We start from the raw sequence: 144,179 nt of genomic DNA on the forward strand, positions 1-144,179 counted from the left end.
AGCGATTTCTGAGATAGGTAATACTGGACCCAGTGTTGAAAAGACAGAGAAGAATAAACTAGAGTCCCTTTAGGAAATTATACTTACTGAATCACAAGCTTCCCATAACAACCAAAGTTCATTTTTGAAATTTTGTTTTAAGATAAATCTCCTTATTTATTACATTTGGAAATGCAACAATCACTCATGGATCAAAACCGAATATTGATGCCTGAGGGCTCACAGTATGGCTGATAGACTAAGTGTTTTTACAAAATCAATTTTAGCCCTTCTACAACTCAGAAATCCTGAATTTTAAGTGAAAAAACAACTTCACCCCCTCCAAGTAGAGGAACTATAGCTTTGTGTCACCATATACAGCATTCATCTTTTCAATACAAACATTTTACCACTGATATTGTGTAACATCAAAACTTGAAACACTGTTCCCTGTGAAGAATTTAAAATGAGTGTCACATAAAGGGCAATGGAAAAGCTTGTAAATGATTGCAATATATAACATATGAGATACTCCAAGGAACAACAATCAAGGGTGCCATCAAAAAAAATTATATAACAGAAACAGAATATGAGTTGGCCATGTGGAGCAAGTGATGAATGAGAGGTCAATAGCCAGAATGCTTCAATGTTATGCCCACCCCACTCCTACCCCTGCCAATGTCAGGAAAAGTCTCAGAAAAAAACATGAACAAAAATCACACAGACAATACTGGATTGGATAGATTGTGATTACAAAGAATTTTAGACCTGGTGAGATCACAGAAACATTTAAATAAATGAATAGTTAGAATATTAAGATTTATAAAACCCTTTACAACATTATCTAATTTGATTCTCATAGAAACTTTGTAAGGTAGATATTATTATCCCTATTTTATAGATCAGAAAACATCAAGAGCAAGAGACAACTAATAATTTAGCTCTCTCCTGCCCTTGAATCCAGACACTGTTCATTATTCAATGTGACTAACTATTAAAATGGCAATCACTAAAAATATTTTCACAATTACTAATACAATTCGAAGCTTACACAAGCAAGGACCAACTTTATACATGGCATGCTGTTGGAATCCTCACAAAGTGTTAAGTCATTAGAATTGATAGAGACAATAATTACCTAATTTAGCATGGTTCAGTATGATTGATCTGATCCTACAAGGAGATGTCATGGGCCAGAACTTGAAACAAGGTACTAAGTGGAATTGAGGAGACAATGTTTAAATCTAGTTTAGAATTGATTTAATTCTACAACAAATAATGGTTTCCCAGTGATATAATGATTGGTGTATACTCAGTGTACAGCATATAAGCAAGAAGATCTCAGGGCCAGACACAGAAACCCACTCTTGGAGGAGGAGACAGATTCATTCCATATTCCACCTTTGGGCTGGCTGGAGACATTCGGAGGGAGCTAGGGGCTGAAGCTCAAGACTGAAGGACACAATAAAAGACTGGATTTTAACTCCTGGCTGCATTTGAAGTGATTATTACTTTGAACTGAAACTAAGGCTGCCTCCAGAAAACCTCCCCAAGAAATCTGCTCTCAGAGAACCATTATATTATAAAAAAGAAGAGAACACCACAGCATGCAGAAATAGAAAACACACTGAATTGTTAGAACACTAGGACTCTAGATTTAAGTCTAACACATGAGTCTTTAGAAAAATCATTTCACAATTTTCTAATCTGTAAATGGGGAAGCAGTATGGCATAGACAGTTAATTGGCCTCTGATTTAGGAAGACCTATAATAATATTCAACCTCCAATACATACTAGTTACATAGTTCAAATTACTTAATTTTTCAGTACCTAGGCACAATATAAAGTTTCAGAATTGATGAAGCTCTGAGATGGTATGGGGAGTTTTTTTCATTAGGAAATTTTAATAGCATTGAAATTAGAAATTTGGTTTTAAAAATTCAACATTTGGGACAGAATTTAATGTTCTTTAATGCCCCTTTCACTTTGTGCTGTGTCAGAGAAACATATGTGTATGTATATAAATATATATTTATACAGTATAGCCTCATTTATGCAGCTTTATCAGAGAATTAAATAATTCCAATAAATATTTCTCCAATAACTGAAGCTTAATGTATTGGGCATTATTTCTATATTAACAGATTTCAATAGAAAATTTTATAACACCTATTATAAATTTATTATTAGGCTATGCAGACCATAATTTATAATTCTCAATGTATTAAAGGTCATTGTTATGAATATCAACTACTGTACTATCTCAATGTCATTCTCAAGGAGTTCTTGAGGTAGGAAGAATTTAATTGGCTTTTTTTTACTGATTTCTCCCAGGACACTGCACTTTTGTAGTTGATAATACTATTATCTTTCCCCTAAAGTAATACCCTCCGTGTTTATGAGGTTATGTGGTGCTATTACCTGCTTCATTAAATATTTCCAGATACCTATGCTATTTTTAGTGGGGTTTTTCTCTTCTCTTCTTTCTAGTTGCCTCAGTTTTCTCCTTTTATTTCTTACTATTGATGAATGTTTCTTGTGCTTCTATTTTTATCTAACAAAATGTCCCACTATCTGTTTTAGGTCTGACCACTCTGATTGTAACTTAGGACAAAAGTCATTAGAAGAAATTCAGTAAAAAATAATATATATTTAAAATTCTATATTTGTTGTGTCTTAGAAAGGAAAGACTAAGTCCTTTATGAAATAAAATCTATATATTTTGTGACTACTGGGGCTCATTTTTGCTTTGAAGATGAGATTTTGGTAATTTGATACCCAGAGTAGTAGAGTATCCTAATATGTTAAATCTCTAAGTTATTGTTTACTTATTTATTTTAACTGCTATTAATGTAAATTCAGTCAATTCTCTGGAATCTGAAAACAAAGAAGCCACATTTAGGATTATTCAAAGCAAATCTTTATCTAAGTATAATTTATTACACAGCCAAAAATGGAAGTTTCTAAGATATAAAAATATTTAAATTCCACCATTAAAAACCCCAGAAAACCAAAATAACGGCTTCCCTCGAAATGTGTAAGAAAATTGTGGATTAGAGAATGAAGATTACTCACATTAAGTGAGATTTTGTATTATTGTGCATACTTTCCACAAGGTAAAACACAAAAGTTGAGCAGGTAGAAAATGCTAGATAGGTTTATAGCCCCTCTTGAAGAAAACTTTCCAAGCTGGAATGCACTATTTTGTTTAATGTGCTATAAATTCTGCAATAAATAATAATGAAGATGATGATGATAGCTAACACTTATAGTCCTTACTTTGTGCCAGGCACTGGTAAGAATTTTACAAATATTTTGTTTGATCTTCTTCACAATCCCAAGAGATAGGTACTACTTATATTCCTATTTTACAGATGAAGAAACTAAGGTAAACAGACATTAAATGACTTTCCAAGGACCATATAACTAGGAAGTATCTGAGGCAAGACTCCTAGTAATTTAATTGAATATTATTAAGCACCAACTTTGTCCAAAGCATTGTCCTTAGGTAAAGCAAAGGTAAAATAAAAACAATATCCCAAAATCATGTTGATACTTGGATGGATCTTTGATCTTATTTATGTGGGTAATCTCTTCAGTACTGCATATTACAACCCATGAAAAAGTCTTCTCAACTGGTTTGCCTCTTATCTACCCAATTATTCTACCCAACTAGATATATCCAAACTATTCAGTACATTCTTCTATACATTTTAATATTACAGGAGTAGCAACAGAATACATGATTTGTTCATATATTACTTCTCATTCTCAATTATGAGAAATGATTATTTCTCTCTTGTATTAATAACTAATTTTCATATCAGGACCAAGATTTTTCTCCTTTTCTACTCCTCATCCAGAAATCAACCAGTGTGAAGAATCTTGCTAAAATTTGTATCCAGACAAGATGGCTGAAATCCAATCAAAGAAAGTAAAAGAAATTCTAAGTTTGAGCTAGTGGATATATTCTTACTCATTGTGTTAGCTCAAACAGATCTGGGAAAACATAGATCCTTTTTGTCAGACAAAAGATATGAAAATTGATGTCTCTGCCCAAAATTTGAATGATCTCACTCATATATCCCAAGACTTGCACAGTAATATAACCCATCCTCTCATGGTAACTGCTATTCTCATGAACAACTGCTCTTCCAAGGGCATGTAAACTATGAGCCCATCACCAGGAGTGGTCTTTGGTCTAAAAGAGAGATAATCAAATGATCATTCTTTTATTAATAAGCATGCTGGACTTATTAATAAAATGATTAAATTATTCAGAAATTATGTCTCTCTACCCACCACACCAGGGATGATAGCTTCACTCTCTTTTCCAATGATAATGTTACATTTTGCCTTTTAAGCTACTCCATTATCTTTTAAGCTACCCAAAACTTTCATATTTGAGACACTTTCATTCTGTGTCTTGTATTTATAAAAACATTAGCAAAATGATATTGACATTAAAAAGATGAGGCTATATCTTAGAAAGAAGCTGGATCTTATAAAAATTAATGAATAATTTTTAAAAGATGAACTAGGCTACTGCCTCTTTCTTGTTTAATTCTCAACCTAAAAATATGATTCATATTCAATATTTTTCCAAGATTTATGTGCTCATGGATAAGTTCTATGGGTTGTCTATCCAATTATAAATCACAGTCTGTACAATATATATTTTTCATCTCCTTGATTTTCCTGTACTGACAGGAAAAAACAAATATTTAATGGATTACAGATATCATTTAGGATGAAATTGTACAATAGTACAAGAATTAATAAGCTCAGTACATTAACATATAGAAACAGGAGCATCTAGAAGTCTTCACTAACCAGAGAATAATCCTTCAGTTAGACTCTGCTGTTAACATCCTTCATGAAATTGGGAAACATTTTTGGCAAGCATTCTTTCTGTTTTATGCCTTGCTTGATATTATATGAGAGTCAATGGACAAAATGATTTCAATTGCTATATCTTTCAAGGAATCTTGTGTAATAACTTATGCATGAGAGAACCTCATTGAAGAGAGTAATGAGGACTTTACTGATTCAAACACTTCATATGTGTGCATATGCGTGCATGTTTTGTTATGGCATATTTAGAAAAGCTGTGTGTTTACTTTTCACAGATTCATCAAGAATATGGTTGTTGTTCAGTAGTGTTTGACTCTTCATGACCCCACTTAAAATTTACGTTGTTGTTTGGCAAAGATAATGGAATGATTTGTCATTTCCTTCAGTTAGCTTTAGAGATGAGAAAACTAAAATAAATAGGCTTAATTGATATGCTCAGGGTCACACGGCTAGTAACTATCTAAAGCTGGATTTGAACTCAGGTCTTCCTGATTCCAGGCTCTGTGCTCCATATATTCCACCACCTAGATGCCTCCTCACCAAAAAGATGGATTATTTCATAAAGGCTTTGTAAAGGAAATTAAGAATTTTATTAAAATTAAAAAATTAAAATTAATTAAAAATTAAAGAAAATTAAGTACACAGATCAGTAATTGCCATTATTTGGTTACCTTTTTCAACAATAATAAAATTTGTGATTTTTTCCAAAAGCATTTCTCATCTTTCCCTCTTTCAGTTGTCTGAAAAACTGATTTTTTAAACAGCCTCAAAATTTTGTTATGTCCAATGTAGATTGCTTCATTTACATATTCTTTCTTTGTTCATGTATCACAACAGGAATTGTGTCATTAGAGTAAAAATGTTATCATGTTATCCATTGTCATTAATAGAAAAACATTTAATAGTAATAACAACAACTTCTCAATAAATTGAATGCAAGATAATTATAATGATCAAGCGTGGCTCTAAAGAAAAAAGGAAAAAAAGGTTTCTTCCTCTCTCTTTTACAGAGACAAGGGACTATGGCTTTGGAATAGTGTCAGACTTAGTTGAAGTATTTATTAGTTTTGTTTGACTCTTTATTCTCTTTTTTATTCTTTATAACAACAAACAGTTCTTTGAGTGGAGAGGAAGATTAATATAGTTAGAATATAAATAAAGTAAAAAAGAAACCAATATGTTTTTAAAAGGAAGCTTTACAGATCTTTTCTGGTTTTTGTCTGTTGTTGTCATTCCAGTTTCATCTTTAAATGTCATCAGAATCATTTGACTTTAGTTGTGTTTCTAATCAAGCTTTCTTTAAACTTATTTTTCCTATTGCTTAAATAACTTTTTATGAGATACTCATACTGCTCATTATGTTCCACTATCTCTTCCATTATATTTTACAAATGATTTGATGGTACCCTTGCCTGACATATCTCTCCTTTGGCAAGGATATCAATGGTTCGCTGGCTGACCCATTTTCTAGGCTCTTTATCTCTGATGTGATGATTGATTTACATTGGTTAGGAAACAATAAAAGTATATAAAGAAAGATTATTTCTTATTTTGTATATAAAATGGCATATTTAAATAGCTTAGATTTTAATTGTCTCAAGCATACATGTCTTTAAATTCTTTTTCTGATTAGTTGTAATTATTTATTCATTTTTTATCTTTGATAATAATTTTGATTTATTTTTGATAGTCTTAACTAACAGAATTTTGTCTGCATAAATTACTTTTTTCCACTTATGTGATTGTCAACAAATCTATGATTAAATGGCTGTTTTCTGAGACAAATAGAAATTGTGATTTATCCAGAATCATCCTGTTAGTGTCACAGAACAAAATTTCAACTCAAGACTTTCCAATTTCAAATTTCAAACTCTACCAACAATACTATACTGCCTTATTTGAAATTTCATTTTCTCTGTAAATGTTTATATATGGACATCACTAAGACTGATTTTACTTGGAAACAGAACCATTGAGCTACTTTGAAAATAAAACAATGTCAATGAGAATACAAAAAATATGGAAATAAAGACTAAGAAGATGTCACATTATTTTAATATACTCTCTTGAATTCACTATACATAATGAAGGTGTTTCTTCTATTTTTAGTTAGATAATTCCGAAATAATTTTTGCCCTAAGACCAGCTTCCATGCCAATCTATAGGGAACCTTTTACAGAGTAGCTTTATTCTCAAAATGACAAGGTAAGCAAGAACTCTGGTCCTTTTTAATTAAATTGTGTTTTTTCTTTCTAAAATGTCTGTTTAGCTCAAAAAGTACATCTGGTTTATATTTTGAAAGCTCAGTAGAGCAAATAAAAAAAGCAATTTGCTTAGTGCTTGACGGTATTTCTTAACACTTAGATTGAATGGAAAACTGGTGGATAACCTGCTTGGTGTGTGTAAAAGATAAGCAAGGTTATAATTTCTTGGGAGGCAGTCAGCTGCCAAGAATCTCATATGAATTCAGTATATCCTGCTTAACCAAAGAATCACTTCAATTTGTTCCAGGTTTGTTTATTGGCTTGTTTGTTTGCTTTTAGAGTAGAAAACTGGCACAGCAGCTATATGAACAAACTATTGGTGGTTTTCAGCAACAGAAAATGAAGCAAGTTTTCAAATTTTGAAGGAGAAACAAGAATTGACCATTTGGGAATGTACAGAATTCATTTTTCAGTATTTCTGTATTTGTGATGGAAAGAATAGACACACAAACTTCAAATTCACTGTAGAGGAGGGATGAAATAAATCTCTAAAATCATTTAATATGACTCTACCATTCCTCAATTGAGGGACTGTGTAAGATTGCCCAGTCATTACATTGACATCCTTATTATAGGGCTGTAGAATAAAAATCTGCCTAGGAAAAGGATTTGACAACTCAGCATTGTGTGGCTCATAAGCGCCACCTACTGGGATTTGGTCACATTTCATCAATCTTACTAACAATCCAGCTGTTTTGTATATAAAGAACAAAGGAGTCATAGAAAGAAATAACCAAAAAATCATATTGACAAATTGATAGAATTAATTTACATAAGAAGTTTTACTTATGATAGATAGTATTCAAAGAAGGATATATATCAGTAAGACTGCTTGCCTTGGTCCACCAAAGCTAAAACTTATTTAACCTTTCCAAAAATTCTGCCCTATGTTATAAGGCTTAAAGGACTATGACAGGGAAACTAATGAGATGAGATTTTGGTTCTTCTTGGTTCTTTCCTCCAAAGCAAGGAAAGGGCATTTCTCAAATGAAGAGAAGTGACCATCCTTTTCTCTATCTTCCCTCACAGGGCAGAGTTTATTGATGTGGCAGAGGCAGGGGAGTTAAGTGTTTCACTTATATAACTAGAAGAAGAATATTCATTATAAAGGAGAATCCAAGAAGAAGAATTTTCTGTCAATCTAATTCTATGTGAATGTGAAGGACTTCCTCTAAAAGCTTACAACATCCAAGCCTAAGCACTATGTTAAAGAAACAGTTTGTTTGTTTTACTTTAGCAATTGATAGTTATTATCTAGGAAAAAAAAAACACAGAGTAAAATAATATGAATAAATCTCAAATTTCATTTTCTACACATGTGACTCATCAAGAAAATCCCTAAGTCAGTGGTGTGGCTCATATGACCAACAGCAAATACTATAACTATGTCTATAATTATTACTGTTTATTTGATCATTATGACTATTTATTTGAAATTAAACTTATGACTAAAATCAATTGCCTGAGAAAATAATAATAAATAACATTTATAAAATACTTCTATGTATAAAGCACTTTATACATCTAAATTCAGTAGAACTCTGCTATCCTTTTAGTATTGCAAGAAAATATTAGCTACTTAATAAGATGATATTATGTAATATGCTATATTTTATAGTGTACATAATTGCTATATCATATGTATTATTGTATATATAACATCAATATATTCTATAATGTATATTTGTATGCTGTATACAAAATAACATATAAATGTTGCTCCTTCTTCATTTCCAAAGAGGACCAGTGACATCATGGGGTGATGTCTTGATTTGCAAGTGAATTGAATTTAAGTTTCACAAGATCATCAGACTCACTCTGTCTTCCAGTCATCAAAGACCAATAGCAAGACTTTTGGGAGGCAGTGCAATGTTCATGAGTTGCATGGAATGTTTAAGGGAAACTAGCACCTCTAGTATTAGGGCTTGCCAAGTTCGTTTCATGACTACTCATCATCTTTGATGTCCATCTCTACTCAACTCTCACCTACAACTCCAAGAAGTTGTAGTGCAGTGGCCCCAGCCCAGTAAAACTGTCTTAATAGACAGGCTAAGCCATTTTAAAGAAAACCAATAAGCTTCAAATCTGTCTGTCAGTTAGGAGAATTTCTATTTCAAGTATGTGAAGACTTCCCCAGGCAGAACAGTCAAATTAGAACAATTTGGTGGAATGTCCTTGAGGACAAATGAAACGGGCAGGCACCATTAAGCACTTGATCAGACATTGAAGGTGCCAGTTATCCACTGCATCCCAAGGCATTGATAGTCTTCTTGACTTCTTGACTAGACTTTGATGATTTGGGAAGAGTAAGGCTGACAATTTTGTGCAACTCTGCATCATTTAAATCTAATTCACTAAAAAGTCAAGACATATCCCTGTGAAATCATTTTTCAAAACAAAGCATTACATTACACATATCATCATAATAAATAATATAGTAATAATCCAAAATAAGAAAAAATACATGTGCTATTACCTCTAACCTAAATGAATTCAGAATAGAAAAAGTAGCTTAGCTTCCATTAATTTGGAAATAATGATTTATCTGAAAACATCTAGAAATTTGCTTAAAAATAAAAAAAAATGTTTGGCACTTTTTAACTGAATGTTTTGAAGCTTTGAAAACTGATAAATGTGTTTAAAATCAATCGTTTTAATTCAGTGTATCAATACATGATCTTCACATTTGAAATCTTTTTTAATTCAATTTATATGCATCCAAATTTTTTTTGTGCATCAAAATTTTTGAAGATTACTCTCCATATTGCTAAGATATTTTTCTGCATGAAGTCATCCTTTAATAAATAGTTTATTCAAAGTTGATACAAGCAATGTTAAAGAACTCCAAAGAAGTTAAGAGTTTGATGTAAATTTGCTCCATCTATACCAGTCTCAGCAGAGAACAAAAACTTAAATGTGTTGAGGTTGACAAAAGCATGTTACTTTTTTCACTTCTCAAGATAATTTCTAGGGGTTAGAGCTAAGAGCCTTTTCTGAAAAATAGCATGAAGAACTCTTTTAAGAAAAAGATTATTCAGTTAGGTGTTTTGTTTTGTTTTTTACTTTTTTGTGCAATATTCTCATTTATTGCTCAAGGTGTTCCTGCAAAAGCATGGAAATTATTATCATTCCACATGGAACTACCCTTCTCAAAAAATTTATCAATTTTTAAATAATAAGTGGTAATGAAATCAAAATTGCAATAATAATAAAGAATGCAAACTTTGTTTCTCTTTCAAGGGACTGAAGGGGCATGTTTTACTATTAACTAATGTTATATAATACCAGCATCAAATAATATAATTAGCAAATTCAAGAAGTTCTGTTTATGATTCCATAATCAAGGCTAATAATTGAATTTAAATCAGCTCTAACCTGATTAGAATCAGTAGTAAATATTATTAAAGCAAAGTATGGGATGAGGGAAAGTAACTCAATAATGGAAAAAGGGCAAATGTTCCATTTTTTTTAAGGAACAAAATTGCACTTCAGAAAAAAACAAACTAAAGTAACTAAAAAATATTAAAAAGATGGCTAATGAACATTAAATGTTAGTATGGCTTCATCAAGTGTAATGGGCTGAAGCTTGAGTTGATGCACTGAGGTCCCAAGCACATGAGGCTAAATATTAATTGGACCATACTCTATTACTATATAAGCTTGGAGAAAGAATGGCCCCCACCCACTCTTTGTGCAAGTCCTGATGTGTTGTATAGGAAATGACGATTTTGGTGGGTGGAGGCAGGGGAGTGGAAAAGGAAGGGGAGGAGAGACTTTTGGGATTGCTATTGCCACGGAGGGGCTCGCGTCTCTCTCTCTGTTAGCTGGCTTGCTGTCGCAACTGCCTATTTTTGCTATCGCAATCTTTCTTGCCTATATTTGCTATCGTAATCTTTATTCACCTCTTCACTTCAATAAATATTGAAGATTTTTCCCTTAACCTGAATTCCTGACTCCGGCTGATTTTAAATACGCGGTCATTACAATCAAGAGCCAAATTGATCCCATTATATTTTTTTGAACTGGGTTACTAGAGTGATATAGAAAAAGTTTAGCTGCCTTTTAGCAAAGCACTTGATAAAGTCTCTCATTTAAGAAATAAAAGTTAGAAGGATGAGATAATAGTGCAGTTGGGTGGGTTCAAAACTGTTTAAATGGACAGATCTAAAAGGTAGCTCTTTAATAGTTTGATATTAACTGAAGGAGGTCTGTAGAAGGGGGTTCCAGCTATCAGTGTTTGACCCTATGCTGTTTAAGATTTTTATCAATGTCCAAGATAAAGATATGGATAAGGATAAAGATCTGAGAGGGACAAACTAACACAATGAATGACATTCTTGACACAATAAACATTGATCAATTTGAATAAATATGAATTTAATTGAGATAAATGTGAAATCTTAAGTTAAAAAAAAAAAAAAAACTAGCTTCCCGAGTTCAGGATGGAAGATACAGACCATGCAACAGGTTTTCTGAAAAAAACATATCTATGAATTTCAGTAAAACAGATACTCAACAGGAGTCAGTAGAGAAAATGATGAGCCTGGGATTTAAGTACCATTTATACTATAAACTACACATACATAACACTAAATTTACCAAAAATAAATAATGTAATTACTACAAAGTGGAAAAAAAAAAAAAAAAAAAAGAAAAGTGTGATGATCTCTTCTTTTCTAAAATATATGATTGTTTTCCAGGAGCAGGTTTCTTGGGGAGGTTTTCTGGAGGCAACCTTAGTTTCAGTTTAGATCAATAATCACCTCAAAAGCAGGCAGGGATTTAAGTACAGTCTTTTATTGTCTCTTCCAAAATAGCCCGGTTAGTTTTCTTAGAGGCCTATCTCTCTGCTTGGTTCCAAGAGCTCTTGCAGCTTGTGCTTTGTCGCCTCCAGCTCCCTCTGAATCTTGGTTTTACTCCTCCAAATCCTTCGTTCTACCTGACTGCAGTATCTAGCTTGTCAGTCTCCCGAACTCACTGACTTCTGGCTTTCAAGCTTTTCCCACTGACTTCTACTGAGTTCAGCTCTTTTTATGCTCTTTTAGAGGTATAAACTCAAAGGTTGACTCCTCCTCTGAGAGTGGGATTATGGGAGGTGTAAATTCACAAAGTTACAAAGTTAACTTTCTGTATCTCCCGTACTTGTGAACTCCAATATGTGAGCTCTAATGTGTAAACTCTCTTAAAGGTGTGAGCTCTAATGTGTAACCTCTAAAGTGTAAACTCTTAAAGGTATAAACATAAACATTGTTTCTATCAATTCTAATGATTCAACACTTTGTAAGGATTCTAACAGGAAAGAGTGCACATATTGTGCCAAAGTTGTTGGATTTTATTTAATAAGTAATGTGAAGCCATTGAATGTTTTCAAGATGGAATTAACAATCAAATTAGCACCAGATAGATGCTAATGTACAGAATGAAATGGAAAGTAGAAAGATTGGAGACAGAGATGATTTAAAAGGCTAACTAAATAGTTTAATTATAAAGTTCTTGAGCTAGAAAGCTGGGCTAGAAATTAAAAGGAAGAAATAGTAATAATGTTTTACTTTTCTAAGTGCTCTTCCATTCCATTGGGAAAAAAAAGGGGGGGGGCTATTTAGTCCCTATGTTTAACTCTTATTTATATGATTCAAAAAGTCCTCTTAGGCATTTGACATAGATATACAATAACATATGCATAGAAATCAAATATACTTATTGTCTTTACTTAATTTATAATAACAATAGGAATATAGAGCATAAAGGTGAATTTTATTGTAGAAGGAACTCTCCAATGAGGAATTTCCTCTACCAAAGTAATTCAACACTCTCTCTCTGAAGATGGTAGTCTTATGAAGTTGCCTCAAGGTCTAAGAAATTAAGGGACTTGCCCAAGATCACCTAACCAATATGTATCAGAAGCAGAATTTGAATTCATGTCTTCCTAACTATATAAGGGACACCACTGCCTCTAAGTTAATAATAAATCTGGAAAACAGCCTCTATACATTGATAAATGTGATAATGTTTGCTTTATCAGGGCCATATCACATTTGTAAATCCATGACGACCATTTTCAACATCTATTACATTTATAACTACACATATGAATATTATATACATATGCATATCACTCTTAAAAAAACCAAACAGATATGACTACAAATTTATAATCATATTATCCCTACTAGAGAATTGGTTTTGTTTTTTTTTTAATTTTCAAGACTTGTACAGATATCAGATAATTATATTGTATAACAAACTGATGCAATCAATCAGCATATGGTTTCATATTTTTGCCAACAAGAAAATTACATCTTGAGAACTATAGTTATATTGAAAGGATAAATTAGTAAATCCTAATGCTTACTAAGTGGTAATATCTAAATTTGTGGAAGAAAAATAGACATTAAATAAACTTTCTTTAAATTAGAGAGCAAAGGCTCAGTTAATAAATTAGATATACATTAGCCTTTTTGTTATTCATTTCAAGGGAAAGCATTAATCAGCATTCACAAACTAAGTTTGTTTAAAGTTCATTACTATTCTAAGCAGTGGATTTTCCCTGGTATCATGCACTCAAAGGGAATAAGAAATGAAAGTACTAATGAAAGACTACCAATTTAGCATGCTACTTGAATTCAATAATATAGAATTTATTCACATATGTTCAGTTATGTGCAGAAGTCCAATTCTACGAGCATTTTTGAACAAGGGTTATGCTGTGTATTTCAGTAATGGGCTATCTATTTTGTAATTAGTGGAATAGAGCCCAGCACCTCCAGGATTTCATAGGCAGTTAAAATATTCTGAAGCTGCATTGCTCAGTGTGAAATAACATTCCATTTCTGCATAAAAGCATGGGAGCAAAATTTACTCATGGTTTCTCATTACATCTAGAAAAAAAAATAAAAGGAAAATTGGGGAGATGTGGGAGTTACTGAGCTTAACCTTTCTGATCCCCTGGTCTCACAATCTGTTACTCCTCAAAAATTCTCTGAAGGTCAAGCACAAATCATTAATTCATTAAGAATTTTATGAATAAAATTAAATAAAACTTTTTACCAATCGTATGTAATCCAGATTAATATCTTAATAGATCCAGCTATACTGTAGTAAGACCAAACATAACCCATGTGTCTTTGGAGTTTTAGATAATGTGATCAAGTCTGGAGAACTATTTGATTAAAAAAAAAAAAACATTATGATTCTTTGACATGTCTATTTCCCTTTTACCAAGGGAAAGAAACTAAAAGAATCTATCATGTCCATGTAGTAAACCCTAATCCTTGAGCTACCAGTTTGCTAATTATACTCCGTGATAGCTGCAGATAAAAACATACTAAGGTCATATTTATATGGTGCAAATTGTCTCATGTTGACACAACCTCTGAATTGAGGAGCTATCTTAACATGCCCTTCAGATTCACTTAAAATTAACTGTTAGTAAAAGTGCTAGTACTTGAAAATTATTGTTTGAATATCTGAATTCTTAATAAAAATTTCAGGAAGCCTTGAAGCTTTTGAGCAGCTTGCATGAATTTCAGGGAAAAGAAATATTATTCCAATCTTCCATTACATCAAATACTAAAACATCAGGTACCCAGAGTTCTTTAATGAGATCACAAGGGAACTAGTTGGCTGACCTTCAATATTACCCTTCTTTTCACACATAGTATACTACAAGATCATGGGATTTAAAACCAAAAAGGACCTTAAAGATTATCTGTGTTGCTTTTTAACTCTAGCAACTATCTAGTGAGAGGAAAATGCCCTGCATGCCTAAAAATTCTGGAGTGGAGTTTCCATTCTTAGCTTTTCCTTATTTGACATAATCTTTCACTGGCATACAAACAAAAATCAACTTTTTTCTGCTGCAAAGATAAGCTAGAAACTGAATTTGAATTAAAATTCATGTTTATATCTTCTATAAAATTTCTTACATTTCATATCTTGTCATAGTAAGATTTCATTTATCTAGAGATCACAATCACTTATCCAACAACCTCAACTGTCTTTAACATAGCTGGGAAATTCCAATACAGAGGATTCTACCAGCAAAGTTACCCAAAGTTCAAAATATTTAAAATGATAATTCAGAAGCCCCTTCCAATGAGTTGTCTTTTTTTGTAGCTCAGATAGCATCAAAGGCCTTGAAATAGCATAATAAGATGACAGAACCAAGATAGTGGAGGAGCAAAAGCACTCCAGTCCAGCTCTCTCAACATTTCCCCCCAAACAACTTTAAAACAATGCCTCAAATCAAATTCAGGAGTTGAAGAGTAAGCCACTTGTCAGGGTGAGACATTTTTCCAGTTCAAGACAATTTTTGAAGTTAGAAGGAAAAGTTTGAGTCACTGGAGTTGGGGCTAGAGAAGAAAAAAAAAATTGAAGGAATAAGAATAGGCAATGAGGAAACAAAGCTATCTTTCTTTGTGAATAATATAATGGTATTTAGAGAACCCTAGAGAATCAACTAAAAAAACTAGTTGAAAAATTATCAGTTTAGTACAGTTGCCAGATATAAAATAAATCGTAAATTTCTGTGTAGCTGGAAACCCTTCTGAGATGTCTGTATAAGAATAAGAATGGAGAGAATTTGTCTGTAGTGATATTTCTATTGATTCCCAGTTAAACTTTTTATTAGATGGAACCATAGGCAAAGTCAATATTCACGTAAGGTTAGATAAGTAGAGAATTTGAGAATCTATAAAAGAGAAGCTTAGAGATACTTTTTTTAAGTATATGTTGTTCAGGTAACAAGGAACATACACACATGGCCAATAAGGTCCAGTAATAGCTCCTAAAAACCAGAAAGATTAAAAAAAACAGAATTATGAAAGATATTGTAAGAACCTCCAGCTAAAGTTCTGTTATCTATACCCCACTAGAGCCTGTTTTAATTTAGTTGAATCTTACAAAGATAACACTCCAAGGGACGTTTTTTTAAGTCCTGATATACCCAGTCTAGAAGAAATTGGCTTGTTTATGATGAGTTTTAAGGCCTATGATCCTCTCTTAGGTAAGCTAAAGGTATACCCTTTTTCCTAATCAGTCAAGGACTTAATAGTTCAAGTCAAGCCTAGAATTCAAGTACATGCTTTGGGCCATTCTCAACTAGTGTGTACTTTTTCAGATTTGTTTTAGTCCAGACTTTTATATTCGAAGCTAGATCAGAACATATTTTCTCTCCAGGCATTGAAAAGGTAGAGGATAAATAGATGTGATATCTTTATGAAATTTAGCATCTTATTAGAAAAATAAAGCAACTTCTATAAGGAAAGAAATGAATCTTAAGGAATTACTAAAGATGGATTTATCACTAGATGAAAGTTTGCAAAACAGATAACTATATTTCTATAATGGCCTCAAAAATAATCCAATATTTTCAAGACTTTACCGGATGGAAACATCATTTTATTTAACATACAAGTGATTTAGAGATTTTAGATCTAGATTGTTTTATTCAAAAGGCATAATTTTTCTTTCAATCATTCTTCCGAGGAATATGACATATGGGAATCAAATTAGCTTCTATTCTACATTGTTTAGGAGTCACTTTACATGGAATCATTACAATAAAATTTAAAATCTTAAATAATTCTGGGCCTCAGTTTCTCTATTTGTTAAGTGAAGGTGTTAGACTATCTTATCTCTAAAGTTCCTTCTGATTCTGACATTATGTGATTTTAATTAGATTCTAGAATAATTGGTTTAGAGTTGCAAGGAATTTTAGAGGACATTTGATCCGATGTCTTTATTTTATAGATTAAACTGAGGCTTAGTTTCATGACTTGCCTAAAGTCACAGAAGCACCAAATAGCAGAGTTGGGATTTGAATTCAATTCTTCTAACTCCACATTGCAGCACTCTTCATTAAGTTATATCTGTGATACATTTCAAAATCATAAAATATAAAAATTGGGAAGAACCTCAGAGGTAATCTAATTTAGTTCCCTAATTATACAAATGAAATAGTCTCAGTGAAGTGATTTGCTTGGGGTCATACTTCAAGCTAGCAACAAAATCTAGAATCCAAATCTCCAACTACTACTACAATTGTTTTCTAATACTTTGCAATCAAAGAATAATAGGAAGGAAGCTCAGCTTATATGAAACAAGTTCTCAACAAAGCATACATCATAACACATGTATACATATATGTGTGCATGCACAAATACCAGATACACACATCTATGCATAACCATTGAATGTCATATAATTTAAAATGCATAATATTTAACAACTGTAATGATTCAGTTACTTAGGTATAAAATACTTCTTCAATCTATTAAACTGTATGGTTCTGAAATCATGAGCTATGGTTTTTTTCATATTCTTATCATCTGATATTTGTTAAATATTTCAATATCGTAACATGTTCATGATTTAATCTATTTGGTTAACTCTTCCACCATTATAAATCATAACTCCTCTATGTGTTAAGAATGGTTTTACATGGGGGGAAAAAATTACTAAGGGACTAATACTTTGATGAATTTCTCCAAACTATAAGAGAAAGCAATGTAACATTGGTAAAGAGCAGAACTAAAACCAAGAGTCTCTGTTTTCAATTTCTACCTTTGACACATGGTAGTAATGTGATTCCAGACAAGCCACTTAATCTTTGAATGTTCAAATCAGCTCTCTAAGACTATAACTGAAGAGAAGGTAGTGACTTGCACTGGTAGAGATATTTACCTATACTAACCAATGAATCACTAGTAAGTCTCCTGTCTTTGTCTCCAAACTAAATTAATATTCAGAGCTTCTGAAGCTTAGTACTAGAGCTCAAGTTCTAATCTTATTTTATTTTAATAGCTTTTTTATTTACAAGTTATATGCATGGGTAATTTTACAGCATTGACAATTGCCAAATCTTTTGTTCCAATTTTTCCCTCCTTTCCCTCACCCTCTCCCCTAGATGGCAGGATGACCAATACATGTTAAATATATTACAGTATAAATTAAATACAAAATAAGTATATATGTCCAAACCATTATTTTGCTGTATAAAAAGAATCGGACTCCAAAATACTGTACAGTTAGCTTGTGAAGGAAATCCAAAATGCAGGCGGGCAAAAATATAGGGATTGGGAATTTGATGTAACAGTTCTTAGTCATCTCCCAGAGTTCTTTCACTGGGTGTAGCTGGTTCAGTTCTCTAATCTTATTTTATAGAGTCCTGATTCATTCTCCTACTTGAAACCTTAGGATAGGATGTGAGCGGAAGCTGCATAAAATTTTTAAAAGAAAAGTTTTTTTGAATGAAAGAACATTTCATAAATGTAACTTTTTTTGCTACATCAATTTAATTTGTGTATCTAAGACTTGTATTTGTGAATTTTAGGACCTTGAGAATATACTTGATTTATTCTTAATAAGGATACTTTAAATAGAGTGGGTAAAAAATTACAAACACACACAAAAGCAGGGAGGGGAGGCAAGGGAAAAGAGAAGGTCCATTGTTTTGACTAGGGAAGAATTACTGGAATGCAGTTTTGTGTCTGAGTGTGTTAGGAGTATGGGGAAGGGAAAGTAAGAAATTGACAGTGTCTCTCTCTCTTCCTAGACTAATTTTATAGCACATCATAGAAATTCAACCCAGAAGCTAAATGAATGGGATGTCCAAAGCAAGCTCCATGGTTTCTGCTGGTGGGTATTCCAAAGAAATTAATGGTTATGGTCTCCATTTCAACATTACATTTGAACTTGTAGGTAGTTCTTTATGTAATTTTGAAAATTTTAAGGGCTTGGAAGCAAGCTCTATTATATCAAGGAAAAGAGAAAGAAAATAGTCTTTTTGTACCCAGTTTGACCCTTCAAAGGTAGGGATAGAAATTTCAAGATGTGCTCTATTTTTCCAGTCTTAAGAAAAGACAAGGTAAGGGCAAGAACAGGCTCATGTTAGAGAATTGATGAGATTGTACTCAAGGGGGAATATTTTGTCCACCAAAGTCAGCATTTGTAGCAAATCACTTAGAATTATGCCATTTCTAACTAAGCTAGGTCTGTCTACTTTACCCAGGTAATACACATAGCATAGAAGGATTTAGGAAGGGCCCACTCAGTCCCATCTTGAGTTCAAGGACAGAGACAAGCTTCTTCCAAAGCTTCTCTAGGATTACATGTAAAGTTGAAAGGGTATTTTTTGTATCTGTGTGAGTTGGTTTCAGATTATCACAAATATTTTCAGAGCTCACTGCCCATAACAAGCTCTTCTCATGTCATTGGCTCTTGCTGTGCTGGCACCTTTGACTGCCTGAATGAGATTGTTTAGGGATTATTAGATCAACCACATGCATTCTGCTTTTGTTTTAATGGTTTTTTGTCCAGAGATAGGGAAGTTGGCTGGGGCCCCAGAGATGAAAGGAGGTCTGTGGGGTTAGAGGGAGGTGAGGGCATAGAGAAAATAGAGACAAATGTGCAGTGATGAGTGTTTTCTGCTTGTTAAGAGTCATAGGAAAATATAACAATTTGAGTTTGAGGCGAAGAGGAACAAGATGGTAATGTAGGACAAGGAATTATCCCCCACAGTGGTGCCAGGATAACATCTACCAAGATATGTCTCTAAATTACATCAAGAACTTCTATGAAGGATGTGTGAGTATTAAACATATAATGAAATCAAATGACTTGGACAAGTTCATGTGTTTTTAGATGATTTTCATAAATAAAGATAGATGTTATATTCTAAAAATAGTATATAGTATCAATTATGCTTTTAAAATTAATTTATTATGTACTCAACTTTAAACAACAAAACCAAATAAATATATACTCAACTATTCACATATAAAGATTAGTTCCTATATACAATATTTCTTCAGCATCCACTATACTTTCTGTTTGTTCACCTCTATTATATGTATATAAATATAGATATACATACCTATATATACACATATGTACATATATAAACACACACATAAAGCATATACATATATGTGTGCATATATACATACATACACATATACATACATAGTCATACAGTATGCATATAGTCTTTGCTTTTTTCACTTTGTATAAATACCTAAAAGTCTTTCTGGATGTCTTACAGTGTTCTATTTGTTATATCCAAAGGTAGTATTTCATAACATTAATATCCAGTTTATTCAGCCAGTTGCCAACTCTTTGATATTTAGGTTGTTTTTAGTTCTTTGAAATTGTAAATAATGCTGTAGATCTCATTTTTTTTCTTTATGCTTATGTTCTGAGGACATATTCCCAATAATAAGAGGTTTGATACAGAGTAATATTATTTTTATGATCTGTATACTGTCAGATTGCTCTCTGATCATATGATCATAATCATTCCTAACTGAAAACTAAAATGAGTCTATGAAACTATTTGCCTATTGGTCCATAAGCCTAGTCCAATTACTTAATTCTTTTATTACATAGTACAAAATTATGGTGACCAACTGTGAATGACTTAGCTATTCTCAGTAGTATAATGATCTAAGAAAATTCCAAAAAAAATATGATTTAAAAAATGCTATTCTCTTCCAGAGGAAGAACTGAGGGTCTAAATGCAAATCAAAGCTTACTTTTTTAGCTTTTTTATGGTTCTTGTGTTTTTTTTTTGTCTTTCACAACATAAATAATATGTAAATATGTTTATCATGACTGCACATGTATAACCTACATAAAATTTCTTGCCTTCTCAATGAGGGGGAGGGAAAGAAACCAGAAGAAAATTTGGAAATCAAACATTTTTTAAAGCAAATCTTTAAATTTTTTTACATAGAATTGGAAAAAAACATTAAAAACTAAAAAGTGCACAATTAGTAACTAGTACCAGGTAATATCAGCTGCACATATTTGGCCATTTAGATAGGAAAACCTTAAAGTGCTATATAAATATCAATTATTATTGTTACTTATAATTGGCAATATATATACTCATTTAAAGAAGATTCAAAAAAGCATATAGGTTTATTTTTATTAGTTCCATACATTCTAGATGAACAAATACTTTATTCCTACAAAAAAGACTATATAGTTAATATCGTGTTAAATCAAAGCTTTTAAAATAATTTTTCAATTGTACAATTAAAAAAAAGAGTATTCTTGAATTATTGTTAGTATAAACATTTCAAGGATAAAGAGGAGAATAAACAAATCTTTGAACAATATACTTTGGGGATTAGACTAAATGATGGATTCTCAGGTTATTTCTAGTTCTATCAGTTTATTATTCATTGATTTGCGATCACTTCCCACAAATTGACTCATAGAAATATTATGCAAGTTTTCCTTTTTGCTTAAAAATGATATTTCATTATAACTGTCACAGCTCAGACCTCCTACAGTGATCGGTCAATTCCACACCCTTTTCTTTGGCTCAGTTCGAATGTTCTTCCTTGGTGTATTGGGCTTTGCAGTCTATGGGAATGAAGCCTTGCATTTTAGCTGTGATCCAGACAAGAAGGAAATAAATCTCTTCTGTTACAACCAATTCAGGCCAATAACTCCACAGGTAAATACATTTAAAAAAAAAAAGGAAATAAGGATAAAAAAAGAGGGGGGGGAAAGAAATAGAAGGAGGGAGGGAAACAGAAAGAGAGAAACAGAGACAGAGACAGAAATACAGAGAAAGACAGAGACAGAGACAGACAGACAAAGACAGAGACAGAAAGCTAGAGACAGAGACAGAAACAGACATATAGACAGACAGAGACAGAAAGGCAGCTAAATATAGAGACAGAGAAAGAGAGGAAAGGAGGAAGGGATGGAAGGATGAAGAAGAAGAAAGGAAGGAAGAAGGAGAAAGAATAGGAAGGAAGGAAGGAAGGAAGGAAGGAAGGAAGGAAGGAAGGAAGGAAGGAAAGAAGGAAGGAAAGAAGGAAGGAAGGAAGGAAGAAAGGAAAGTCATCTTATTTAGAACTCTGCAGTGTTCAAAAAAATGGAGAATTGGTGATATTGTCTAAATAATTACAGAAAAATGTATTTTAACTTAAATTATCTCTAAAATGAGGGGGTTGGCTATTCATGTTGCATTTTAGCGCTATATCCTTTGGATTTTAGAATATTCATGTTTCAGATAAAAATGAGTAAAGAGAAAACTCAATTATTTAGGTAACATTCATTTCTCAACTTTAATTTGGACATTTGGGTTATATTAATGAAGAGAAAATAAAACAGCTACTTAAAAGAGTACCATTCACCATTATTAACAAATTGGGATAAAATAAGTGAGGAAAAAAATTGTAAATACTCTATTTTTTAATTTTAACAAATTTTAAATACTTTTTCTACTTAAGAATAAATTGAAAATAGTTTTGTTTCATTAATTTAAATAAAATCTTAAAATGTTCCAGACTAAGTATAAATCTATATTTGTAGAACTTTCCTCAAAGGGAGTTTCCTATGCTGATAAAATCCCAGGTCCAGCTCTCTTCAATTAAATATATATTTACAATGTAAGTTTTGAAACAAAAGCTAAAAACTCCCTAGAGAACCAATGCATATTTGTTTGAGTTGGTTGGTTTTTTAACAGACATATGGATGAAATGATTTGACTAATGTTTCTGCCATTCTTTAGGTATTCTGGGCATTACAGCTAGTGACTGTACTGGTTCCTGGAGCTGTTTTCCATCTTTATGCTGCATGTAAAAGCATTGATCAAGAAAGCATACTTCAGAGGCCCATCTATACTGTTTTTTATATCCTCTCTGCCTTACTAAGAATAATCCTTGAGGTGATAGCCTTTTGGCTTCAAAGTCATCTTTTTGGTTTCCAAGTAAAATCTCTTTATCATTGTGACGCTAGTTTGCTTGAAAAAAGATTGGGCATCATAAGGTGTCTTGTTCCAGAACATTTTGAAAAGACCATATTTCTCATTGCTATGTACACATTTACAGCAGTCACAGTAGCACTGGCAGCTGCTGAAGTTTTTGAGATTTTATGTAGAAGATTAAGCTTTTTAAGTGGCTGATAGCTATGGTTTATCTACTACTATAGGGGTTCATCCATTTCTTTTATTTTTGATTGCATTCAATGAAAGCTTAAATTCAAAAGGTTTTAGTTTTGTTGTGATTTGTTCTTAAAAGTACAGACCATCATCTCTAGAGTTCTCTTTAGGTGCCTGTCATTAAAAAGTTACTGCTGGTATAGTTCTAAAAGAAATTAGATCGATTCACTTTACTACAGCCCTTCAAGTAAATCCACCATATTCTATATCAGTCCAAACCATAACATCCAAGTAAAACTTAATTTCTCTAATGAATATCAACGATGAATCAATGAATAAATATGATATTCTCCAGTTTCATTAGAGAGTTGAGGAAAGGAAGCTAGTAATTTAGATGCATGTATTCATTCCTATCATTGCACACTGATATTTAATGAGTACAAGATGGAGAACCTTAATCACAAGATGGAGAAATATCCTTATGAGATGATTTCTGCTGAATGGAAGATTTTATGCACTTTTGTCTACTGTAGTAGCAAATTTGCCTATATATTTTCAGAATATAATGATGATGTATTAATTTCTTAATATTATTTTGTTTAGTAAGGAAAAGTTCTGAATCAAAGGGGAAAGAACAGACACATACTTACATAAATAATGCTTCTGAGCTCTACACAATATTTTATCATTCTGAAACATTATTTCCTGGATTTGGAAGAGAGTCACAGTTAAAGCTTTGTCTAAGAGAAGCAAGACTGAAAAAGTAAGGTACATTTCACAAGTAAAGAGAAAGAGAAAAAGTGAGAGAGGGAAAGAGATAAAGGGGAAAGAGACAGAGATACATAGAGACAAAGAAATAGAGAGAGTGAGACAGAGATAGATAAATAGAGAGAGATAGAGACAGAGAGGAACAAAGAGAGTCAGACAGGGAAAAGGAAGGAAGAAAAGAAGGAGAGGGAGAGGGAGAGACACACACAGAGGGAGAAAGAGAGAGAAGGAAGGGAGGTAGAGAGGGAGGGAGGAAGAAGGGAGGGAAGAAGAAAGAAAGGAAGGAAGAAGGAGAGAGGAGGGGGGAAAGAAAGAAAGGGAGAGAAAGAGGAAAAGAGGGAGAGAGAGGGAGGGAGAAACTTTAAAAAGTGAGGTGAGATAGAAAGCAAAAGATTGTAGTTTTAGATTTCCTATTGACCTTGTTCAGTTACTTAATTTCTCTTGGCCTCAATTTCCTCATCTGTAGAATGAGGAAGTTGGACTATTTGATTTTAAAGGCTCTTACCAACTCTAAAATTATATAAATCTATAACAGTGTTGATTACCAAAACTCTTATTAGATCATACTGTTTATTCTACACTGAAGATTTAGTATTTATGAACTCAGATCAAATTTTAAAAAGTTAGCGCTACTGCTTTGATGATATATAAAAGTGGCTAAGCATGATACAATATTACCTGCTAATATGCACAATGTAGCTATAGCAAATTTTAAATTTCAAGTCAATTATTAAACCAAATTGTCTAATGCCATCTAAATTTGAATTTAGATAAAATCTTGATTTCAAGTAAAATTTCTTCAAGAATATTGTATGTAAATGAATGTTTTAAATAATATACCACAAATAGGCAATATATATTGCTACAGAAGGCTCCTAAACAGAAATATCTACAGAAGTATAAAATGATGATATGTCTTCATGTTCTGAATCTTTTATAATAAAGTGAAAGCATACTGATAACACAAACTTAATTTGTAGTGCTGAAGATAAAACATGTACTATGTTAATGATCAAAACAATAAACCTGCTAGTAAAAAAATGTAATATATAAAATTTTGTTCAGGTTTACTCAATATAATAAAATCCTGCATTAGCCAATTTAAACAAATTAAAATGAAAAAATGTACACATATGCCATGTATATTATGTACACAATAACTATTTGTTGAATTCAATTAAAATAACTTCAAATTTGGTTCAAGGTGAAAAGAATGAGGAAAATACTAATCAATTTTTAAATTTTTAAAAGCTATTTCAATTTAGAATATTTGAATTTGAATTACCTGCTTAAAATAGTTATGTGATTATTTTTTCCAGGTATACTAATCTTTATAAATTTTGAAAAGATTGTGAGATTCTGTTGCCAAATGCTATAGAGCTTCATTATTTATTTGGTAATTTGTATATCTTAAAAGGAAATTTATCTGATTTCTTTACCTGAATTCAAAACTAACTCTGCTTCTGGGACACTGATTTTGTTCAAGTTATCTAAGATTCTTAAACTTTCTTTCATCCTGACCTATTTTGTTCAAATTACTTCAACCTAAAATATTTGAATTAATTAATAAGATTATCTGATTAAAATACTTTCAAATAACCACTTTGACTTTTCTAAACATGTCAATCTTTTAATATTTTGAAAAGATTGGAAATTTTTAGACACACTATTTAGCTTGATCATTTGTTTGATAACTTCACATCTTTCAAGGTAACAATAGATTTCTTTATCTGAATATGAAATCTTAATTTGGTTTTTGGCTCACTTTGTGACTTTTTCCAAATCATCTAACTTTTTCAAATGTGTTTTCTGATCTGTAAATTGAGGATAATAGTACCTGTCACACAGAGCTGTAAGTTTCAAATGAGATAATAATTGTGAAATCTCTTTGTTAGTAAAAATCTCAAGACAAATATAAAGAATTCTTGCTAAGGTTTAAATTATTAATTGAGACATAAAATATTCATTCAATTCTTTTAACTTATATGAATTGTGTCCTTTATATTTCAGTTATTAAAAACACAAAATGTTTTTAATTCTGTTGGAAGCAAACAAATGTTTATATGGATAGGCTAAGTTATTATAGTTTAATGTTATTTATATAAAATGATAAAATGAATCTGTAGAGGACTATAGAGTTCATTTAGGTATTTTAGAAAAATTAAAATGCTCACTATCATTTTGTCAGTTTTAACTATTCTTCATTTATAAGTACACAAAAATTAATTCTTATTTTACTTTCATCACAACATCATCCATTATATTTTTGAAACTTACTCCTTAAAACATAATATCTCCCAGAAAACTTAGTTGAACTACTTCTAATGGAGCAGTAACCATTTCTGGTGAAGTTGCCAAAGTTTCATTTGTGCTGAATACACCTGTTCTTTAAGGGAAAAAGAAATTTCTAAGTGGTCTTCCTGGGAATCTATACAATCTATTCTATAGAATTAGTCCAACACTGTTATTTATAATTTAACTAAGGTTTAGTTAACAAAGCTATTTTATTAGATCACTAATTCATAAGTCATTTATAAGGATAAAAATGCTAGCTCCTCTACCACTTCCTAAATTTGCCCACTTCTCAACAAGTTGTTACTCTTTTCTACTGACTGTCTTTTGGCTCTTTATTTAATCTTCATTTATTCTATAGTCCCTTCCATTCAAAGAAATTCTAAGAACTATGAATTTCTCTCTTTCTCTTTCTCCCCCTTTCTGTCTCTTTCTCTCTCTTTCTATATATGTATGTGTACACATATATATAGTATATTTGTTCTCCATATATAACATGAATTATATTATATCTTTTTATATATTATATCTTGTTATGTTATATATACATATATATGCCTCCTAATTTAAAACTTTTATCAACTCTCTATGATGAAGAGCTCCTAAAACAGAGTTACTTTACTTTAATCCGTATGCTTTCCATTATGAATAAAGCATTTATCAAGTATTTAACATGTGCTAGGCATTGTGCTAAGTAATGAGGATAAAAAAAAAAAAAAGCAAGCAAGCAAGCAAAATAATCCTGTCAAGGAACTTACATTCTAATTAGGAAAAATAATGTGCAAAGAAGAGCTAGTAAAGGGAAAGTCACTGATGTAATGCAATATAGATTATAAATGGCTTAGAAATATTGTTGAAATCAGATTCAGAATAAGATAAGGTGGAATTCGATCATTTATCAGAGACCAGTGTCCCAGACCTTGGGGACACTGGTTTAAGGTCCCAGGGGGAAGGAGATGAGGAGGATGACTGAAAATGCAGGTGACATAGTTTGGAAATGTCCTAGACAGAATGTCATCATTGACATTATTTTTTTTTACTAATTACTTATTTTCTTGATGTGCTACTTGTAAAAGGTTTGCAAAATACAAGGGGAGAGGAAGTTGTTCATGATTTCAATACATATATATTCCAAATTAGTTAAACGAGCACTTCAAATAATTATTAGTATACATTGTTAATAGATCATTTAGACCAAATTTATATTAGAGTTATATTAATCTAATGCTTTATTATTTAATAATTTTTCAGATGTACCTTTTCAAAGCATACAATTTCAGAGCTAAAACAAGTTTTAGATATCCTTTAGTCCAACTAACCCCTTTACTTTAAAAAGCAAGATGGGCAATTCAGAGAGAATAAGTAACTTGAACAAATTCAGAGGTCTACTTAGCAGGAGAACCAGATAAGATTAGAAGTCATTTCCAGTCCTTAGTTCCTGTCATTTCCACTATACTAACTATGTGGTGGTTGCTTTTTTATTGCATAGTATTGACATAAAGTTAAAATCTGAAAAAAAAAATAGGAAAATTACAAAGTAGAAAATAGTTCTGTCTCTGAATACTAAAATTAGGATTCCACTGAACACGTGTGTGTGTGTGTGTGTGTGTGTGTGTGTGTGTGATGTTTTAAAGGAAGATTCATTCTCACTACTGTCATGAGTCAAATTTGACTCTAAGTTTTTAAGTCCATATAACTGAGGAAATTATGGTACCAACTGAGAAAAAGAGCAATTGTGAGGGGAAGTTGGTTTAGGAAAGATTAGTTCAGTTTTGCACATGCCAAATTTAAGGAGATGGGAGTCCATTAAAATTAGGCCATTTAAGATACAGAATTGGAGATAGGATGAGTGAGCAGAATTTGGTTTCTTTCAACAGAGACATGAAAGTCAAGATCATAAAAATGAACACCAAAGAATATAAATGGAAAAGAGCAAAGTGCTAAGAAATAAATTTTGGAGAGTACCTAGTTAAACTACTGTAGGGCTGGGGGTGGGGGGAGAGGGAGAGAGTGGAAATAAGCACAAATGAAACTGAAGACAGGAGCACCAATATAATGGAATATCTCAAAAGTCACAAGAGGGGAGAGTTTTAAGGAGGAGATAGTTTATAGAAGAAGTTGTCAATTTTTTTGGAATCAGGATTTCTTTGTACTCTTAAAAATTATTGAGGACCCCAAATAGCTTTTGTTTACATGAGTTATATCCATAAATATATAGCATAATGAAAATTAAAACTAAAATTTTGAAATATTTAATTCACTTAAAATAACAATAAATAATAAACATTTTATAAAAATAATATTTCTATAACTCAAATAGTAAAAAGATTGGCATTTCCAAACATTTTTGCAAATTTGATGTCTGCCTTAATAGAACAGAAGCTGGATTCTTATATATATTCCTGCATTCTATTGTTGAAATATTTTGTTTTGATTAAGGCATATGAAGAAAATCCAATTCTATATAGATATGTGGTTGAAAAAGGAAAAAGAACTTTCAATTACCTTTTCAGATAATTATAGATATTCTTCTTTGATATTACCCCAAACGCTAAAAACAAAAACAAAAACAAAAACAAAAAAAAAAAAAAACTTGACCCTAATATAACATGGTGATGTTGTGAACTGATCCAGCTATTCTGGAGCACAATTTGGAGATGTGCCCATAAACTCTTTTTACTTTTTGATCCTCCATCAAATTACATCCTTTTTATACTCTCCTACAAGTTGTAGTTTTTTAAAGATTAGTCACAATGTGGAATCTGAAATCATATCAGCAAATTTTCATTCAAGGTGCAAGATAGACCAAAGGATTTTAAAATAGCAGAGTATGAAAAATTTGCTGATATAATTTTTGATATAGTTCTTTGTGTTTGTGGCTAAATTTATTTTCACAAAGTAACACTGATGTTATTTGCCTTTTTAATTCACATGTTTGAAAAACTCCATAAATTTGTGAGAGATAGAGTAAGATAAGGCAAATAGCATCAGTTTTGTGAAAATGGTTCAAATCATACTGATCAATTGAAAGGACTCACATTCTTGGAAATGCTACTCTAAATATCAAAATGTAGCAAGATCCGTAAGGAGAATAAAAAGCCAGTTTTTTAATTTGGTAATCAGTTGTCTTTAATGATGTTTAAGACCCAATAGGGTCAGCAAAGTTGTGGTAATAAAAGCCAGATTATAGGAATTCAAAGAGTGACAATGTGGTAAATAAACCATGGCATAAACTAGAGAATAAACTTTTATCCGTTTAGCAGGACAAAAAGACATGTCTGGTTGGAGTGAGTAGAGAAAAAAGTGAAGATTTCCAAAGTAGCCAAGATTAAAAGGAAAGCAGAAATCTGGGAAACAATTTTTATAGTGTTTACGATAAAGACCTTATTTTTTAAACATCATTAAAAATCATTAAAACAAGAGTCAAATTTATTAGAATACAAAATCATTCCCCAATTGATAAATGGTCAAATTTTCAGATGAAGAAATTAAAGGCTTCTATAGTCATATTAAAAAAATGCTCTAAATCACTATTGATTAGAGAAATGCAAATTAAAACAATTCCAAGGTACCACCTCACACCCATCAGATCTGCCAAAACCACAGGAAAAGAAATTGATAAATGTTGGAGAGGATATGGAAAAATTGATACTAATATAATGTTGAGTTGTGAACTGATACAGACATTCTGGAGCACAGTTTGGAGATGTGCCCCCAAAGCTATAAAATTGTGTATATCATTTGATCCAGCAGTGGCACTACTAGGTTGGCATCCCCAAATGATCATTAAAAAGGGAAAAGGACCCACATGTGCAAAAATGTTCATTGCAGCTCTTTTTATGGTGGCAAGGATTTGGAAATTGTGGGGATGCCCATCCATTGGGGAATGGATAAATAAGTTGTATGTAGTACATGAATATAATGGAATTCTATTGTTCTATAAGATATGATGAGCATGCTGATTTCAGAAAAGCCCATAAAGATTTGTATGAACTGATATCAAGTGAAGTGAGCAGGACCAGGAGAACATTGTACACAAAAATACCAATATTTTATATGATCAACTATGACAGATTTAGCTCTTCTCAGTAGTACAGTGATCCAAGATAATTCCAATAGACTTGGGATGTATAATGACATCCCACTTCCATAAAAAGAACTATGGAGACTGAATGTGAATCAAAGCTTGCTATTTTCATCTTTTTTTTTCTTTCATAAGGTTTTTGCTTTCTGTTTTGATTTTTCTTTCAAAACATAACCAATATGGAAATATGCTTTAAGTGATTACATGTGTGACCTATATCAGATTGATTTCTGTCTTAGGGAGCAGGGAGGAAATGAAGGAAGAGAGAAAAAAAAGTAACTCAAAATTTTACAAAAGTGAATGTTGAATACTCTCTGCACATGTAATTGATAAAATAAAATACTATTAAGTGACAAGTGAAAGGTTTTTCAAGATTCGGGAGATCTGTGCCGTTTTTAAAACAGGAAGAAAGCAACAGTCAAAGAGAAACATGATGTGGATAAAGAGAGATATTTGAGAAATAGTCCACAAGAGTCAGAACAAAAGATCAAGTTTGGAAGTTTAGAATATGTTTCTACACAAATTAGAATAAAATTCTGAAGACACACAGAAAGATAATATTACTTAGAAAAAAAAGAGGAGTCAAAGGAAAACCAGTGTGGATGCACTGCAGACTTATACAGAAGATATAAGGTCACATAATAGAAGATAAATACAAAAACAACAAGTAGTCCTTCGAGTGTAATTTTGGAAGTGCAAAAGATCAGAATGAGCTGAAGTTCACAAGAAAAGGTACGGATAACCAAAGAGTTTTGTGGTTGCTTTTAGCTATGTTGGGGGAAAAAAGAAGAGGACCAAAATAGAGATGTCTACTGTTGAAAGAGATTTCTACTGGAATGATGACAACTGACAAAAGAAAGAAGGAAGATTTGTTCAATTCTTGTTTTGCTTCTGTTCCTCTGCTAAGAAAAATTATCTTTGGATTGTAAAAATCATAATGAAAATACCTAGGAAGAAATTAATACCCAAGATAAATGAGGAGTAAATAAGAGAGCATTTAACCATTTAGGATGAGTTTGTCACCTGCCTTAAATAAACTATATTCTTAGACTTTGATAGAACACATAGATGTGATATAAACTCTAGTCAGTGATTTTTGAAAGACAGTGAGCAAGAAAGTACAGAATTAGTGAAGGACATGTCCAAAATTTCAAAACAAAATGAAGAAACTTAAACATGATGGAATCTGTAAATAAATAACAGGTCAATAAGTTTAACTGTGATTCCCGTTAAAAATTTTAGAAAATTTTTCATAATCATGGTTAATGAACATCTAGAAAAATGAACTAATAATAATTGCAAAGAATCAGCATAACTTTATCAAAGATAGATAAAGGAAATCAACATTATTTCCTTTTTTGACAAAGATACTTGATTGGTAAAATAGGAGACTGCTTTTGCATAGAGCTTCCATAGACTTTACCAAAGTATTTGACTAATGATGTCATACAAATCTCATGAAAAATATGGAAAGATGAAGACCATATTGATAATATCATTAGGTTACTTTGGAAATAGTGGAATGAATATGTATCCTGGAATCCAGTGAAGAATCCAAAGGACTCATGCTTGGCCCTGAGAGGCTTGTCACTTTTATAATAACTTGGATACAAATATAGATACACTAATTAGTTTCACAGATGATACAAAGCTGGAATGTCTAACATAAAGGATAAATGCATCAAGATTTTTAAAATTTCTTAAGCCTAGAATGTTGAGCCTAATCAAGTAAAATGCTGTTTAATAGGGATAAATGTGAAAATCAGCTTCACAATCCCAAGGGAGAGAGGAGTGGAAAGGATATATTTACATTTCAGAAAAAAGATATGGAAGTTCAGTGAAGTGTGATTTGTCAGCCAAATAAAACTAATTCAATCTTAGGATACATTAGAGAAGGCATAAAGAAAAAAGTTAGACTAGGTGGCCTCTGTAGTCCCTTCTAGGTCTCTAAGTAAGATCTTATCACACCCAAGTGCAGAGCTTTATTGACTGAATTAATTGGGTTATCTTCCCAGGCAATCTAAATCCTTATAATCCTCATTTTCTAAGTTTCTATTTATACTAAAGTTTATTTTTAATAATAATCATTGGATTTCAAGGATTTCCTTCAACTGAAATATGATACATAGACAGGTCAATAGCCACAATTACAAATAATCTTCTAAGAAATGTTTCCACATTCAGTGTTTCACCTTCCAATCCATATACATTAGATTAAATGTATATCTAAATGTATCTCTAAAACTCAACTATCATTTCATTTGGCAGTCTCAAAAAACTACCAGATGAAATCCAAACACTTTGGCCTGATACATATAGTCTTCTAGGATCTGGCCCCAATCTACCTTTCTAATCTTATATCCCCAAATCCCATAGTTCTCCTATGTACATATATTGTTCCAGACTAAAGTGAAGTATTTGCTATTATTTAAACATTCCCTCATGCTTTCTGGTTTCTGGGCCTTTTTTGGCTGTTGCTTTTACCTTAAATGCTTTCCCTGCCATCTCTAAGCCAAAGTTTTAGCCATTCATTAAAATTCCTATCTAATGCCATCTTTCTAGAACCCCCTAATCTAGAACCTCTAATACGGCCAAGGAGGCCTATAGGTGCTCCATTTGACAGAGGACCAGGACTGGAGTCAGGAAGACTCATCTACCTAAGTTTCAATCTGGCCTCTGACACTTATAGCTGTGTGATCCTGGGCAAGTCTCTTCATCCTGTTTGCCTCAGTTCCCTCATCGAAAATGAGTTAGAGAGGGAAATGGCAAAACCACTTCAGTATCTTTGCCAAGAAGACTCCAAATAGGATCAAAAAGACATGATTAAATATGACCAAACACTTTATACTTTAAATTTATCCCCTTTCTAACTTCCTATAGCACTTTATATTTAATAAGCCTTTGCTTTGTGTTACCATCACTTATGTAGAGATTCTATTTTCTCAGTACTAGATTATAGCTTCCTTGATAAATGACAGAATTTTAGTCACCTTTTCATCCCTTCAGTGCCTTAAACATAAAATGTACACAAGAAATGCGTTAGTTGATATAATACATGAGGACCATTTACAAATTAAAGCCAAAGTTTTGTTCTAAACTTTCTATTTTGAGGTGTGAAAATCTAACATAGCATCCTTGAAAGGCATTTTAGAGAATACACTTTAATTACACTTTCTTTGGGTGGGGGTGGGGGTGGGGGGATGGAACTGAATGTAAAGTCCCAAAAGGTCTTAGGAAGACTTCTATTATTGCAGCCAAAAATTACGGGAGAGCCAGGGGTAAGATGAAGGGAGGGGGCTGGACCAAATCATCTATTCATCTTTCAAAAGCTTATTAAGTGCTTCCTACGAGCCGGGAACTGTACAGAACACTGCCTGAAAAGCAAGCAAGCAAACAAAACAGTCCCTATCATGTACACAGATAAATTTAAAATACATTCAAAATAAACCGAAAGGGGTTGGGGGAGAAAGAAGCAAACGAAAATGAGTGTCAGAAAAATTAGCGAGTGATACTTCCAACTTCCACATTTTCTCCCTCACACCCTCATTCTCAACCCAAGATATTTCTTTATTAACAATAAAGGTAGCAGTAAGCTAGTCCTCCCAAGGCGAGTCACGCCTTTTTTAGGTACGCTCTGCAAAGGAGTGAGTGCGCATGTGCAGTACGTGCGCGCGCGCTCTCGTTCCCTCTTTCTCGTCTTTCATTCAAGTACTCCCGGAGCGAGGCTTTCTTCTGCAGGCGTGCCCCCACGCGAACGCGCACGTCTCCCAACCCTCTCGCTCGAGCGACCTTTCAGGCGGAAGTGGAAGTCCCCGGTGACTAAGGTGGCTGTGTGTGAGTAAGGAAGCGGCTGTGCCGGGAACAGAGATGGCTGCTTTGGCCCCATTACCCCCTCTGCCCCCGCAGTTTAAGAGCCTTCAGCATCATCTGAGGACGGCGCAGGAGCATGACAAGCGGGACCCCGTGGTGGCCTACTACTGTGAGTCCCTCTCGTCTGTTACCTCCTTGCCTGTGTTACACTGCTCTGTGGCTAGACACACCTCCCCCCTCCAAGCCTCCTAGTCCCGGATAAATGGCACCTCCTGGGCGAGCAGCCCCCTCACCCCCTACCCACCCCCACCTTCTCACCAGCCGGAAACCTGACCTCGGCCGAAGCCCCGTGACTCCTGTCAGGAGCAAGGCCCCTGCGTCAGGATCTCCCGTACCAAACCTGACTACTACCTCTTCCGAACTGGGCCATCTCTTCCTTGTTTATACCTCTGTAGACATTAGCAGTTATCGAACACCAGTGCCATTCCCCCAGTTCTCTTTGAACATTTCTGCAAAAGAGAAACACATATGTATTTATGTATGCGTATATATACGTATGTGCATGCCTAGATAGTCATTTGTACACATGTATGTGTTTCTATCTTTTCCAATATATGTGTGGACATACACTCATACGAATATATTCAAATCTTAATTATATCCACCATTTAAAAATTTGACAGCAGATAATCCACAATTTGGATAATCTATATGTGGATAATTCACATGCAATAATTAAGTTTGTTCATGTTGATCACTCACTATGTGGTGATCCCAAATAAAACTGATCTTTGCAATGTACATCACTGAAGGTTTACAAAAAGATTACATTTATTAATTTAGAACGATTGTAGTGAATGAGACAACTCCCATAAGTTGTGTGAAAGTGTTTTATTTTTCATATGAGAACCATGTCTGCTCTGTAAAACTTAAAAGGAGAGAAGCATTTTACAACCAATTAGAGTTCTATACTGTCTGGTTTTTCTGACAAAGGTGATAAATTTAAATGTATTGTTTGCTCAAACTAGAGAAAACTTATGAGCTGGAAAGACTTGCTAAAACTACCATAGATTCTCAGGTGCTTATTTTATCAAAGCATTTAACAAAATCTTCATTAAATTTTTACACTTTCCTAATTACATTTCCTTCAGAGGAAAACTAAAATAGAAAGGTAGAGTTGTGATTTAATGCAATGATTTAATATAAAAAGCTATGTATAAATCTTAGATAAAGAGGAGATTTTAAAAGGCAAAATTATGGAATTGTGACTGATAGAAGTAGTGGCCACTTAGTAGAGGTATATAACTTTTTTAATGAGCTTAGCTTAAATAACTTAAGGCCAGCATATCAACTGACTCCCTTTTACATGTAAGAGGATAAAGGATAAAGGATAAAAAGGATGTGCTCAAGAATTTACAATGGTTTCCTAAAATTATTTTTAAACAATTTGTATTTATTATATTTTCCTTGATTCGAATTAGGACAGGTAAATTTGGAACTTGTGAAATCTGCAAACCAAATATCTAATACTCTGTGTGCAGATAGTATACTCACAAAGTTTCAACCAGGGTGGAGCAGTATCAAGAAAACTGCTTGAGTGCCTTCTAAATTCCCAGTACTCTGCTAGATTTTAGATCTTCTCATTTGAAATCCATATTTTCAAGACTATACTTATAGTATGTGAAATCCATATTATCAGCATATACTATCTACTTGGTGTTTTTCATTTCCACTTGTCTTGATATCTTCAGTATCTCACTCAGTTTTTTTCTCTCCCTTGTCATCTGGTTATTGTTAACTTCCACATCTTTGTTAAAGAGCTATCAGCACTCTAACACATTCCTTGTTGTACTCAGCTCCTTCCACTCCTGTATCAGCCAACTGCCTATAACCCAGACCTCACTATCATTTGGCACTTATCCACCTCCAACCATCATTTTCTAACCTCTGTACTCAATTTTGACCCTTATTAATATTGACTAATAGTTTTTAATTCCTCTTATTTCACCTCACTCCTACCCTTATTCGTAAATATGGAATTGGTCAACCATTTCATCATTGTCTTTATTTACTTTTTCTGTTTCTGCTTTTAGTTAATATATTACCTTTACCAGGACCATACAGATTCTATTTGCCATGCAAATGGCCTTCATTTTTATCAATCCCAAATCCAGTCCCACTCTTCAGTTTTATTAGGGAATCTTGTTGAAGTCATCCAAAATAAATATTCTTTGTGTATACTCCTGCTTGCTCCCAGAAGAGGCAGCTTGCTCACCCTGAGTTTTTCAGACTTCTTTCAGAACATTAGTTCTCTTTCAGAACATTATTCCTTTTTACTCTTAATTTTCTCCTTTACCATTCACTTCTTCAATCTACTTGCTTCCCATCCCAAAGCATTTCAGCTACACTCACAAATAATCATGCCCTTGATCTTGATATCACCCACAAAGGAACCACAACTATATTCAAAAATTCCAAAATCCTCTAAATTGACCTTAATCTATTGGCTCTCCACTTCTTCCTTTTCTTTCCTTACCAAACTCTATATTTCTTCCAAACCATGACTTCTTATCCTTAGCCCTTCCCTCAGTTCTTTCTTAGGTCCAACTCTGCACAAACCATTTTCTCCTGTTTTCCTCATCTTGACCCCATAGTTAATCATTTCAGCTTTGTGCTGTCCTCCTTAAGTCCCAAACTCCCTTATTTTACTAGTTACACTCCACCATTCCTCAGCCTTGGATAGCTTCCATATCTATCTCCTTCTGTATTACAGAAATGGTACTAAGTGAAAGTGGAGAAAATGACTCGAACTGTTGTGACAGGATTCAATGCAGATTTATGTTTCATAGCTTATCTCTTCCAGCATATCCTCAAAAACCTTCACTTGATCTTTCCATCTTATCGTCATATATCTTTTTTTTTTTTTTTTGGACTGAGACAATTAGGGGTTAAGTGACTTACCCAGGGTCACACAGCTAGGAAGTGTTAAGGGTCTGAGGTCGAATTTGAACTCAGGTCTTCCTGACTTCGGAATCAGTGTTCTATCCACTGTGCCACCTAGCTGCCCCCATCATATATCTTTTCTACCCTTTCTCCTCACAATCTCTTCTCTCCCCTTTAGATTTAAGCTTTAGACCTAATTATTCTACCAAAGTTTCTCTAGAGTTACCAGATGATCTTATAATTGTCAAATTCAGTGACCTATTCCCATTTTCTTTTTTGCCAATCTCTTTGCAGCCTTTTGACTCTATTTGTGGGATGACAAAGGAGGCAGTATTATCTTCAAACTCTTTCTATCTGCTTGTTTCTTCCCTACTGACTACAAACATTGATGTCGCCTTCATTCTCTCCTTGATACTCTTGTTTTGTCTAGGTTTTGGAGATACCACTCTTTCTTGAATCCTCCTCTTATCAGTCTTCTCCTTCTCCATCTCCTTTGTTGGAACCTAGTCCTGGTCATGCTCTCTATAATCTTAAATGTTTCACAGTGCTCTGTCCTGGGGCCCTCTTCTTTCTATATTACTTCACCTGATCATCTCATCAATTTCCATGGATTTAATTATTATCTCTATACTAATGATTCTCAATATACTTTTCCTAGCTTTCTGCTGACCCACAGTCTGGCATCTCCCACTGTCTTTTGAACTTTATGTCCAATAGACATCTTCAGTTCCACATATCCAAATTAGAACTCACAATGTTTTCCCCCTAAACCCTGTATGCCCCTCCAGACTTCCGTAAAACTGGAAAGGGTACTGTCATCTTCTCAGCCCCTCAAGTAACAGACTGGATATGGGAAAATTAGAAATAGTGAGGAGTTGAGAATTACAAGTGAGTTACCAGGACTGGTTGATTTCACAGGTGCAATCACCCTGGTACAGGCCCTCATTACATTACACCTGAACTATAGCCATCATCTATTGATGGCTCTGATGCTTCAAATCATTCCCCATTCTACTCCAAACTCCATTCAGAGATCAGATCTACATCTTTCTAGCCTACTTCCTACCACATACTTGGACTTACTTCTTGAGGCTATTTCACAAGTAAAACTGTCCAACTCTCAGCTTTTTTTCTGCTGTCCCTATTATTTAGAATACTCTCTCCTGGATTCGATAGCTTTCTTTAAGTCTCAGCTGAACTATCTTTTACAAGAAATCTTTCTTAACCCTTTTTAGTTTTAGTGTCTTCTGTCTTAATTATTTCCTGTTTATCTTGTACATAGCTTGTTTGTACACATTTATTTGTTGTTATTTCCCTTAGATTGTGAAGTCTTTGTCTTTTGCCTTTTTGTGTTCTCACTGCTTAGCACAGTGCTTTGTGCACAAGAGGTGCTTATTGATGGACTTTATTAGTGTCTTCTTGAGTAAAAATGAGTAAAATTGAGTAAAATTTAGTCTCTTCCATTTGGGGACAAGAAAATTACAAATACCTTCACTTTGTCAAAAGTGTTTTAATTGCCTTTTTTTCTTTTTACTAATAAGCATTTGAATTACATAATCTCTATTGTCTACTTTTTCTAAGTTATTTTTCCCATAATTATTTATAATAAGACTTCTCCCCTGTCTTTCTGTCAAAACTATTCTTTGTCTATCTTTCTTAACCTTTCTGCAGCTTTTAACAATTAATAATCTCTTTTTTGAACACTGTCAATTCTTTTGATGTTAGTGATATCACTTCCTAGTGATAACATAGGACTTTTCTGTTTACATTGCTGGTTCCTCATCAACATATCTCTTTTTCATCCTTATTCCTTTGGTCTTTCATTTTAACATAATTTTCCTTGGTATTCAGATTCACTCAAATAGCTTTGCCTGTACATCCTTTAGATAGTGGACAGTGTGGTATAGAAAAAGAGCTTTGGAATCACAGGACCTGACTGACTTCTTTCCCCTTTAGATTTAAACTTTAGGCCTAATTATTCCACCAAAATTTCTCTTCAAAGTTACCAGATGATCTCATAATTGTCAAATCCAATAACCTATTCCCATTTTCTCTTTCTTGTTCACCTCTTTAAAGCCTTTTGATACTATTCATGGGATGACAAAGAGGGCAATATTATCTTCAAATTATTTCTGTCTACTTGCTTCTTCCCTACTGACTACAAATATATTGATGTTTCCTTCATTTTTCTCTCTTATTGACAGTTATTATCTGTGTGCCTTGCCTTTGTGTGACTTCATTTAACATCCCAGAGCCTTAGATTCCCTATCTGCATAATTAGTTGGTTGGACTAAATGTCCTGGCTTCATATTCCACCTTCTGACAGTTACTCTCTGTGTGACTTTAGGCAAGCCGTTTCAATCTGCTTTAGGTTTCTGTTTACCTACATGTAATGGAATAGATGACTTCTCGGGTCCCTTCCAGTTCTCTTTCTATAATAATATTTGTCTCTACCCCTTTCTTTCACATTCAAGACCAGCAACTCCAACTGTTTAACTTGTTAGCACATCTTACAGTTATATCTTTTCCTAAAAGACTGCCTCTTTATTTGACTTCATTGTTTTTGTCAGTAGTGTCAACAGTTTCTCATCAAAATTAATATCTATTCCTTAGAGCAGCTTGATGGTGCAGTAATAGAATACTGGGCCTGGATTTAGGAAGACCTAAGTTCAGATCCAGCCTCAGGAACTTATTAGCTGTATTACCCTGAGCAAATCATTTAAGCTGCCTGCCTCAGTTTTCCCATATGTAAAATGGAGTTTAAAATAACACTTACTTCCCAAGTTTGTTATGAGGTTCAAATGAAATAATATTTATAAAGTGATTAGTATGGTGTCTGACAAATTGCCATTAAATAATAATAAGTATGTGTTCTACCTTTTTCAAACAACCCAGTCTTCCATGTTTGAAACTAGATGTTAAATTTTAGTTCTTCTTTCTCTCTCATTTCTTTTCTTTCTTATCTGTTCCTAAAGTCTTTTGATCCTAATTCTACAATATCTCTTGCAATTGCCTCTATTTTTTTTAAATTTTGTTACTATCTCAACACGTGCTCTCATCACTACATCTTGGACTACTCTAATAATTATCTAACAATTATTTTTTTTGTCTCTACACTCTCCCTACTCAAAATGTTCTTCCTATTATAATAAGTTTAATTTTTCTTCTGTTTCTTCCTTCTTTCCTTCCGAGCATCTTCTCTTTTCAGAAATCTTAAATGTATTCCTGTTGCCTAATGCATGAAGTTTAAATATCTTTGCCTAGCTCTGAAGACCATCTTCAATCTTTCCTGTCTTTACAACTTTCCTATGTAATCTGTACTTCAGTCATCCTGACCTTCTCTCTGTCCCTTAACATTTCTTGCATTTTTTGTCTTCAGATTTTTCTTGCTAACAGTGTTCACTATGACCACACTGTCCTTTGTGCCATTCCCCATCCCCTTTTTCCCCCACTGATTAATTTCCTGTATTTGTTATTCTCTTAGAACCTAAACCCTGTTACATCCATGAAGCTTTCCCTGAACTTCCCTTTCCACTAGTCAGCTGTGATCTTTGTTTCTTAAGACTTATAAAAGTAGTTTGTTTCACAGTTTTGATTTTCTTATTGTGTAGTATTTTGTGTTATATGGACCTATGTAAATTTCATATTCCCTTGATAAACTGTAAACTCAATGAAAATGGAAAGTAGTATTTTATCTAAACTTGATCTTTCCTGGGGCTCAATACAATGCTCTATTTCTAAGTTATATTTAATACATATTTGTTGAGTTGATTTGATTCTCTCATTTCTGCATTTTTGTTCATAATGTTCCCTCTATTGCAAATGCCCTTTCTGATTTCACTCTGTCCATTCTTCAGGACATTATTCTTCACTCTGCCATAAGATGTTTCCTTACCACTTAATCCCATATTAAGTTTCTTTTTACTCTTAATTCCTGTAGCCTTTATCCTACCCACTCATATAGCATTCTCATTCATGAACTACATTGTATTATTAGTTATCTTTAAGTATGTATATACATCTTTCTATCTAGAGTGAAAACTAATGAAGGAAAGAAGGGATTTAGGAGTTTTATTTTTATTTCCCTTACTATCTTACTCGTATTCTATACTGAATATATTATCTACAGACTGATTATTGCCTATGGGATAGAGTAAGCGTTGAAAGGAACTTTGGAGGCCATGACTACGTCTTCTATTTTATAAGATGAGGAAACTGAGTCTAAGAGATGTGAAATGACTTTTCCAAAGTTCATAGTTAGCAAGTGACAGAGAGGCAAGTATGAGCACACGTTTTTTAATTACAGATCCAGTACTGTTTCTTTTCTATGTGCCTCTCCTTCATGCTACCAAAGTGTTTTCCTATTGTACCACAGAGCCTCTCTCTTTTATTTAAGTGCCTCGCTTTTACCTGAAATTCAGTTTGGCTCAATTACTCTCTTGTTCCTTTTTCCTGCTTCAAAAAAAAAAAAAAAACTCTTCATTTCATTTTCCCTATTTTTATATTCCCCAGTCCTCCAAGTTTAAAACAAGTTCATCATTCATTTTTGTATCTCTTGGTTTTTTTTTTTTTTTCAGTCAAATCACCATAATAGTTTTGTGACCAACAATATACTAATTTAATAATTTCTTATTTCAGCCTCCTCTAATCTATTTCCCTTGATACTATACAAATATACCTTTAATTTCATTAAGTAAATCTTTCATTGAGTATACAATCTCATCTTAATATCAAAAATATCTTGTTGGAAATATCTTCCTATAAACTTTTCATAGAAGATCTACATTCCTGGAGGAAAGCATGAAGGTCTTTCTCTAAATCTTTTAACATTTCAATAGTTCTAATAAAGCATGTTATGCATTACCCAATCATATATTTCTATGATGATATACTTTATATCATTTCTTGTGTATAAATCATTGTTATAAATATTTTATATCCTATTTATACTCACCATGTATCTTTCCATTGCCCATTAGGTTACAAATAATTTTTATGCTATTTTACTCTATTTAATTTGAGAAATTAAGACTCTTCCTTTGTAGCAGTATAGAATCTATCAAGCCACAAACTTAGTATCACACTCATAGACTATCAAAGCTGAAAGGGACCATAGGAGTCATCTAGTCTAACTCTTGAATTGTAGATAATAAAACAAAAGTAAACCAATTTAAAATTTTTTTAATTTAATTTTAAATTAAAATGTTTAATTTAAAATTTTAATTTATTTTTCTGATAAGTATTGTGCTGTGTGGTAAATATATATGGCAAAAACTAAGTTTAAATCAATACATTTTGTGTTACTTCTGTAATAACTAAATCTGGATAAGCATTTCTCTGGTAATCTGGAAAGAAAAGAAGACTAAGCAACTACTTCAAGTTGATTTTGAAGATTTTTTTGACACCTCAAAGTTTGCAAAGTTTCAGAATATTGTCAGATGCTTTTTTCATTCTCTCACCATATACTAATCCCTTCCCTGCTGTATACAGATGTGGCCAAGTCTTTTTAATTAAAAAAAAATCCTCACTGAACTGTACCATCCTGTGAGATTACCCTCCTAAATTTCTCTTCCTTTTCACAACCAAACTCCTAAGTTAAAACAACTTCTTTTCTTTTTCCTCTGCCATTCTAAGACACATGTAATCTAGCTTCCAACTTCATTCAAATAAAATTGTACTCTCAAAAAAGGGATCTTTTAATTGTCAAATTTAGTTGTCTTTTCTCAGTCTTTGTTCTTCTTATCCTCTATGGCATTTAACAATGTTGATTAACTTCTGGCTACTTCCTCATCCTATTCATTTCTGGGGCTTTTTAACACTCAAGTCTCTTACATCATTTTTTTTTTCCTTTGCCAGATCATCCAAATCATGCCTCCTAACTATTAGTGTACTGCAAGACTCTGTCCTAGGTTCTTCCCTCTTTCCTCATTGGCAACATCAGCAATTCTCTTGGTTTTTAATTACTATTTTTATGCAAGTGATTCCCAGTTTTATATGGTGAAGAGTGTCTCCAGAGCTCTAGTCCACTACCACATTGCCAACTGTTTATTTTATCTTTCAAACTGAATGTCACACAGGCATCTCAAACTCAGCCTAAACCATCTTTTTTTTTTCCTGAACTCCACAGTTACTGTTGAGAATACTATCTCTTTCTATTCACTATGACTTGCAACCTAAGTGTCATCTTCAACTCTTGCCTTGCATATCCTGTTAGTTGCCATATCTTATCATTTATACCTCCACAACATTCCTTACTTCATCACTTTTTTTTTTTTGTTCACAAGACCACCACCCTAATTGAGCTGCTCATCACTTCATACACGAATTATTGTAGCTTATTCAGTCATCTTATTTCAAGTTTCTAAACTCCAATCTGTCCTTCACATAACTTTCAAAATGATCTAAAGCACAGATCTATTATCACTTCTCTATTTATTAGACTCTGATGATTTCTTATCATTCCTATGGGAGTAATGTACAATATCACATTTAGAGTATTCAAAACTTCATCTCAGCCTAACTTGTCAGCTTTGTTATGCTATATGGCCCTTTTCACCTTAAATGATTTAGTCAGATTTGACTTCTTCCTGTTTCCCACACATACACTTTATCTCTCATTTTAATACTCTTGTATCTTGTCAGCTTTGTTATGCTATATGGCCCTTTTCACCTTAAATGATTTAGTCAGATTTGACTTCTTCCTGTTCCCCACACATACACTTTATCTCTCATTTTAATACTCTTGTACTGGCTGTCCCCATTACTTAAAACATACTCCTTTACCTCTATTTAATAATAATTCCTAATTTTCATTAATGCTTAGCTACCTTTTAGAAGAAGCCATTCTTGCTAACCCACTACCATGCATTTATTTTGACATTTATTGCATATACTTAAATGAATATATATTATCCTAATTAAATTTAAACTTCTTGCATTTCACTTTTGTCTTTGTATCCCCAGGGGCTTACAGTGCTTTATAAAGTTTATTGTTGGAATGCTTTAACATTTGTCCCTTCTTTTTGTATTCTTTAATGAATCCTTGGTTCATCAGTGTGAATGTCTCTCTCCATGTCTACCTTGTTATCTTGCACTGCTCTTGTACATGTCATGTCATAACTCTTTGTGGGAAAAGAGGAAGGGAGAAGATGAGAATTGGGGTGTGAGGGGAGGAAAATATGAAGAAGTTAAGTGACTGAGCAGTTTCATATGTAAGTATTTTTCATACATATATGGATGCATATGTGTGTATATATGTATATATATATATATATATATGCTGTGTGTGTGTATACATATACATATATGAGAAAGAAGATGCTATGATCTTAGATTTTATGATCCTATCATTTTTAGAGCTAGAAAGGACATTAGAGATCATCTCGTACAACCCCCATATTTTATAAACAAGGACTCTGAGATTTAGGAAGGAAAAATAACTTACCTAAGGTCACCCAACTAATAAGTAGCAGAACTAGAATTCAAACATAACTTTTTGGCTTCAAATCCATTATTTTTCCATTGTCCTACAATAGTAGGTAAGATTGTCTTTTGTGGTTATTGTTCCTTCTAATTTTTTTTCATTTATTCATCTTCCAATTATGATAAACTGGTGATAAATGACATAGCCAGTATTGTAACCTAAATATTCTCAATCTAATCCGCCACTATGCTTTTTCCACAGATACTGTGTGTGTATGCATATATATATGTGTGTGATGTATAAACTTCCATGTCATGCTATAATTTGACATCCTGTTTGAAGTGAAAGGAGTTGATGAGATTGACTTAAAGTATCTTTTCTGTTTCTTATTATCCATGTAATTTAAACAAAATCAGGTCCTCAGTTTCCTCATTTGTAAAATGAAGAAATAGAACTAGTTTAAATCTTTGTAATTATAGTGACTATAATGATGCTGTCAATTTATAAAAACTGAAAGCAAATATATATGACTTGAAATTTCCCTGGAGAATCAGAGGAGTAGGAATAGATGATGAAGTTGGCTGTCTACTTCATAGGGGATGCTTCTCTGGGAACTGAGCTGGAAGCAGAGAAATGAATAATGCATTTGTTGTTCTAATTATTGGATGGAAGAGTTCTTTTTTTGGGGGGAGGGAGGGGGGAACACTACCAGATTTCCTCCAGAAACTTAAAAGTAATTCTGAGATTTACTTATATCCCTTTTAAATTTGTTAGAGATTATTACTGCTCTGTACAAATGTAAAATCTTGATTTAGTATTCTTTTGCTTGGGAAAAAATCCTCTAGAGGGCAGCAGTATATAGTAAAGAACTTTGGTTTTAAAGATTTTGTTAAACATCCAGATTAACAAGGTAGTCTCTATTTTACATTTTTACACTTGTCAGAGGATTAATTAACCATAGTTTATCCAGTTTGGCAGTGCTGTAATATAAGATACGTATATTCCAGGTATATTTTTGTAACAAAATAGAATTTTTTTAATTAAACAGAATTTCAGAAATTCTAAAATTAGATGAAAATTTTAGGTTGGCTTTTTGGTTGCTGTTAAAAAAAAAATTAATTTCTCCTATCTCCAGTGCCATGATGATAAATTATGTTACTCTTCTAGTTCTTTCTCTTTTATTTCCTTTTTATCTTGTATGTAGTTTGTTATTGTTCAATAGACTCTTTGTGGCTCCATTTGGAGTTTTCTTGGCAGAGATATAGTGATTATTTCCTTTTCCAGTTCTTTTACAGATGAGGAAACTAAAGCTAACAGGGTTAAGTGATGTATCCAGAGACACACAACTAGTAATGTCTGAAGGTAGATTTGAACTTACAAAGATGAGTCTTATTGTTTCCAGGCTTACAACATCATCTACTGTGCTACCTAGCTGCCGTTGTACATAGCTTATTATATATATTTTCTTGCCTGTTTCTTTTCCCATTAAATTGTAAGCTCCTTGAGGGCAGGGACTGTCTTTTGTCTCTTTTTGTATTCCCCAGAATTTATCCCAATACCTGGGACATAGCAGGTGTTGAATAAATTTTCAGTGAATTTTAGGGGTTCTTAAGCTTGTGTATGTGTGTCTGTGTCTGTGTCTGTGAGATGGACTCCTCTGACATTCCAGACCCTTTCTCAGATTTTATTTTAATGCACAAAATGAAATTTGTAGGATTATAAAGAAAACAAATTGAAATAAAGATGTTTAAAAAATTAATTCATGGCCTCCACATTAGCCCTACTGCTAGGTTAGTTCAGCCAGCTACCCAGGAAAAAAACATTGGTGGAAATAATAGTACCTGAGACTGCACTAAAATAGAAAGCATTTTTTAAAAAGGAACAAGATCATCTGGTTATTTTTCAAGTTTGTTGAAGAGAAGACTAATGTTTCAGATATGGGCTGGACTAAATGACCTTTTCTTTTCTTTTTTTCTTTTATTCTATTCTTTTCAAGAATAATATAACTTGATTTGTGTTCCTTTTCCTTTGAGATTTCACCTAGGGAGTGGAAAATAAGCAAAACTTTCCTCTGTTGTATATAACATGGTGGGTATATGTGCAATAAAATTATTGTTCCTAAAGTTATAGTATATCATGATGATCTCCCAAGATGATAAAAGTTAAGAGGTAAACGCATTCATTTGTTAACACTAGCCACATCTATCTATGCAGATGCTTTCTTTGTATTTACCTCATCTTCATATTTTGTTGACGTCATTATGTTACTAGACAAACTGAATTAATAAAAACTTTATTTCATATGTTGTACATCTAAGGGGAAATGTGTACAATTTTCCTTGGTCAGTCATTTGACTGACTATAACTTGACATTTGACAAATTATAACAAGATTCTCTCTGAAGAACTGATTCCACAGAGTGTTCTGAGAGTAAATAGCAAAGTATCTGTCTGTCTTCCTCTGCAAAGAATCTTGCAATAGGATTAGAATAACTGATTTAGAGTTTCTATGGATGAGATAATATATCCTAATACGTTTCCCATTTAGTAAGTTGGGGAAATTATACAGAGGGTTAGGAAAGGTGAACTAGAAAAAAACTACTATTCTTACTTGGAAAGACTGTTTAAGGGTGGTGTAGCAGAATGTCAGTTCCACAGTCAGGAAGACATTCATCTTTCTCAGTTCAGATTCGGCTTGAAACCCTGACTTTGCTCTGTGACCCTCTGTTTCCTCATCTGTAAATGAGTTGGAGAAGAAAAGGGCTAACCATTCCAGTACCTCTGCCAAGAAATCCTAAATGGGGTTATGAAGATCTGATACTGAACAATAACAAATACTTGAAAAAAGCCATTCTCAAAGAATTCTAAGGAATTAACAAAATTCATCAGAAAATTTTTTCCCCCTATGTCATTAGATCTTGAAAAACTGAGAATTATTTTTTAAACTTCCTTTTACCCTTAATTTTTATGAAACTCTCATCCTGCTACTTATAACATAGTTAACTTTCCAGTCTTGTTTCTTATTATCATACTCAAGAACTGTATTCTAGTCAACTGTCTGATCCTGCTTTGAAACATTTTAGATGCTGCTGCTTTGCCTCATTTATATTTTGTAGTTCAAGTGAAACCTACAGCAAATGACCTCTTCCCCTACCTCATCCCAACTATTAGTGCTCTCTTCCTCCTAAGATTATTTTATAGATATTTTATGTATACTTATCTTTATAAATATTATACTGTAAGCTTTGTATAGGAACAACTAGTGATGGAGTTGGATATGAGAAGAGATATTCTATAGAAAGTGACAAGAGTTTTTCTGTACAGAAAGTTAGGGAGAATTCTGAGAAGATGTTGGATTAGGTCAGAAAATTCCAAGCTTTCCAGTTTTCCCTAACAAACAAATCAAAATTGTGCCTTAGGATGAACATACACCAGTAAAAAACAAATAATACATGGGGCAGAACAGGAGTCTTGGGATAAAGTAAACCCAGAAAGACTCCCAGATCAGAGGTTTGGCCCCTGTGAAATATAAATACCTCCAGGGTAGCTCTGCTAAAACAGCAAGTGGAAAGTCTTGGGACTAACTGAGTTGAAGATATTCTCAGCCCAAACCACTGCTGATTGGGAATACCAGGGCCAGCTATGCTGCAGAGACACTGCCCTGGGTGAAAAGAAACCTGGTGAGTGAAAAAGCAGTGGGGCAGGGATGGCTTGGAGTCAAATAGTTCGGCTTCAAATGCATCAGTGATAATCATGTTACACTGGGAAAATTCACCTGCTGGTTACAGGCAATTGCAAGAGGATGGAGTTTTTGGTTTGGGGTATTTCCATCTCAGGATTTGAGATATTTGCACTAATGGTTCTCATTTAAAAAAAAAAAAAAAAAAAGGAACAAAGAAAAAGCCCAGTCATAGAAATTTACTATGGGAATAGGGAATACTGCGGTTCATCTTCAGAGAATAGTGAAATTTAAAAAAAAAAAAAAAAAAAAAAAGCCTCTTCTACCCCAAAGAGTAATGTTATGCAATAACCATATGCCCAGAAAAAAAAAAACTGTAGAAGAACTCAAAAAAGATTTTAAAAATCAATGAGAAAGACTGAGGGGGGAAAAAAATCCAAGAAAAACAAGAAGATTATGAGAAAATGGTTAACCAACCAAAAAGGAGATAGAGTCTTAAAGAAGAAAATAATTCTTTGAAAGTTAGAATTGGGCAAGGGAAAGCTGGTGAAGCTATGAGACAAAACAAAATATAAAAAATGAAAAAGTAAAACCGATCTACCATGTTTAACATATATTAGATTACTTGCCATTTAGGGAAGGAGGCGGAGAAACGGGAGAAAATTGGAACACAAGGTTTTGCAAGGATTCATGTTAAAAAAAAGTATCCATGCTTGTAAAAATAAAAAGCTTTAATTAAAAAGAATAAATAAAAATAGAGTATCACTATTCTGAGGAGGAAAAAAAGAAAAGAAAAATAGAACAAAACTTGAAACAAGAAAAACAACAGATCTAGAGAACAGATCAAAAAGAAAAAAACATAATAATTGGACTATCTGAAAGCTGTGACCAATAAAAGAACCCTGACATAATAAGGCAAGAAATAATCAAAAAGAAAATTTTCCTGGGGTGATAGAACAAGAGGGGAAAATAAAAATAGAAAAAAAAAATCCACTAATCACCATCTCTGAGAGATCCAACAAAGAAATACACAGGAATATTATTGCTAAATTTTGAAGCCCCCAAATCAAAGAGAAAATTCTACAAGAAATAAACAAAAGTTCAAATATGCTGGACTTACAATTAAATTGTACAGGATTTATCAGCAGCTATAATAAAAAAAACTACAAATCCTGGAATAACATAAATGTCAACAATCAAATGATATACACCATTGAACAAAAATATCATAACCACTAAAAACTAATAATATTGAATGAAAAATGGACATTCACCAAACTCACAGATTTTAAGGATTTTGTTTTAACCAAACCTAAACCCAAAAGAAAATTTAACAAAGATTTTGATTTATCAAAGATTAATTTCAAGGGACTCAACAAAGATTGTGTTTTTTTACATAGAAACATAAGTCATATGTTAAAGATTGACAGTAGTAATTGTGTAGTTCAAAAGAATAATGGGGTAGAGCTGAATACTGACTCTAAAAAGCAAAATTTCTTAGAAAAAGGTAAAAATAGTAATTATGCTATACTAATGAAGTACAGAAAAACAACAGACACAGGTATTAGAAAGAGGAGGAAGGCTGATAGTTCTAAAAATCTACTCACATCTGGAATGAGTTAAATAGGGAACAATATATACATATATACCATGAAGGATATAGCACTCTTCAAAATCTATAAAGAAATAAGGAGAGAGGGAATAGGATAAAGTGGGCCATAGAAGAATGTATAAGGTTTTTGGCAGTAGGACAAGTTATGTAGATTAATGGGAATGGAATAAAGAAGGAGGGAAAGAGTAACATAAGATAAAATAGAGTACAGAAGACTGTTTAAATTAATAGGAGATTAATAAAATGTACAAATTAGTAGGAATTGGCTAAAGAAGGAAAGGCAGAGGAGAAGAAAAGGGAGGGATCCATGGGGGAAGGACAAAAACTTCAAGGAAGGAAACCCCAAAAAGGTTTTATTTTATTTGGGGAAGAGAACTTGAAGTGGGTTCTGAAAATGTTCAAATTAATAAAGCTTAAAACTGCACTAAAGTGTTTGGCACATCCTTTAAAATTTTCTAGTTAAAGTATGTAAGAATTTAAGAATCAATATACTAGGTCAGATCACTTAATTGAGCCTATAATTGATTCTAAAGAGCATTTTGTCATGTCAACTTCAAAAAATTAAAAATGAAATCCTCTCAGCTGAGGGCCCCTTATCTTATATTTCACCAAATAAATTGGTGCCATTTGCCAAGAACTCATCCTCTTCTCCTCTTTTGAACATTTTTCAACGTTGTCTGAACAGACAACCACACTTTGGTTTCAAAGAAGAGATAAGCCTTCCGCTTATTAAAGCAAATTTCTCTCTGTGTATTCAATTCCATCCCTTCCCTTTTTCTACAGAATAATCCTCTCCTGTCATTCCAATTCTCCTTTCTGAAAAATTGCTCTCCTATAGAGAATTCTGGGTCATTCTCTGCTTCCTGTTAAGAAGTCTATATCTTTCTTATCTTTTTCAATCGCCCCTGCTACCATTATTCCTTATCATATCTCCCCTTTTTGGTTAAATTCTTTGGGAAAGCTTTGTATATTCATTCCCTTTATTTTTCCTTACTCTTTCTAAACCCTCCACATCCCTACTCCTGATCTCATCCTTCAACTAATATTGTCCTCTCCTTAGTTCTAGTAATCTCTTAATTGCAAAATAATAGCTTTTCTTTAATTCTAATCCTTCTTGCCCTGCTGACACCTTTGACAATGATCTATTTGATCCCTGAACTTCTTGTCCAAGTATTCTTTCCTCTCTACTTGTTTTAACTGAAATGTCCATCCTGTTTGTCTTCTGACTGCTCCTTAATCTCTTGGTAGTTCTTTATCCATGTCACACCCACTGAGTATCTTCCAACGCCCTATTCTGAAATTTCTTTTTACTTTTCTGTATTTCTTGGTGATCTCATCTACTCCCTCATATTCAATGATTTTCATGAAGATGATTAATGTCCAGTGTTAATCTCTCTGCATTGCTAAAGTAATTCATCACTAACTGCCTTTTGGATATTGAAACCCTTGTCCTGAAGTTATCTTATGCAACAAAATAGAACTAATTAATCACACTCCAGGGTACCACCATTCTCCTAGTCTTGCTAGCCTTAATATATTATAATTAACTGCACAATAATATTCATATACCACAATTTTTCCAGACATTCTCCAGTTGGTGAACACCTATCTTGTTCTTAGGTATTTACTGTTATAAAAAGTTTTATAGAATGTTTTCTTTAAAATTTTATCTTCTTAATTAATTATTTTCTTAATTATCAATTATCTTGCAGACTTTTATGGAATTGAAATTGTCTGTTTTTATCTCATACCATTCCTTATTTCCTCATTTGATTAAGAATTCTCTTAACTATTACTATGAAATATGTTTTCTCTCATTTTAACTATTTTAAGAAATGACATGAACTTTTATATACAAGTTAGAAAACCATTTTAAACTTATTGTGGGGCAAATGATAAAACACTTTTTTCAAAATTTCTAAAATGCTAATTTTTGAAAATTAAATTGTTTAAATTTTAAGAATAGCAAAAGAAAGCTTTTCTGTGAATGTACCTTAAAATTAAATGTTTGTTTCTATTTATCTGTTTTAATTGTTGAATTACAATGCCAAAAAAAATTTTTAAAGCCTCAAAACCTGTATTTTGGGGGCATGTTTTTCTATCATACTTATAGAAAATATGATTTATGGTCAAAAAAGCTTTAATAGTTTAGTTAGTGGTCTTTTCAATTTTAAGCTGTAGTATCTTGAAACTATATTAAGATCTCTTGGGACACCATATATTTTAAGTGAAAAATTAAAAATTTGGAGAAAAAAAATTGAAAGAGAATTAATAGCTTACAACAGAAGGTAGAAAATCTTATCCATGTAGTATACTACCCAAAAATGAGAATGGAGCCTAAAACACTCAATGACTTCTTGAGATATAAAGAAATACTAAAACAAAGTCAAAAGATTAAAGAAAGAAATATAAATTGTCTTCTATCAAAACCATCTTACTTGTAAAACAGATTAAGACAGTTTAAGACTCTTTGGACTCCCTGAAAACTAGTCAGACATAAACCTTGAATGTCATAATTCAAGAAATCATAAATGAAAACTGCCTTGAACAGGCAAGAAAACTTGTCTTAGAACAAAAGAGTAAAGTAAAAATTAAAAAGAATTCAGTGGTCACATTCTGTATAAAACATCTGAAATATTTTAACCAAGTCCTAGAACTTTCAGATAAAAGAAAAAATACTGCAAGCATTAAGAAAGAAAAGTTTGAATATCAAATAATCATCAATCATCACAGAGTCAGGCTTGTGTACAAACACAACAGCAACTTATGTAAAGGAGAGAAATCTTGGAATATGATATTCCAAGAGGCAAAAGATAAAGATTTTCAATAAGAATATTATTACCTATGAAACTAAGTATAATATTCTTTTGGATTACTTAAAAACAATATCGATCAATAAGATCAGAACTGAATATAAACTTAAAATGCAAATTGAAAAGTCTAGAGAAACATAGAGAAGTCAATAAATGGAATGCTTAAATGCTAATAGTAGTAGAGACAAATTTCCTTTTATAATCTCATTATCTTTAAGAGTCACAGGGAATTAAGTAAGACACAAAGATAGGAAGGAGGGTTGATTTTGTTCTTTTTTGATGTTTCTAAAAAAAGAAAGGAAAAGCAAAAGGAATAAACCAGAGGGGGGGAAAAAAACAGGGGGATAGAACTTAATATTTAGCATTATGTGTGGGAAGAAGAGTAAATAAAGATAAAACTAGAGATAGAAGAGCAGACAGTATCTGGACCTCATTCTTAGCTGAACCAAAGATTGAAAATACACACACACACACACACACACACACACACACACACAAAGTTTGATATAGAAATACATTAAACTCAGCTGAGAAATAAGCTAAAACAAGGGTAAGGACAAGGAATTTTCGAGGGAGTCACAAGCAGAACAGAGTTCACCTAGGTTAAATCATGAATGAGCTTTTTTTTAAATTAAAACTTTTCTTCAAAAACACATGCATGGATAATTTTCAACATTGACCCTTGCAAAACTTTGTGTTCCAAACTTTTTCCTTCCCTTCTCCCACCACATTCCTTTGATGGCAATATATGTTAAACATGTGCAGTTCTACTGTACATATTTCCATAATTATGCTGCACAAGAAAAATCAGATCAAAAAGGGGAAAAAAAATGAAAAAGAAAACAAAGTGTAAACAACAATAAAAAAAGTGAAAATACTATGTTGTGATCTATATTTAGTCTCCACAGTCCTCTCTCTGGGTAGAAATAGCTCCCGCCATCACAAGTCCATTGGAATTGGCCTGAATCATTTCACTGTTGAAAAGAGGCATCCATCAGAATTGATCATTGTATAGTCTTGTTGCCATGTACAATGTTCTCTTGGTTCCACTCGTTTTACTCACTTTCAGTTCATGTAAGTTTTTCCAGGTCAGGCCTCTCTGAATTCATCCTGCTGAGAATGAATGATTTTTTAAAAAACAGAATGACAGTGTAGTGGGAAGCAATGAGATGAGTTCCCATCTACAAAACTCTAAACAGATCTAAAAAATGTACCAAATTAAATTCTGATAGGGAAATCCTGAAAACATTGTAGTAAGTCCTCTGACTCAGGTTGGGATAAGGGGACATACACAGAGGCATGCTGAGACTGGGGACTGGATCTGAAGAGCAGCACACATGAGCATTCTGGTGCCTTCAGAATCCCTGTACACAAAGGGCAAGAGATCCCAGGCTTATATATCAGGGCACTGCAGTACAGACAGGTGCTAACTAGCACCATGTTGTGTGTCATATCCAAGCTAAATTGAGAAAGGAACCTATACTAAGAGGTGGCAGAGTGAAACTCTATACAGGCTGAGAAAGGAAATTCCTCTATAAACTGAGATAAAAGTTAGAAATGACATCCCATTCTATATCAAATGACTATTGGTTCATGGATTTCTCAGCCTGTATAGAGCTTCACTCTGCCACTCTTAGTATAGGTTCCTTTCTCAATTTTGCTTGGATATGACACACAACATGGTGCTAGTTAGCACCTGTCTGTACTGCAGTGCCCTGATATATAAGTCTGGGATCTCTTGCCCTTTGTGTACAGGGATTCTGAAGGCACCAGAATGCTCATGTGTGCTGCTCTTCAGATCCAGTCCCCAGTCTCAGCATGCCTCTGTGTATGTCCCCTTATACCTCTATAAACTGAGATAAAAGCTAGAAATGATATCCCATTCTATATCAAATGACTCTATTTGTTCATGGATTTCCTCAAAGTGAAGCCTGCAGTTCTGTCACTTTAAATGAGCAATAAATTGTTAGCCCATAGAATCTGAGTTTAGCAGCATTCATTTGACCAAAACGAAAATTAAGAAATTACATAGAGTTCAAACCAAGGAAACAGCTGTCACACTTTGCCCTGGACAGATCATTTTTGGAGCACCAAAAGCCTATAGTCCCTAGCCTATCCCTGAGAAACAATATTCAATTTCCCTAAAAAAGCAGCAACTGGACCAGCCCAGATTTTTTTCCTTCCCATCCCCAAATGTAGCAGAGCCCATTCCTAATATCAAAATTGAAGCCTACAAGTAACTGGAAGAATGGGAAAAGAGATTCAAAAAACCCTACCATAATGAACTGTTATAGTGGCAGGAATGCTTAAGATTGAAATGCATAAGAAAATCATAACTCCAAAACATGAACAAGTCTTTGAGAGGGATAAAAAAGAAAAAGAAAAAAAAAAAAAAAAACACTGCTTAGGTACAAATTCAGCTAGAATTCTTTGAAGAAATGAAGCAAGAGGTTTTTTTGTTTATTTGTTTGTTTTTAAGAGTTAATTTTTTTGTTAAATGAAAATGGCATCACTTAAGGAAAAAAATGTTAAAAAAAAAAAAATATGAGATCTAAAGGAAAATTGAAAAGAGAATTAACAACTTGGCGCAAGAGGTATAAAATGTTACCCCAGCAACAAACTCCTTGAAAATTCAAATGGATTAAACAGAAGCCAAAAAACTGGGGGAGAGGGAGAGAGGACGATAGGGAGAGAAGAAAATGCAAGATATCTCAAAACAAAAAATCTGACCTAGAAAATGGATTGAGGTTTTAAAAAAAAGAAATTAAGGATCATTATATTATCTGAACTCTGACCAAAAAAGGATTGAGACATTATATTTCAATGACTGTTGAAAGAAAACTACCCAAATCATTTAGAATCAGATGGCATAGTAAAACAGAATGAATCCATTATTCTCCTAAAAGAAACCCTAAAATGAAAACTCCCAGGAACATCATAGCCAAAATCCAGAGCTTCCAAGACAAAACAAAACAAAAAAACCCACCCAACAACCTATAAGAATTCCAATACTAAGGAGCCACAGTCAGAATAATTCTCTATTTAGCAGCCATCATAAAGAAGCAGACCACTTGGAATACAGTATTCTGGAAAGCAAAGGATGTGTATCTAGGCTTATAGCCAAGAATGAATTACCCAGCAAAACTGAGTAGAGTGCTTCAGAGGGAAAAAATGGATCTTTAATGAAATAGAGAACTTTCAAGCATTCCCTATTGAAAAGAATGAAGTTGTATAGAAATGTTGAAATTCTAATACTGGAGTTTGGAGAAATGTAAGAAGGTAAATATAAACAAAAAATAATAGGGTGAAACTGATAAACTGCTTACATTCTAAAATACAAAAATCACACGTGTATACCCTTTGAGCACAATCATCAGGGTTTATAGAGAGAATCTTAATTAAATAAGGCATAGAAATGATTCTGTTACATCTTGAAGTTAGGAGAAGAATGGGAAGAGAAAAGAATAGAAAGGAAAGTTATGAAAATTACCTCACATTGGTATGTTATTCAAGTAGACATTTATAGAAAAAAAAAGGAAAAAGAGCAGCTGACACTTGAACATCATTCGTCTGAAGTAGTTAAGGAAAGGGAGAATACACCCTTATCCACATATTTAGTTGGTTACAGAAATATATTTTATTCAACATGGAGATAGGAATCTGATGTTTCTTGGCTCTTTTCCTTTGTTTCGAGAGGCTTTTCTTTTTCTGTTTCTCTCTGATAGAAAAGGCAAATATAGCTCGTTGGCACTCATCTGATTCCTTCTTCATCTGTAGAGATACAAGCAAATCCTCTACCCTAAGCAGTTAACCTGTCTGGTCCCTTCCATTCATCACTTTCTGGATCTCTCCACATCACGTGGCGATTATCTAAAGATAGTGGAGCTGCTCGCACTGGACATTGCTCTTCCAGCGGGATATAAAACCTGTCTGCCAGAGCCAGTGCATCTTTATCAAAAATGAAAAAATTAATAGTGTAATGAGCTAAATTTAAAAGTTCTCTAGGGTTACCTGTGGCTCCCCCTTTCTTTTGTTTTTGGAGGAGCGTCTCCAGAATGTCTCTGTTTCTCCTCTCTACTATTGCCTGACCTCCTTCATTTTCCAGATTCCTTTTATCAACAAATAAAAGAGAATTCCAAGGACTTAGAGAAGGTTGTAAGTGTCCTTGGTCAAGTTGCCCCTGTACTATATCTAATAAGGCCTGAATTCTATCACTTGCTAGGGAACCACTTTTCTACCCATACTGGTGGGTTTTCCATTGAATGGGAACAAGGCCTTCAACAGCAGTCCTACCTAAAAAGCTGAAGTACTCAATTATAATCCTAACTGTTGTGAGATGTCTCTTCCCCATAGATTGGTGGGGATTTTTTCAAATACAAAGGGAGTAAAAAAACTCCTATTTCACCTTCAAATATCCGCCTCAAAGAGATAGCACTAACTTCAGCTGCTATTGATCCTCTTATGCCAGACGTAGAGGTGTCTGCCTTAATTTTTGGCCTATGACTGGGCCAGTTATTACCTCTAATGGCTGTACAATCTGCACCTGTATCTACCAACCCTTTTAATGGTATTCCATTTACATAGATAGTGAGCATAGGACAGTCAGCTATAACAGCTGCAGTCCAGAATATTCCTGGATTCTGTTGTTGGGAGTCAAAATCTGGGTAAATATCACTAGGTTGCCTATCAGGAGTTTGTGTCAGTAACTCTGATGCTACTACTTCTCCTGGTTGATAAGTCACACATTGTCTTCCTGTATTAATGACTGGGATATTAGCTACGTATTCTCCAATTTCCCAAAGCAGTGTATGGATAGACACTGTTTTGTAAGCACTCTCAGGAGGTGAAATGGTCAAGCCTACTGTGCCTGGAGGCAAAAGATCCATAGGCCGGACAGGGACAAATTTCACCTCTCCAGGGGATATCCCATCTGCATATAACTCTATTTTTCCCAATTGTAATCCCTTTCTCCCATCAGGTTGCTTCTCGGCTGATTGATCATGTTGAAGTACTGAACTTCTAAAGATTCTCTGGGTAGCATTGGCTGTCATCATGTACTAAATGTTTTTGACTAGGGTCCTGGAGCCAAGCTCCACTTCCTGTTTCCCTGAGTCAATCTACATTCTGATGCCCAATGGAAGCCTTTGTTGCATTTTGCACATGGGGTTTTGGATCTTGTTCTCCTGTTTTTTATGCCAACACTGAGCTTTCAGATGCCCTACTTTACCACATTGAAAGCATTGATGAGTCTCTCTGGTAGTCCCTTGCCAAAAGGACCCTGTCTTCCCATGTTCCGATCTTGAAAAGTCTGCATCATAGCCTGGGTATAAAAGGTATTTGTGCTCATGGTGGCACAGTGCCTTATAATCTCCTCTAAAGAAGCATCCTTGTGTAGTCCTAGTATAATTCTTCTACAAACCTTGTTAGCATTTTTTCTAGCAAGTTGTCTTAGCATAATTTCTGTTGCTGCATTTTCACCATTAGTTTGTATGACAGCTGTCTTCAGACATCCCACAAAATCAGCAAAGGATTCATTTGGATCTTGAGCTATTTTCTTGAAGGCTTTCCCTCTGTCTTTTCTTCCTGGGAGGGTGCTCCATGCTTTGATAGCGGCAAAAGCAACTTGCTCATATGCTAATATAGGGTAATTAATCTGCTCTAAAGTGTCTTTATAAGGACCTAACCCTTCTAGTTGTCCAAAGACGATGGTATATTAACTCCAGATTGCCTATTTCTTCGGGCTTGTATTTTACACTTCACTATACTCAGAAAGCCACAACAAGTTTTATCCAGGTTCTAAACATGTCTTTGCTATAGATTTCCAATCACTAGGGGTTAAAATCCTCATAATTGAATTAGAAAAATCAGTGTGCTCATTTAATGTGTCAACAGTCTAACAGTGAATTTTAGATTTAAAATAAAATGAAAATTGAAATAGATCTGCTTCTGTATTGGGAACATCCAGGAATACAACTGGATTCATCCTGACTATAACTAATTAGTTACATGACCATTGATATCTCATTTTAATCCAGATCTCAAATATATCCTCTCAAAAAAAAAAAAAAAAAAAAAAAACTTCAAAATATTGAGGTAAAGTATCAGATCTCCAGTATGCCATTTTAAAGTTGTCATCTTTTGATCCTATAGAACCAGTTGTTTTAAGAAAAATATTGATTTAGAAGTACAGATAATATTTATTTCTGGATACTTTTTAGAATGTTTGCCAAGTTATGTTGCTGTTGTTGGTACTGCTGAGGAAACATAATTTGTCTAAACACCAGTTGTCTGTCTTAACTTTTGCATAAACTTTTTCATGAAGTTATTTGCATATTAGTTGCTACATGTTTCTTGTTTTGTCTTAGTAGTGTAACATTTCACTTAGTCACTTAGTAGTGTAACAATTAATATAAACCTTTTGCCACTATTGTAAAACAAAATGAATTTTATGAAAACTTTTTCAGTAATATTTAGTTTGTTATTTTTTTCTGTAAAAGAAGAAATTCTGAATTTGAGTTTAAAAACCTAAATTTAAATTCCATAATTTCTTTTAATTGGATATGTGACCTTGAATAATTCACTTTATGTTTCTGGGTCTCAGTTTCCTGATCATTTGTACTGCGGGTAGACTAGATGATTCCATGTTGTTCTGACTTAAAAGGAAAACTTCCCTGATTTGGATTCTGTTGACCCAATATTTAATCATCTAAACAAGACAAGTTTGGAATTTTGGTGTTGGTGAAATTTTTAAGATTAATTTTTTTTAAGTTTCAGGAGAATCAGTTAAGAAAGTAAGTTTTCAAGCATTCTTAAAATATCTTTATCAGATAGTCTACATTTGACACAAGAATATATTTACTCTCACAAATTCTAATCTCTGCCTTAAAAGTATCCTGAAAGACCCTTCTTAAGCAACATTTTGTAAGCTATTGATTCTTGGCATATGTATACTTGAAAATGATTCTTTTTTATAGAAGTAGTCTCCATTTTTTCCCAACAATTTGCTGTTATTCTCAGATTTTATTACATTAACAATTGTAGTACTAATTAGTGTTTAGAGTTCTGAACACAGTCCTTATTGTAGCTCCTACCTTTGTTGCAGTTACCTCTTCTTGGACTTTAAATCCATAATAGATATAAAAATCTCATAATAAGTGATTCTCAGAGCAAGTATTTTAGTTGAGGCAACTTAATTGAAATAGTTTTGTTTTGGATTTTTTGGTTTAGTTTGGTTTGGTGTGGTTTTTGCCTATGAGAGAAGTAGTCCTAGACTTGAACTCTTAGCAATTGCCTGAGGCAGTTAATTAAGGTAACATAATTAATTAATTAAGGTAATATAAAAATATCTTTCACACATAAGTAATGAGATAGTTTTAATTCAAGTTTTTAGCTGACTTTTTCCAAATATCAGTGATTCTTGAGCTTCAGATGTGGTTAGACATTAGTACCTTACTCACACTTTTTCTTTAATAAGATAGTGCTTTATTTTGTTTTGTTTTGTTTTTTTCCTGAAATTCAAGAGTATTATTCCAAATATTGCTACTGAAGACGTCTTTATTGGATTTTTTTATAAGTAATTTTATTATGAATTTGCCTTCCATTTCTATATTTGTTAGAGTTGTTCAGGCCCTTGGTAGCTCACACCAGCATTATCATAAGCACCTCCTTTCATTTCACTACCTCCAATCTCTTTTCCCAATCTATCCTCTGTGCTTTTGATCTTGCTTTCATTTTTGTCTTTGTCTTTGTATCCAGGGTGCCTTTTGCATAGAACATGCTAAACAAATATGTGCTGAATTAAATTGTTTCACATGGCCCTGCCCTTCCTTCCAAATCTTGACTTAGCAATATTCTTATCCATATTCCTTCTGTATTTACTGCTATGTCTTTCTAGATCTATATCTTCTTAACACCAGGGACTGTGTCCTCATTTTGTAACCAGTTTTTAAGGTTTCCAAGGCAAAGATACTAGAACAGTTTGCCATTTTCTTCTCCAACTCATTTTACAGTTGAGGAAATTGAGACTGATAGTGATTTGCCCAAGATCTCACAGCTTGTAAGTGTTGAAGCTGGGTCCAAAGCTCTATCCTCTGAGATCACCTAGTGATATTTTGGTCATCTTCGAAAATGGACAATAACTGACTGATCATTGTTTAGCATAGTGCCAAAAGGAAACAAATGTGCAAAAATATCAATGTCAATGTCAATGATATGGTGGTTTTTCATGCAGAAATTTTTACAACTTATTTCAAACTCTCAGTGCAATAGATAAATTGAGCTATCATTTAAAATATTTTTGCTCTGTTGCTTTGATTTGCTTAGGTATTACTCATGTTATTTTTCCTTTCCTTTAAAGGTCGTTTATATGCAATGCAAACTGGAATGAAAATTGACAGTAAAACTCCTGAATGCCGAAAATTTTTATCAAAGCTTATGGATCAGCTAGAAGCTGTAAGTAACAAATTAGTAATTCATTCCATAATTAATGTTTGAACATGTTAAAATAAATCTTAGAACTTTTGTTAGTTTTCATGTTTCCTTTGCCTCACTAGTCAACAGTTCTAGTACATATAGTATTTAAGAGGAAAGGCTACATATTTAAAAATTCACATTCTTAGGAATATATACTTTTGTATAAAACTAAATCATAACAAGCATCATTGCCCTCATCTCTCTTATTCTACTCATAACCACATCAATGAAAAGGATCTTTTAAAGTACTGAAAAAATGAATTGAATCAACATTTGTTGAATACCTTCTCTGTCTTAGGCACTGTACTAAATACTAGGGATACAAAGATGACAAAAGATACAGTCTCTTACTTTGCACTAGTGAAGAATATTTGAAAGAGTTCTCTTTTACATATTTTAGTTTAGTACAGTACTTTATAAAAACACAATTTAATGAAAAAGGTGTTCGTTATATATTTTCTTTGTAAATTAAGTTTTCATTTTTTCAAGTTTTTTGTTATGTGTGCAAGGTGATCTAAGATTTTACTTCAGAATAACATGTTGAAAAACATGTACATGAAAAAACATAAATTTAAAGTAAAATATGGCTTTAAAATGACTACCTGCAGTTTTAAATTTTTGATCTAATTGTTACTAACTGAATATGGTTTATCTATAGTAGGTTGCACATACACAGAATATACAAAATAAAGTAATTGATAACACTTAAACTCTAAAAACTGTGTCATTTTTCATCCTTGTATGCCCCAGTGTTTGGCATAGTTCCTAACCCATTCTCCAGAAGAACTTTCAGTGATTTCTGTGGGGGTTAGATTGGAAGTGGACCAATAGTCTGGGAAATAATATTATTTCTGGGGTTCTTGAGTATAGTCTTCTGGGATCTCTCCACTCAAGTTTTAGTGAAAGTGCTGTTGAGCCTATGTTAGTTATTGACCTGCCTGACACCTGCTATATCCTTTCTCCATGACAAAATGCCCTGCTACTACTGTAAACAGGCTGGTTTGTCCACTATTTGCCAATTGGTTTATGAGATATTTGAAAAGTGTATTGGCTAGTTTTGCTTTACATACTCATACACACATAGACACACACGTGCACACAGTTTCTATTCAGAGGTTATAGATTAGTAGATATTAATAGACAAAAAAGCATCAGTAATTTTTTTTTTTTTTTTTTGGTTCATGAAAGAAAACAAAAAGGACTACAGAAAAGGACTACATAAATGAAGCAATTTTGTTTATTTCATTAAATTATATTTTAGTATATTTAAATACTAGATATTTTTAAATCTCTAAGAAATTCACCATATCCTCTATACTCTTGTTTTTCTTTTTATATTTGGAGTCTTTGTGTTTGTTGGTAGTAATTCCATAGAATTTTTTTTTTTAATTTGTAAAGCTGAAGGGAAAAAGAAATGTCAATTTAATGCTATCTAGATAATGAGCAAAGGGGAAAAGTTGATTCTTTAGACAAAGTAAAGGTACTTTTATGTTATAATGCTTGTTTACATTAAAACTTCGTTTACTATATTTTTATGAGTTACTTACATTTCTGCCACACTTTCTAGTTATAGATGACTACTTTACACGATTGCATATTCCCTCTTAAGAAACAGCATCTAGATTTCAAAGCTTCTTTGAAAAATCTTTTGGCAGTACAAAAACTGTAAGTTACTGTCTTGTGGTTATTTCTGTTTTTGTTCTACCAAAAACCTAAGATTTCCTTAAATCCAGACAGTTAGTCTATTCAGGAGCTGTAAATTCACCTGTTTAACTATAACTGCATCATTTGCTTTGCTGACTTTATAGGAAACCTGAAGCTTCTTATACTCTATAAACATCTTTGAAAAGAAGTCTTTGAATCAGAGTACAGTACTCAGATCATTTATGCTTTAAATCTTTAGATTTTTTTTAAAAAATAGTCAAAATAGGAAAATAGGAGCACCTTTTTCATTAAATTGTGTTTTTATAAAGTGCTGCACAAAGTGCTTTACATAAGAAAAGTACAAAAATGCAAAGAACTACAATGACTTAATGTCTTCTATTTAAGATTATAAGTTTAATTCTTTTTTAGTTAATTGTAAACGACCTTTTTGTATTATATACCATTATTTTATGAAAATATTGTTGTATTTCAGAATGATACTTACTTTATCATCAAAAATTAATGGATTAGATTTTTTTTTTTTTAATGGATAGAAGTTAAAACATTTAAATGAATTTGTATATTGTATGTTTTAGGCATTACTTAATACATTGTTTGATAGTACAATAGTGTTTTAAAGTAATTGTTGGGTGCTACATATGCAAATATTTTTCTTTCCCTACTTATTTTTAGATGTAATCACTAAAGTAGCTATTTTAAGGGACCCCTCTAAAAAGAAGCATTTCTGATTATATTTCAGCTTAAAAAACAATTGGGTGATAATGAAGCTATTACTCAAGAAATAGTTGGTTGTGCCCATGTGGAGAATTATGCTTTGAAAATGTTCCTTTATGCTGACAATGAAGATCGTGCTGGAAGATTTCACAAGTAAGCAAAAAAAGAAAACACAATTTTGCTAGTTTTATATATTTTTTGGAGACATTTTTTTTTTTACTTTTTAAAGACAAGTATAATTAAAGATAATGGATAGTTTTCTCTCATACATTTAATTAATGTTATATTTAGTTTTCAATTTTTTTTAGGATTTAAGTGTCTTACAAAAAATTGTATATGGACCTTAAAATAATGGCACTTACGTAGTACTTTGTGGTTTGCAAAGTGCTTTACAAATATTTTATCTTCACATCAACTCTGGGAAGTAGATGCTTTTATATTCCTTTTTTACAGATGAAGCAACTAAGGAGACAGAGATTATCTAACTTGCCCAGATTCACACAGTAGTAAGTATTTGTAGCAGTATTTGAATTCAAGTCTTTCTGACTCCAGGTCCAATTTTAAATCCACTGCATCATTAGCTTTAAAGTCATTATTAGAGGGGAAAAAAAAACCATTTACAGTGGTAATTCGACTTGGGGCAAAATTGATGAAGTAATAATATGGCTCTAGCCTTTTGTTCACAAATCATCTGATGTTTAGCAATTTTTCCATAATAAAAATCTGCTTTTTACTTTTGTAAAGATTTTTGATGAATTATATTAGAAAATTACCTCAAATAGATATTTTAAATGAATGGTTTTTCTAAGATAGTTTATTGTCACAGGTATGTTTTGCAAATGTAGCTATAGAATGTTTATTATGCTAATGTAAGCTAAAAGTGTGTCTTCTCTGTCTTGAACCTGAATTGTAAAAGATTACTGCATATTCTCCAGATTGTTTCTCTCCTTTACTTCTAAAATATATTAATTTTGAATTGTTTTTTAATTTGTATTTTTGTAATTTTTGCTTTCCTAATATGTGCTTCTGAGTTTAATATACCCAGTAAAAAAACAGAACAAATGTTTTTCTCTTGCAGAAACATGATCAAGTCCTTCTATACTGCAAGTCTTCTGATAGATGTCTTAACAGTATTTGGAGAACTCACTGATGAAGTGAGTGTACATTGTTTTTTAATGCTTTTTTAAAAACTAGTTGTTTGTCAGTGCTTTTTTTCCATCAATCTTATCTATTTTTATTTATATTATACTTGATTCATAGTTTAATATCTTGATTTATTGAATGGACAATTATGTAATTGACAATTATTATAAATAATCATTCACTACATAGCATTAAATTTTCTTAAGTGGTATGATTTTTCTGAATAGAAGGAAAAGGCTTGCTTTCTTGAAGGGCATTACTCTCAATTTTCATTTCTGTTTAAAAATATTATTTAAGCCAGTTATTTTAGTATGTTTTATTTCACTGGTAGTATTCAAGTACATACTTTTGCATTTACCTCCAGGTGAAAGAAATGAACCAAGAAATACATAACCCCCCTATCAATTTGTGGATGGTGGACAATACAGACCTTATGAATAGGCTGCATAATTTTTGTCATTTGTCAATAAATTGTTTAAAAAGTCTTTTTAATATTTCCCCAAACAAGCAACAATGCTTTTGATTTTTTTTTTTATTGACATTGATGTGGTGGGCTGTGGTGATGATGCTGGTGTCATCTTGGTGAACCTAGATTGTATAGGTTCTCAACTACAGAGGAGGGAGACTAGGATCTCCTGCTTTCTTCTCAGTAATGTTTTTACAAGCTGGGTCCACCAATTCCATATCTTGTTTATCTTTTAAGATCCCTCAGGAGTGACCTTAATGTTAACTTTTCATTATTGGTAGCTAATACATTCCCTTTTACTTGGCTAATTTACAAGAGAATTTGGTTACACTATTTCCCTCTTACTCTTTTATTCCAAAAACAAGCAAATGACTTTTTTGAAATTTCCATGTTAACAATATAGAATCAGAAAAGGTAAAAAGAACTGTTAAAAGGAAACGTAACAGAATTTTAAGCAATCAGGGATTTGCTTATTCAAAATTGCTCTGCTTGTAGGGAGAAATACAAGCAAAATGAATAATACTGATGGGTCTTTGTATATATAAAAATAAATTTGCATTTTGTAATCTTAGCTAAATGCTTCTAAAAACAATTGTACATTTTGAAAAAAAAAGATAGTCTGGGCATTTCATTGTAAATACTGAGGTTTTGACTCTGGAGTGAGGGAAAGGACAAGCTTTTCATATAAGGGAAGGGAAGAGATAATGGGATAGAGTCTCTACCAAGATATTCACAGCAATTAGGTGGAAAGAGTAGCTATTGTGAAACTTCACCTTTTCTTTTCTCTTCTCTTCCCCATCCACATCTTTGCTGTTCAGACCATTCTCTACAGTGACACTGGATAGGTGAGAAGCTGAATTCATGTTGAAATTACACAAGTGTTCAAGGCAGCACAAGTAACAAGGAAAGAGAAGGTCCCTACTTAAACAGTGAATTGTTAAAAAGGATCCTTGCGGTCACCTACCTGTGGGTTGAATATGTTGTAGAGGGAATTCTTTTCCAAGTATGTGTTATAGTGAATGGCATCTTCAATTCCCTTTTAACTGACCTTTCATAATTCTGGGAATAAACATTTGTTTGTGTATGTGTATGTACAAATCATGATACCTATAAGTAGGTGTTTCAGAGAAATACTTTACTATTTGAGGTCTCAATATTCTCATCAGCTTTACAAAAGGGCTATATTAGGCAAGAAGATCCCTTCTATTTTTCGTATGCTATTCTCTTAAACACCTACTTATAGGTATCATGATGTCATTCTAAGTTTAGTACTAGCTAACCATGTGATCTTGTAAGTTAGTACTAGAATTCAGGCCTCTTGACTCCCACAACAAAACTTTGTTCCTAAAATAGTATGAATTTTCCTATTTCTAACACTCTTCAAAAAATACTGTAATAATATTCATAAAATATAAGTTCCTATTGAATTCATTTTAGAAATACTTTACTTGCTCAGTGTGATCAAAATTACAACTTGATATGTGAGTTACTAATTTTTCTGGCTATCTTCCTCATATATTTAATTTCCATCCATTCATTTTTAACTACTACTGCAGTGTTGTTGAAGCTATAAAGCATAGTTGACTTAATTTATTGCCTTATTTATATAACTGAAGCACTCAGCAAATAACTGGAAACACTGATATTACTGCCTATGTGTTATAAAGTTGTTCCTTCAAGAAATTAGAGTGATTTTTTTTTTGCATGCATGCATGCATGCATTATATATAGTTATAGATAACATTACATTTTACATCAAGGAAGGGATTATCATGTTTTTGATCATAGGATGAGTGATGAAATTACTAGACTGTCCTTTAGAAATATGTGTGTGTGTGTGTGTGTGTGTGTGTGTATATATATATATATATATATATATGCAATAGGCACTTAACCGAGAACTTATACTGAAATAAATGCCTTATTCATTCATTTGTTCATATATAGTTTGTAGAAAACAGATAGATATTACTGACATTTTAATTGTCAAAAATAATAGAAGAAAAATCTAAATAGCTTTAACAACTGTTATATAATACAAGGAATACAGGACTAGAAGTTGGGAAATCTAGATTCTTGTCCAGGCTCTGCCATTAGCTAGCTGTGTGACCTTAGACAAGTTATTTAACCTCTCTGAGACCAATTTATTTATTTGTTATATGAGTGGATTAAATTAAGTGATCTCCAGTATCCCCTCTAACTCTAAAATTCTGCAAGTTTTTCTGTAATCAAATTGACCAGACCATAAGTCAGATTAACATGTCAGGAATCTGATTTTTGCTTATTTTTTGCAGCTATTACATATACATATGTGTATATGTTACACATATAGATACATATTATATGTGTGTATATATTTGTAAACATACACACACACACACACACACACATACAAACCAGAAAGTTGAGTATCAGTTGTCATCTGCCTCTTTCCCTGGAGAATTAAGGTTGCCTTGTTATAGTAAAACTAATAGAGAATAGTTTGCAGTTTTGATTTTCTAGCAATGCTATAATACTAGTATGCATCTCAAACAAATAACATCCTATCTTATAATGCTATCAGAAGTATTTAGTACTTTGAAATCCATGGATAAAATCTGATCACTTTAGATCATTAAAAAATCTAGATTGACTCATTTCCTCCTCTCTCTTCCCATTTCTTATCCAGCCCCATCTTGTACTTTGGGGCAGAGACAGAAGTCAGATAGTTTGGAAAAAGGGGTTTCAGGTATGCACATTTTCCATACTCTACTATATTTATAGTTCCAGACCTATTGCAGTGCTACATTTTGTGTTATTGAGAAAGAGAGTGCCAGGATACTTTATCTTTTGTATCCTGGCTTTGTGGTAATTCTGTGTATGTCTTTCTTAAAACTGACACTTTTTTTCTTGGATTTGATTTGATTTTTAAAATAATAATAGCCTTTATTTTTCAAAATACATACAAAAGTAGTTTTCAACATTCACTCTTGCAAAACTTTGTGTTCCAAATTTTTTTCCCTCCCCACTCTCCCATTCCTTAGAAGCAAGAAATCTAGTATAGGTTAAACATGTGCAATTCTTCTAAACATATGTCTACATTTAACATGCTGCACACACACACACACAAAAAAAAAAAAAATCACAGTCAAAGGTGGGGGGGAAAGAGAAAAAAAAAGTCAAAAGGGAAAAATATGAGAAAGGAAAAACAAACAAACAACCACCACAAAAGGAGAAAATAGGAAAAAAAATCTATCTTATAAAAAATCTTTTTTTGAACCATATTCAGTTTCTATAATTCTTTCTATCACAAATCTATTGGAATTACCCTGAATCAACTCATTGTTGAAAAGGGCCATGTCTATCACAAGTGATTATCACATAATCTTGTTACTTTACAATGTTCTCTTGGTTCTACTCATTTTACTTAGAATCAATTCTTGTTAAGTCTTTCTAGGCTTTTCTGAATTCAGCCTGCTCATCATTTCTTATAGAATAATAATATTCCCTTACATTCATATATCATAACCAACTCAGCCATTCCCCAGCTTATGGGCAGACACTTCTTTTAAAAGCTATTAATGCTATTCACACCCCTGTTTCTATGTGTTAAGAACAACATTAAAATTTAAGCATCTAAAAAAAAAAGGCAATCATCCCTATAGATGATTCATGTTTCTCATCACTTATAGTTTTAAAGTTTAACATTTTTACTACTATATGTAAGATTTTTTAAATAGGAATTTTTTTTCTTATACTATAGTTATTATATGGTCAGAGATACCTAAAGTCGTCAGCTGTGCAGAATGACTTAGAAATCTGGAAATTAACAGAAAAACATTTTAAACATTAACAGTAAAGGAGCAAAAGGAAAGAAGTGGAGGCACCCCCCCCCCTTTTAAATTATCTGTAAGCAGCAAAAGTTTCCTTAATACTGCATATACTTTGATCCATGCCTCATATATAAGACTGACATAATTACTCCCATGAAAAGGCAAAGATTCTAGATTCATTTCTGTCACAATTATTTCCTGAATCTTTCCCTTTCCCACCAAATAATACAAGTTTTACAAATCTACTTATTCCCACTGAGTTACTATTAATCAGTTTATATAACTGTTTCCTGTTCCACTTCTGCTATTAAACTACTCCTTCCTTCTCTACTCAGTATTTTTCCTGTGTACCAAAGGGAAAAAACGGTAAGCAAAACCCATCCACTTACCAACTTCATCTACGAGCACATACAACATTTTGAACCTACATTCTTCACCTTTTCAGTGAAAGCCATTCTTGAAAACATTTCCTGCCTTGTCCTTGTCTTGGTCTCGAGTCTTAGTCCTATGTTGTTCAACATCTATATTACCTTAGTTATAAACATATATAGCATACTCTGGATTTGGGCCTCTAAAAGTCTTGTAATTTGTATTATAAATTGACTCAAATTTTTTACATAATATTGACAATTTCATGCATGCATTAGTCCACGTTAAAAATCAGACTTACCAGGATGAGACTTTATCTTCTCTAGTGATTTATATTACCTTTGTGCTAAAGATGTCTTATTCTAAATTTTTGATAAAGATTGCTTAAATTCCATTTTTCAGTTACCTATAGGATATCCTGCTGTCAATTAAAATTAATTGTCAGAAATTGACTATTAGCTTTTCATTCCTTTCCCAATCCTCTTCAGTTGCCTGTCTTTTCTAATCTCTCTATCATTTATCCAGGCATTTTTCCAGCCTCCCAGAATAGAAATCTCAAAAATGTTTGACATTAAACATAGTCTTGCCCAAAGACCCCACACTAATCTTTAACCTGTAATTAGGTTCTTTCTGGGATTTAGATCTTAAAGTGCCAGGAGCTCTGGCATTTCAGAATAGTGTTAGAAACCTCAGCCCATGAACCTGGGATTGTACTGTCTGAATGCCATCTGTTATATTAACTTTTCTTGGGACTTTCCAGATCTTCACCCTGAAGCTTTCTGTCCACCCTAAAGTATTCTTGGGGAAATCCTACACACTTGCTTTGCTACACAGATTTTTGTAGGCTTCAGATTTCTTTAGCTTGCCTCTGACATATTATTTTAAAAATATGGAAACCAAGACCAAGAAAACTGAAATGATATGCTCCTAATCTTAGGCTGTTGTTCCTTGATTCTTTTCTTCAAAATTAAATTGTGTTAAAATAGGATTCTGTTTAGATTGGGAAACAAAATCTGGAAATTATCTATATTTTGACCATTATAAGTACTCTAAATAATTTATTAAAATGCTGATTAAAATTACTTAGAAATCAGTTTATTTTGAAGAATGAATTATCTTGTTAAATTGAGCTTTTGATACTTTGTTTTAAAACTTTCTGGATTAATTTTTGTTTCTTAAAAATAATCCAATATTGACCCACTAGTAATTCAATTTTAGATTTTTTTCCCCTTTTTTTTTTTTGAAAGGGGATAAGTAACACCAACTAAAAGGAGTATCCATTCATAGTATTAAGAAAGAAATCTTATTAATTTAAGGATTAAGTGATTTTTAAAAATACCCATTCCTAAATTTTTTTTCACCCTGAATATTAGGTAATTTTGGAACTCATCCTAAAAAAATTATTTTCTTTTCTAAAAAATAAAGATTATTTATGTAGAACTTCATCATAAATGACCATCATGAATAAGTGGATGTCATTCATGAAGATTCAGTATAATAATACTTCATTTGTAAAATAATAAAAGTCAGAATGTGAAGTTGAGGGCAGAGATAGTCTTTGGTTTCTTTTTTCTTAATACAATACCTAACATATAAGCCCTAAAAGCTCTTGGTTGAGTGAGAATTCATTTTTTTCAGAGTTCTGTCAAGTTATATTATTTTAACCCATCATCCCTATGATGTAGATAATTCATCTATTATTATTTTTATTTTACACATAGCAACACTGAGCAATCTGGACTTTCAATTATTTGTTGTAGGTCATAGTTTAATAATAATGGCAGAACAGAAACTAAGATCTGAGAGTTCTGGCTTTAAGCCTTTTTACACTAGATTATACTGCTTCTTAGGTTTATTAGTGACCTATATTCTTTAGCAGAAAGTCTTATTCTCTAATTTATTGCTGCTGTTTTATTAAAAAATATCTTGACTGATAGGCAGCAAAAAGACTTGAAGGTGGGTATTCAGGAGTGCTTACCTATAACTTCTTAATTTTCATTGCTGACTTTTAATGGTCATGCTTTGCAGGAAAAAATGTCAGTTATTTTCAATTATCCAATTATCATTTCTGTGAAAACAGGAACTTAAACGCCATGAGTAAGAATTGAAGCAATTTTTGTAATTCCTGTTTCCCAGAAAGGATGTCAGATCATCCAAAGGAAGGTAAGGGTTTCAAAAATATTGATGTCTTGAAATTTTCCACTTACCACGTTTTCTTATATTTCACATCTTTTTATTTTAGAGGGAGAATTAGAAAGCAAAATGATGGGATTCCTGACAGGAATTAGAATTACCTAGTGAATAATAGTATTATGATTTTAAAATTGAAAATAGTTTAATATTTTAGCTGATTCCAATTTTTTTTTAACATTAAGGTACATTTATTATAGTTGTGGCAAATTTAATGTTAGAACACTAAATTTTTTGTTAGCTGTTTATTTTTATGAACTAAAACTGCTTCATTTGTATATTCTTCCCTAGAGGGGGCAGCATAGAATCATAAGTTTGGAAAGAACTTTTAAAAAATTCATTGTCTATTCTTTCTCTTCAGCCTAGAGATAGGATTATTCCAAAACAGGAAAACTGTTTTCAAACATTTTTAAGAGAAGAAAATAGTTTATTGGTTCTTAATTCCATTGTTTAATTCTCAAGAAATTATTTATCTATCTAAAATTCCTTTTGTTTGATTTTTAACGTATCTAGAAGTTGTCCATTCATTCATACATCAAATACCTATCATGTGCCCTTTATGTTTGAGGTACCATGCTAAGTACTGTGAAAATGCAAAAGTGAATAACATAATTTCTTCCTTTATTATCTGCCCTATAGCTATAATACAAGGCAGAATTCAGTTAAGTATCCTTTAGAAAGGTCTGACAAAGTAGGAATCAAGTTAAGCTTTATAGGAAAGAGTAGGAGATGTTTCATGGAATAGGTGGCATTTGTGTTTCATCCTAAAAGATATATTAGGATGTGATTTCAATGGAAGATGGAAAAGAAGTCATTAAGGTATTAGGAGAGGTATAAATAGACATAGAAATGGAAAAATGCAGTATTTATTTAACAAGTACTTATTAGATTAGTTTGGCTTGGGAATTAAGATTGCAAAGATAGATTGCATGCATATTGTTACACAATATGTGTAAAGCAGGGACTACCAGATTAAGAAGTAATATGAATCATCATGGTATACCAAAAGTAAAATAATTACTAGATTTGGAATCAAAGATTGAGTTTTTAAAATTTGTCCCTGGCAGGTATGCTCCATGTGACTTTGACTGTGTTATTTAATCTCTCTGGGCCTGGTTTCTTGATTTGTAAAAATTAAAGTATTAGAGCCTAGCTTCTTAAATTGTGTTTTGCAACCTCATGTGGGTATCATGAAATTATGATTTTTTTTTTATTATGAAATGTTTGATTTGTACATCTATTTTATATAGCTATATACCTGAGATCACATAAAATTTCTTACGCAAAAAGGAGTCACAAATGGAAAAGGTTTAAGAAACCCTAGACTATAGCAGCAGTTCTCAAAATATGCTTCAGATATCCCCAAAATCCTCTTGGTGGGAGGATCTTTGAGGTCAAAACTGTTTTCATGTTAATACTAACGTTTTTAATTTTTAATATAGAAATTTAGTAGATATGTATTCCCCAAGACCTAACCTCTTAGGGGTCCTCAATAATTTTTAAAAGTTGGGCTGGGGGGATCTGAAACCAAAACTTTAAGAACTACCAAACTAGAGAGATTATATTTCTAGGATCTCTTTTTGCTCTAAATCATAAGATCCATTATTTAGGCAATAACTACAGTCAAATATTTGCCTAAAAAATGCTCCTAATCTTAACTTTTTTAAACTTGATTATTTCTTTAATTATCTTTTACCTTCTTTATAGTCTTGATAGATAATCATTTGTAAATGGCAAAACTGAGAGTAATTTACCAAAAAAAGTTAGTGACTAATTGAATCTCAAAATGTTACTAATAGACCCAGAAATTAATTGAATTATCACATCTAATTTGGAGGAATTTAAGAGATCATGTATTCCTATATATATATATATATATATTCTCAATAAGAAACATTTAAGCTCTACTTGGAAACCTCTTGCCTTGGAGAACTCACTCTTCTACTAAGACAGAGTCATTCTACTTTGGACAAGAAATAGCTAATTTACCTGACTGAAATATATCTCCAATTTCCTATTATTCATATGAAGCCAAGCAGAACAAGTTTGACCCCTCTTCCATAAGGTAGTTTTTTTTTTTTTAATATTTGAAGACAATTGTTGTCTCCTCCACTATTGAATTTTTCTTTTCCCCCACTACTTTGAACTAATTCTTGTTGTTACATCTCCCATGAAGCCTTCCCAGCAAAACTAGTATCTTTTTGGACTCTTTTAGCTAAATCAAGTAATCACTTTAACACTTTTATCATCATCATTAGATTATCGAAATCATAGATTTAAGCTTATCTGATTCAGCTCCATTATTCTATAGATGAAGAAATTCAAGGGACAGAAAGATTAAATGATTTACCCAAGATTATTCAAATAGCATATAGCAGACCAAAGGATCTGAATTCAGGATCTCTGGTTGTAAATCCAGCATTTCCACTATGCTCATGTATTAAATTACTTTATCAGTCAAGTAATGGGCAGAGATTATAATCTTTATATTTTAAGTTTTGTCACAACAAAACTATAAGTTATTTGGAGACATGGGCCATATTTTATATGTACAATTATGTTCCCCTAAAGTGTTTCACATAATTGTTATTATATAAATATATGGTTATTTGAATCAAAATTCCAGGAGAAGCTATCCTGGCTATTTTCTTTTCCAGAAAGTATTCTTTCATGTACAAAGTGAAAAAGAAAGAACAGTTCTGTTTTCCCTCTCTGGGGCTTGACATTTCTAATGTTTGTAAGCTATATCCCTAACAATACAATTTATCAAATCTTATAATTTTAAAATACTATTTATTTTTAAGACACTCAAATTCATATTTAGTGTTCAAATATAGAAACCAATATTTGAGAATTATTACTTCTGCTTGTTCTTACCTTTCCATCCCTTTTTATTGGGGTAATATGGAAAATATTACCCCAATTAATGGAAAATTTCTACTAGAATACAAAAATAAAATTTTCTTGATTTCGTGTGTGTGCATGTAAAACCATCTCTGAATATCTTCTGAATTCTAGATCCACATCAGTTGCTTCCTGTACTTCTCAACTTAAATAATTTTTCTCATAGGCATTTTAAACTTAACTTGTACAAAACAGCTAAATATCTCCCCTTACCTTTCCTTTTTTAAAATTTCTCTATTCATCTTGAAGGTACCACTACCTCCAAATCACATAGGCTTGCAATCTTAATTTCTGGACTCTTCCTTCTCTCACACACACTTTATTTCCAATCATTGTGTAGTTTACCTGTACAACATTTCCCATATCCCCTTCTCTCTACTTAAATACTTTTCATGCTAGTTCAAGCCCTTGGTCTCCTCTCACTCAGGCAGACTATTATCATGACCTCCTTATAAGTCTTATTTCCATTTTGTCTCCCCTCTAGACCACCTGCTACATAGCTACCAAAATAAAACTCCTAAATCCCAAACTGGCCATGTTTCACTCCCTTGCTCAGGGAACTAAATTGATTTTGCTGTTCACAGGATGAAAAACCTGTCTTTCCATTATTATTTCCTATTATTACCATTTACATACTATGTGATTCAATCAGACTAAACTACTTCCTAGAAGTTTTCCAGTCTGAATAGTTTATCTATGTAGTTTTCAGACAAAATAATTAAGGCTACCTATATCTATGAACATATTTTTAAAATGTTCTAAATCACTATTGATTAGAGAAATGCAAATTAAAACAAAACAAAAAACTACTCCCACTTAGAAAATGACAACTTTTATTGGAATGGATGTAGGACTATTAAAACACTAATGCTCACTGTTGTTAGTTGTATATTGATTCAACCATTCTGTTGAGCAATTTGGAACTATGCTCAAAGGACTGTAAAACTATGTAGATTCTTTGACCAAGCAATATTACTACTAGATCAGTGTTCCAAAGAGATGATAAAAAAAAAAAAAAGAAAAGAAAAGAAAAGGAAAAGGACCTATGTGTACAAAATATTTATATCGGCTCTTTTTATGATGGCAACAAATTGGAAATTTAGGGATATTCATCAGTTGAAAAATGGCTGACTGAATTATTGCATATGATTGTGAGAGAATACTCGTTTATCATAAGAAATGACAAGCAGAATGTTCACATCCAGAAAGACTTACATGCCGATGCAAAGTGAAATGAGCAGAACCAAGAGATCATGGTACCCAGTAAGAGCAATAACTTAGCTATTCTCAGCAGTTCAGTGATCTGAGACTAGATGAAATATGCTGTCTATCTCCAGAGAAGGACCTGATGGAGCACGATTGCAGATCAAAAATACTTTTCTTCACTTTTTTCTTTTTTTTTTTGTCTTTCACAGAATGACTTAAATGGAAATGTATTTTTCATGACTAAACATGTATAACTTGTGTCAAAGTGTTTGCTTTTTCATGGGAAGAGAGAGAATTTGAAACTCAAAATTTTCAGGGGAGGAGTGTTGAAATTGTTTTTATATGTAATTGGGAACCAAATAAAATGGTGAAGTTAAAATAAAAAGAAAAGAAAGAAAGAAACCCATAAATAAGAGAAAGGATACTATTTCATATAAGATCCTATATCTAGATCAGTATCCTTAACAATTATGTTCTGAGTGATAAAGGACTTGCTTGTTTTTGCCTACAGATTCATTTTTCATACTGATCTACTTTAGGATGAAAAAGAAAAAAATTAAATGTAGTTTTTATATAAATTGCTATTTTAAGGTTCTTTGGGACTTATATCAGATAATCAAGATTTTGTGCTCATATTCAGTTGCAAATTTGAAAAGAAAACTAGCTCATCTTATATTCTGAGAGAGATTTTAGTCCTCTTGTAATTGGAGAGAGATGTATTTCTCATTTCATTTATAGTGGAACCCATAGAAATGACAAAACTGAGGACTCATAAAAGTGAAATGACTTGGTCAATATCATTCAACTTAGTGACAGTCTAAAGTTTTGTCTGAAAATAGTTCAGAATAGGTAATGAGGAAACCAAATTATCACTCTTTGTAGATGATATGATGATAGACTTAGAGAACCCCAGAGAATCAACTAAAAAGCTATTAGAAAAAATCCACAACTTTAGCAAAGTTGCAGGATACAAAATATATCCACATAAATCATTAGCGTTCTTATACATCACGAACAAAATTCAACAGCAAGAGATACAAAGAGAAATTGAATTTAAAATAACTGCCAAAAATATAAAATATTTGGGAATTTATCTGTCAAGGGAAAGTCAGAAACTATAAAAGCAAAAGTACAAAATACTTTCCACACAAATAAAATCAGATATAAACAATTTGAAAAATATCAAGTGCTCGTGGATAGGTCGAGCAAATATAATAAAGATGATAATACTCCCTAAACTAATGTATTTATTTAGTGCTGTGCCAATCAAACTCCCAAGAAACTATTTTACTGAACTAGAAAAAATAACAACAAAATTCATCTGGAAAAACAAAAGGTCAAGAATTTCAAAGGAATTAGTGAAGTAAAAAGCAAATAAAGGTGGCCTAGCTGTTCTAGATCTAAAACTAAAGCAGTGGTCATCAAAAACATTTGATACTAAGAAATAGACTAGTGGATCAGTGGAATAGATTAGGTTCACAGAACAAAACAGCACATGACTATAGCAATCTAGTATTTGAGGAACCAAAAAGCCCTACCTTTTGGGATAAGAATTTACTATTTGACAAAAACTGCTGGAAAATTAGAAACTAGTATGGCAGAAAGTAGGCATAGACCCACACCTAACACTGTATACCAAGATAAGGTCAAAATGGATTTATGATCTAGACATAATGAATGATACTATAAACAAATTAGAAGAATATAAGATAGTTTACCTCTCAGATTTGTGGAGAAGGAAGGAATTTGTGACCAAAGAAGAACTAAATATAATTTTGATTATATTAAGTTAAAAAGTTTTTGTACAAATAAAACATGCTGACAAGATTAGAAGGGCAGCAATAAACTAGGAAAATATTTTTACATCCAACGGATCTGATAAGCTTTATTTTTAAAATATATAGAGAATTGATTCAAATTTATAATGGTTCAAACCATTCTCCAATTGATAAATGGTCAAAGGATATGAAGAGACAATTTTCAGATGACGAAATTGGAACTATTTCTAGTCATATGAAAAGGTGCTCCAAATCACTGTTGATCAGAGAAATGCAAATTAAGACAATTCTGAGATACACTACAGATCCGCTAAGATGACAGGAAAAGATAATGACGAATATTGGTGGGGATGTACAAAGAACTGAGTTGTGAATGGATCTAACCATTCTGGAGAGCCATTTGGAACTATGCTCAGAAAGTTATCAAAATGTACATAGCCTTTGATCCAGCATAGTTACTACTGCAATTATATCCCAAAGAGATCTTAAAAGAGGGAAAGGGACCCCCATATGCAAAAATGTTTGTGGCAGCCCTCTTTTAGTGCCAAGAAACTGGAAACTGAGTGGATGCCCATCAATTGGAAAAAGGCTGAATAAGTTATGGTATATGAATGCTGTGGAATACTATTTTGTAAGAAATGATCAGGAGGATGAATACAGAGAGGCTTGGAGAGATTTACATGAACTCATGCAAAGTGAAATGAGCAGAACCAGGAGATCATTATACACGGCAACAACAAGACTATATGATGGATCATTTCTGATAGATGTGGCTCTCTTCAACATTGAGATGATTCAAACCAGTTCCATTTGTGCAGTGATGAAGAGAACCATCTATACTCAGAGAGAGAATCATGGGAACAGAGGGTGAAACCTAACATAGCATTCTCACTCTGTTGTTATTTGCTTGCATTTTGGTTTGTTTTTTGTTGTTTTTTCTCAGTTTTTCTTTTTCTTCTTGATCTGATTTTTGTTGTGCAACCAGATAACTGTATAAATATGTATGTACATATTGGACCTAATATGTATTTCAACATATTTAACATGTATTGGACTATCTGTCAGATAGGGGAGAGAATGGGGGGAAGAAGGGAAAAATTTGCAACAAAAGGTTATGCAAGGGTCAGTGTTGGATAAATTACCCATGCATATGCTCTGTAAATAAAATGTTTTAATTTTTAAAAAAATTTACTAAGTGGCAACATGTTAAAACAGAATAAACATTAGATGGGAAATGGAGATATCCTTCTGATTTGGCTCTGCCACTAGTAATAGGATGTTTAGGTTACTGTCTATAAAATGAGATTGGACTCAGTAATCTCCAAGATCCATTCTATGACCAATATCCTGTAATTTTATGAATCTATATGGTTAGACTATTTAAAAAAAAAAAAAACAACCCTGCTACTAGCAAAAGAAGTTTTAAAAGATATGCTAATTCATTCTGGAGAGCTATAAAGTTGAGTATACTTTTTGATTTGACAATGCTGCTGCTTTCCCAAAGACATCAAATGGGCAGATGATCTATTTGTACAAAAATATTTGTAGCAGCTCTTTTGTGGTGGTTAAGAATTGTATGATGAAATTAAAAATTAAACATTTTGAAAGACACACACACAAAAAAATTGATTTAGTACTTAGACTGTTTTCTTTTTGGTATCCTTTTTTTATCTACAGAGATTTAAAGAGAGCTAGTTTTGGTTTGATATTGTGTGTGTGTGTGTGTGTGTGTGTGTGTGTGTGTTTTGTCTGTAGTAGGGATAGGAGTTGTTTTAATGAAATAATATTTAAATTTCACTTAGCCTAATTAAATTTTATGACCTCATTGTTCATTTAACTAGGTTTTCTACTTCCTCTGCTGGAAATTTGTATCCAAATGGATATATGAATATGTCTTGAATAGACTACCCTGAATAAAGTACTTGTCATAATAGGGTAGATATAGATTGAGGTTGATATAAAAACTTCAAAACTAGCATGTTTATCTTCCAACACAGTAGAAGGATTGGAACTAGAACCATTTGTCATTCCCTTTCAACTAAGCGCCATACAGTCTCTATTTAGGGAACTTATATTGAATTCAGTAGTACTTTACTTGGGATATTATATATTTTCAGCATAGCAAATATTTTTCTTCCCGGTCTAACTAGTATTTTAAAAATGAAATAGTGATAACTCTAAAATATTAAATTATATTTTTTCAGAACATGAAACACAGAAAATATGCCAGATGGAAGGCAACCTATATCCATAACTGTCTAAAAAATGGAGAAACTCCACAAGCTGGACCTGTTGGAATGGACGAAGAAAGTAATGGTGTGTATTATTTTGTTCTAAGTAGATCAATCAACAAAATTCATGTTACTCAAGCTCTATTTAGAGTTTATTCAGAGCCCATTCAGGGCCAGAAGACAAAACAAAAAGATATGGGTGATAGGAATCATGAACCCTAAAGAAAGAGATAAGTATACAAGGAACCTGAACAAAGAAAAAAGAAAAAAAAACAGTACTGAAGCTGTGACTAAGTACAGTCAAATTGGTAACTTAAGAAAAGAAATAGAAATCAGCATTGAAGATTTAGAGTTGAAGCCTTAGACGTGATCTAGTATAGCCTTCTCATTTTACAGACAAGGAAACTGAGGCCCAGATAGGTTGCCAAGGTTAACATGGGTACTAAAGTTACAATTCTGAGATGTGAACCCAGGTTTCCTAACTCCATATCTTACTTGTTCCAAAAGAGCAGACTTAGAAGTAATGAGCAAAAGTTGGCAAAAAGATAAAAGTTAGCCTTTATGTAATGAAAAATGTTGTCTCAGTTAGTGCTTATCCACAGGTAAAACAAATAAAATAAGCCACTTCAAATAAGAATAGATCATCATTGGAGGTTTTAGAATAAAAAGCTTGATGTGCATTTGTCAAGTACGTTCTAAAGCAGGATTTCTTAAACTTTTTGACTCCTTTTTACCAAGAAACTTTTACATGACTGCGAGTACATAGGTGTATAAAATAGGTGTACAAATCAGACATTTACTGATAATAAATCAGAATTTCATGATTTCCATATTTAGTTACACCACCTCATATGGCATCTCAACCCACAGTTTAAGAAACTTTGTTCTAGAGGAATTTCTTATTAAAGTGTTATGTTGGATTCAGCTGTCATGTCCCAGACTGACTTAGGTCTATGGATCTCTCCAGATTTTGATTATCATTTGTACCATTTATAAATTTATTTTAAACCTGATCATCCTAAGCCAGATTAGTTAGGTATATTCTATAAACCACCTATTAATTATTCTCTTATTCCAAATTACAACTTTGCACTGACTTCATAAAATTGTTTATGTCTGCACCAATGTTTTATAGATAGTTTGGCTTAGTATTTGAAAAATAATGAAGTGCTAATTAGGCACAGGGTGTGAAAATATATCTTTATATGATTTTCTTGAGTCAGCAAATTGCTAAACCAAATAGAAAAATATATGTTGACATTAGGATTTTATAAAGTAAAATGTATGTATGTAGAGAGTTGGTCTTGAAGCTAGGAAGTGGGTTCAAATCTTACCTGTGACATACTCTTACAGTGCAACCCTGTATAAGTAACTAAGCCTCGATTCTCTAGTCATTGACCTACATTGGTAAAGGAAGCTCCCTGTATCAGTGAGATTACAGATACAGCTCCTATCCTCCTTCTAGCTTTTGGTAGTCATATGTTGGTTAGCTATCCATGGAAAATATTAAGAATTTTCCCCAAACTGTTATTAAAATATATTGTATGAATTAAAGAACAAGTTTTTTCAATTAAATTTGAGACTTTTTTTGTCACAATATGTTTTTTTCTTTTTGATGCAATTTTATTAACTAATATAAGGCACTCTCTTTTACATTTGATGGTTAAAATGTGGAATATTGTCTGAATAGAGTTGCTACCATCATGCCATGTGTGGCATACAGGCCATAACATTTTAGAGTCTTTTGGAGCCAAAGGTTATATGCAAATACTTTGATTGCCGAATACTCCAGAAAAAGAACTCATCACAATTCCTACTCTGCTTCTTTGAAAGAAAGAAAACATTGTTAAAAATACACTGCTGGATTTTTCTCCATTCCTTTCTGCTTACTCATTTTATTCCTTCACTAACAAAGGGAAAAAAAGCCAATTTGTAAATGGGATGAAACTAGCTCTATGTAACTTTACAGATTGACAAGTTTTCTAGCATTTTATGCCCTTCACTTTCAAAATCGTGTTCTATATTAGGTAGCATTTTAGTAATATAACTATTCTGGATATAATTCTGTCCATGAATTTCATGGACAGATACGAAAATGATATGTTTTCATTTAATAAGATAGTGCAACTTAAAAAGAGTATTTAGAATTATACTAATAGGAAACAGATTTTTAAGACATGAACAAAGTACAAAATGAAATTAAAGTTATTAATCTAATGCTTAATAATGTATGAATATGTGATTATTTTAAAAGTTTGATTCCTTTAATCTATAACCATGCAGTTAAACTTGACACATCAGTAGGGGAGGAGCGGGGAATAGTACATGCATGCATATGTCTATCTATTAAATTTAGATTTTAGTTTTTCTAAACATTTAATAATGTGATTTTTTTTAAAGAAATTATTACATTTGTAGATCTATTTTGGTATTTATTTAAAATAGATTTAAAAACTCTACCAAGCACACCTAGTCATACTACATATACACTTACCAATTGGCAGTGTTGTATTCCTAGTTCTAAAATAATTTGACTTTGGGTTTCTTTGTATGGTTTGTTTTTTTCATTTTTTTGTTTTGTATTGTTTGCTTTTTATTTTCAACCTAGTTAAAGTGTGTTTAAAATTAATTTGTACTACAAAATTCAGTATATTCCAAGAGTTGTGAACTAGGTTCAAAACATTTTTGAAAGACAAGAACTTTTTAAATTAATTTGTTTTAAATTTATTTTCAGTTCAGTGAAAGTTTTAACAACTAAGTACAACCTTTGTTCCAGGCATAGGAACTATTTTCTAGTAGAAAATACTTTGATTACCACATTGTCCTTCATGGATAATTTGCCAGTTTGCCACTATAGTTCATTCAAATTGGGTTAAGGTTTTATAACTTGCAGGCATAAATTACCTTTACTCTTTAGGTTCTGCCTTTTCATCATTTACTTCTGGCCTTAAGAAGCAGCATAATGTAATGGGTGAAAAGCTTGACTTTTCAAGCCTTAGTTTAAGGCTTGCATCAGGAGGCAATTTCTGGCTGGGTAACTGAACAGGTCAATTAACCCCTCAACAAGTTTCTAACAGTATAAGTTGTAGAATCTCTCTCTAATACTTCTGGCCTTGCTAAATACTTGATTTCCAGGTACTTGAAGATTGAAGGCTTCATTGTACTTGAAATGCAAATCAGAGAGTGATCACATATGTATTAAAAGATGGAGTAAAGTATTTTCATCCATAACCTTTCCAGATACACTATAAATATCTAAGAGGTACTCATGATCCAACTTTAACTTATAGTTTGAATATCTCTGGTGAAATGAATGAGTATGTTCAAAGGTGATCTTTAGACTAGTAACTTATTGAAAATGTCTATATATATATATAATATATATATATATATATATCACTTTTTGATTTAATTTTCTGACTTAGTGACAGGTAAACCTAACAAATAAAAAAAAGTAATCCTTTCTTCTAGCTTAATATTTTAAAGCTAGTAATATGAAGTCATATGTTGATTAACTCTTCATGGAAAATATTAATAACTTTCCCCAAACTTATTAAAATAGGTTATTAAATAATGTTATTAAAATATAAAGAAAACCTATCTAGTAGGATTGTTTTTGTGTTAATTACTAATCATTTTGGATTAGGAATTGTTATGTTAAATCAAATTCTAATTATATTGTTCCAGATTTGGATATTTGATATGTTCTGTAAAAAATAGAAATGCTATACACAATTTATCTATTTTTAAGAGTAGAAGATGGTATGCTGTAGTTCTAGGAATAATAGACTTTTTGGAAGTTCGTATCTGGTTTGTATAAGGAAATGTTCCGAAAAAAAAGTGTTACTGCTTGAATTTATTGTGCCATTCAGAAAATTATGTGTCTTTAATTGAATACTTGTCCAAAGTGCTGCTGGCCAAATACCACCAAATCACCCAAATAAATACCAGTATAGAGTTGATAGTCAAGTTCAGTTCAATCCAACAAACATTTATTAAGTACATATTTATTATATGACCTAGAGAAGTAAAGACAAAAATGAAGCTCTTTATGGAGCTTGTTGGGGATAAATAATTTTTATATTTGCATAGGTAAATTTAAAATATATACAAGGTCAGGACAAAGTAATTTGGGGATGGGAAGGAGAAAGCTAAGAATAACTTAAGGACATCAGGAAAAGATTAGAAAATCATTTTGAGCAGAACATTGATTGTAACTAGGGATTCTCAAAGGTGGAAGTAAGGTGAGAAAAATATTTATGCTATAGGAAAAGACCTGTGCAAAATCTTTTTATGTACTTGGAACACTCAGTAATAATAATAATAATTGGCTAACATTTATAGAGCAGGAACCAAGAGTGTGTGTTAGGAGCAGAGGTAGAAGATAGCAAGAGGAATGGAACTCAGTGTAGAAAATCATGTTGGTACTAAAAATAACTGTTTACGAACTTCATAGACTCAGTGCTTCTATACCTTTTTAAAATAATGATACTTTTTAAGAAAAATATTTGCAAATCATAAACTTTTAACCTATATGATAATATGAAAGAAAAAATATATTTGATTATGATTAGTTGTAAAAAAAAGTGATTGCTAAATGAGAGGAAGAAATATTAAAATTTTTGCAGGGGGAAAAGAGAGAAGGAGGGAAGAAAGAAAAGAAAGGAAAAAAGAGAGCGGGCGAGCATGAGAATGTGAGCAAGCGAGCGCAATATGAGCACATATAGGATTATGTTCTTTTGATCATTCTTCTCTAGCTTAGTAGATAGCTATTAAGTAATACTGGTAGCTTTAAATAAAACTTTTTAAAAGCACAGAATTTCTTAAAATTACTTTTATGGATACATGACATGAACCATTTTCTATTAAAAGCAGAGAATGGTGTTTGCTTGTAAACTGTGTTATTTGTTTTTATTTTTCCAGTTTCAATATACAATTATGGGGTTATTTCGCTACCAGAAAATCATTCAAAAATGGCATTCAGCTATGTTACCTGATTTTAAAAAATCCAACTTAATTAAACTCACTTTTAAATTACCAGATGATTAGTATATGACAAATAAATGTATGTGACCATTAGATTAAACCAAATCTTTGCCAATTCATCATATTCTCTCCCAACTTCTTTAGGACTTTGGGCCATCAGTCATTCATTCTCTTTCACATTTTCCCACACATTTTTAGTCTCTTCCTAAAGGTCCACTCTGCTTATAAACATGTTCAGGCCTGTCACTTCCTTAAACTTTTATTTGGCCTTTCAATCATATTCTTCTTGTTCCTTTTCTAATTGCCAAAGTGCTAGAAAAAAAACATCATCTACAGTTGCTGCTTTTACTTCTTCATCACCCATTAATTTCTCAACTCCTTTCAGTCTGGTTTCTAATACTAACAAACATTCAGCTTAAACTGTTCTGCCCAAGATTACTGTACTAGCAACTTACATATATATAGAACTTTATGTTTGCAAAGTTTTTTACAAATACTACTTAATTTTATCTTCATGGTCTGCGAGGTAGGTATTGTTATTATCCCCACTTTACAAATAAGTAAATTGAGACTGAGGGAGAGCTTAAGTAATTTATATAGGGTCACAAGGCCATATATCATGTGTCTGAAGTAAGATTTGAACTCAGGTCTTCCTATCACTGGATCAGAAGGTTTGCACATTTTAGTAAATGTGAAGACATAGTTCCAGATTGCTTTCCAGAATGATTATACATACCCCAACTCCACCAACAATACATTAATGTAATAGTTTTCCCACAATCCCTATCATTTTTTTCTTTTGTCATCTTTGCCAAAATCAATATGATGAGTGTGAGATAACTCAAAGTTACTTTAATTCTTGTTTCTCTGATTAATAGTGATTTATGGCTTTTTTTTTCAGATAATTATTGATAGTTTTGATTTCTTCTTTTGAAAATTGGCTTTTAGGAAGCTAGGTGGTGCGGTGGATAGAGCACCAGCCCTGAAGTCAGGAGAACCTGAGTTCAAATTTGGTCTCAGCAAAAAATGAATTAATGAATGAATGAATTACATGATTACATGAAAATTGGCTGTTTATATCCTTTTATCTTTTCTCTATTGGGGAATGTTTATTAGTCTGATAAATTTGAATCACTAAATTTTATATCTTGTGTGTGAGACTTTTACCATATAAACTTTATGCAAAGATTATGTTTAAGATATATATCTTGCAGACAGTATGTCGTTGCTTTATCCTTTCTAATCCATTCTACTATCCTTTTACTTTTTATGGATGAAATCTGATTCATCATGTTCAGTTTTGATTGTTAATTGCCAGTTTCCCTCCATACTTGCTTCTTGCATTTTTTTCTTCCTTTGCCCATTGCCTTCCCACCCCCCACCTTTATAAATAAAAAGAAGGTGGTAAAAGATAGACAGTACATCTAAATTAACACTTGTGATCTGTAAATTAAAGAGCCATTTTTCTACTTTCTCCCTTCTCTTCCTCTTCCCCATCTATGTTTTTACTTTCTTCCTTATCTTTTAGCTCACTCCTTAATTACATCCGCCCACAACATTGGAGTTTGTTTTGCTTAAAACTCATCTATCTTTTCCTACTTCTTTTACTATCCCTTATTTCTCCCCATCCCCTCTTTTGATTTTTTTTTATAATAACAGTTTTTTTATCTTTCTAAATACGTGCAAAGATAGTTCTCAACTTTCATCCTTGTAAAATTTTGTGTTCCAATTTTTTTTTTCTTCCCTCCCCTATAATACAGGCAATCTAATATAGGTTAACCATGTGCAGTTCTTCTAAACGTATTTCCATATTCATCTTGCAATAAAAATTAGATCAAAAGGGGAAAAAATGAGAAAATAAAAACAAGTAAGCAACAACAAAAGTGGAAATACTATGAATGTGGCCCACATTCAGTCTCCATATTCCTCTCTCTTTGGATGTACCCATCTCCATTTTTTAAGTTTATCTTTCTTCTTTACTAGTCCTCCTCTTTCTTTTGCCACGGGGAGTCCATACAATTTATCCCCACTTTCCTTACTATTCCCAAAGCCTTTAATTTATATCTTTTCTATCTACCTAGGGTATTTTTTTCCTATGGGTTTCCAGGGTTCCTTCCCAGGACTCTCAATACCTTTGTTCCATTGTCCCAGGTCTCCTTTGTTCCATACTGTATACCTGCCTTTCTTATTTTGGGTTTCTATGGGATTTTAACAATCTTTTTGTACAGCCCTATATGGAATGGAGAAGTTTGTAACTGATATACCATGCTGCATTATTATATTTTATTTATAACTTGTAAGCAAACAGTTGACTTACATAGTAGATTTTTTTATTGCCATCTTTAAATTTGTATCCTGTTTATATTTATATTTCATAACAGGTGAAGAAAATGAAGAAGCTGGGACTTCTCCTCTACCCATTCACCCACCTCAAAGGTCGTCTTCAGCATATGACCCAAGTAACATACCATCAAGCAGCTATACAGGAATACAGATTCCTCCAGGTGCTCATGCACCTGCTAATACACCAGCAGAAGTTCCTCATAGCACAGGTATGAAATCTAAAATATCTGAAATATTTATCAGGAACTCTGATGTCTAGCATGCTGCTAAACAAAGCTGCTTGTTTGGCATTTCTAATTTTATAAAAATACAATTATTGATAATAATAAGAATGATCATAAAAAACAGGAAGTCTTCAGTAACCAACTGAAAGATTCAGTTGTCTTCATTATAGTTTCAGTGTAATGAATATACTGTAATGTTAGGCATTCTGAGTTAATTTTTAATGACATTGAAATTTCAAAAAAATTGACTAGGAGGATTTTAGTGTTCTTGGCAGAAATAAGGAAATTTATAGGTTGGATCAGTTTAGGGAGAAAGAATGATGTATGTTCAGTTGCAGACATGTTGAGTTTGTTATATCATTAATATGATGACATTCAACATGTGCATTTATGTAGTATTGGAATTTAGGGGAGAAATTAATATTAGATTTATAGATTTATATATCATCTATATACAACTAGAAATTGAATCTAGCGGGGTAGATAAGATCACCAGGAGAGATTTCAAAGGAAGAAGAGGGTAGAGAATTTTAAGAGACACTCCGTATAAGGAATGAGAAGTCTATTATAGGACAATGCAATGATAGATATTGAAAAATGAAAAGGACTTTAGGCAGAAGGGAAGGAACTGGTAGTAGAAAGGAAAAGATTGATCATAAGAGAATTTAGATGGGGATGAGATAAGTTGAAAGTTTAGGTTTGGTAGGAGAAAAACCATTCTTCACAGACTAAAGCAAAGGATAAGTGAAGATACATTGGGAATTTTTAATTCTCTATTAAAAATGTCACAATTTCTTCTATTTACTACTGCCATTAAATCTAATGTGTCTTTTTGCACATTGATGTCACTTAATGCATATTAATTCCAGTTTGTATATGTTTGAGTAGCAAATATATACATGTCTTAGTGCCAGCTGTTTGTCTTGTTTTCAACATTTAAGAGTGTGTGTGTGTGTGTGTGTGTGTGTGTGTGTGTGTGTGTGTAAACATTCCCTTAATGGATTCAGTTTTCTTTTATAACATTAGTCATATTATTTCATAAGTTTTCTTTTTATATTTTAATAATAGCATAATATAATAATTAAGAAAATATTGAGTGTAATAATTTCTGCACTTGTTATGCTTAGTTATATATTTTACTTTTCTTGGTGCTAGATTTGGATTTATAGCAAATATATTTAATAGGAACAAGATATTTGGTTCCTTGGTGATCCATAATGTTTTAGAAAAACAATTAAGAGAATAAGGGTAATAAAAATTTATAATGAAATTTTTGGTTTACTCATGAGTTTTTAAGATTATATTAAGCAGAATAAGTTCAAAATAGGCTTATTAAAAATGGCACTAAGAATATTTATAAATTAAATAACATTGAGTCTTACAAAGAACAGGCAGGCATGTGTCCTAATTATAAAATACCCATAAATCACCAAAAAATTAAGGTCTTTAGAGATATTGATAGACTAAAAAACAATAATGTAAGTAAAATTAGTCTCAAGTGCAGTTGCTCAATATTAAATATAATTTGAATGCTACTTGGTTAAATGAAGAGCAGGAGCCTCAGACACAATTAAGGGTAGCACAGTTAGAGGCAGAAGGGAATGAACTTGAGCTTCAAACAATTTTGTTTTTTATTTTACCTCTTAACCAAAAATTTGGAAAAGATTACCCCTTTATATTCTTAAAGACTTGCCCACACAGTAGTTTGCTTTCTAATCTTTGTTCTCTCTTTTCCCCCACTCCTTCAAAAAAGGACAGATTTGTGTAATGGTATGATGACTGATAAAATTTTCTTAGGATTGGTAGTTGAAGAGAGAAGTAGGAGTCATAAAGCAATTTGTTGATCATCTGCAAAAGCTCTACTTTCATGTTCATAAACTCAGAAATTCCTTTTTTATCACAGTCTATTCCCCCTCTTCTTCTGTATCACAACCTTTAAACCTTGGTCTTTGTTGTCTCTGTGGCCTCCAAACCCTTAACCCCTAAGTTCTTTTCCAAGCCATCATCCCTGCATCAGCTATGCTCTTCTCCCTTCTTCATCTTGTCCCCTTAATGAACCTGTTCAACTCTACAGAGTTTCTTGCTCCTTTATCCTGTTACTAATCTTACCCCGATAATTCTCGATTTCATATTACTCCCATTTTTTGCACCTGTCTTCCTATTCAATGCAGCCTGCTGAAAGAAGCCAGAGAATCACATAACTGCAGATTAGGTCCACTCTAGGTTTATGTTAAGAGGTAGCAATGTATCTCTAAAGAGTTGAAGGAGACACAGAAGACACAAATGTAAGAATATTCCACAGTAGTAGTAATATGTAGACAGAGGATAGAGTTTGAGATGGAATATAAGTTTACTGGAATTTATAAAATTTGAGGTGGTCACAGAAAATCATTTCTAGTTTATGCTCCTCAGTTTCATAGTGTTTTTCTACCTTGCTCCACAAACTCATTCATCCTGGAAGTTCATGGTTCCTCTGGACTTGGGCTTCAGCCCTTCCTATGTCTGCTCCCTCTAGTTCACAAGTTCTTTTCAAAAACTTGATTTTAAGGAGATCCAAGTCCATCATATTTTCATTTCTCTCCAAACTTCACTACTGCACTTCCAATTCCCAGCCTTTCTTTATTCTACCACCTCTCCTCCATTACCCACACCCCACTATTTTTATTTCATTTGTATTCCCAGTTCTGAACACCATGCCTGAGACGTAGTAAGCACTTATAGTGCTTGCACAAAATACACTGAGTTCTGTCTTTCACCTCTTTGATTCCATTCCTCTCCCTCCAATAAAAACTCCTTCAAAGAGATCTAGAAAAATTGAGAAGAAGAAAAAAAGACAAATCCTGCCTGGGAAATTCAAGAAGAAAAAAAATCTCTGTGAACTATTTTTCTAGCTTAAGTCAGCATCCTGCTGTGCACCATGACACAAGTAAATGCCAGACTTTATCTTTGATCAGACTACTTTGGATCACTGAAAGGTTGCTAGTTCCCAGCCTGTACTGTTCCTGACATATGGGGATATCAGTATCTCAGAAAAGCTATAGCAAGACCAGTCCTGCATTATCTCCAGAAGAATACAGAGCTCCAGTTTGAGCCTAGTGTCAGGAAGTGTTCTAGAAGAATAAGCAAAATAAAAAAAATGAAATCCCACCATTAAAAGTTATGATAGTAATAGAGACTTTCAAGACAACCCAGGAGTAGAAAATGAAGTCAAAACATTTTTAAGCAAATCTTCAGAGAAAAACAGTTTAGATACAAAGTCAACTAGAATTCTTAGAAAAGATAAAGTAAGAGGTTTTTTGTTTTGTTTTGTTTTTAAATAAGTGAAATGAGAGCTCTAAAAGAAATTTGGGGGAAAAAAATTAGAGCTCATAGTTTTCTTCTAGAGAAGAATCGGAAAAAGAATTAACTCTCTTGGCAAAAGAGGTACAAAACCTTGCCCAGGCAACAAACTTCCTGAAAATAGAAGCCAGTGACTCTGAGAAATCAAAATACTGGAAATAAAATGAAAAGATAGAAAAAATAAAATTTTTAAGGGATCTCATAGCAAAAACAACCAACCAGGAGAACAGCTTTAAGAGAGAGAAATTTAATATTCATTAGACAACCTGACCACTGTGACTAAAAAAATTTCAAGAAAATCGTAAAAGAAAACTTCCCAGATCTCTTAGAACCAGAGGTGAAATATATATATTTTAAATTCAAAAGTCATCTCCTGAAAGAAACCTCAATCAAATACTCCCAGGACCATCAGAGCTAAAATTCAGAACTTTCCAGTCTAGAAAAAAGACTGCAGGCAACCAGAAGAAAAGAATTCAAGTAGCAAGAAGCCACAGTCAGATTCACACATCATTTAGAAGGAACAGAGAGTTTGGAGTATGATATTCCAAAAAGCAAATGATATGGGTTAAAGCCAAGAATAACTTTACCAGCAAAAAAGAGTATGATCTTTCGAGAAAGGGGAGATGGGGCTTAATGAAATGCTTAATGAGTACTTCCAAGTATTCCTGATGAAAAGATCAGAGCTCCATAGAAACTTTGAAGTTCAAACATAGAAGTTAAGAGAAAAATGAAAAGCTAGTGTGGCTTTCTAAGCTGCTCCCCTCACCCATCCGAAGAAATATCACACAATTATTTTACTAGTTTTTCTAGCTATTTTTTATCACTAGAGTTCACAGTTATTAGATTAACCATAGCAAGCAAGAAGACACCATTTGACTTTGGTCTATAGAAAGCACAGGAGGGAATCAAAGAGAGAATGATCTACAGAAAGTTATACAATGAGAGAAATAATTATTAATAGCCAATGATTTGAGGAGACACAGAGACTTTCTGCTTTTTCTAAAGTTCTCATATTGTCTAGGACAGGACTGACATTAGTAAGTAGTATAAACAGCTCCTCAATCCATATATTGATGCCCCACCCAACTTTACAAAGAATTTAATCTAAATTGTGTTCTATTCAGGCTGGGGGAATAGGGATGGTTATAGATTCTGTGTCTAGATTTCCCAGAGGCTATTTGGAAGTAATTGACATAATCTAGTTACAGCACCACCTTTTCATTAGAATTGTAATATTCATTCTCTTTCATTGTGAACCAATCATGGTTGATTACTGTCTTCAGGAAAACCCACTCTCCCAAGAGCATATAAACTCAAGAACATATAAACAGTCCTCTACAATAATTCATTCATTTTTGACACTCAAGAGTGTCACTGTCCCTTTTATTAATAAAATTAAGTACCCAGAAACTTATATTTGCCAAACTTTTTAAACTTCCAAAAACCAAGTGGGGAAAGATTTTTGGCACTGTCAGAGCCTAGATATTTCTCATCTTTACCCTCACTTCAGGTATAGCACAACTCATCCGTATATCCTGTTTGAGGAAGACGCAGTTCTCTCTTGTTTCAAGGACAGGCTTTCCCTTGGTTAAGATCTAAATCCCTAAAAATACAGGCAGCATGGTAGTGGGAGCTAATGGATCATACCAAAAATAAGAAGCCTCGAAAACCTGGGTTCAAGTCTTACTTCCGACACTGTCTGGCCGTGTTGCCCTAAGCAAGTTACTTAGCCTCTCTGGGGTACCTCATCTGTAAAATGGAGATAGGCTGGAGAGCTGGCCTCAGAGTCAGGAAGACCTAGGTTTAAGTGACAGCACTGAAGAATATTGGCTTTGTAACCTTCGCTTAATTTGTCAGTATCCCAAGAAACTATAAATTACAGAAAAAGCCTTATATGCTGTAGTATAGAGGGAGCTCATATCAGGGAACCCTATTCTACTTAAATCATAATGTGTGATCTTCCAGATTAGTTGGGATAATGTATGAAAATGCTTGGCAGAGCTTTCAAGGCCTTCCTGGATTAATAGAAAGTAAAGTTCTTAAGTAAAAAAGCTTGTTCATTATTGTCTTTGTGTTCCCAGTAATAACAGAGTGAATGGCCCAAAGTAAGTACTTAATGTTTATTTGATGGATTAAATAACAGTAATAATAATAAATTCTTGTTGACTTATCTGAAAGGCAGTATATGATGCAGGATCAGAACTCAAAAGAAGTAGGACTAGAAATAATAAATCTGGGAATCATATACATAGGGATGATAATTGAACTCATAGGAGCTGATGATTTACCAAATGAGATAATACAGAATGAAAAAAAAGAAGAGATTTCAGACTAGAACCCCTTCTCCCCTTCTCTTCCAGAGACTCTCATAGTTAGTGATTATGATACAAAAGAAGAACAAGGAAATGACATTAAGAATCAGTCGTTGAAATAAGGGAATCCAAAAGTTCTTAGATTAGGATTTTTCTTGATTTTTTTTTTTTTCTTTTCCTTTCTGTGGTAACTTATTCTCCAATTTACTAGAGAGTGGAAGTTAGATAGCTCCAGAAGTGTCAGCACAGGTGACAATCAAAATGCTTGTCTAAGAAAAATGTAATATATACAGAGAGCTGATTCTTAGAAATCAGATCATTTGGCAATCAGTTTATTTGAATATTCCTAAACAGTTTTCTGCTTAGACTTTGTCTTCTCTCTTTGTATACTCAATTCTTTAGAAAAATCATATGGGTAATTTTTTCTTTAATTTTGGGAGAAATACTTTTGTGATGTATTTGCTTCAACTCTCTTTTTCAGAACTTGAGATCTAAACTTTGTTATAAACCTAAACATGCACTTTTGAAAATGTAATTTTGCCCTAAAGAACGTGGGTGATTTTAAATTCTATTCAGACACTAATCCCTTCTCTTACTCTTCAACTTTTCAGTTATATTTTAGATATTAAAGAATTGTTAGTCATATAAATATATATGCTTGATATAAATAAGAAACATTTAAAAATTTATAAATATAACAGATGTTTCCCCTCTTTCTAATTTTAAGAATGATTTGCTTTTCCCCATATAAAGGTTCAGGATGCACTTTTATCAAAGGGAAATCCTTAAGATATCTGAAAAGAATAGTATGTGCTATTACAATTTCTACTTCTAACACCAAAGTTGGAGGGGGAGGGGGGAGGTTAAAGGGAGAGAAAGGACAGGGAGAAAAGAGAGACTTTTTAAACAAAGAAAGCATTTTCCTTTTGTACTCAAAGCAGTAAATATATATAGAATACAGGGGACATATTTTCTTCTCTTTTGAAACAAATTGCTTCTAGTCCTATTTATGAAAGATTGTAGTGATAAGTAAGTCCAAATACAAGTGACTGAGATGACTTCTGTAATTAGTGTTTTTTTCTTAAATTACAAATAAAATTACCATCTTATATGAAAATAGTGTCAGATTTGTTATTGTCTTTAAGAATTAGCATACTGTATCGTAACTCACAGATTTCTGCCCAGCTTTTTCAGAACCTTTTGACTTCTGACACAACTTAATATAGCCAGATTTATTTCCTCTAGTCCCTTATTTTTATGTCAAGACTTCAACATAGGTACCCCTGTCCTTATTTTCCTTATGTTGTTTCTCCTTACCCTCTTCCTCTACAATATATCCTTTTCAGGTTAAACAACTATTCCATGACTGACTATTCAAATTATACTGATCTTTAAAGACTCAGCTCAAATTCCATTGACTTTATGAAGCTTTCTCTAGCTACTTTAGTCTATATTGAAGTTTGCCTTTATTTTAACTCTTTTAGATAAGGTCATATAGATATGGATATATGTATTATCTACTAAATCCTGCTATATTTGGAGAAGCTCATCACCAGGTTAGCCTTGGGTAATGAATTTTTTGGACCCAATAACTCTTGAAGACTATCTGCTAAAATGTAAAGGAGATTACAATCTTCATCAGTGGAAGTGATTTGCTTGCTGACGAAATTATAAAACATTTGTAATATTAAACACATTTGAAGAGAGAGAAATACCTGCAAAGTATGCTTCTTCTGACAAACTAGAAAAGAGTAACTTTGTTCCCTTGATTACCAGGATTTTCTTTTTATATCATTGTTCTCTTTGTGCCTTGCATATAATAGATGTTTACTAACAAATACTTGTTGAATGGGTAAAACTGTGGAGTCTGAGGTATTTGTAAAAACATTTCCCCCAAATTTGAGTTACATGATAACTTATATTTTATAGCTAAAAAAGAATCTATTTCTTTTTGTTTTGTATTCAGAAGTTTGTAAATGTCAAATTATGTATGCCTTTACATTCCAATATTCATGAGGATTACAAACAGTTCTTTTGGGGAGGGGGAAAAGTAACATTCCTAGAAAACTGCAAAAGTTAAAAAAAAAACCACACACACACAAATGTTTCTACATTGAACTTAAAGGAAATAGGAGATTTGGTTCCCACAGTCACCAAAAAATTGTAATCTTTCACTAGAGATCACTAAGAACTTTTGGATTCCCTTATTTGAATGACTGATTCTTAATGTCATTTCCTTGTTCTTCTTTTGTATCATAATCACTAACTATGAGGGTCTCTGGAAGAGAAGGGGTGGGAATGCCTACCATTCTTTATTTAAAAAACATTAATTCTGATACTGTGTACTTTTCCTAACATAAAACCATGAAATAACCCATAAAATAAAAGAGAAATAAGAAGTATCTCTGGACTATTCAGGGTGGAGCTGGGGCTGCTATGTCATAAGAACCCTAAGGTAAAAAAGGGCCTTCTATCTTTAATTTCCCTTTTGATTCTGTGGTTGAACTGCCACCTAGTGAAAAGTACATGCCTGATTTGAGTCCCCATCTAAGCTAGGAACACTTGCCTGGATTGGCTTGACCCAGCAGCTTTCTCTGCTAGGCCCCATCCAAGAAGCTCAGGAGTCCAGTAGAACAGGCTAGCAAGGCAGGTTGGACACGCAAGGTTAAGAGTGACTACCATATCATTATCACACAATTTAAGTCACTCTTTCATTTTTTCAGTTCCTCCCTTGGCACGTGAAAGTTTATTTTAACACTTTCTGGAGAAGATTCACAAAGACTTATGAGTACTTTTCTTTCGATTTTTCAGATATAAATATGCTTATCATGCCTATCTTTTTTTCTCTGTTCTCCATAGCCAGAAATGCATATATTTGCCAACATGAAAGTGAAAGTGATATTACTAATAAAGTCATGCAGATGCCTGAAATCTCAAAAGTTAGATGCATGCATGTTGAGGATTGATTGTATATAAACATCTTAATGCCTCTAGCATTATGTCAACTAGTAGCTTGCCATTTGCACATAGTAAAAAACCATAAAATTATAGACTTAGAGCTAGAAGGGATCTTAAGGGGGGGATCTAATCCAATAATTTACAGATGAGGAAATTGAGTCTTAAGAGGGCAAGTAACCTGCCTAAAGTTACCCAGGTCATAATGAAGGGAAAAGGAAACTTGTTCTCTTTAAGATTATCACTCTGAGCAGGACCAGGAGGTTATTATATACTTTTAACGATAATACTATATGATGATCAATTCTGATGGACATGGCTCTCTTCAACAATAAGATGAACCAAATCATTTCCATTTGTTCAATAATGAATAGAACCAGCTACACCCAGCGAAAGAACTCTGGGAATTGAGTGTGAACCACTACATACCATTTCCAATCCTTCTGTTTTTATTTGCTTGCATTTTTGCTTTCCTTCACAGGTTAATTGTACATTATTTCAAAGTCCTGTTCTTCTTGTGCAGCACAATAACTATGCATATGTATACATATATTGTATTTAACAAATACTTTAACATATTTAACATATATTGGTCTATCTGCCATCTGGGGGAGGGGGTAGGGGTAAGGAGGGGAAAAATTGGAACAAAAAAGATCTTTCAATTCTCAATGCTGAAAAATTACCCATATCTGTAAATAAAAAGCTATAATAATTTAAAAAAAAAAAAAAAGAATTGTCACTCTGAGATTGTATCTCCTTTGATCAGGATCTCCCAGGCTCCCAGGAGTCCAGACAGAGCCCAAATCTTTTGGGATAAGAGAATCAACTCCCATAGAAATTCTAAATTCTCATTCAATTGAGGAATCTTGATCTGATCTCTCCTAGACCCCTACCTGGTCTGACCTGCTTGAGCTATCCCAGACCTCCCACCTAGTCTGATCTTCTTGGGCTGTCCCAGCTCCCACTAAAGATATCCAATACAATAGCTTCCTTCCCCCAAAATCTTTGCAGATGGACCTAAGTAGCTCACTTAGCTGCCAGGACCTTCCATCCATTGAGAAAGCATTCTCTCAGTACAAAACTCCGTTTTCCAATAGATTTGCCACTATAGAAGTCAGTCTTTTGGTAAACTGATTTCTAGCTAACAATAACTTTCATTTTGCAACTAACAATTTGGGAATGAGTGAATTCTTTCACTCCTAAAACCTGCAGCCGATTTAAAGAGGATTCTTAACAACTCTCTCATTGCCACTAACCTCTAGACCACCAGGGATCGAGACCACTCAAACCAGCCTCATCAATAAGATTTGAGAGAGGCAGAGGCAGTGTGAGTTAGGAATACTTGAGTTCAAGTTCCATCTTAGACCCTATGCCCATCATTTAATAGTTCTGGTTTCCAGTTTCTTCATCCATAAAATGAGTGAATTGGGCTTGACCTCTCAGGTCTCTTCTAGCTTCACATCCATGACCTTATGACTCAGATTCCAGATCTTCCAACTTCAAATCCAAAGTTCTTTAGATTGGATTACTAAGTGATGATAACAGATTCCATTTATAAGTTTATATAATGTATATATATATGTGTGTGTGTTATATGCACACACATATGCAATATCCTCATATGTTCATGTTGATTTAAATAGAAATTTACCAAAAGAAAGCGTATATGAACCTAACAATGTTCAAAGATCCTTAATTGCCTTGTGATTGTTTTTTTAAAAAATAAATTTTTGAGATGTATATAATAATTTTGTTTTCCGTTATAGTTAAATTTTAGCATTCTTACCTTATGACTCCTGAAATGACTGTAAGGAAAACAAGTTTGTCAATAAGAATCTTTGGGATCTTCCTTTCTTCTTCATTCGTACTTCTCACAAATACTCATCAAATTATGCAGCTTTCTGTTCTTTTGTCTCTTTGAGTTTTATCCTACAGTAAACATTCAGAAAATAAGATGATTTCAAGGTTTCATCAGCATAAACCAAAGGAGTCTAGAATCTCATGTTTGGATTATGAATTACCTTTATGAACCTTTTAGGAAAATGTTAATGGGCTTAAGTAGTAGTGAGGGATTTAGTTTAAATGTATTTTTTTTTTTTTACAGTATTGTTAAGTAATAGATAAGGCTGTATGTAGAAGGTTATCCCTAAAGAATATATACAAATGTCCACTTTACATGACCATCAGCTTCAAGTTATTAAGCCACATAATTTCTTGCAATCTTCATTTCCTGAATTTTATCATTTTCAAAATATTGTTCTAGATTATATGTCATTAAAAAATTGGATGTTTCATGCTATAATATATGCCAAGAACTTCTAGCCACAACCTAATATGGAGCCATTTTTTCTAGAATTTTAATAATTCTACCTGAGATCAAGAATCTAAAACTATTTTCTTGGGACATTTCTATATTCTCACAAATTGCCTGATTTGACTTCTCTTCCTTAAGCTACTTTCTTAATTCCTCTGTGCCATCAAGTTATTACCTCCTACCAGCTGCCTTTCACCTCAAAACCCAATCCTAAATTGGTATTTAATCCAGTAATGGGGGTTTGTGGCAATCTGTATTTTGAAAGGAAATATAGTTTTAATAGTTTTCATTAATAATAGGTTACATTTATATAAACTCAAATGTCCAATATACATTATTTCATTTGATCACTTTATTGGGGGGGGGGGGGGAGGGCTCCTTTTGTTTTTTACATGAACTATATTTGCACAGTTATAGAAATCTTTTCTTTTCCTTGAATGTTTTTAACCCTAATTAACCCTCCCATTAATCAAAATTGGCAATTACTAAGATCATGTGGTATTTATAGCAGCTTCTAACTAAAAATAAAGAATGCATTGGTATGTGAAATAAATGGAGATAGGTTTATTCACAAAATGGAGAGTACTTTGGACATGTAAATGCAAAGTGATAACAGTACAGCCAAGAAATTAAGAGGACTTTATTTCTACCTTTAGTTATAATTCAAAAGCAGTTTGGAATAATTAGATATAAATGACCAAAAAAAAATTACACCATTGGGAGCTTTCTACCAAAAATATATATAAATTCTCAGATTTTACTTTATCCCTTTGCTTTATCCCTTTCTACCTTCCTTATCAAATATATCAAATCAGAATCGATTATGGGCAGCAAGTATAGTTAAGTAATGGAGAAAAATATCTATGTGATTTCTAGCATGCTTTCTGAGTTTATAATCAAGGGTTTGATACTTTCATACCTATTTGTACTTTACTGATTTGCAGGTGTAACAGGTAGTACCATCCAACCCACTCCACAGAATATACCTGCTGTTGATCCAGCCCTTTTCAGTACTATGTCGATAGGTAAGTCTGTATTTATTTGATTTGGGTGTATTTTATGAGGTATTTATATTATTTTCCACCTTATTTTTAAAGGTAATTGTAAATGAACAATTTCTCCATCATTACATGTTATAGTCCACACATGACTTATCATTCTTTGTGATTATTATTCTTGTTTTATATTTTTTCCTTCAAGATTCATCCAAAATGATAGAGGCCACTCTTGATTTTTTTTAATATTTTATAAATATCAATGATGTACTTGATCTGTCCATCTGTTATCTCACTCATCACAGGAGATCCATCTTCTTCTTTGATCACACATTTCCTCAGTGATAGCCTTTGTACCATTTCTTACAATTTTAAATTTAAAAATTCAGCATATTTGTGTAACTTTTCAATGTACTTTAGGTCACCTATGATTTTGATACTTTAGAAATTGTGATATCCCAGCATTTGCAACTATAAAAAAATGCCATGAGACTATATGTTTGAAAAAGTTGGCAGTTTGCACTGGGAAGCAGCTTTGGATTTTTAAAAATATCATGTAATTTCTCAGATGCCATCTAGTTTGCTCTCTTTCTTTTATACAAATCTAGGCTCACTTTAGAGGCCATCCACTTGCCTATCGTATTCTGTACAATTGGCATTTTTTTAGTTTTGTTTTTTCCCTATGTGAACTATCGGTCTGATTTGTTAACAACCATTGTGAATCTCAGTGAAGGAAACCTTATTATATTTTTTTAAAGCACAGTATCATCAATTCAGTAAACATTCATTAAATGCATGCTGTGAGCTAGACACCATTCTAAGTCCTGAGGATACAAATAAGAAAATGAAATATAGTCCCTCCACTCAAAGAGCTGGCAACATACAAAAGGCAGCAGAAAAAGAGCAGGAAGAAGGGGGATATGGAGCTGGATTCAAGTGTTCAGCTGGTGAGAAATGGCCAGGCTGTTGATCTTCTTTAAATAGAAACTTTCTGCTCTGCCCTGCAGTCAGAGGGATAGAGATAAGAGTACTTCTATGCTCTCCAGGATGATGTTTCCTGGTAATGAGCTTTTCTTGGGAACACACCAAATCCAAGTAATGAAGCTAGTTCAATTGATATTGAATGTATGAGCCTACAGTACAGAAAAAAATTTCTCATTTACTATCTATAGATAATCAGTTCCCCTGTTCCACAAAATATCCTCCGTGACAACAGCAAATACCTTCAGTAAGCCTTCATCTTGTTTTATATCTTATTTGGTATTAATGAAAGAAGAATAACCAGGATGCAAGAATCACACTGTAGATTGAAGGAACAGTATTTGTTTAACTTGGAGAAGAGAAGTTAGAAATGCCAAATTAGTTTTCCAGACTATCCCTTGCTTACCTCATTAAGATTCTGAGTTACAATACTAATATTATTATCTTGAGTTGTGAATTCTGAAAGCAGAAAATATTGAAGAGAAGGATAGAGTTTCTTTTCTGTTCCTGGCAAAGCATTCTTTTTTAATAGATAACTGGCTAGTTTAATAGATAATGGCTTTCTGTATTTTTTTCTGTACTTCTCAACTCTTCACATTATTAATGCTTTAAGTCTAATTAGGCTTATTCTAGTCCCCAAAGTATTGAATACTCCAAAAATTATCATCTTTCTCTTTCAGTTAAAATTCCTATTCTCTAAGTATGAAAGTGTTAGTGGGAAAACAGACTGAACCAATTCTTCTAAAGCAAGTGTTTTTAATTGTCTGTGCATAGAGTAGAGGATCTGTGAGTTTGGATTGGGGTATGTGGCGTCTTTATTACAATCTCTAACTGAAATTTAGCATTTCATCTTATTGTGACTGTAGACAAGAAGTCATTATCCCAAAAAAAAGCTTCATAGGCTTCACCAAACTACCAAAAGTTGTCCATGACACGCACGCAAAAAAAAAAAATGTTAAAAGCTCTTCTAGACATATGTTTGATTTTTGAAATACTATAAATTATTTATTCAGATGAATCTCAATTGATAGCACTTAAGGCAGTAAATCAAGTGAAAAATTCTCCAGATTTTAAAGATTCTAATTCTTCAGATTCTATAAATCCTCCAGATTTTTTTTCATAATGGTTTCAATGACAGTAAGAGCTCCAGCCACTTATTGCATATATAATATTATGTAATATTATCTATATGTGTTATATGTGTTAATATATATTTATAAATTGATAAAATCTATAACGAGTTCTGTTTTTTTTATTTTTGTAGAACATGGCAGTAATAAATTATATGTAAACAACTTTAACTTTTATTGAAGTTTTATTATATTCCTGGGTCAACATGCTATATTTAAAAACATTGTTTCAAGTGAAATAAAAATTGTAAAGTTATTAGTCAATAATCAGCAAGCATTTTATTAAGCCTTTAACTATGTTTCAGGCACTATACTAAGTGCTGAGGACGCAAAGAAAGGCAAAAGACTGCCCCTACCTTTAAAGGGACTTATTTCTCTAATGAAAAAGACAATATTTAAACAGATGAAAAAGGGGTGGAAGGAAAGCAGCATAGCTGGATAAGAAATGACGCCCTTTCTATCCTAAGGGCCCTCTGGGAAAAAGGAGTAAAATATACTAAGAAGGGCTGAGTTTCAGGGTTGATGTAATTTTGAAAAATGATGAGATTCTAAATGAAATCCAGGAATGTTTTATATAGTACAAACTATTATGTAATTTGGATATCAAAATTAACCAAGAAACTTGTTTATGTTTTAATTATTTAACTGGATAATGACCATATCTGTTACTTGCATTTTTTTTTCCATTTATACAGGAAATGTAGTAAAATTGCTTGTCAATTCAACCTATTTGGCAGAAATCCAAGATAGGGAAAACTGCTTTTACCTATTATGACTAAATTAGATTTTCAGAATTAAGTGAAAAGAAAGAGCTTTGGACACATTCATTTTTAGATACAATTATTTTTTCCTTGAAAGTTTCCAAATTTTGTGAAGATTTTTTGTTATTGAATTTTTTTTCAAGTATGCTTTCATTAGTATCAAAAAATGTATCTTAAAGAACTTAGCAAAATATTGGTCATCAGTTACTTAGCTTCATGAAGTTTATTCATTTATTTTTGATACTGAGTCTCCAATATCTAATTCACGATCATAAGAGCATTGAGTGCATTTTTGCTCCCAATAGCAGGAATTATAGGCTGCAAAACTATGTATATCCATATGCAGCTTAAATAATTTTCTTCACCTCTTAGGTAGAACCTAAATTAAGAAAGAATCTTAGTGCTTATGTATGACCTTTTTAAAAGGTAACAAAAACTATTATTTTATTCTTACATTCTACTTAATGATTTTTCAGATCAATATTTGGCTATGTAAAGCCATCTAAACCAAACCTATTGATGGAGGTAATTTGCATTATTGAGCACATCACAAATACACACACACACACACACACACACACACACACACATTCCTATATCTTTTCATTAAATCTGTGAGAACTGAGTCATTTGGCTCAATGTGACATCTGGGCAGGTTTATTTGGAATTGATTCTGTTAGTCTATCCCCAGAGTATAGATAGCACTGTGCATTCTTTGTTCCTGATAAGAGATAAAGGTCTCCAGGCAATGTACGTTCCTGATAGAAACTATAATCTTAGCTAGTGAATATTAAAGGCTTGGAGTTCCAGTTTGTTTATCTTAGCTTTCCAAGTTTTAACCGAATCTGATAAGCAAAGGAAGCAAAAGACTGAGAGTTGAGTGGCATTTGAACCTTTTAGAAGCTGGGTAGGGGAAGTTAAAAAAAAAAAAAGGAGAAAGCTGGATATTGCCTGAGATTGTACTAAAACCATTTATTAATCAACCAGTAAACATTTATGTTTAGAACCTGTTTTGTTCCAGATACTGTGGGTTATAAAAGAAATAAAAGATAGTTCCTGATCCAAGGACCTTATAGTTTAGTAGGGAAGACAACATGCAAACAAATATATACAAAGTAAGCTCTGTACAGAATAAATTGGAAATAATTAACAGAGGGAAGACACAGAAATTAAGATAAATTAGCAAAGAAAGTTTGTCTTCACATTGATTTGTTGTTTAGGGACTTTTTATTTCCATTCTACTATTAGGCCTAGTTCATTTGGTCCCTTCTGTAGTCACAAAAATGTTAAAAGTAAGAGTTGGAAAGGACCTCAGAGATCATATGATAGACCCTCTACCCAAGCATGAACTCCTGTATATCTCCCAGTTAAATTATTATTCAACTCCTTGAAGAAGTCCAGAGACAGAAAATACTCCTTATCTCCCAAGAAACATATTCCATTCTTAGATAATTGAATGTATTGGGGGCAGGGATAGAGTGTCAAGCCTGGAATCAGGAAGACTTGAGTTCAAACACACTTAGTAGCTGTGTGAACCTGGACAAGTCTGCACTTATCCCTATTTGCCACAGTTTTCTTATATGTAGAATGATCCGGAGAAGGAAATGGCAAACCATTCCAATATCTTTGCCAAGCAAACCCTAAATGGGGGTTTGAAACTACCCAATACTAATAAGATTTCCATTATATCCATTTAAAATATGCATCCCTGTAACTTCCACACATATATTTATTCTAGAGCTGACCTTCAGATCAATCCTTATTTGTGACACCTTGTTTAATATTCAAAACTGTTTAGTATGCTATTTTAAATTAGTTTTTTCTCCTAGTCTTAACTTTCCTGGTCCCAATTTCTTGAGCCAATTTTCATATGAAATAGTTTATAGACTTATTATAGTAATTAAAGTGTACTTTACCACTACTGAGACCCTTTCAGGGAATCCACAAAGTCAAAAGTATTTTCATTATAATATCAAGAGGTTTTAATTCTGGTGTGATAAATATTGTTAGACATAGCCAATACTATTGTTGTTCATACTTCATTTTCAGAGAATAGTAATGAGATCACAATGTTGAGGTCAGGATATTTTATATTTTGCTATGGCTTTTTAGTGCAATATGAATTTGGAAGGCACAATCATAGATCCAGCCCAGATGGATCATTAGGATATTTAGGATGGAAGTGGCTCTGGATTTTTGCAGCTCACCTTTCCTTTGTGCTTCTATGATTTCACTTTGTTTATGGAATACAGCACCTTCTTTGATAATAGGCAGATGTGTCTATGGTGAGCAGTCCTATGTCAGTGTTCTCCGTATCTCACAGTCAGTGCTAAAGTTCTTCAGAGATACCATGAAAGTGTCCTTATACCACTTCTTATGATCACCATGTGAAAGCTTACCTTGTAGGTGTTTTCTGTAATATAGTCTTTTGGGTAAGCTTCCATTTGACTCATAAATAAAAATTATGAGGTTTCCTAAGATCCTTGAAAACCATTGTCTTATTGATAAGGTCCTCCATTTGACATTCTCTAGATTGTCATTTACCTTTCTATTATGTGACTGCTAAGACTAGTTGCATTATTACATATTTAATCTAACCAGGAAAAAGTACAATGGAATTTTAATTTTTCTCATCCTGGTCATTAAACCTATCCTTGTACTCTAATATCACATAACCTTTATCAGTTCCCATCTCATACTAATTATACTAAAAGTCTGTGATGACCGCGTTAGCACCCTGGATACCTTAGAATCAGCCGGAGTCAAGATAAGCAAAAGTCTTTGGTCTTTATTCTTGGTCTTTAGAGGTAGGAGTGAACTGGATGGATGCAGAATCTCCATGACCTTCCTTCTTCGTCTCCCTCCCAGAAGTGACTCTGGCTAGTCTTACTCCACCCCTTAGTCCCTCCTACAATTTTCTGTATACATCAATTCTCAAACCAGCACATAATAGTGGGAAGGGCCATTTTCCCAGCATATGCTTATAGAGTATTGTCTAATCAGTAGTTAGACTTAAGTGCTAGGTTGTCCGACTTCAGTGCATGAACTCAAGGGTTTCAGCCCTTTACAAGAGTCTATCTATTGCATTAAAACTACTATGTGTTTTTGTTAATCTGAGTGATTTTTTTTTGACCCAAGTATATGAATGAATTTTAAAAAAAACATTAAGTGGTTATTGTTTGCTAAGTACTACATGTATAAATTGAAAAGCAGTGAAACTCCATGCTCTCAAGAAGCTAAAATTCTGAAAGTGTATGCATACATATAAGAGGTTTTAGCAACAATGCAGATGGAATGATTTCATCATTCTTACAATTCAGCAATTAAGTAGATGCATCATCCTCTTTAATCATATTTCCACTGAGAAGACTATATACATTCCTCTTGTTGAATCATTTCACAATGCTGAGGATTTGAGTGGCAAGAACCCTCTTCATTAGCTGTAATTTCTGGAGAAGTAAAGATTATATGGGCAGTTAGTTGCTATGTTATATCGTAGATGTTTCTTTCATGGGTGAGGGCTACAGAAACAGAGCTGGAAATAGGACTGGTATTCTGTTAAGTACTGTTATGCCTCTGGATACCTTAGAATCAGCCGGCTTTAGGCTTAGAATCTTGGACTTTTTCCAGGCTCTAAAGAGAAGAAGAGGTGGCAGTGGTTTGATTCTCTTAGCACACAGTGACTCCTCTCTGTCTCGCAGTATGACTTGCTAGATTATTTGTCAACACAAGCTGTTAATGAGGTTGAATGGCATTGGAGAGTCTTACCCCAGATAATAATTGCTGGGACTGGGCTGAAAACATGGCTAGTAATCTAGAAGATGTAAGGTTTTGCCTACATTTTTTCTCATTTCCAATTTTTTGAAATGTGTTTGCTTGCTTGTTTCCTCCATCCTGCTCATCATTTCTTAAAGCATAATAATATTCCATCACAATCATATGAAACAACTTGTTTGGCCATTCTCCAGTTGATGACATCCTCTCAATTTCCAATTCTTTGCCACCACTAAAAGAGCTGTATAAACTTTTTTGCATGTATTGGTCCTTTTTTTTTTTTTTTTTTTTTTGTCTTTTATCTCTTTGGATAGTAATAGTATTACTTGATTAAAGGGTATGTACAGTTTTATAGCTCTTTAGCTATAGTTCCAAATTCCTCTCCAGAATAGTTGAATCAGTATACAACTTCACAAATAATACATTAGTGTTTTACTTTTCCCACATATTCTCCAACATTTATCATGTCTTTTTTCTGTCATGTTAGCCAGACTGACAGTTGTGAGATAGTAGCTCAGAGTTGTTTTAATTTACATTTCTACTGTAGTCTATTACATTTAGTAATGATTTAGAGCATTTGTTCATATGTCTATAGGTAGCATTGATGACTTTGAAAAATGCTTGTTATATCTTTTAAACATTTATCAGTTGAGGAATCATACTTATTTCTATTTGACTCAATTTTCTATATTTTGAGAAATGAGATCTTTTTTAGAGAAGCATGCAGTAAAAAAATTTTTCACTGTAATGATTATTATTTCTCAATTATGTATGTTTTTTCCCAATTTATCCTTCTCTCTCTCTCTCTTTCTCTCCCTCTCCCCTATCCCTCTCTGTTTCTATCTCTATCTATCTCCTTCATCTTTATTTCTCTCTTTTTCCCTCTCTCTCTCTTTTTATGCGTTCACTCTCAAAAGTATATGTCCATGTTTTCCCCTGAAGGATTATTGTAACGACTGAGCTAGCACCCTGGATACCTTAGAATCAACTGGAGTTAGGATAAGCAAAAGTCCTTAGTCTTTATTCTTGGTCTTTAGGGGTAGAAGTGAAGGGATGGAAGTAGGATCTTCGCAATCTCCTTCTTCCTCGTTCACGGCCAAAGTGACTCTGGCTGGTTTTACTCCACCCCCTAATCCCTCCTACAGTCCTTTAATCCTTTATATACACCAATCATCGAACCAGCACAGCATAGTGAGAAGGGCCATTTTTATAAGCATATGCCCATAGAGTATTGTCCAATCGGTTAGCCTCAAGTGCTTGGCTGTTCTGAGCTCAGTCCATCGACTCAAAAGTTCCAGCCCTCCACAGATTATGCTCAGTTTTATTGGGTAGGTGATTCTTTTTTGTAATTCTAGCCCTTTTTCCCTTTGGAATATCATATTTCAAGCCCTCTGATTCTTTAATGTAAAGCTGTCAAATCTTATGTTATCCTGACTTTGACTCCATAATCTTTGAATTGTTTCTTTTTTGTCCGTTTGTAATATTTTCTCTTTGATATGGGAGATCTGGAATTTAGCTGTAATATTTCTGGGAGTTTTGATTTTGAGATCGCTTTCAGGAGATGAATGATGGATTCTTTCCATTTCTGTTTTACCCCTCTGGTTCTAGAATATCAGGGAATTTTTTTCCTTGATAATTTCTTGAAACATGATGTCTAAGCTTTTTTTTTTTTAATCATAACTCTCAGGTAGTCCAATAATTCTTAAATCATTTCTGTTAGATCTGTTTTTCAGATAAGTTGTTTTCCAATGAGATGTTTCATATTTTCTAATTTTTTTTTCATCTTTTTGGTTTTATTTGTTAATGTCATAAAAATCATTAGCTTCCAATTCTAAGTTTTAAAGAATTTATTTTCTTCAATGAGCTTTTGTACTTCCTTTTACGTTCAGTCGTTTCTATTTTTAATAAATTCTCTTCAGTGAATTTTTGTATGTTTTCCCATTTGGCCGATTCTGCTTTTGATGGCATTCTTCTCTTCATTGGATTTTTGTGCCTCTTTTACTAGTTGGCTATTATGTTTTGTTTTGTTTTGTTTTTTTTTAAGATACTGTTTTTTGTTTTTTTTTGTTGTTGTTGTTTTTTTTTTTTGGGGGGGGGGGTAAAATAAACCCCAGCTAGGTGGTGCAGTGAATAGAGCACCAGCCCTGAAGTCAGGAGGACCTGAGTTCAAAACCAGCCTCAGCCACAATACTTCCTACCTGTTTGACCCTGAGCAAGTCACTTAACCTCAATTGCCTCACCAGAAACAAAAAGATATTGGTTGTTTTTCCTGCGTTTTTTGTGCCTCCTTTACTAAGCTTTTGATTCTTTTTTCGTGTTTTTTTGTTTTGTTTTATTTTGTTTTTGCATCATTCTCATTTTTTTCCCCAATTTTTCCTCTATGTCTCTTACTTGATTTTTAAATTCTTTTTGAGTTCTTTCATCGTCTGAGATTAATCTGTATTTTGCTTTTAGGCTTTGGATGCAGGAATTTTTACTTTTTCTTCTTCTTTGATACCATATTGTCTGATCAGAATTTTTTTTCTTCTTGTTTGTATATTTCCAACCTATTTCTTTACTTCTAAATTTTATCTCTGCTTCCTAAATGGAGGAGCCATTCCAAGCTTTAGGCTTCAGGGGTTTTGTGCAGATATCCTAATAGTAATAGGGAGCAATTGACATTTATTTAGTAAAGGATGAAATGGTCAAAGCAGTGCTTTGTATGGGAACTGCAAGAGGAGGCAAGCACAGACTCAAGAATTGTCTATGACTTAACTTGTTTGGTGGCTGTTTGAGTAGAGGAGATCATCTATACCAGAAGGAGGTAAAGTGACTTAACCAGTGCTATACAAGTAAATAAACAACAGTCTTTAGCAGTAGATTTTAACTTTAGATTCTGGAGCCAGTGCTCTCTCTACCATCCCTTGAAAATCTGGGCTTACTCTTGTGACTTAACCTCTCTGGGCCTCAATTGCCTCGCTTGGAATATGAAGGATTTTGGATCTGTACCTCAAAAGCTTCTTCTGTCTCTAAATCTGTGGTTCTGTAAACTGGTGGCCAGACCCTAGGCTGAAGCCCTGTGACCACTTAACAGATTAATGGCTAGGATAGTGAAGGGCATTGAGTCTATACTATATGAGGATCTAGCTGTTGAAGGAAATGAAGTTATTTGTTCTTTTTCTCTTCTGCCATCTTAGCTAGTCTAATAAGTATGATGTGGTATTTCCAAGTTTTTAATTTGAATTCTCTAAGCAATAAGCATTTTTATATGACTATAGTTGACTTTAATTTCTTAATCTGAAAGTTGCCTGTTCATATCCTTGACATTTATCTGTTGGGGAATGATTCATATTGTTATAAATTTGACTCAGTTGTCTATATATTTGAGATATGTCTGTAAATTGTCAAGAGATTGTCTGTAAATTTTGTTCCTTTAATTGATTCATAAATGCTGACTGAAGACGAAAGTTGAATTACCACATATTGCAATTTTTTTAAAAAATCAGGCTTTGATTTTATTGTTTTTCTAATGACATGTTTTGTTTTTCCACATAAAGATAGTGTAACTGTTTGACATAATGGTTTTTCTATTTCTTCAGTTTTATAATCAGTAGAGTAAAAAACTACCAGATGAGTTTGTTAAGCTTCCATGAAATAAAAATAATATTGTTTTTCTATGACTAATTGATGTCTTCATAATTTAACACTTCTAATAAAGTGCTAAACCTATTTTTAGCAATTTTATTATTAGTAGATATGGCCAACTTGTGAACTAAAAGAGGAAAAAGAGTTTTTGCTACTATCATATATTTATATTTAACATTAAATTTAGCACAGTGCTAGAAAATAATAAGGTTGGTAATGTAAAAAATAAGATTAGATTCTTTATTAAAGTCTTCCTAACAGTAAAATCAGCTAAATTCTGAACTAGTGCCTTTAATATTTCCTTTTCACTTGACATTGAAAATATTAAGTATAAAATGAAGCAATATTAAGTTTTACTTTTATCCAGTTTGGTAATATTACTGACTTCTAAGGTGATTTATTTACAACTGGAAAGTACCTCAGAAACCATCCAGTACAACCCCTCTGGTTTTACAGTTGAAGAAACTTGAAGCTTGGGAACGACATTTCTAAAGACATACAAGTAGTTATTGTCAGAGTTGGAATCTGAACCCAAGTGTTCTGACTTTAGAGCTGCTATTCTTTTTTCTATACAAATTGCTTTGTATGTGAGTTTTCTTTCTTTATGTTTCTTTTGTCTCTTCTCTTTTCTTTCTTTCTTCCTTTTCTTCCCTCCCTTTGATTCTCCTTCCCTCCCTGTAGAGGGCCAGAACTCTGAAAAGGTGTACTTAAATCTAGGTCAGCATGGTACTTAGAGTTAAGTACCTATCCAATGTGAGGTAATGATTCTCTGTGGTGATGTAATGTTTGCCCTGTGCTCAGTGTGGTGTAATGATGGATATAATGATACTAAAGTATTTAAAGGCTGGGAAAACAAAGATTATAATATTTACTCGTATATTTTTTTTTAAATCAAGGAATGATCATTCCACATTTATTTTTATCAATCTGTACAATTTTTTGATTAGAAAAAGAGATCTATCAAACATGAGCTAGCATTTCCAAAGTCTTATCAAACTGTTATGACTTTTGTGGCTATATATTGTGCCTCTAAAAATACAGAGATTACACCTTCAGTGTAGATTATAATGAGAAATTTTTTTTCTTTTCATATATCTAAAGTCTCTAAATAACAACAGGACAATGAATGTTCACAACTCTAAAATCCTTGTGTATCCACACAATTCAATGCTAAGTAGAACTCTTTTAAGTTTGAAAAGTAACTTTCTGATTAACTCTTGCTATCAAAATGCTTGGGGGAAAAAGTTTGCTTAGATTACTATTTAGAGATTATTGATTGGGGGAAAAAAATGTGTGTTTGTGTGTATGTGTGACAGAGAGACAGAGAGAAAAGAATTTACTCTTTGTACAAAATGAAGTAAATGCTAGGATATGAAAAACAATGTCAGATCAACAATATATTTAAAAATATGAATTTTTAATTACTTTAAGTTCTATTTATGATGAATTTCAGATCTGCCTGGTAATTACTGTGGAATGAAACAAACAAAAAACCCCAAACTCTATCATTGATTAATTTACTCCTCTGAAATAGGTGATTAATATTTATTTCTTGATAATTTATGAAAATATTAATAAAAACAAGGGATCAAAGAAGACAGTAAGTTAATGAATCTCAATTAATGGCAAATGAGAAGCTGTGGCAGTTATATGTTTTCATGTCATCCAAGTAGAAAGCAAATCCAGATATTCAGAACTTAAAGTGAAATTAAGCAGATAATCATGATTTCCTAAAATTTGCAGCTAGGATAAATCATTTTAAAAGAAATTAAGACGCATCATTAGAATAAGATATCAAAAAAGAAAATTATTTTCAGTTTAAAAAATATACTTGAATGTTGATGGGCTAGGTTCATTATTATTAATGTGATTGATGGGCTATATTCATTATTATTAATGTGCTTGACAATGAATATAAAGGAAAAAACCCAAAACACTTAAATTTCAGAAGGACTTATAATTTGTCATTTTTTTAACATTCTACTACTTTTACTTTTAAAAAACCTTAATTGATTGCAATTTACTGTAGTGTTATAAAATTAGCTTTATTCTCACCCCAGAGTTTTTTAATCTTATTGAAATATAGGAAATTCTTATAAGAAATGAAAAGACTCTTCTAAAGAGATTATCATCTGTTATGTTGATACACAAGGATTTTAGAATTGTGAACATTCATTGTCCTGTTGTTATCTAGAGACTTTAGATACATGAAAAGAAAAAAAAACATTTCTCATTATAATCTACACTGAAGGTGTAATCTCTGTATTTTCAGAGGCACAATATATAGCCACAGAAGTCATTTAACAGCTTGATAAGACTTTGGAAATGCTAGCTCATGTTTGATAGATTTCTTTTTCTAATCAAAAAATTGTACAGATTGATAAAAATAAATGTGGAATGATCATTCCTTGATTTAAAAAAATATGAGTAAATATTATCTTTGTTTTCCCCTCAAAAAAAAAACAGTAGCCTAGTTCATATTGAGAAAAATTCCATTAAAAAAACATAAATTTTAATATGAAGTGCATTCCTTTATTTTTGTTTGGAGTGATAGAATTGTATTCTAGTTCAAATGGAGGCTGAAGCTTTAGTCTGTGTGTATTATTCCATGAAAAAACTTCAGTGATTCCAGTATAAACACAGAAACCACTGTCCTGGTTTCATCCAGGATGTAACACTCTTGCAGTTAACTTGTTGGAGTATAAAAGCTTTTTTCTTGTTTCTGAAAGGGAAGTTTTATTCTATATTTATATCATGCAATGAAAGTATGTTTAGCTTTATTCTTTAAATTTCTGTCAAATGTCATAAAAGAAATGAAATTGCCTTAAAATAGAAGTGAAAATAAAGTAAAATAACTTGAAAGTGATATTATATTTAGTACCCAAAGTAAATATTGATTTAACCTAATTGGGTATCTTGCATCCACTTTTTTTTTCAATTCTTTAATTACTCATTTCTTGCAGGGGATATCCGTCTAACACCAGAGGACTTTGCCAGAGCTCAGAAATACTGCAAGTATGCAGGCAGTGCTTTGCAATATGAAGATGTAAGCACTGCTGTGCAGAATCTACAGAAAGCCCTCAAGTTGCTGACTACAGGCAGAGAATGAAGCCTTTGTCCAAAACATTCATGTATTTTTGGCCTAAAGAACTAACACTCCATTACTCCATCTTCAGCCCACCAGGAGCACAATAATAAGAAAGGCTCCAGTTCCATTGAACACGACAATAAAACCTGTGTTTATGTATCTGGTTCCTGCTGTAGCTTTCATCAGCAGCCTCAACCAGCTTTTATTTCCTACTTCATGGAACCAGTCGTGTTTGGGGCCAGTGGGCTGGTGTTAGCAAGATAATGAAAATGCACAAGGAACTGTCGAAAACAATGAAAACAGAAATATCAATAAAATCTATTTATACTGGGAATAACTTTAGTAATTCAATTCACATATATTATTAAAGAAAAGAAAAATATCTACAGATTATGTGCAGCCATAATGTTCTTTTACTATATTAATCTGAATTTAAATTTAACTTAAAGTATTCAAAAAAAAATTCTAGATCATATTTGAATTTGACCTCAAGAATTTTTTGGTAAAAATCGTTAGATAATCAATGAAAGATCATTTTGAAAACTCAGTTTATGTTCATGTTAAATGCTACTAGATTAAAGATAGGTAAATTTTTTTGACAGGAAATAGAGTAAAAAGGTAAGAAGGACTCAAGCACAATAAGTGCTCAGTGAATATTTGTCTAATTTAAATAATGCAGGTTTCAAAACTGCTTGGTTTTATATATTGACTTTTGGAACAAATAAGAATGACTTTCACATAGGCAATTTAATTTTATATTTTCCTCAGAATGAAAAGGCATTAATGCTAATGTCTCAGAATTTGGCCCTTTCAATTAAGATACTGAACTACTACTAGTGGAGCCTGTAGATTTTATAACTATGATTTTGGAGTTTGGAACTGTTTAGTGTGTAAACTTTATTTTGGGGATTATGGTGTTATGTGTTATGCCTGCATCCATATTATGTAAGAAATAAAAACAAAAAAAGATTCTTTTAACTAGCATAACTTATTAAATGAGCCCAATGTTTGTTTTATACCACATATTGCAATAGGTATGTTTAAGAGAACATATTTTCAGTTGAGATTAACAGATATAAGGACAGCTAGATGGCACAGTGTCTAGAATACCAACCCTGGAATCAGTAGGACCTGAATTGAACTCCAGCCTCACACACTTCAGAATTCCTTAGCTATGTGACCTTGGGCAAGTCATGTAATCCTAATTGCCTTGCCAAAAAAAAAAAAGAGAGAGAGAGATAATGAAGATACAAACAATATAATCAAAGTGACAAAATATGTTATATGATTGATCAAATGAACAAATTTAGCAAGTATATATTTAATAAGTCCTATTCAGCTCACAAGTTCTGCCAATTTGACACCATATCTGAATAATAGCCACAATTGTATTTTCATGAGTACATCTATTTTTTTTTAATTGATGCTTATCTTTCTTTGGATAGCTATCTATAAACCAAGAGGGTTTGTCTGTTTAGTATACATTTGTACCTCAGAATAAACTATTCCAAGGCATAGTAGAAAACGTAATTGTTATTTTCACCCAGCATCCCCATCTCTGTTTCAGAACAACTGGTTTTTTCAGAGCTTTAAATAAGATGTGTGTATGTCTACCTTAAGACATACCTGAAATACCAAAAGAATAAAAAATGCCTAGGTATTTGCACAGACAACCCATGCAACACTTTTATCAATACATATGTTAGATGTGGAAAATAGGGCCTAAAACGAAATGTGAGGAAAGAATCCGACAACAATGCCTTTAAGAAATTGCAGTTCCCTAACGGAACCACATTTCTCCTTGAAATAGGGATCTATGTTTTCAATACCATTATTACATGGTTTTGAATTATGGAACAGTCTCCAAATAATTGAAGTTAGAAAGCATTCAAAGGACACTACAGAGGCATATAACAACCATTAGGCTGTAACACATTACAAATGACTTACACAGATCTCATCTGTGAGATCTGTAACCAGGCAAAAAAATGAATTGGTTATATAGAACAAGAGAAACCAATGGATAGCTCACATGAACCAGTGGTATCCATGCAACATGTTCAGAATGAAAGGAAGATTCCAGCACATCCAATAGATTCCTGTATATTTCTAGGAGCACATGCATGAGAGTCACACAGGAAAGGCAAACATGCATAGGTTACTATCTACATTATTAAATCAAACATTTATTAAATAGTGTGTTTGAAGTCCTCAGGATCCAAAGACAAAAGTAACAGTCCTTATCAAGTTGCTTACATTCTTTTGGAGAAAGCAATGGATAACTCCTAAGTACATGTGTATGTATATACACACACGTAGGCCAAATTAGGGAAGCAATCAGAGGTTTTGTGAGAAAGTGGTTCCTGAACTAAACTTTTAAGAAAGCTTGAAAATCTAAGTTGATATGAGCAAGGAATATATGCCAAACTTGGTAGATGACCTCATCAGTCATAGAGATAAGAGATGAAGTATTACATATGAGGAATAGCAATGAAAACAAAGGGACTGCATAAAATAACCCTGAAAAGGTAAGATGGTGATAGGAAGAAGGCGGCTTCAAATGCTAAACAGAGCAGGTTGTATCTTACACTAGAACAATAGGAAGCCACCAGAGCAAATTAAGTGGAGAAGTGATATGACCAAACTTACCTGTGCTTTAGACTCTCTGAAACTGGAAGATGGATTGGCTAAAGGAGAGATTAGAGCTAAGGAGACAAATTAGGAAATCACCCAGATAATGAGATCTTGAACTATGGACAATAGAATTAATTTTAGAGCTATTTTTATCCTCTATGCAGAATATGGGAAAAGCTGAAGACGATTCCAGGTTATAAGACCATCGATTTTTGAATTGGAAAAGAACTTAGATGTTGTGTAGATCAACCCCACACATTTTACAGTTGAGGAAACAAAAGTAGCGTGACTTGCCCAGTCACACAGTAAGTTGCAGTGTTATTATTTAAACTCAGATCCTCTCTGAAGATCCTCCACTACTACACTGCTTCCTGAAGTTGTGAACATGAGTGGTGATGGTGATGCCTTGATATGATAGCCAGACTTGACTCAGAATTATACCCTCATATTTAGGTTTGATATTAGAATAAAATGAGTCCCTTTTATCTAAACAAACAAATCAATGAGAACATGTATCTTCCCAGGGTTGACCATACTAATTATCATCCAAAAACTTTAGAGAACTAGAACTCCTTATGTTTTTTTTTAATATTCTCATGAAGAGGAAGCCCCATTAGCTAGTCTTTTTAATCAAGTCACAAGAAAAGAATACTACCTTTTAATATCTACTATTTTAGCCTACATAGATCTTGGGAAAACCTGACCCAGCCTATACCATGGCAGGGCCCTAGCAACAAGTGTGACAATATTTACACATGTATATGAAATAAGCTCAAGGCAACTTACAGATTTTCAGAACACAATGTAAAAAATGCTGCCAATCCCCTACATACTGAACATATTGATTAAATTAGTATCAAGGAATAAATGAAGATCTCCAGCATATTGGGTGGATTCCTGTAGGAAACTTATGGGGAGATAGGGATCAAAATGACACAGGATGCACAGACATAAATGGGTTATTAAGAAGGAATTTCCAAATTGATCACAAAAACATTGGGACAGTTGAGTAATGAATAAGGTGATCAAAGATGGGCCCTTATTCATATAATTGTCTCACAGATTATACTTTCCTCCCAATCTTAAAAAAATAGCACACTTGTTTTATTACAATTGAGGATTAAACAATCCCAGAAATGATACTCTTTCTCTTGCCTAGCACAAACACCTAGGGGAGTGTTTTGCTATTCAGTTCACCTTAAACCAATTGCATTTTAACTTTCCACTAGGCTTCATTTAATCTAATATGCTAAATGTTCTCTGTAAAATAACCCTCTGAATCAGCCCAACCACTCTCCTGTTTTATGTAGGGCAAGAAAATTTAAAGGGCAGTTTCAACCATTATTCAAAACTGAATTTAATCTATTATTATTTGTGTATAAAGAGTTTATATTCCTCTAATGCCTAACATAGCATTCTGAACACAATAAGCCCTTAATGGTTGATAATTACATGTTATATAATAGAAATACCCTTCAGGTATGGGTTGGAGCAATTCTCAAATTCTGGGATTTTGTGAAGTGAACACCCAATGGTCTGTGCCATCTGTATCTTTAGTACACTATAGTAATTTATACTGATGACACTGATTTATCAAATAAAAATTAATTATGTTTGTACACTCTTCTTATTTACAGGAAGTTGTGTGAAGATTTTAGAAAACTTCTCACCCAAAAAGGTTGAAATAAAAGTGCACATGCTGAAAAGGCTGATCTTTAATTGCTCAGAAACTTTCATTCCATGGTTATTTTTGGTAATTGAGTTCTTAAACATTGGGGAACTGAGGCCTTTTTCTAACCTGTACAAAGACTACCCCTACAAAGATTATCCACATAGATGCATAATAAATACTGCTTGCTTGGCTTACTAGCTAGAATATATGGCTATTTATTGACGTTCATAAGGTGGGCAATAAACATCGGTTTCTTAATATATAAGAACTGCCATTTTCTTTCTAAGAAAGTATTCTTGTGTTTCTGATCAGTCTCTATCCCTATAAGGAAATTACACAATATAAGGGTTTCATTCACCCCATAAAAGAGGAATGTCTTGCCTCAGTCCCACAATAGAGGTGTTCAACATGTATTTGAATGGGCACCCTAGAGATAAACACACACACACATACACACACACAACAGCGTATATGTATATGTGTGTATATATAGTATATATCTATATATGGAATGTATGGGTGTTATCTGTAATTAAGAGAGATTATAGAAGGACAGTGAGTTCCCCAGATTTGAACAGGAGGAGCTGGATTCCTTTTTCAAAAATACAAAGCTCCTTTACCAATTTCAAACTTCCCATGAAAGTTAAGACCTGTCTTTTCAATACCAATATCCTATGGGTCTTGCTAGATGACAGCAAGACATAGAATATTGCTGCTACTAAATAAAAATAAATACATCACAGAGAACAAAGATGGATATGAGCTGCAATGTAAAACTAATGAGGAATTTTAAAGAACAAGAGTAAAAAACATCATCAAGGAATAATTTAATACAACAGAGAAGAAAGGCTGATTATGGGAGTAAGGATTAGAAATGGCAGGAGGACACCCAGATGCCTCACTAATATCCTTGCAGGGTCAAATGAAATCAAGGAAGGCCTCCAGCCATTGAGTCAACCTCTCTGTGGTGAACTTATAGAAGGAAAAAAACAAGAATTTCCAACAGTAGTAAGCATGGATAGGCTGCCCTCTGCATTGTTGGAGGGAACTCAAGTCAATGAGCCCACAGATCCACTCAGATGTTTTGAATATCACCTTTCTCTCACAGAACCTTCAATTTTTGTAAATATAACCTCAGAATTCCCCAAGCTAACCACCATTAGAAAGCAGTGGAGAGAGGGAGTGCAGTAGTTTCTTAGATCAAAATGAATGCTTAGATCAATTTCTAATAATGTGTTTGGAAAGGTGTGACAAAAACCTCCCCTCCTACATAAAATGGGAAAGTTACAGTTTAGAAATTGCCCATGTGAACTCAGATCTTTCTAACTAGAGGCATTGTATTCTGTTCATCTCACCACCAGTTGCCTCTTATATGTTTCGTGTTGTATTCTGTTTCCCAAAACAACTAAAATCGGGACTGAAAAAATGTGGAGTACAAGATCAGAGGTAGGCTATGTAATCAAATAATCCCTTCACTACAGACAGGAGACCTGGACTTCTGCCACCAGATGCTAAATGACTCAGGGTAATAATACACCTAAATCCTATTTCCTTAACATAAAAAGGAAAAGATTAACTAATCACAACTGGACCCTGAGGTGGCATTAAGTATACATTTAACTAGGACAGTTTGGTATTGTTTCCTTTAGTATTTTATGACTAGATATTTTGTGATGTTTCTTCAAATTTTCCACCTCTCCACATTTAGGGAAAATAAAATACTTAATTTGAAGATCATAAGCTCTTAATCTTCATGAATATAATCATATTATTGTTCTACTACAAGTGGACCCCAGTTTTATCAGACAGCATATAAAATTTTAACTTCCAGTCATGAGCCAGTTAACCTTACAGGTGTTTCTGCTTGAAATAATCAGTAACAAAATAACATTGAAAAGAAGTTCACCAATTTAAATCTGAACTTATTTTGCAGTATAATTTGTTAAAAGAAATTTTATTGAAACAATCTATCTCCTTCTGTAAAGGAATATTTAATACTGTTGTCAATTTGAACATTTTATATTCTATCAGTATGATCCATGAGGAGAAACATTAACTTCACAGAGATAGTTATAATCAGAGTTCCTTCTACTTATAATCAGAGTTCCTTCTACATATATACACCTTGTGGATTGCTAGTAAAAGTGAGCAGTAGGTTTTTAATCCTCCTTCAGTCAGACACTTCACGCTAAGCTTTCACAGCTTAATCCTGTCATTCATCCTATTTAATGAACAAATATCCTCAAACATTTTTGATCAATATGCTAAACATTAAGTAAATTCCTTCAAACAAATAGAAGATCAAGAACTAGCAGAGCAAACAAGTCAGAAATCTGTTTTCTTGGTAATGTGATTGTTAATGGGGAGAAATCATGCAGAAATCAAAGCATGATGTTTTCATTATGTCATTTAAAATCAGACCTTTATATTCTACCTGAAGAATTCTCGTATTTTTTTTTTCTTGTCATGTTTATTCAGCTTAACTCCAGAAGAGGAAGTTGAAAAAATGAGCATCCTTTTCCTTATATTTCTTGTGAGTCTATCATACATTGACATAGTCCTTTCCCTGTTTTGGAGTTTAGGAATTTGGAGTTCACTGATGGGGTTCACTAGAGTTCACTGATAAAGTATAGACAAGTCATAAGAACTGAGCAGATCCAAGTCTGCACAAACTGGCTATTTAACCATGAGCAAGTGATCATCTCTCTCTAGAATTTCTATAAAATGACGTGTTGCAAAGATTTAATCAAAGAAATATTTTTAAGCATCTATTATATGCCAAGTAATGTTCTAGGTTCTGGAACACAAAATCAAAACGCTTTATATGCTCTTTAAAGTTTTTTTCTGGCTCTTATATACCACCTTCTCTTCTGTGAGATTGTATTGTCTTCAGGGACATCTGTAGAATATTCTACTTATATGCATCTTCCATGATTCCTAAGACAGACAAAGTGCTCAATAAATTCAGACTTATTGATTGTTGCTAATCATCTTACTCATGGATCCAAAATCTGAAATGTGATTTGTCAGCTTTAAGACATTGTCTTTGTTCCAAATATCTCATAAACACATGGCCTGGTCTCATCTGCTATATTTTATGCTAAATCTATTTTTAATTTGGGGCAGCTAAGTGGATAAAAAGCTAGGCTTGAAGTCAGAAAGGCTCAACTTCATGAGTTCAAATCTATCTCCTTATACTTATTAGCTGTGTAACACTGGGCAAGTCACTTAGTTTTTCTTAGTTTTTTTTCATCTGTAAAATAAGGTAGAAAAGGAAATGGCAAACCACTCTAACATCTTTACCAAGAAAACTCCAAATGGGGTCACGTTTCATTGAACAAAACCAAACTACAACCACTATTGGACTACCTTTTGAATTGTCTTTCACATTGTGTACTGTGTATGCAATGTGACAGGACAATGGGGGAGGGCATCATACTGAATCTGTAATAAATAATGATGTCCAGATATCAAAATCCTGCTATATAACTTTATAACCTGACAAAACTCAACTTAATCTCCAAACATTAAGTTTTAACAATTCTCTGCATGTGTAAAGTTTGCAAGCTGAGAAAACAAGGCAATTTTCTTTTAATGAATTGCCACCTCCTACCCATAAAAATATAAATATGTATTTATTTATATCAATTAATATAAGATTAAATATATATGTATTATAAATATATGTATTTATTGAATAAATATAAAATAATATATTCTATATTAATAAATAAATATATAAACATAGGCTTCTATCTATGTACTCTCCAGCTTTATGAATATACATAATTAAAAATATTTATCAATTCTGTCTTTTTAGTAGTATTGCTTGGAAAGATCCTCTGGTACTCTACCTTCCCTTAAAGTTTGCAATGGTATCCAGAAAGAGAACTAAAATTGAAAGCAGGAGAGATCTGGATTCTAATATTTGATCTGGCACCTATCAGTTGTATAACTACATGTAAGGCAATCATTTGATCAATCAATAAATATTTCTTAATTGCCTACCTCACAGGCTGGAGCTACAAAAAGAAACAAGAGACAATCCTTACTTTCAAGGAGTTCACAATCCAATAGAAAAGACAACATTCAAACAAATATATACAAACAAGTTACATACAGGATAAATAGGAAATAATACCGGGAAGGCACTAGAATTGAGAGAAGTTAGGAAAAGATTCCTGTAAAAGATGCAATTTTAGTTAGGACTTAAAGGCTCTCAAGGCTGTGTGTGTCTCTTTTAAAACATTCCTGTATTATTCTATTTTTTGTTTTGCTCAAATACCTCACTAATCTAAATAATTTTCAGGAATACAAGGAAGTTTGAGTTGTTTTTGCTTTCCTTGTATTTCCATTTTTGACACAATGCAGTCACTGACTAAATGCTTGTCCCTCTGAACTACAAATCCCAGAATACTAGTCTGTTCCAAAACCTTTTATACTTCATTATAGTGTCTGTAGTGTCCTGCAGTGTTAGCCATGTTTCTAATCCACACCAAATTTGCTAAAATCATAATTCTCACTATACAGGTTAAACAATATATTATTAGTGAAAGGTAACAGAATATACTGAAAGTATATTAGTCATAGAATTAGGAGAGACCTGAATTTCAATCTTGATTCTAGCATTACTAGTTATAGGACCACCATTTACCATCTAGGCCTGTTACTTCATTTGTAGTACTGACTCATAGAGTTGTTCTAAGTACTTATCAATATTAGCTTTTATTTTTTGCACAAGGTCACATAAGTACAATATCCTTAAAAAACTAAAATTTGAACCTAAGATTTCAGTGTACAGATTGATCTATTTACAGTATCATATTACTTCTTAGGAGTAACTAGGTGGTACAGTGTATCAATAACGTGCCAGGTTTGGAGTCAGGAAAATTCATCTTGCTGAGTTCTAATCTGACTTCAGATACTTACTAGCAGTGTGATCCTGGGTAAGCCACTTAACCCTGTTTATCTTAGTTTTGTCATCTGTAAAATGAGCTGGAGAAGGTAATAGCAAACTATTCCTAATTTTTTGTCAAGAAAGGGTCACAAAGACTGAAAAACAGCTGAACAACAACAAGGGTTGCTTCCTCTGTAAGCAAAATACTAGATTGCTTAGTATTTGAGAGGTATTGAGCTAAGTGCTTCAGGGGCATTATTTCAGTGGCCTCCCCAACTTCCAGCTTACAATTTAGTTGGGAAGACGATATTCCTGATGAGGTCAAAATAGCAATTCCTAGTTTGAAATACTGGTGACAAATTTACTTTCTCTCGGCCAAAAGGTAAATTTTTTTAGAAGAAGAGGTTACAGACAAAATGAAGAGACAATATAGGCACCAAGAGCTGTAAATATAAAATAGATTTGGGAGAGTAATAGAGTTACCAAGAAAGGGAGTTTGGAAGAAGTCATTAAAAGAAAATGCCATGAAGTGTGAGTATGCCATTGACTGGCAGGCTAAATCCATAGAGGAGTTTAGCAGACTAATCAGAGTTAGCTATTGTAAAGAGAAAGATACCTCAAAGGCAAGAGTGATTTTAATCCCACTGCTCATTTTTACTAGCAATCCACAAGGTACATTGCTGATTATAGCAACTTTTGTGAGGTTGATACTTCTCATGGATCATACTGGTAGAATATAAAATGTTCAAATTGACAACAGTATTACATGTTCCTTCACAGAAGATAGAGTACCTTATTGCAGGCTTAGTCCTGAAAAAGATTTGGCAAAGATCTTCATCAAAAGCACATCTTTCATAAGGGAAATATAATCTTCAGGATTTCTCAGGGAAGGAGAGGAAATAAAGATGGGAACAAGGATGTTGAGATGTTGACACTCCTTGAAGATATTAAGAAAGACAGTCTGAGAAAGCCTGGATTGCAACTTTGTTGTTTGTCCTGTGTTCTGGAAGAAGACCATGATATTAGGGAAGTGATGCTATAACATACAAGTGAATTGGATTTAAGTGAGCGAGGGCTGTGTAAGGTCACCTGCCTCACTTTTACCTCCCAAGCCATCTGTGTTCAGTGGCAAGATATAGATCAAGGTGACTGGAAATGGCCCTGGATCTTAAACATGCTAAGCATGGCAATCTGGGCACTTTGTGGTTATCTTAACTACGGTAATAAGACAGTCTGGGAAACTAAGTTTCCAGGAAAAGTTTTTTTTAGCATTTTCTGAGAAAGGGAGAGAAATAAACTGATTTTAGGATTCACATCATTTACCACATGAACGGTAACAAATAGAAATCAATATATACTAATGGACAAATGATTGAAAAGATGAATAAATAAAACAGTGGAGATTCAGAGGAGGGAACACTTGGTATGAGAGAGAGAGAGCAGTATGGGGACTTACACAGAAAACAAGAGGTAACCTGGTGGAGATACCAAGATTCTCAAAGAGAAGAACTGTGTCACAATTGCAAACCCAAATCTCAGATGTGCAATCTTTGGCAAGTCATTTAATCCTTGGAAGTCCGTTTCTTTACTTAAGAGCCACAGCCCAGCTAAGTGCTAGGGATACAAATACAAACAAAAAGACCCTCCCTGCCCTCTAAGAACTTACACTAATGGGAAAAAACAGCAAACAAAAGGAAGCTAAAAAGGGTGTGGAGGGAAGTCCTGGTGAGAAAAGAAGCCAAGGCTAGGCTAAGTACTCTCCTTAAATAGAGGTTTTGGCAAAGAGCCATTCCATAAAGTGGGGCCAATCATTGGGACACTTGGTGATTCCCAAAGTGTGATATAAATGTGAGTTTTTATTAAAGTAACACTTGAACTAGCCTTTGGAACAAAATGATATTTAATATGGAGTGACTTTTTTTCTTCCTTTTTTGTTTAATTGAAATTTCTACTTACCTTCTCTCTGTTTTCTTTTAGGCCTTTCGGTGCTTACAAGGTCCAAAAAAATGTCATTTCCCAATTGTTTTCATTCCTGAAATACATCATGGTCTCCAGAAATTCATCATTCTTCAAGATGATATCAGCTCTGGAGCTCAAAACCCCTGTTCCCTGCCTTCCCAACCCCACTGGACTAAGTGGATACGAAAGAATCTCTATTTAAGAAGAATGCTCAGGGCACCCTTCTCATTCTGCCTGCATTCCCTTGGATTTCATCATGCCTCTTTTACCATTACCCCTCCTCCATCTTTTGGGAAGAATGATTTTCCCATTAGATTATGAGCTCCTGTCTTGCCTTTCTTTGCATTCTCTACACTTAGCCTGAGTATCATTTAATAAATATTTATTTATTAATAAAGTAAAAGATCTTTCTCCTATCTTTAGCACCCCAGAACACAATGCTCATAGCATGTCAAAGTTACAATACATCTTAGAAATGATGGAGTCCAACTCTCATTGAATATATTGGAGTTCAGAGAAAGTCACACAAGCAGTAAATGAAAAAGTCCATATGCAAACTCCAAATCCAGCATCCAACTGTGGCTGTTCAATCATTTCAGTCTGACTCTGTAACTACATTTGGAGTTTTCTTGGCAAAGAAACAGGAATGGCTTTCCATTTCTTTCTCTAGTTCATCTAGTACAGATGAGAAAACTGAGGCAAACAGGGTTAAGTTACTGACTCAAGATCACACAAGTAGTAAGTTGTTTGAGGTCACATTTTAATTTAGGTTTTCTTGCCTCCAAGCTCAGTGCTTTATCCAACATACCATGTAACTGCACAGTGAAAAATACAGCATCTGATCATCCTCATTTAGCAAGAGAGCCATCAAACTTAGCGAATGTAGAGCACAGCCCTTTATGGAAAATGGTTTCTCTTCATACTAATTCCAAATGTTCCAGGAGATTTCCCAGTAAAGCAACCACAAGTATATTTCTGAATACAAATGACAGTTTTTTTTTTCTCTCTTTCTTTTTTCCTTTTCTTTTTCAGTCATTCTTATTTTTACTGGCGTAAGCTATTTCCCAATTTGGATTACACTCACACATGAAGTCTCACTCATGTGAATATTAGAGCCAAGGCAAGAGTGATTTTAATCCTTGTAATCAGAGTTATTATTTCATAATTATCTAACAGAAACAGGCAGTTTCCAAATGTTATTTTAGGGCCATATGCAAGGATTCCTTTGAGAAAAGTTAGGCAGGTGTGCCCCAAAAAGGATATTAGTGCCAAATGGGAGAGCTGTTCTCCATTCTGGGTGTTGGAGTGACCCAGTAGTAAGGTCACACATAAGCATATTATAGTTCCCAGTATCCATTCAGAATCCCAAAACTAATTAGATCTATGATCATAATTCAGTCATTTAATTTGTCTCAGTTTTCTTAACTGTTAAATGGAAATAGCATCACATTTATTAGGTGTCTGGTATATGTATATATTTTTAAAATGAGATTTGAAAGCTGAGAAAACTCATTTCATGAAACTATTTCTTCTTACTGTATTATGGGGTTTTTTGGTCCATTATATGGTGAGTTATTGAGAAAACAAATTCATCTTGTCTTAAAATCCCAAAAGAGAAGGAAGTGGGAGAAGATATGTCTGTTTTCATGAACAGTCAGAAGTGTGAAGTAAGCAATCTTGATTAGATCGTCATGGATTGTGAGAAAAGTTGGCATATGCTTCCCTTAGCATGCTGCTTAGCAAGACATCCACCTGATTTCTTTTCCACACCAGAGGCCTGTCAAATGTGTGCAGCTGACTACACAAAGATGAAAGCCTAAACCCTGAATCCAAAAGCTATAAAATTATAAACAACTAGCCAATTTGCATTTGGAAAACAAGTACATTAAACCATGCAATTGTTTTTCACAGGACCAGTCCCAATGACTAATGAAATACAGACATGTTAGTTTTACCAGGCCCTAGAATATACAGTGTATAATAAAGTATGATATCTGGATCAGAGACAAAAGACAATGCCAGAGCTCATATGTTGCCAGCTTTCCACTGTGTAGAGTCTAATTTAGTAGATAAATCTGCTTTCCACATTTTCTTAATCTCAACATGTTTAAAAAGATAGCCAGATCTATATTTCATATGTTTTAAAGTCTCACAGTCATTCATGTTCTCCTGAACACAAAATGAAGTTGAACAAAACCTTTGACTCATTTTGAAAATTTTTCGCTTGAATGTTAAATGTTTCCAGAATCATTTTAGAGTCAACCATCTAATACAACCACTACCTGAAAAATAATACACTCCACAGTATACCCAACAAATGGATATCCAATCTCTGCCTAAAGACTTCCTATGAGAGGAAATCCATTGCCTCTGGTAAAAAAAGACTATTTCACTTGAGAATAGCTCTAACGATTTACAAGTTTTTACTCACAGAAAAATTAAATGTGACTTCCCAGCTTCCAACTACTGCTCCTAATTTAGCCTTCTGAGTTCAGACAAAATATTTTTAAACCATCTTCCATGTGACAGACCTGCAAATCCTTGAAGATATCTGCCATGTGCTCTTCTCTTCTTCAACAGTATCTTCAATTTAACCTGTCCCCAAAGGCCATACCATTACCCAGCCTTATGGTATTATCCAAAGGGCTTGAATTTCCCCATAAGAGAAACATATTTGTGCTTGTTAGAAAAATATCCTCTTTCCCAAAAGATTTACACAATCTAAAAAAGATTTCCTCTTGGGTAGAAGAGGCTGGCAAAACTCAGGAAATCCTTTCCCCTTGCTAGAAAGACAAGATTTTGGAAATCTTATCTGTGAGGATGAACAAAATGCAGTCTTAATGCCGGTGCTACTAAGTAGTTCTTTTTTAGGTTTAGAAATTCCTTTATCTTTGCCAAATGATTTCCTCTATCCTGGGTAGTTATTTTAATATATGTTTCTTTTACATTAGAGATTTGGAATATAGTTTCATTTTGTCATTGACAATTCTAATTGCTTTTTTGAAAACTGTTCATTCCTTTGACTACTTATCTGTGGAATAATAGCTCTTGCTATTAATTCATTTTTAAATGGTAAATATTTGTTGACTTACCAAGCAGTAGCAAAAATAATGTTAGGTACCAAAATAATTTTGGAAAGAATCATTCTGTAAAAGAATGATTGTGTCTTTCTAGCATTGGAACTTCTAATGAAGTTAAGTTAGAGAAACACATTGTAAAAAAAATTAGTCAATAAATTTGTTTGATTTGTTTTCATTAGATTTAGCCACTAGTTCTAGTACACTACAGAAATAGCCTCTGCAAAACACAAATATGATGACCTTCTTAATGAACCAATCTTGACTTCAAGACTACATATAACATAAAGGTTATCTTGCTTTATGCAAAAATAAATTCCTAAATAGTTTTGTGAAATTGTAATTCTTCAAACCAATTATGCATTTTCATTCATTTATAAGTTCAGCAATGCACTCTATGAAACTATGAAACTTGTCTCAGCATCTTGCTATTTCTTCCACATGAGAAGAATATGCTTTACCTGATTAAGATGTCAAGATTTTAAAAAAATAAACAATTGCCCTCCTCCATGGATCAGCAAAATTCCTTCCTTCAGGCAAATCACTTAACCTCTCAGAATCCCAGGCAACCCTGTATTACTATAAATTAGGGAACAGTTCTTGTCACTACACTACCACAGCCCTCAATTTAGACTATTATAATAATCTGCATTTGCCTTGTTAGCCACAATCTCTCCTCATTCTAGCCTATCCTTCACTCAGCTGTCAAAGTGATCTTTCTAAAGCACAGGTTTGATCATGTTGTCCCCTACTTAATAAACCACTAAGGTTCTTATCATTTTCCTTGTTTGGCTTTCAAAGTCCTTCATAACCTGTTCCTCTGGTTATGAACCAACCCCCACTTATCCATACCCATACACCTTTATAGGCTTATTAAACCTCATTCTCCTCTTATATTCTGCAATTCATTGACACATTATGTTTCCTCTGGTAAGACTGTCTCCTAGATCTGGGTATTTTCATTAGCTATCCCCCATACCTGAAATAATGTCCCTCCTTATCTCCAACTCCAAACTTCCCTGGCTTTCTCCAAGTTCTAGATAAAATTCTATTTAAAGAAATTCTTTGTAAATCTTTAATTCTAGGACCTTCTCTATGTTGATTATTTTCAATTTATTCTGAGAATAACTTGTTGTATATAATTGTTTATATATTGTCTCCCTCATTAGACTGATTTCCTTAAAAACAGAACAGTATCTTCTGGCTTTCTTTGTACCCAATGTTTAGTATAGTACTTGACACATAGTGGACACATGATGAATGTTTAGTGATTGAGTGATACTAATTGATAGGGAGAATCAGATACCAGAGAGCTCTTAGAGAGCTAATCAGAGAGCTGATTAGATCGCAGGTCCTAAAAAAAGATAAGTTGACTCAAATAACAACCTGCTTTTTAATTGATAAAACTGATTCAGATGTTAGGTGATTAATCAAGTATTAATTAGTGGTAGAGCTAGAATTTCAACAGAGTGGTAAAATTTCACTGATCCTTTCACTGTTTCAAAAAGCATTTTCCTTAACTCAAGTTTCAAGCAACTTCACCTCATTCTATTTCAACTGAAGTTGGCAGGCTATTTTTGTGCAGGCAGGAAGCTAATAAGCATGTTTTTTAGAATTTTAAAATATAATAAAACTTTATTTTAAAATGCAAAAACCACCCTTAGTTTGCAGAGTTAAATAAAAGCTGGTGCTACAAAGATTTCCACACACACACACACACACACACACACACACACACACACACACACATGCATGCACTCACACCTTTATAATAATTTAATTTCATGTTTTTTGTTTTTTTTTTTAGCATGAACAGATCAAAATAAACCTTATACAGTAACATATGAATGCATAAAAGATCAGTATTGTTGCTTTCACAAGCAAGGCGAACTTTTTTTCCTTTCATATTTTTTCTGAACTTAATAAACATCAAACAAAATCATCATTTCCATATACAAGTAAAACAGAAAAATGTTTGTACATAAAACTGTCAGTCTCAATTATGTAAAGCTTACTTTTTCTTTTAAATATGTAACAAATTCAATATGTGACTTTCAAAGTTGTCTTTTGTGGAGGTCTTCCCCTACTACTCTTCTGTGTATTATGTATTTATTTTTACTAATGTTTTTTTTTTAATGCTAGCTATTTTTTCTTTTCTATTTCTCATTTATGCACAAAAATTTTTGCATTGATTTTTGAAAATTTTAAGTTTCAGATTTACTCTTCTCTTTATCCAGCCTTAAGAAGGCAAGCAATTAGACATAAATTATACATTTGAAGCCATGCAAAATATTTTTCCATCTTGCTATGTTCAAAAGAAAACAGAAAAAAACAAGAAAAATAAAGAAAAATTTAAAACTATGCTTTGATTTTCATTCAGACTCCACCAGCTCTTTCACTGAAAGTGGATCACATATTTCATCAAAAATCCTTCAGAATATTCTTGGATCACTGTACTGCTCAAAATAGCTAAGTCATTCACAATTGGTCATCTTGCAATATTGTTAATATTGAATGTTCTTCTGGTTCTGCTCACTTTACTTTGTATTAGTTTTTATAAATATCAGTTTTTTTTCTGAACCCATCCTGCTTGTCATTTCTTATAGTGCAAAATTATTTCATCATTCTCCTATATCACAATCATTCCCCAATCCATGTAAGGAAAATTTTAAATGTAATAATTTTCTCCAGTGGTCACACCCCAATTCTATCTTGGTCAATAATTCCTTGGGAGGGAGAGTTTTGCTCATGGTCACACAACTATTACATGTCAGAAGTACTGGGATTCTTCTAACTCTAAGGGCAGTATTCCATTCATTATGGCATACTGCCCATCAATAAAAATAATTTCTTGCATTTACATATAGCATTTTAGTGCTTTATCATATATGTTTTTTCAACCAGATAATTCTTATTATTATTTTAAATAGACATCTGTAGAGGGCTGAAACTACTGAGTTGATGCAGAGTCAGGACTGCCAAGCACTTGAGGCTAACTACCAATTGGACAATACTCTATGGGCATATGCTTGGAAAATGGTCCTTTCCACTATCGGTGCTGACTCAATGATTAGTGTATACAGAGGATTGTAGGAGGGACTAGGGGGTGGAGTAAGACGAGCCAGAGTCATTCTTTGGTAGTAGACGAGGGAGAAGGCAGTTGCGGAGATTCTGCTTCCATCCTGTTCAATCTTGCATCTAAGAACCAAGAATAAAGACCTTTAGGACTTTTGCTTATCCTGACTCCAGCTGATTCTGAGGTATCTGGGGTGCTAGTGCAGTTGTCACAGACATCTTATGAAATAAGATTTCCATATACTGTTTAAATATTGTTCCAAGCAATTTGTATTATCCTTCTGTGGTTATTATCTGAGGGAAATAGGAAACAGAAGCATATCAAATATGAGTTGAGTGATATTCAAAGATGTGGAAGCTATTATGGTTTGTGCCTTTATAAGCTTCTTCCTTGCTTTTCTCTTAAAAGCAGATTCATAGATTGTGAGTAAATGACACAGGATACTTTATTTAAATAACCCTCTAAAATTTGAATGCTCATAGATATTTGTTGTAAGATTCATAACCATTTCAATCAAAATATATATTTGAGATTTTAATTCCAGGATGTTATTTTTTTCCTTAATGAATATCTTTTTACTAAAGGAAGTAAGACATATCAAATTCTATACTGGATACATCTTCCATTGACATCAATATGTTCATATATGCCTCCTCTGGATTTGATTTGAAGTTGTGTACATTGGCATCCAAAATAAATAAGAATAATTTGAACATGAATTTACCTATAAAACAATGAAGTTTTATCTTAGGGAGAGGTGAGTGGTAAGGTGGAGAAAAGGAGGAAAGAGGAGAAAAAGTAGTGTAGATGTATGTATGAATCTGTCAAAATATTTAGCTCCTGACATTGAAAGGCACAGGTTAGAACTGATGGATAGATATAGTCATTTGTTCATTCACTCATTTATTCATCAAGTTATTCATCAAGTCAATAAACATGCACTGAATCAGAAATTGGGCTAAACAGGTGGAAAAACAAAAAGAAAAAAAATGAAGTAAGGTAGGAAGGGAGGGAGGGAAGATAGGGAGGAGGAAGAGAGAAAGAAAGGAATGGAAAGAAAGATGGAGGAAGGGGGGGAAAGTCCCTACTTTTAAGAAGCTCATTGTCTAATGTTACAAAAAACATGCAAGCAACAATATAAATGTTAAGGAGGATCAGGAAAATCTTTTATAGAATGTGAGATTTTACCTGAGACTTGAAAGTAGAGGGGCAAGCCAAGAATCAGATTTTAGGTGAGGGAAAATTTCAGGCATAGGGATAACCAATGAAATCTATCTACCTATCTTACTATCTATAACCTTCATTGGGTATGAACTGTGGAAAGACATCTATATCAAAGGATATGAACATTTTAGTCATGCCTCTTCATAATAAGGTGAGGGAAAATTTCAGGCATGGGGATAACCAATGAAACCTATCTACCTATCTTACTATCTATAACCTTCATTGGGTATGAACTGTGGAAAAACATCTATATCAAAGGATATGAACATTTTAGTCATGCCTCTTCATAATTCAAAATTGTTTTTAGAATGGTTTGACCAATTCAAAACTCTACCAACAATATATTAACGTGACTATCTTTCATAACCTCTATACCACTGACTGTTCCCATTTTTATTCATATTTGCCAGGTTTTTTTTTGGATATGGGTTTAATCTTAGTTGTTTTGATTTGCGTTTTGTTTACAATTAATGGTTTGGAGCAATCTTCCATATGCTTACTCATCTTTGAGGAACTATTCATATCCTTTGACAACTTATCTGTAATGTTCTTAGTTTGGTTTTCTAGAGGTCTTTGGGGCAGCCTTCTTTTCACCACAAGAATTGCCAGGTGTTAAAGTACAAATCCTTTATTATCTCCTTCAAAGTTGTGTCTCCTTGGCTGGGGCTTCAACTAGCTTTCTTAGAGGACTTCTGGAGTCTTGGTTTCAGTGGAGAAACTAAGGAGGACAGGCTTGCCACCACAGTGCTAATGAAGATGGAAATGAATCTCTCTCCTTAACTTTGAGAGCTTGAGCTCCTGCCTCAAATTTTTTTGTGTTCTCTAGCTCTAAATCTGGCTGAGGCTCCCAGCTTATATGCTCTACGTATAAACCAATCATTATATCACTAGGAAACTATTATTTGTTGTAAAATTAAATCAATCATATTGAACTTAGAGAATTATTAATCACCATGCTAAATTAGACAACCATTGTCTTTATTAATTCCACTGACTTAGCATCTTGTAAGAATCCTTTTTTCATAATTCTAGCCTATAACACTTATCCATTAAGGAATAGCTTTTAGTATTGTGTAGTTGTTTTAATTCTCTAAACATCTTTGATGTCACATCCTTACCGGAGATATTTGCCTTTCTTTCTTCTCCTATTTGAATAGATTTATCCAGTCATTTTTATTGAACTGAATTGAAAGGAAGAGATATAGATAATATTATTTAAAATCTGCATAGTAAAAATCTCAAAAACAAACAAACAAAAAAAACCAGTGCAAGGTATTAATAATATATGACCTTCCCCGGCAGGAAAATTCTACTATTAAAAATAAACAATGTGTGGTGGTAAGAAAAATTTATTCCTAATATCTGTCTAAAATGTACACAGGCTTGGCATCTAAGTTAATCATGATTCAATCAGAACATAATCCCACAGGCAATCACATACACAGAGAGCACTTTTAGTGGCTCAGTTGTATCTTTTAGTTGTTCTGTGTATTGAAAGAAAGCAGGCCAAAGAGTTCTGGCTCTTGAGGACTTATGATCTAAAGACAAAGTAAACAGAAAAAGAGGAAACAAGTGTGTGTGTGTGTCTGTGTGTGTAACTAATTGATGCAGGAGGCAAACACAAATGAAAGGGGTAATGGAATGGAAGTCTTCATAAAGGATTTCATAACTGTTCCAGTGTCAATACTGACACAAGGATTAGGCAGGTAAGGAATGAATTCCTTTCCAATCTAAACCCAAAGAAAGGAGAGACCATAAAAAAGTGGGTTGACTGAATTAATAAGGAAAAGAAAGAAAGAAAGAAAGAAAGAAAGAAAGAAAGAAAGAAAGAAAGAAAGAAAGAAAGAAAGAAAGAAAGAAAGAAAGAAAGAAAGAAAGAAAGAAAGAAAGAAGGAAGGAAGGAAGGAAGGAAGGAAGAAGGAAGGAAGGAAGGAAGGAAAGAAAGAAAGAGAAAGAAAGAAAGAAAGGAAGGAAGGAAAGAAGAAAAGAGGCAAAAAAGGAAGGAAAGAGGGAAGAGAGAGAGAAAAGGAGCGAGAGGGAAAAGAATGAATATAAGGATGAAGGGAGAAAGAGGGAAGGAGACCAAATATGTGAAGAAAGGCAACTTATAAGTACAAGTTTTCATATTATGCTACAAAGACATGATCATGCAAGGAATTTGGTACTTACTAAGAAATAGAGTGGTAGATAGTTTAGGTACACAATACATAATATTAAATGACCATAGTGATCTAGTGTTAAATAAATCCTATAAGATATATTGGATATATCCTAAGATATATATGTTTTCTCTCTTCCATGATTTTTCCTTTTGCTCTGATTTTTCTCTCCCAACATGATTAATAAAACTCTATGTATTTTTTCTTTTCTCTCTCTCTCTTTCTTTCTGTCTCTTTCTCTCTGTCTCTATCTCTCTCTCTCTCTCTCTCTCTCTCTCTCTCTTTCTCTCTGTCTCTGTCTCTCTCTGTTTCTCTGTTTCTCTCTGTCTCTGTCTCTCTCTATTTCTCTGTTTCTCTTTGTCTCTCTCTCTTTCTTGCTCTTTCTCCACTTAATTTTTCTTGAGTGTTTTTTTTCATTAGGGTGGAAAATCTATTTTTTTCATGACTTGACTTTTATGGAAATGTTTTGCATAACTTCACAATTGGTTTCTTAATTGTGGGTGGGAATAAGGGAGAGAACATAGAACTAAAAAAAAAAAATTAAAAACAAATGTAAAAAAAGAATGTTGAAAAATGTCTTTACATATATTTAAAAGAATAAAATAGTATTGAAAATTTAAAAAAATGAAAAAAGAAAAGGGAAAAGGACCTATGTGCTCAAAAATAGTTATGGCAGTTCTTTTTGTGGTGGAAAAGAATTGGAGAAAAGCTAAACAAGTAATGGTATACATTTCTCTTTTAGTTTAGTTTTGTTTTGTTTACAGGGTATTTTTTATTATAGCTTTTTATTTATAAGATATATGCATGGGTAATTTTTCAGCATTGACAATTGCAAAACCTTTTGTTCAAATTTTTCCCTTCCTCCACCCTCCCCTCCCCCAGATGGCAGGTAGATCAATACATGTTAAATATGTTATAGTATAGGTTAAATGTGTATATATATATATATATATATATATACTATTATATATATACTATATATTATACACTATTTCAAAGTCTGATTCTTTTTGTGCAGCAAATAACTGTATGGACATGTATATATGCAGCAAATAACTGTATGGACATGTATATATATATATACATGTCCATACAGTTATTTGCTGTACAAAAAGAATCAGACTTTGAAATAGTGTATAATTAACCTGTGAAGGAAATCAAAAATGCAGGCGGACAAAAATAGAGGGATTGGGAATTCTATGTGATTGGTCATATTCATTTCCCAGAGTTATTTCTCTGGGTGTAGCTAGCTCAATTCATTACTGCTCCATTGGAACTGATTTGGTTCATCTCATTGTTGAAGAGGGCCACATCATCAGAATTGATCATCATATAGTATTGTTGGTGAAGTATATCTTCTAGTCCTGCTCTTTTCACTCAGCATCAGTTCATGTAAGTCTCTCCAGGCCTTTCTGAAACCATCCTGCTGATCATTTTTTACAGAATAATATTATTCCATAACATTCATATATCACAATTTATTCAGCAATCCTCCAATTGATGGGCATCTACCCAGTTTTCAGTTTCTGGCCACTAAAAAGAGGGCTGCCACAAACATTCTTGCACATACAGGTTCCTTTCCCTTCTTTAATATCTCTTTGGGATATAAGCCCAGTAGTAACACTATTAGATCACATGCACAGTTTGATAACTTTTTGAGCATAGTTCCAAATGGCTCTCCAGAATGGCTGGACAATTCCACCAACAATGTATCAGTGTCCCAGTTTTCCCACATCCCCTCCAACATTCCAGATTATCTTTCCCCGTCATTCTAGCCAATCTGACAAGTGTGTAGTGGTATCTCAGAGTCATCTTAATTTGCATTTCTCTGATTAATAATGACGGGGCATCTTTTCATGTGGCTAGAAATAGTTTCAATTTCTTCATCTGAGAATTGTCTATTCATATCTGTAATGGGCTGAGGCTCAAGTTGATGCACTGAAGACTTGAAAGCCCTCAGGAATCATTGGATTTTCTGAGAAATGATAAGACTGTTACAGGACTTCAAAATCTGCTGGAATCATTGGATTCCCTAAGACATAAAAAGACTTTTGCTGGACTTCAAAAACTTGGGGGTATCATTGGATTCCCTGATTTGTGAAGCAATGGATAATAGATTGGTTCTGGACTATCTCTTGGCTGCTGAAGAAGGTGTATGTGTGACTGCTATTTACATACTCTCCTTCTAGGACTTCTGGCAATCTTTTACATTTATTTTGTTTGTTATACCCATTACTTGGGTGTATAATTCATGTTTGTTACACCACATCAAGCCTGCACTGACTGTGGGGAGAGTCATCATTAATAGCCTCTGTGTTGTTACTATGTGCTTGTGTAATACTTCCCATGCTGATGGGTTTGTGCATAATAAGACCCTTCAGCCCAGAAACCTGCTAGCAACCCCCACTTCCCTTTGGTGCTTTTCATCTCCCTTCCTGAGATGTCAGGGAGGGCGTGATTATCTCCTTTTTAGTGCTTTCACCTCCCTTCCTGAGAAGTCGGGGGGTCGTGATCACCTCCTTTTTGGTGCTTTCACCTCCTTTCCTGAGAAGTCAGGGAGGGTGTGATCACCTCCCTTTGGGGGCTCTGACCTCCCTGAGGAGTCAGGGATGGCATGACCATCTGTGTTCTAAAACAAAAGAAAGCGGGAGAGTCCCTGTTCCGGCGCCAAATGTAATGACTGCGTATTTAAAATCAGCCGGAGTCAGGAATTCAGGTTAAGGGAAAAATCTTCAATCTTTATTGAAGTAAAGAGGTGAATAAGGATTGCGATAGCAATATGGGCAAGAAAGATTGCGATAGCAATATGGGCAGCTGCGACAGGAAGACAACTAACAGAGGGGGATCTGAGCTGAAAAACCATCGCAATCACAATGCAAGCAGTCTCTCCTTCCTCTTCCTTTTCCACTCCCCTGCCTCCATCCACCAAAATCATCATTTCCTATACAACACATCAGGACTTGCACAAAGAGTGGGCGGGAGCCATTCTTTCTCCAACCTTATATATTAATAGAGTATGGTCCAATTATTATTTAGCCTCATGTGCTTGGGACCTCAGTGCATCAACTTGAGCCTCAGCCCATTACCCATATCCTTTGACCATTTATCAATTGGAGGCTTGATTTCTTATAAATTAGAGTCAATTCTCTATATATTTTGGAAATGAGGCCTTTATCAGAACTTTTGACTGTAAAAATGTTTTCCCAGTTTATTGCTTCCCTTCTAATCTTGTCTGCATTAGTTTTATTTGTACAAAAACTTTTCAATTTGATATAATCAAAATTTTCGACTTTGTGATAAGTAATGATCTCTAGTTCTTCTTTGGTCATAAATTCCTTCCTCCTTCATAGGTCTGAGAGGTAAACTATCCTATGTTCTTCTATTTTATTTATAATCTCATTCTTTATGACTAAGTCATGAACCCATTTTGACTTTATCTTGGTATACAGTATTAAGTGTGGGTTAATGCCTAGCTTCTGCCATACTAACTTCCAATTTTCCCAGCAGTTTTTGTCAAATGGTGAGTTCTTATCCCCAAAGCTGGGGTCTTTGGGTTTGTCAAACACTAGATTATTAAAGTTATAGACTATTTTGTCCTTTGACCCTAATCTAGTCCACTGATCAACTAGTCTATTTCTTAGCCAATTCCAAATGGTTTTGGTAGGTGCTGCTTTATGATATAATTTTAATTACAGTAGGCTACCTCCATTTGATTTTTTTTTTTATTAGTTCCCTTGAAATTCTTGACCTTTTGTTTTTCCATATGAACTTTGTTATTTTTTCCAGGTCATTAAAATAGTTTTTTGGGAGTCTGATTGGTATAGTGCAAAATAAATAGATCACTTTAGGTAGTATTGTCATCTTTATTATATTTGCTCGCATTATCCAAGAGCATTTAATATTTTTCCAATTGGTTAGATCTGACTTTATTTGTGTGAAAAGTGTTTTGTAGATTTGTTCATATAGTTCCTGATTTTCCCTTGGCAGATAGATTCTCAAATATTTTATACTATTGGTAATTACTTTAAAGAGAATTTCTTTTTGTAACTCTGTTGGTTTTTATTAGTGATATATAAGAATGCTGATGACTTATGTGGGTTTATTTTGTATCCTGCAAGTTTGGTAAAGGTGTACCTTATTTCTAATAGCTTTTTAGTAGAATCTCTGGGGTTCTTTAAGTATACCATCATATCATCAGCAAAGAGTGATGATTTGGTTTCCTCATTACCTACTCTAATTCCTTTAGTCTCTTTCTCAACTCTTATTGCCAAAGCTAGCATTTCTAATACAATATTGAATAGTAATGGTGATAATGGGCAACCTTGTTTCACTCGTGATCTTATTGGGAATGGTTCCAGTTTATCCCCATTACATATGATGCTTACTGATGGTTTTAAATAGATGCTACTGATTATTTTAAGGAAAAGTCCATTTATTCCTATACTCTCAAGTATTTTTAATAGGAATGGATATTGGATTTTGTAATGACCATGTATTTAAAATCAGCCGGAGTCAGGAATTCAGATTAAGGGGAAAATCTTCAATCTTTATTGAAATGAAGAGGTGAAAAAAAGATTGCGATAGCAATATGGGCAGCTGCGACAGGAAGCCAGCTAGCAGAGAGAGACCTGAGCTGAAGGGCCGTTGCAATGGCAATGTGAGCAGTCTCTCCTTCCCCTTCCTTTTCCACTCCCCTGCCTCCACCCACCAAAATCGTCATTTCCTATACAACACATCAGGACTTGCACAAAAGGTGGGGGCCATTCTTTCTCCAAGCTTATATATTAATAGAGTATGGTCCAATTACTATTTAGCCTCATGTGCTTGGGACCTTAGTGCATCAACTTGAGCCTCAGTCCATTACAGGATTTTATCAAATGCTTTTTCTGCATCTATTGATATGGTTTTTATTAATTTGGTTATTAATACGATCAATTATACTAATAGTTTTCCTAATATTAAACCAGCCCTGTATTCCTGGTATAAATCCTACTTGATCATGGTGAATTAGCCTGGGGATCATTTTCTGTAGGCTTTTTGCTAATATCTTATTTAAGATTTTAGCATCAATATTCATTAGGGAAATTGTTCTATAATTTTATTTTTCTATTTTCTACCTACCTGGTTTAGGTATCAGTATCATGTCTGTGTCATAAAAGGAATTTGGAAGGACTCCTTCATTCCCTATTTTTTCAAATAGTTTATGTAGCATTGGAGTTAATTATTCTTTAAATGTTTGGTAGAATTCACATGTAAATTCATCTGGTCCTGGGGATTTTTTCGTAGGGAGTTGATTAATAGCTTGTTCTATTTCTTTTTCTGAATTGGGACTATTTAGGCAATTTACTTCCTCTTCTGATAATCTAGGAAGCCTATATTTTTGGAGGTAGTCATCATTTCACTTAGGTTAATCAAATTGGCACAAAGTTGGGCAAAATAACTCATTATTTCTCTAATTTCCTCTTCATTGCTGCAAAGTTCTCCCTTTTCATTGTTAAGACTAACAATTTGATTTTCCTCTTTCCTTTTTCTAATCAGATTTACCAAATGTTTATCTATTTTAGTGATTTTTTTCATAAAACCATTTCTTAGTTTTATTTATTAATTCAATAGTTTTTTTTACTTTCAATATTATTAATTTCTCATTTTAATTTTAGAATTTCAAGTTTAGTATTTGATTGGGGTTTTTAATTTGTTTTTTTTCTAGCTTTTTAAGTTGCAAGCCCTATTCATTGGTCTTCTCTTTCTCTATTTTATTCAAGTAAGCCTCTAAGGATATAAAATTTCCCCTTATTACCACTTTGGCTGCCCACAAATTTTGGTAGGATGTCTTCTCATTGCCATTTTCCTGGGTGAAATTATTGTGTCTATAATTTGCTGTTTCACCCAATCATTCTTTAAGATGAGATTATTTAGTTTCCAATTACTTTTTGGTCTATTTACCCCTAACTTTTTGTTGAATATAGTTTTTATTGCATCGTGATCTGAAAAGAATGCATTTATTATTTCTGCCTTCCTGCATTTAATTTTGAGGTCTTTATGTCCTAATACATGGTCAATTTTTGTATAGGTTCCATGAACTGCTGAGAAGAAAGTATATTCCTTTCTGTCTCCATTCAGTCTTCTCCAAAGATCTCTCATACATAATTTTTCTAATATTCTATTTACTTCTTTAATTTCTTTCTTATTTGTTTTGTGGTTTGATTTATCTAATTCTGAGAGTGCAAGGTTGAGATTTCCCACTATTATAGTTTTGCTGTCTATTTCTTTTTGCAACTCTCTTAACTTCTCCTTTAGGAAGTTAGGTGCTATACCACTTGGTACATATATGTTTAGTATTGATATTGCTTCAGTGTCTATGCTAACTATTAGCAAGATGTAATTTTCTTCTTTATCTCTTTTAATTAGATCAATTTTTGCTTTGGCTTGATCTGAGATAAGGATGACTACCCCTGCTTTTTTTACTTCACCTGAAGCATAACAGATTCTATTCCAGTCTTTTATCTTTATTCTGTAGGCTTTCCCTGCTTTAAATATGTTTCCTATAAACAACATATTGTAGGGTTCTGGCTTTTGATCCAGTCTGCTATTTGCCTCCACTATATGAGAGAGTTTATCCCATTCACATTTATGGTTTAAATTACTAATTCTGTATTTCCTGCCATCTTATTATCCCCAGATTATGCTTTTCTTTTTCTTGCTCCCCCCGCCCCCCTTATCCACTTCTCCAGTATTAAACTTATGAGCACCACTTACCTCACACAGCTCTCCTTCTTTAGAATTGCTCCCACCCCCTTTGAACCCCTTCTCCTTTCTTGTACCTTTCCCTTATTACTCTTTTCCTTTTCCCTTTTCCTCTCCCTCACCTCCCACTGAGGTGAGAGAAGCTTCCTTGTAAATCAAATATGTCAATTATTTTCTCTTTGAGGCAACTCTGATGAGAGTAAGATTCATATAATGTTCGTCCCCCTCTCTAAATTCCCTCAGATATGATAGGTTTCCTTTGCCTCATCATGGGATGTAGTTTTCCTTTTTTTAATCTCTCCTTTTCCCTTTTTCTGATACTATGCCCTTTTCATTTCTACTTCCCTTTTTTAATGTTATATCAGTAAAATCAAATTATACATGTACTCTTTATGTATATCCATAACAGAAACACAGTTCTCAAGAGTTCTTTTTACCTTTTTTTGCTTTTCTTGAGTCCTATAGTTGAAGGTCAATTTCTGGTTTTTTTTCCTTAGAAATAAATGGAATTCATCTGTTTCATTAAATGTCCATCTTCTTCCATGGAAGAAAATGCTCAGCTTAGCTGGATAGTTCATTCTTGACTGCATTCCAAGTTCTTTTGCTTTTAGAGTATCAGATTCCAAGGCCTTTCATCTTTTAATGTGGAAGCAGGTAGAAATTGAGTGATCCTTATTGTGCCTCTTCAGTATTTGAATTTTTTTTTTTTTTTCTGGCTGCTTGTAATATTTTTTCCTTAGTCTGATAGTTCTGAAATTTAGCCACAATATTCCTTGGAGTTTTTATTTTAGGGTCTTTTCCAGAAAGTGTTTGATGAATTCTTTCAATGCCTATTTTACCTTTTGATTCCATTACATCTGAGCAGTTCTCTTTGATGATTTCCTGCAAAATAGTATCTAAGCTCTTTTTTTCATCATAATTTTCAGGAAGTCCAATAATCTTCAAATTATCTCCCCTAGATCTAGTTTCCAGGTCTGTTGTTTTTCCAAGTAGATATTTAACATTTTTTTCCTATTTTTTTTCATTTTTTTGGTTTTATTTGACTGATTCTTGATGTCTCAATGAATCATTCATTTCTATTTGTTCAGTTATGATTTTTAAGGAATTATTTACTTCATTAGCTTTTTTTGACTTCTTTTTGTATATGTCCAATTGAGTTTTTAAATGAGTTGTTTTGCTCTATGGAATTTTTTTTCTATTTCACTAATTTTTTTTACTGAGTTATTTTCTTTTTCCAATTCATAAATCCTATTTTCTTGGGAGTTCTTTATCTTTTCCAATTCACTGGAGAACATTGTAATAAATGGAATTTTCCTTAAAATAACAATTGTATCTATCTGAAACCATCAGCAAACATTATATGTAATGGGGATAAGCTAGAAACATTCTCAATCTGATCAGTGGTAAAACAAGAATATTCATTATCACCCTATTTTTAATATTTTATTAGAAATGCTAGCTTTAGCACTAAGAGAAGAAAAACAAAGTACAGCAGCAAGAAATAGAAAGAGAAATTCCATTTAAAATAACTGTAGATAATATAAAATATTTGGAAGTCTACCTGCCAAGAGAAGCCCAGGAACTATACATACACAACAATAAGAAGTAGTTTTCATAAAAATAGTCAGATCTAAACAAGTGGAAAAATATCAGTTGCTTGTGGGTAGACCAAGATAATGTAATAAAAATGACAATTCTACCTAAATTATTCTACTTATTCAGTGCCATACTAATGAAACTGCCAAAAAAATTGTTTTGCAGATCTAGAGAAATAATAACAAAATTCATTTGAAAAAACAAAAGGTCAGGAATATCAAGGAAACAAATAAAAATGCAAAGCAAAAAGGCCTAGCCATATCAGATCTAAAATTATATTATAAAGTGGGGCAGTCATCAAAACCATTTGTTACTGGCTAGTGGATCAATGGATTGGGTGAGATAAACAAGATACAATACTTAATAACTATAGTAATGTGCTGTTTATAACCAAGATTCTAATTTCTGGGATAAGAATAACTATTTGATAAAAATTGCTGGGAAAATTCAAAAATAGTAAGTCATAAGAGAGAAATTTGCGTCCAAGAAAGAACTAGAGAATATTATAAAATGCAAAATGGATAATTTTGATTGCATTAAATTAAAAAGGTTTTGCACAAACAAAATCAATGCACTCAAGATTAGAAAGGAAGCAGAAAGCTGGAAAATGATCAATGTTTCTAATAAAGATCTCATTTCTGAAATATATAGAGAATTGAGTCAGATTTATAAGAATATAAGTCATTCCCCAATTGATAAATGGTCAAAACAGATAATTTTCAGGAGAAATTAAATCTATCCATAATCATATGAAAAATGCTCTAAATCACAATTGATTACAGAAATGCAAATTAAACCAACTTTGAAGTACCACTTCACATCTATCACATTGACTAAGATGACCAAAAAAAAAAAAAATAATGATAAATGTTAGAGAGATTATGGGAAAATTGGATACTAATGCATTGTTGGTAACTTTATGAATTGATCTAAACCTTTTGGAGAGCAATTAGAATCTATGCCCAAAGGGCCATAAAACTGTGCATATTTTTTGATCCAGCAGTGTCACTATTGAGTTGGTATCCTAGAGAGATCATAAAAGAGAAAAATGATTCACATGTGCAAAAATGTTTGTAACAGCCCTTTTTGTAGTGGCAAGGAACTGGAAATTGAGTGGATACCTGTCAGTTGGATAATGGCTGAATAACTTATGATATGTGAATTAGTGGAATTTTATTGTTCTATAGAATATGATGAGCAGATTGATTTCAGAAAAGTCTGAAAAACTTACATGAACTGGTGCTGAACAAAGAGAGAAGAATCAGAAGAATATTTTACACAAAAACAGCAAGATTATGTGGTTAATAACTATGATAGACTTAGTTGTTCTCAGCAAAACATTGATCCAAGAGAATTCCAATAGATTTGGGATGAAAAAATGCCATCTGTGCTCAGAGGAAGAACTATGGAGGATGAATGCAGATTGAAGCATACTATTTTCACCTTTTTTTGTTTGTTGTTCTTCCTTTCTTGTGTTTTTTTTTCTTTTGATGTGTTTAAAATGGTTGTGCATATATAACATATATAATATTGTTTGCTGACTTAGAAAAGGGGGAGATGAGGAAGGGAGAGAGAAAAAATATTCAAAAGCTTACAAAAATGAATGTTGAAAACTATTTTTACATGTAATCAGAAAAATAAAATAGTATTTAAAAAAGAAACAAATTAATTTTAAAACAAAGCTAATATCAGATAAAAAATAAATCAACTAAGGAACTAGAGTTAAAAATACTAAAATTAGATTGGTTAATTAATGTTAATTAATTCACAGAGGTTCCTATGCAAGGATTATAGGGTCATGTTTTCCTCTGTGCACTCCATGATTTGGGGAAAATTATTATTTTTTGTTTTGTTTTGTTTTTTGTTTTTTTTTTTTTTAAATAACTTTTTATTGACAGAACCCATGCCAGGGTAATTTTTTTTTACAACATTATCCCTTGCATTCACTTCTGTTCTGATTTTTCCCCTCCCTCCCTCCACCCCCTCCCACAGATGGCAAGCAGTCCTTTACATGTTAAATAGGTTACAGTATATCCTAGATACAATATCTGTGTGCAGAACCAAACAGTTCTCTTGTTGCACAGGGAGAATTGGATTCAGAAGGTATAAATAACCTGGGAAGAAAAACGAAAATGCAAGCAGTTTATATTCATTTCCCAGTGTTCTTTCTTTGGGTGTAGCTGCTTCTGTCCATCCTTGATCAATTGAAACTGATTTAGATCTCTTTATCAAAGATATCCACTTCCATCAGAATAAATCCTCATACAGTATCGTTGTTGAGGTATATAATGATCTCCTGGTTCTGTTCATTTCACTTAGCATCAGTTCATGTAAGTCTCGTCAGTCCTCTCTGCATTCATCCTGCTGATCATTTCTTACAGAACAATAATATTCCATAACATTCATATACTACAATTTACTCAACCATTCTCCAATTGATAGGCATCCATTCATTTTCCAGCTTCTAGCCACTATAAACAGGGTTGCCACAAACATTTTGGCACATACAAGTCCCTTTCCCTTTTTTAGTATCTCCTTGGGGTATAAGCCCAGTAGAAACACTGCTGGATCAAAGAGTATGCAGAGTTTGATAACTTTTTGAGCATAGTTCCAAATTGCTCTCCAGAATGGCTGGATGTGTTCACAATTCCACTAATATTGTATCAGTATCCCTGTTTTCCCACATTGGGGAAAATTATTCCACATCATTTGTCATTCTACCCTCACTATTATATCCAAGGCTCTAGATCCAATAATATCTGTCAATTGCAACTTGACATTCAGCTCACCAATTCAACCACCACTAACTAACCAGTTACTCCTTTTCCTTCCAGGATCAGCATGTGGTTTCAGTCACTCCAACCTCAAGGTAATAAATCAGGAAGCATTATAACCATTAGCATCATATTATACAACATTCTAAACACTTTCCAGCTCCATACGCAA

General features: G+C 33.0%; 2 protein-coding genes across 2 annotated transcripts; both read left to right on the forward strand.

Moving 5' to 3' along the window:
• The first annotated feature begins 19,644 nt into the window (after positions 1-19,644).
• On the forward strand, positions 19,645-23,020 carry GJE1 (gap junction protein epsilon 1). Its single transcript, XM_051996740.1, has 3 exons — positions 19,645-19,683; positions 21,380-21,562; positions 22,628-23,020. Exons 1-3 carry the CDS (start codon positions 19,645-19,647, stop codon positions 23,018-23,020), a joined length of 615 nt encoding a protein of 204 aa, XP_051852700.1.
• A 10,875-nt stretch (positions 23,021-33,895) lies between these two features.
• VTA1 (vesicle trafficking 1) lies at positions 33,896-113,182 on the forward strand. Its single transcript, XM_051997864.1, has 8 exons — positions 33,896-34,119; positions 60,776-60,870; positions 63,296-63,423; positions 64,349-64,424; positions 79,343-79,454; positions 86,737-86,907; positions 98,787-98,867; positions 112,071-113,182. Exons 1-8 carry the CDS (start codon positions 34,008-34,010, stop codon positions 112,214-112,216), a joined length of 921 nt encoding a protein of 306 aa, XP_051853824.1. The 5' UTR covers positions 33,896-34,007; the 3' UTR covers positions 112,217-113,182.
• Positions 113,183-144,179: the final 30,997 nt, after the last annotated feature.

This window comes from Antechinus flavipes, chromosome 4 (assembly GCF_016432865.1).
Source record: "Antechinus flavipes isolate AdamAnt ecotype Samford, QLD, Australia chromosome 4, AdamAnt_v2, whole genome shotgun sequence".
Classification (NCBI taxonomy): Eukaryota; Metazoa; Chordata; class Mammalia; order Dasyuromorphia; family Dasyuridae; genus Antechinus; species Antechinus flavipes.

Excerpts from the sequence above, each read along its gene's own strand:
- GJE1 (XM_051996740.1), top strand. The coding sequence starts at position 19,645 with ATGTCTCTAAATTACATCAAGAACTTCTATGAAGGATGT. Across the intron at positions 19,684-21,379 it reads AGAACTTCTATGAAGGATGT|CTCAGACCTCCTACAGTGAT; the intron begins GTGAGTATTAAA and ends TAACTGTCACAG. Across the intron at positions 21,563-22,627 it reads TCAGGCCAATAACTCCACAG|GTATTCTGGGCATTACAGCT; the intron begins GTAAATACATTT and ends GCCATTCTTTAG.
- VTA1 (XM_051997864.1), top strand. The coding sequence starts at position 34,008 with ATGGCTGCTTTGGCCCCATTACCCCCTCTGCCCCCGCAGTTTAAGAGC. Across the intron at positions 60,871-63,295 it reads TTATGGATCAGCTAGAAGCT|CTTAAAAAACAATTGGGTGA; the intron begins GTAAGTAACAAA and ends ATTATATTTCAG. Across the intron at positions 79,455-86,736 it reads AATGGACGAAGAAAGTAATG|GTGAAGAAAATGAAGAAGCT; the intron begins GTGTGTATTATT and ends ATTTCATAACAG.